The following is a 142,659-nucleotide window of genomic DNA, read 5'->3' on the forward strand; positions in this document are numbered from 1 at the left end:
TTATAATTATATGTCTGCACTTAATGATTCCAGTTGTATTATAGATTCCTCATTACCATTACGGGTTACTTGGCATTTAATGTGCTAAACTATGGGGATTTTGTAATTAGCCTAAACGATCTGTGGTTGCGTTACATAACTGCGCGTTCCACACCCCCTTGAAACTAAAACATGTCGCGCTCTTCTCTCTACACTACGGTAAAAAATATATTTAAAAAACGACCATTCACAACACAACCGAAAAACAGGGCTAGGATCATGGTAGGTCGTTACACTCCCTCGTCTTGGTTTCAATAGGATCTACCTCCAGCAGATACCTTCTCACGCCACATACGCTGTTGATATACTAGGTGAGACTGGATGTCGAATGGTGCACGGGTGGTGAAATTACATTCATAATTAGAAACTAGTGTACTAGCGCTGCACAATGAACAGTGGTTAACATAACGTCCTGGACCAGAGCAAATGCGCCGATAGGTATATGCATAGCACACTAACGCCCTGGAACAAAGCTACAGACACACTCGATACAGGGGACTAAAACGTTTACATGTTGCGTGCGCACATACTGTCTGAGACGCATGCGCATTGCAGACCGCACAGCCTCAGAACATCTGTAGCTGGATGCTTCTCCTTTAAAGGCGCTGCATGGTCAATCCAACCTCTGCATTGGCGGTGCAGCATTTATGGTGATATGGCCTCCGCAGAAGTCAGGGCATTCATACATTCTGTGCTTTGTTGAGCAGCGCAGAGCTGTTGTCAACGAAGTGTGTGTTTATACAGGACCTCCTGCCCCCACCTACCGTCAACCAATCATGTCAATGCGAGGCTAAACGAGCTATATGGAGCACTCCGCATTGTTATACAAGTTGGGAGGCGCATGGCGATGCAGTATGGTACCGAGCTCAATTTGGCATCTTTAAAAAATATATTTTTATTATTATTATTTTTATTAATAACAAATCAATACATAAAGCACATGAGGGAACACAAGCATACATAGATTACAAACAATAGACAATCGAGCTAGGGGGTACAATATCACATTACAATTACACAAGGACCTTAAGGGACATGCATACACTTACAATTCTAACAGCTTTTTTGTTAGTAGAGCATTTACCCGTCTTAAAATACAGTTCAATTTCTTTTTGTAGGGTACGAAAATTTGGTTTTCTGTTTGTAAATTTACATTTGTGTATATGAAATTTGGCCAAAAGAATAATGAAATTAATTACATAAAAATGATTCCGCTTATTTCTATTGTATGTAAATAATCCAAACAGTACATCTCTCCACAATAGTGTAAAATCTTCATAAATGTCCCGGCCGCACACCTAAACCCATAGGGGAGGGTCCGGGTGGGCGTCTGTCCACGGTGGCGGCTCCGGCTCGGGACGTGGACCCCACTCCAACAAAGTCTTAGTCCCCCTGTAACGTGTCCTTTGATTGGCGACCCTCTCCGCCGACCTTGTCCTAGTAAACCTCACCAAGGACCCCACTGGACTGATGGACCGCTCAGGTCTGAGGGGCAGCTCGGGACTGAGGTAGAAGCTCGGGACTGAGGGGAGGCTCGGGACTGAGGGGAGGCTCGGGACTGAGGGGTAGCTCGGCACTGAGGGGTAGCTCGGCACTGAGGGGTAGCTCGGCACTGAGGGGTAGCTCGGCACTGAGGGGTAGCTCGGCACTGAGGGGTAGCTCGGCACTGAGGGGTAGCTCGGCACTGAGAGGAAGCCCAGTACTGAGAGAATGCCTAGTACCGAGAGGAAGCCCAGTACTGAGAGGAAGCCCAGTACTGAGAGGAAGCTCAGGCAGGTAGTTGGCTCTGGCAGATCCTGGCTAGCTGGTGGTTCTGGCAGATCCTGGCTGACTGGCAGTTCTGGCAGATCCTGGCTGACTGGCGGATCCTGGCTGACTGGCGGATCCTGGCTGACTGGCGGATCTGGAAGATCATGGCTGACTGGCGGATCCTGGCTGACTGGCAGCTCTGGCTGCTCCATGCAGACTGGCAGCTCTGGCTGCTCCATGCAGACTGGCATCTCTGGCTGCTCCATGCAGACAGGCAGCTCTGGCTGCTCCATGCAGACTGGCAGCTCTGGCTGCTCCATGCAGACTGGCAGCTCTGGCTGCTCCATGCAGACTGGCAGCTCTGGCTGCGCTGAACAGGCAGGAGACTCCGGCAGCGCTGGAGAGGAGGAAGGCTCTGGCAGCGCTAAACAGGCGGGAGACTCCGGCAGCGCTGGAGAGGAGGAAGGCTCTGACAGCCCTAAACAAGCGGGAGACTCCAGCAGCGCTGGAGAGGAGAAAGGCTCTGGCAGCGCTAAACAAGCGGGAGACTCCAGCAGCGCTGGAGAGCAGGAAGGCTCTGACAGCGCTAGACAGGCGAGGCGCACTGTAGGCCTGATGCGTGGTGCTGGCACTGGTGGTACTGGGCCGAGAACACGCACAGGAAGCCTGGTGCGGGGAGCTGCCACCGGAGGACTGGTGTGTGGAGGTGGCACAGGATAGACCGGACCGTGCAGGCGCACTGGAGCTCTTGAGCACCGAGCCTGCCCAACCTTACCTGGCTCGATGCCCACTCTAGCCCGGCCAATACGAGGAGCTGGTATGTACCGCACCGGGCTATGCACCCGCACTGGAGACACCGTGCGCTCCACAGCATAACACGGTGCCTGCCCGGTCTCTTTAGTCCCCCGGTAAGCACAGGAAGTTTGCGCAGGTCTCCTACCTGGTGTAGCCATACTCCCTGTGAGCCCCCCCCAATACATTTTTGGGGCTGACTCTCGGGCTTCCATCCGCGTCGCCGTGCTGCCTCTTCATACCAGCGCCTCTCCGCTTTTCCGCCACCAGGCGGCGCTATTCTCCAGGCTGTGTCCAGGGTCCTTTTCCGTCCAATATCTCCTCCCAAGTCCAGAAGTCCTGTGATCGCTGCTCCTCACGATAAATAGGGGGAGTTGGCTCAGGTCTGAACCCTGACACTGCCACACTCTCCCCGAGCCCCCCCCCCATAAATTTTTGGGGCCGACTCTCGGGCTTCCTTGCCAACCGTGTTCCCTCGTATCGCCGGCTCCTATCTCCGGCTGCCTCTGCTCTCCTAAGTGCCTCCACCTGTTCCCATGGGAGGCGATCTCTTCCAGCCAGTATCTCCTCCCAAGTGTAACAACCCTTGCCATCCAAAACGTCTTCCCATGTCCATTCCTCCTTTCGCTGCTCCTGCTGCCGCTGCCTGTCACCACGCCGCTTGGTCCTGTAGTGGTGGGTGATTCTGTTACGGTTTTCTTCCGTCGAAGGAGAGTCGAACCAAAATGCAGCGTGGTAATTTAGATACATGTTTAATAAACGAATAAACACGATAATACAAAAACAAGAAACGGAACGTGAAAACCTATACAGCCTATCTGGTGACAATAAACACAGAGACAGGAACAATCACCCACGAAACACTCAAACAATATGGCTGCCTAAATATGGTTCCCAATCAGAGACAACGAGAATCACCTGCCTCTGATTGAGAACCGCCTCAGGCAACCTTAGACTATGCTAGAAAACCCCACTAAGCCACAATCCCAAAACCTACGAAAAACCCCCATACAAAAACACAACACAAAATAAACCCATGTCACACCCTGGCCTGACCAAATAAATAAAGAAAACACAAAATACTAAGACCAAGGCGTGACAATAAATGTGTTCAATTATAAACCTACTGATGTCTTGCCACAGTTTTCTTACATGCATACAATGCTAAAAAAGATGCACAACTGTTTCTGGGTGGTCATTACAAAAAATATTTATGAATCATTTTAAAGGAAACTTCCTTAATTTTGTTAACAAGTTGGTATGTGTGTGGCAACATCCAAACTTTTTTCCAACAGATATTATCAATAAATCCATTCCAATAAGGCACGACATAAGGTATAGATACAACATCGTGCTGAAACAAGGATCGTATCGCTCTGTTGTTGAATGGACCAAAAGAGAAACAAATCTTTCCTACTGATGAGTCAACAGGGTCAACAGAAGGTAGGCTCTGAGAGTCAGGTCTTGACATGTTCCTGAATAACATAGCAACACCTGAGGGAATGGCATCTAAAACAATTGCAAAATCTTTAGGTGTTACAGGGACCTTGTAAAGTGATAAGAATTCTTTATAACTGAGTAAAAGACCCTCTGCATTTACCAATTGGCTCACCAATAGGATATTATTTCGGAAACCAATATTCTAAAAACAGAGAGGTATTTTTATACAATATATCCCGATTATTCCAAATATAATATCTGTGTGGAGAAAAATTGTGTTTATAAATTAAGGACCATGACAAGAAAACCTGCCGATGAAAAGCAGAAAGTTTCACTGGAATTTTGTCAATATTATAATTGCAAAACAACATGAAGTTAAGGCCACCAAAAGTAGAGAAGACATGATGAGGAATAAAATTCCAGATAGAAGTGGGTCTTCTTAGAAATTGTTTTATCCAATTGATCTTAAAAGTATTATTTAAAGTAGTAAAGTCCAGAAAATTCAGTCCACCATTCTCATAAGTGTTCATTACAACAGTTTTCCTAATATTACATTAGGATATGGTATGGGTATGGTTTCTCCAAAGAAAGTTGAAAAGCATCTGGTCTATCTCCTTGCTTATTTTACGGTCAAGATATAAAGATAGAGCACCATATGTTAGTCTAGAGATACCTTCAGCCTTGGTTATTAGGACTCTACCTTTTAAAGATAAGTCCCTCTGTAGCCATTGATTTAGTTTCTTCTGGGTTTTTTTAATAAGAGGGTTAACATTTAGTAAGCCTCTAGACTTCTGATCCTTTGTAATGGTTATGCCTAAATATGTAAGTTCTTCTTTTACTGGAATACCATAATATGAAGGTGTCACACAATCTTTGACAGCTATGAGTTCACATTTATTAATGTTAAGATATAGACCAGACGCTTTGGAAAAGGATTGTATCACATTGATCGATATGGGAATTTGGTTAGCGTCTTTCAGAAAAAGTGTAGTATCGTCAGCCAGCTGGCTTATAATAATTTCTTTACCAGCTATGGAAATACCTTGTACAGGACTATTATTTAAAGAATTTGCAAGAAGGGTGATTAATAAAAACAGGTACGGAGAGATAGGACAACCTTGCCTAATTCCTCTCTCTAACTCAAATCTAGGTGAGGTGCCATATGTCAATTTGATAGAGCTGTTACCATTTGCATAGAGAGTCTTAATAGCCTTACAGAAAAAATCCCCATAGCCAAGTCTCTCAAGGGAGTGGAAGAGAAACTGATGCTCTACTGTGTCAAATGCTTTATAAAAATCTAAAAATAATATGAAGCTATCCTCAGTTATTAGGTCTGAGTAGTCAATTTGGCATCTGTATGCCTCTGGAGGCTTCGCAAATGCGTCACACCCTCCATAACGAGCCTTCCGACCACATTTTCGGATCAAGCAAAATTGGCTTTTAGCCTTTACGAGCTGAGCTGGCCATGTTCAATTACTGTTGACTGCAGAGACATAGGATGTCTCTTAGTTACACACATTTGCTGCGTGCTGGTAGCAGAACTAAATTTCCAACTAAATAGTGTAAACGCACTAGACTAATTAACTCATGCAGCCACGTCTGTTCAGACTTCCTTTTGTGATACATTGTTTGTAAAAACAAAATCTTGGTTCTTGTAAAAAGTAGGCATTTCACGTGATATTGAAGTATGTATATATAGAAGTATGTTGGTTTGGCACATTTGAATGAATTTATTTAGGTTTTAAAAGGGTGTGTTCACAATTTTTGCCATTTCAAAGGAAATCTAAATGTATTGGTCATATTACATGTGTTTAGCATATAAATTAAAATGTATGTGGTAGTAACTGTATGCTACCAGACAGGCCTTTCCTCATTTGGGAAAAATTCCTTCCTCTCTTCTCCATGAGGCGGCAGGGTAGCCTAGTGGTTAGAGTGTTGGACTAGTAACCGAAAGGTTGCAAATTCTAATCCCCGAGCTGACAAGGTACAAATCTGTTGTTCTGCTCCTGAACAGGCAGTTAACTCACTGTTCCTAGTCTCATTGAAAATAAGAATTTTCTCTTAATTGACTTGCCTAGTTAAATAAAGGTTTACATTTTTTAATTTTTTAAATGACCTGGAAACCGGTAAGTGGTCGAGGAGAATAAATAAAGATGATTTATTATCTATTGTGATCTATTATAATTGAGTGACCGCTCTAAGGGCTCAGACACACCAATAGCATTTGCTGGCCTAGAGAATTTAGCACCTCTGAACGAAATTTACAAACCAAGTGTGCACCGATATTACATAAAAATCTTGGCAGTCAGATCCCTAGAACACAGTGCACTGAACGATCGGCAGATGACTCCCCTTCATTTACACTGATTGAAGTGGATTTAACAAGTGACATCAATAAGGGATCATGGCTTTAGCCAGGATTCACCTTGTCGGGAAAGAGCGTTTTGTACACTCAGTGTATATTTTCAAAGTAGCTTCCCCAACACTGATCAATACAAACTCTAATATTTTACAATGCCTTCGGAAACTATTCAGACCCCTTGACGTTTTCCACATTTTGTTACGTTAGTCTTATTCTAAAATGTATTAAATGTTGTTTTTCCCTTACGAATTTACACACAATACCCCATAATGACAAAGCAAAAACAGGTTTTTATACATTTTTGCAAATGTATAAAGAAAACAGAAATATCACATTTACATAAGTATTCAGACCCTTTACTCAGTACTTGGTAGAAGCACCTTTGGCAGTGATTACATCATCGGGTCTTCTTGGGTATGACGCTGCAAGCTTGGGACACCTGTATGTGGGGAGTTTCTCCCATTCTTCTCTGCAGATCCCCTCAACCTCTGTCAGGTTGAATGGGGAGCGTTGCTGCACAGCTATTGTCAGGTCTCTCCAGAGATGTTGGATCGGGTTCATGCCCGAGCTCTGGCTGGGCCACTCAAGGACATTCGGAGACTTGTCCCGAAGCCACTCCTGCGTTGTCTTGGCTGTGTGCTTAGGGTCATTGTCTTGTTGGAAGGTGAAACTTCGCCCCAGTCTGAGGTCCTGAGTGCCCTGAAGCAGGTTTTCATCAAGCATCTCTCTGTACTTTTCTCTGTTCATCTTTGCCTCTGACTAGTCTACTAGTCACTGCCGCTGAAAAACATCCCCACAGCATGATGCTGCCACCACCATTCTTCACCGTAGGGATGGTTCCAGGTTTCCTCCAAACGTGATGCTTGGCATTCAGGCCAAAGAGTTGAATCTTGGTTTCATCTGACCAGAGAATCTTGTTTCTCATGGTCTGAGAGTATTTAGGTGCCTTTTGGCAAACTCCAAGCGTGCTGTCATGTTCCTTTTACTGAGGAGTAGCTTCCGCTGGCCAATCTACCACAAAGGAATGATTGGTGGAGTGCTGCAGAGATGGTTGTCCTTCTTGAATGTTCACCCATCTCCACTGAGGAACTCTAGAGCTCTTTCAGAGTGACCATCGTGTTCTTGGTCACTTCCCTGACCAAGGCCCTTCTCCCCCGATTTCTCAATTTGGCCAGGCGGCCAGCTCTAGGAAGAGTCTTGGTGGTTCCGAACTTCTTCCATTTAAGAATGATGGAGGCCACTGTGTTCTTTGAAACCTTCAATGCTGCATAAATGTTTTGGTACCCTTCCCCAGATCTGTGCCTCGACACAATCCTGTCTCGGAGCTCTACGGATAATTTCTTCGACCTCATGGCTTGGTTTTTGCTCTGACATGCACTGTCAACTGTGGGCCCTTATATAGACAAGTGTGTGCCTTTCCAAATCATGTCCAATCAATTGAATTTACCTCAGGTGGACTTAAAGATGATCAATGGTCTCATAGCAAAGGGTCTAAATACTTATGTAAATAATGTATTTCTGTTTTGTTTTTCTATAAATTTGCTAACATTTCTAAAAACCTGTTTTCGTATTTTGTGTAGATTGCTGAGCAAAACATAATATTTAAGCAATTTTAGAATAAGGCTGTAATGCAACAAAAATGTGGAAAAAGTAAAGGGGTCTGAATACTTTCCGAAGGCACTGTATATGACTGACATGCAGTAGTGCTAAACTGTTGAATATGCCATTTGTCTGTACAGAGAAGTCCATAACTTTATATGTTTGTGTAATTTTGTTTGATCAAATCTGTCATTTAGGGAATTAGGAGACACATCTAATGCAGATCCTATAAATATTCAAATGGTCCACTAGATTTATATTTAATTGCAGATTTTTTTTCAATCAGGCTTGGAGAATGTATCTTTGACATACTATGGTAACTCCCCTGTTTCCTCTTTTGATTAAAAGGTTATTACAGCCCCTCGTGCAATATACTCATTCCCAATCTGGTATCTTTTGTCTTTGTGGTGGACAGATGGCATTTGGCATTAAAAAGTCTCTCAGGAGGCTCAGTGAGAGCAGTGGAGTGACTGCTAAAAAACCATTTGTGACTCAGTGGAGGTCAGAGGAGGAATACCCATTAATATAGTCAGAACAGGTTTCCTCCTTTATGATAAACCACATATTTAAATTTTATGTTTCCTCGAAAACCCAATTCAAACACTGAGTAACTTTTTTTCATCATGTATTTTAATGTGATTGTAATGTTTTTTTTCCCCCACCAGAAGACATGACCCACTTAGTATTTAGTATTTTATTAGGATCACCATTAGCTGTTGCTAAGGCAGCAGCTACTCTTCCTGGGGTCCAAACAGAGATAAAAACATTTTAATCAAGCAAAGCAATGTGCATTATACAAATTTACATTGGTCCATTATAATATTACAATACTATGTTACATTACTAAGAATAATGTGTGGGTGTGTGTTTTATAGTGTGTGTGTGTTAGATAGTGTGTAAGTGTATGTCTCTTCACAGTTTGCGTCGTGTCGTTTTATCAAGGTTTTTTAAAATCTGATTTTACTGCTAGCTTGAGTTACCTGAGGTGGAAGAGAGTTCCATGTAGTCATGGCTCTACATAAGTTATGTATGACAATTTGGTACTTTTAACATGTCAATACCTCTCACAAAGACCAGTAGTGATGCAGTCAATATCTCCTCTACTTTGAGCCAGGAGAGATTGATATGCATGTTGTTGATATTATCCCTCTATGTACATTTAAGGGCTAGACATGCTGCTCTGTTCTGGGCCGACTGTAATTGACCTATGTCCTTCTTTGCCACACTTGACCATAAATACGGTGCAGTAGTCCAGGTTTGATAAAACTACGGCCTGCAGGACTTGTTTGGTTGATTGTAATGTCAAGAAAGCAGAACAGCGCTTTATCACGGACAGCCCTCCCCATTTTAGTAACCGTTGAATTGATTTGTTTTAACCACGTCAGCTTACAATTGAGGGTTACACCAAGCAGTTTAGTCTCCTCAACCTGCTCAATCATGTCTGGATTTAGCGAATGATTTGTCCCATAAACAATGGTTTTCGTTTTTGATATATTTAGGTCTAGCATATTACTAGCCACCTATTCTAAAACTGACTGCAGCTCTTTGTTAAGGGTTGCAGGGATTTCTTGCTGTGGTAGCTGATGTGTACAATGTTGAGTCATAAGCGTACATAGACACACAGGCTTTATTCAAATGAAAAAAAAAATACAGCTCCCACAATCTTCTTCTTCTTAATTTCTTTCAGCCAATCATCAGTTATTTTTGTCAATGCCATACATGTTGAGTACCCTTCCCTATAAGCATGCTGAAAGTCTGTTGTTCATCTGTTTACAGTGGAATAACATTGTACAGTGGGAGAAAAAAGTATTTAGTCCGCCACCAATTGTGCATGTTCTCCCACTTAAAAAGATGAGAGAGGCCTGTAATTTTCATCACAGGTACACTTCAACTATGACAGACAAAACGAGAAAAAAAAAATCCAGAAAATCACATTGTAGGATTTTTAATGAATTTATTTGCAAATTATGGTGGAAAATAAGTATTTGGTCAATAACAAAAGTTTATCTCAATACTTTGTTATATACCCTTTGTTGGCAATGACAGAGGTCAAACGCTTTCTGTAAGTCTTCACAAGGTTTTCACACACTGTTGCTGGTATTTTGGCCCATTCCTCCATGCAGATCTCCTCTAGAGCAGTGATGTTTTGGGGCTGTTGCTGGGCAACACGGACTTTCAACTCCCTCCAAAGATTTTCTATGGGGTTGAGATCTGGAGACTGGCTAGGCCACTCCAGGACCTTGAAATGCTTCTTACGAAGCCACTCCTTCGTTGCCCGGGCGGTGTTTTTGGGATCATTGTCATGATACATGGCCCCATTCATTCTTTCCTTTACACGGATTAGTCATCCTGGTCCCTTTGCAGAAAAACAGCCCCAAAGCATGATGTTTCCACCCCCATGCTTCACATTAGGTATGGTGTTCTTTGGATGCAACTCAGCATTCTTTGTCCTCCAAACACGACAAGTTTAGTTTTTACCAAAAAGTTATATTTTGGTTTCATCTGACCATATGACATTCTCCCAATCTTCTTCTGGATCATCCAAATGCTCTCTAACAAACTTCAGATGGGCCTGGACATGTACTGGCTTAAGCAGGGGGACACGTCTGGCACTGCAGGATTTGAGTCCCTGGCGGCGTAGTGTGTTACTGATGGTAGGCTTTGTTACTTTGGTCCCAGCTCTCTGCAGGTCATTCACTAGGTCCACCCGTGTGGTTCTGGGATTTTTGCTCACCTTTCTTGTGATCATTTTGACCCCACGGGGTGAGATCTTGTGTGGAGCCCCAGACCGAGGGAGATTATCAGTGGTCTTGTATGTCTTCCATTTCCTAATAATTGCTCCCACAGTTGATTTCTTCAAACCAAGCTGCTTACCTATTGCAGATTCAGTCTTCCCAGCCTGGTGCAGGTCTCCAATTTTGTTTCTGGTGTCCTTTGACAGCTCTTTGGTCTTGGCCATAGTGGAGTTTGTAGTGTGACTGTTTGAGGTTGTGGACAGGTGTCTTTTATACTGATAACAAGTTCAAACAGGTGTCATTAATACAGGTAATGAGTGGAGGACAGAGGAGCCTCTTAAAGAAGAAGTTACAGGTCTTTGAGAGCCAGAAATCTTGCTTGTTTGTAGGTGACCAAATATTTATTTTCCACCATAATTTGCAAATAAATTCATTAAAAATCCTACAATTTTCGGGATTTTTTTTCTAATTTTGTCTGTCATAGTTGAAGTGTACCTATGATGAAAAGTACAGGCCTCTCTCATCTTTTTAAGTGGGAGAACTTGCACAATTGGTGGCTGACTAAATACTTTTTTGTCCCACTGTATCTGGTCAAAGACCGTTTTTTTCAAAAGTTTACTAAGCAGGCTGAATGGTCGGCTGTTTGAACCGGTAAAGGGTGCTTTACTTATGTAATATAAGTGCAAAAAATGCTGAAAGACTAAAGGAATAAGGTCAAACCCTACAACACCGGCTCTGACACTCGACACGTGTCAAGGGTCAAAATCTATTACGGATCATAAAGGAAAAACCCAGCCATGAGCTGCCCAATGATGCCACTCTACCAGACAAAGCCTTTTAAGCATGCTTTGGTGACAAAACACAGAGCCTTGCATAAACGGATGACTGGGTGATCTCGCTCTCCAAGGCTGATGTGAGTAAGCCCTTTAACACTCATAAGTCCGCTGATCAGACGAAAAACCAGGGTACGACCTCAGGGCATGTGTAGACCAGCTGGCAGGCGTCTTTATGAACATTTTCCACCTGTCCCAGTCCCAGTGTGTAATCCCCACATGTTTCAAGCAGATCACCATCGTTCCTGTTCCCAAGAACTCTAAGGTAACCTGCAACAATGAATGCCGCTCTATAGCATTCACATCTTTAACAATGAGGCGCTTAGAAAGCCTGGTCAGGGCACACATCAACTCCATCATCCCTAACACCTTAGACCCACTCCAGTTGGCATACCACCCCAACAGATTCACAAACTATGCAATGATGAACAAACATATAAATGCAACATTCAACAATTTCAAAGATTTTACTGAGTTACAGTTCATATAAGGAAATCAGTCAATTGAAATAAATTCAATTAGGCCCTAATCTATGGATTTCACATGACTGGGAATGCAGATATGCATCTGTTGGTCACAGATACCTTTAAAAAAAGGTAGGGGTGTGGATCAGAAAACCAGTCAGTATCTGGTGTGGCCACCATTTGTCTCATGCAGTGCAACACATCTCCTTCACATAGAGTTGATCAGGCTGTTGTTTGTGGCCTGTGGAATGTTGTCCCACTTCTCTTCAATGGCTGTGCTAAGTTGCTGGATATTGGCGGGAACTGGAACACGCTGTCGTACACATTGATCAAGAGTATCCCAAACGTGCTCAATGGGTGACATGTTTGGTGAGTATGCAGGTCATGGAAGAACTGGGGCATTTTCAGCTTCCAGGAATTGTTTGCAGATCCTTGCGACATGGGGCTGTGCATTATAATGCTGAAACATGAGGTGATGGCAGCAGATTAATGGCATGGCAATGGGCCTCAGGATCTCATCACAGTATCTCTGTGCATTCAAATTGCCATCGATAAAATGCAATTGTGTTCATTGTCCTTAGCTTATGCCTGGCCTTACCAAAACCCGACCGCCACCATGGGGCACTCTGTTCACAATGTTGACATCAGCAAACTGCTCGCCCTCATGACGCCATACACGTAGTCTGTGAGGCCGATTGGATGTACTGTCAAATTCTCTAAAACGACAATAGAGGCGGCTTATAGAGAAATTAACATTAAATTCTCTGGCAACAGCTCTGGTGTACATTCCTGCAGTCAGCATGCCAATTCCATGCTCCCTCAAAACTTGACATCTGTGGCATTGTGTTGAGTGAAAAAACTGCACATTTTAGAGTGGACTTTTATTTTCCCCCGCACAAGGTGCACCTGTGTAATGATCATGTTGTTTAATCAGCTTCTTGATATTCCACACCTGTCAGGGGGATGGATTATCTTGACAAAGGAGAAATGCTCACTACAAGTGATGTAAATAACTTTGCGTACCAAATAAGCTTTTTGTGCATATGGAACATTTCTGGGATGTTTTATTTCAGCTCATGAAATATGGGGCCAGCATTTTACGTGTTGCGTTTATATATTTTTTCAGTTTAAATTTCAATCCGCACTGCCCTCACCCACCTAGACAAGAGGGGAAATACAGTGACTTGCGAAAGTATTCGCCCCCCTTGGCATTTTTCTTATTTTGTTTCCTTCCGACCTGGAATTAAGATATATTTTTGGGGGGTTTGTATCATTTGATTTACACAAAATTATTACCATTTTGAAGATGCAAAATATTTATTTTGTGAGACAAACCAGAAAAAAGACAACAAAACAGAACTTGAGAGTGCATAACTACTCCCCCCCCCCCCCCCCTTTGTAGCAATTACAGCTGCAAGTTACTTGGGGTATGTCTCTATAAGCTTGGCACATCTAGCCACTGAGATTTTGCCCATTCTTCAAGGCAAAACTGCTCCAGCTCCTTCAAGTTGGATGGGTTCCACTGGTGTACAGCAATCTTTAAGTCATACCACAGATTCTCAATTGGATTGAGGTCTGGACTTTGACTAGGCCATTCCAAGACATTTAAATGTTTTCCCTTAATCCGCTCGAGTATTGCTTTAGCAGTATGCTTAGGGTCATTGTCCTGCTGGAAGGTGAACCTCCATCCCAGTCTCAAATCTCTGGAAGACTGAAACAGGTTTCCCTCAAGAATTTCCCTGTATTTAGCGCCATCCATCATTCCTTCAATTCTGACCTGGGGGGGGGGGGGGGGGGTGCATGCACACCCCTATCCACACCAACAGAGTGGAGATGAGAGGGTCAAGCGCTTTAAGTTCCTTTGTGTCCCAACCACGGATATCTTAACATGGTCCTCTCACACCGGCACAGTTGTGAAGAAGGCGTGACACCGCCTCTTCACCCTCAGAAGGATGAAGATATTTAGCAAGGCCCTTCAGATCTTCAAGAACTTCTACAGATGCACCATTGAGAGCATCTTGACTGGCTGCATCACTTCCTGGTATGGCAACTGCACCGCCCTCGACCACAAGGACCTACAGAGTGTGGTGCGGATGACCCAGCACATCACTGGGGATGAGCTCCCACCCATTCAGGACATACACACCAAGCCGTGTCTGATGAAGGCCTGAAGCATTACCAACGACTCCAGTCACCCCTGCCATAGACTGTTCTCTCTGCTTCCATCCGGTAGGCGGTACCAAAGCATCAGGTCTAGGACCAACAGGCTCCGAGACAGCTTCTACCCTCATGCAATGAGACGTTTAAACAGATAGACAAAAGATGCCCACCCCCACCAAGGACTATATGCACTGACTATATGCATACTCACAGGTCTCTACCCAAAATGTATGTATCTTTTTGTAACAGTCCTGCACACAATACCCCATAATGTCAAAGTGGAATGATGTTTTTAAAATGTAACAAATTAATTAAAAAAATGAAAAGCTTTAATGTATTGAGTCAGTAAGTATTCAACCCATTTGTTAGGGCAAGCTAAATAAGTTCAGGAGTAAAATTTTGCTCAACAAGTCACATAATAAGTTGCATCAACTCTGTGTGCAAAAAAATAACATGATTATAGAATGACAACCTCATCTCTGTTCCCCACACATACAATTATCTGTGAGGTCCCTCAGTCGAGCAGTGAATTTAAAACACAGATTCAACCAGAAACAGCAGGTAGGTTTTCCAATGCCTCGCAGAAAAGGACACCTGTTGGTAGATGGGTAAAACTTAAAATGAAAGCCTACATTGAATATCCCTTTTAGAATGGTGAAGTTATTCATCACACTTTGGATAGTGTATCAATACACCCAGTCACTACAAAGTTACAGAGTTTAATGAAGGTAATAGGAGAAAACTGAGGATGGATCAACAGAATAAAAATATTAAAAAACGTGCATCCTGTTTGCCATAAGACACTAAAGTAAAACGGCAAAAAGTGTAGCAAAGAAATTAATACAAAGCGTTCTGTTTGGGGGCAAATCCAACACATTACTGAGTACTACTCTTTGTATTTTCAAGCATAGTGGTTGCTACATCGTGTTATAGGTATGCTTGGCAAGGACTAGGGAGTTTTTTTAATGATAAAAATAAACAGAATAGAGCTAAGCACAGGCAACATCCTAGAGGAAAACCTGGTTTAGTTTGCTTTCCAACAGACACTGGGAGACAAATTCACCTTTCAGCAGGACAATAACCTAAAACCCAAGGACAACTATACACAGTTATCATAAGCGTGGTTTTGATCAGAATGTTGTTCGTTCTTTCTCGATGACTCACTTGGCAGTTGATACATCATCATTGAGTGGTTGATATACCAGACCTGGGTTGAAATACTATTTGAAATCTTTAAAATACATTGAGCATTTGCTATAGCCTGCCTGGTGGGCAGGGTTTGCAGTTTTTTGGATAAATCTATTGGTTCTGTTATGCTAGTCAACCTCAATCAATCACAGCTGTAGTATTTGCAATTATTTCAAATAGTGTTTGAATCCAGGTCTGGTAGATACACAAATGGCCTTTCAAAAACGTATACTAACCAAGGCTTATACCAACCAATGCTGTGGCTTGTGCTACTTTTGCCTTTGCTTCCACCAGAGTAGTGGAGCCCACGTCTGAACTCGAAAGCTTCATAAGTTCCATGATCGCCTGTTCCCCATTCCATATCCCAGAGGGCACACATGTGTTCAGCTATCACTCTGGAGGTGTAATTTACACCTCCCCAGCTGAGGCAGTGTGTTGCATCATTGGCACATCTCCTACCTTTGTCTGGTTGTTGGGGAAGAGATCCAAATGCCTTTGGAACCTGTTGAAATGTTTTCGTACCGTTTGGCTTGTTCTGAGATCACTGCCGTGCAGTTAGTTGATATGTCAGTTTGGGAACATAATGACGGCCATGTGTAATGCGCTATTATAGCACCGACTTCAAGCCTTTACTTGCACTCTACTCGCTTGTTTTGTCCTGTTTTAACCAACTAACCAACTGTAATTGCTTAATTTTCAGATCAGCATACATTTCAAAATATATAGTTGTTGTTACTTGGAATTGTACACCTTGGAAACGTTGTACCCCTGCTGGCCCCCACAACTGATCTGTCATACACTTAGATGGGAGTGCCTGGCTCTATGTCAGGCCTCTATCACCGGGTCTGTCTCAACCTTTCATTGCCTGTCCCAGAATCCTTACCTAGGTAGTTGTTTGGTCTTGAACTTCAAGACCACATAAGGAATCATTCACAAAAATTAAACTCATCTGTTGTGACACCTAGTATATTAATGCTGTAACAATGCATTAGTGTTTAGTAATTGTTCTTTAGTTAAATAATGTTTTATTGACCATCTATGTCCATTTTTCAAGCATTTACAAAAACTTTTATAAATGAGGCACATTCAATGCCTTATGGGTGTTTTTCAGAGAGCATGGAGGCCTGGTCACTGAGATCCATTACTTTGGGTGAAAGCAGAAAACTTGGCAAGTAAGTGAAACATGTGCCTTAATCCTCCAATGCTCATTCAATTAGCCAGCTACTCAATTTACAGTATTTCAAGTAGAGGTCGACCGATTATGATTTTTCAACGCCGATACCGATTAACACTTATTTTAACTTAATATAATGCATCAATAAATCAATTTAGCCTCAAATAAATAATGAAACATGTTCAATTTGGTTTAAATATGGCAAAAACAAAGTGTTGGAGAAGAAAGTAAAAGTGCAATATGTACCATGTAAGAAAGCTAACGTTTAAGTTCCTTGCTCAGAACATGAGAACATATGAAAGCTGGTGGTTCCTTTTAACATGAGTCTTCAATATTCCCAGGTAAGAAGTTTTAGGTTGTAGTTATTATAGGAATTATACGACTATTTCTTTCTATACCATTTGTATTTCATTAACCTTTGACTATTGGATGTTCTTATAGGCACTTTAGTATTGCCCGTGTAACAGTATAGCTTCCCTCCCTCTCCTCGCTCCTAGCCGGGCTCGAACCTGGAACACGACAACAGCCACCCTCGAAGCAGGGTTACCCATGCAGAGCAAGGGGAACAACAACTCCAAGTCTCAGAGCGAGTGACATTTGAAACGCTATTAGCGCGCACCCTGCTAACTAGCTAGCCATTTCACATCGTTTACACCAGCCTAATCTCGGGAGTTGATAGGCTTGAAGTCATAAACAGCGCTGTGCTTGCGAAGAGCTGCTGGAAAAACGCACAAAAGTGCTGTTTGAATGAATGCTTACGAGCCTGCTGCTGCCTACCATCGCTCAGTCAGACTGCTCTATCAAATCATAGGCTTAGTTCCGTATTTTATCTAACGGGTGGCATCCATAAGTCTAAATATTCCTGTTACATTGCACAACCTTCAATGTTAGGTCATAATTACCTACAATTTTGGCAAATTAGGCAGCCCAAACTGTTGCATATACACTGACACTGCATGCAATGAACGCAAGAGAAGTGACACAATTTCACCTGGTTAATATTGTCTGCTAACTTGGATTTCTTTTAGATAAATATGCACATTTAAACATATATACTTCTGTGTATTGATTTTAAGAAAGGCATTGATGTTTATGGTTAGGTACACATTGGAGCAACGATACGCACCGCATCGATTATATGCAACGCGGGACACGCTAGATAAACTAGTAATATCGTCAACCATGTGTAGTTAACTCGTGATTATGATTGATTGATTGTTTTTTATAAGAAGTTTAATGCTAGCTAGCAACTTACCTTGGCATCTACTGCATTCGCGTAACAGGCAGTCTCCTTGTGGAGTGCAATGTAATCAGGTGGTTAGAGTGTTGCACAAGTTAACTGTAAGGTTGCAAGATTGAATCGCCCGAGCTGACAAGGTAAAAATCTGTCGTTCTGCCCCTGAACGAGGCAGTTAACCCACCGTTCCTAGGCTGTTATTGAAAATAAGAATGTGTTCTTAACTTGCCTAGTTTAATAAAGATTAAATAAAGGTGTAAAAAAAAAAAATCGGTGTCCAAAACCGATTTTCGATTGTTATGAAAACTTGAAATCATCCCTAATTAATCGGCCATTCCGATTAATCGGTCCTGTACTCTGTGGTACTGTGGGCCAGAGTACCACAGAGGTCCTGACCCCAAATAATGGGGGATAAAAGGAGGGGTACAGCCAATGGCTTTGCTCAATATACAGGAGCAACGGCTTAGTTTACAGATAGATGTAGAATCATAATTTTAGCTAGGTTGCTACAGCAGGAACAAAATTCTGCAGCAACAGGAATTGTATATTGTTATTAAAATTAATCTACATTTTTTGGAGGGGTTGATACATTTTTCGTAAGGGAAAACCAGGTTTGAAATTACAAACCTCAGAAGCCTTTTCAAACCTGAAATACAATACAAGTTTTACATTTCCTGCACTGCAAGAAAGTTGTCCTGAAAAAAGGGTGAACAAATTAAGATACAGTGCCTTGCGAAAGTATTCGGCCCCCTTGAACTTTGCGACCTTTTGCCACATTTCAGGCTTCAAACATAGAGATATTAAACTGTATTTTTTTTGTGAAGAATCAACAACAAGTGGGACACAATCATGAAGTGGAACGACATTTATTGGATATTTCAAACTTTTTAAACATATCAAAAACTGAAAAATAGGCCGTGCAAAATTATTCAGCCCCTTTACTTTCAGTGCAGCAAACTCTCTCCAGAAGTTCAGTGAGGATCTCTGAATGATCCAATGTTGACCTAAATGACTAATGATGATAAATACAATCCACCTGTGTGTAATCAAGTCTCCGTATAAATGCACCTGCACTGTGATAGTCTCAGAGGTCCGTTAAAAGCGCAGAGAGCATCATGAAGAACAAGGAACACACCAGGCAGGTCCGAGATACTGTTGTGAAGAAGTTTAAAGTCGGATTCGGATACAAAAAGATTTCCCAAGCTTTAAACATCCCAAGGAGCACTGTGCAAGCGATAATATTGAAATGGAAGGAGTATCAGACCACTGCAAATCTACCAAGACCTGGCCGTCCCTCTAAACTTTCAGCTCATACAAGGAGAAGACTGATCAGAGATGCAGCCAAGAGGCCCATGATCACTCTGGATGAACTGCAGAGATCTACAGCTGAGGTGGGAGACTCTGTCCATAGGACAACAATCAGTCGTATATTGCACAAATCTGGCCTTTATGGAAGAGTGGCAAGAAGAAAGCCATTTCTTAAAGATATCCATAAAAAGTGTCGTTTAAAGTTTGCCACAAGCCACCTGGGAGACACATCAAACATGTGGAAGAAGGTGCTCTGGTCAGATGAAACCAAAATGGAACTTTTTGGCAACAATGCAAAACGTTATGTTTGGCGTAAAAGCAACACAGCTCATCACCCTGAACACACTATCCCCACTGTCAAACATGGTGGTGGCAGCATCATGGTTTGGGCCTGCTTTTCTTCAGCAGGGACAGGGAAGATGGTTAAAATTGATGGGAAGATGGATGGAGCCAAATACAGGACCATTCTGGAAGAAAACCTGATGGAGTCTGCAAAAGACCTGAGACTGGGACAGAGATTTGTCTTCCAACAAGACAATGATCCAAAACATAAAGCAAAATCTACAATGGAATGGTTCAAAAAATAAACATATCCAGGTGTTAGAATGGCCAAGTCAAAGTCCAGACCTGAATCCAATCGAGAATCTGTGGAAAGAACTGAAAACTGCTGTTCACAAATGCTCTCCATCCAACCTCACTGAGCTCGAGTTGTTTTGCAAGGAGGAATGGGAAGAAATTTCAGTCTCTCGATGTGCAAAACTGATAGAGACATACCCCAAGCGACTTACAGCTGTAATCGCAGCAAAAGGTGGCGCTACAAAGTATTAACTTAAGGGGGCTGAATAATTTTGCACGCCCAATTTTTCAGTTTTTGATTTGTTAAAAAAGTTTGAAATATCCAATAAATGTTGTTCCACTTCATGATTGTGTCCCACTTGTTGTTGATTCTTCACAAAAAAATACAGTTTAATATCTTTATGTTTGAAGCCTGAAATGTGGCAAAAGGTCGCAAAGTTCAAGGGGGCCGAATACTTTCGCAAGGCACTGTACCTGGGATTAACCTGCATGACTGGAATTTCACACAGCATGGTGGAATTTGTACCCTCTGTAAATGTAGTGTACATTCATTATGGCAATAAATAAGGAAGAATTAGTGTGTGATAGTCACACACTGCACAGGTATTGGATTTATGTTAAAGCCAACAACACTTTGCTGCAATGTAGTCATGTTGGCAAATCAAGTACTAAGACTCATTTTTCAATTACAAACTCAAAGATAACAGGGCAAAGATAACTTGCTGTATGTATATTAGGAATGTTGAAAGGCTGCAGGGATGACTCTTTCTACCACACTCCTCTTTACAAGTGGTACTGAGTTCTCATGTCCCAAAATTTCTCACCGAATTTGTCATCCCAATTGCAGTGCTATCTTGACCGTTTAGAATGTACTGAGGGCTGTGGGTTTGTAGAGAGCACTGTACTGCATACTGATATGCTGCGGCTTCCATCATTAATCCTTGTATTGCCATACCATAAAAGATCTAACATCAAATATATGTTGACACAATTTTAAAATCTGATATCTGTAGGAAATAACAGTTTCATTCTATTTAAAAAAATATATTTAAAAAATACATCTATAAATTCAGTAAATACCAATTTAAGAAAATCAAATGTAGATTAATAATTTATTGTCGGACATAAACAATATATTTATTTTGAAGATGATCTTGTAAACATTTTTCTTCTACGTTACCTCTACTCAGCCAAGTGATGCTGTGCTATAGGATTCGACCAGCAGGTGGTGCAGTTTGAAGGAATTTTATTGTGGAAAGTTAATATTGTATGCATCCTGCATACAAGGCTCATTGGAATTGATCACCATGCACTGGATGACAGTGTTTTAGAGCAAAAAGTTACAGGGCGTTTGGGAAGTTTTCTTAGGGAAGTTTGTTCTCTTCTCACACAGATGCCACTGGAATTCCTTAGTTAATAAGGAGCTGACACACACGCCTGCACACACACACACACACACTGCCTGGCACTGTCTGTCAGCCTGCCATCTGTCTGTCAGCCTGCCATCTGTCTGTCTGTCTGTCTTTGTCTGTCTGTCTGTCTGTCTGTCTGTCTGTCTGTCTGTCTGTCTGTCTGTCTGTCTGTCTGTCTGTCTGTCTGTCTGTCTTTGTCTCTCTGTCTCTCTGTCTGTCTATTTCAGATGTCACATATGATGTGTGAAAAACAACAACAATTGCAACGCTGCAAACCACACAGAAATGTTGGAATGTTGGAACACGGGAGTGATGTTTCAAAGTAAAGACCAGGCCTCTTCCTCAAGAGCCTGATCGAATGTCTTCATTGATCCAGACAGACAATGACGTCATTGGCCTTGGCAAGCTCCCTTACTGTACTCTGGGTCTGTTGTTGTACCTGCAGTAGGGGAAGTAGCCGAAGGGGACATGCGCGCATAATGACAGGGATCTTCTAAACATGTCTGTCTGAGCCTCAGGTCACCTTCACCAGAGACAAACATAATGCCTTTCCAAATAGAATTGAATAAGGATTCAGTTGTATTAGAAGCCTACATTGCAACACTATTGGAATTGTATTGTATACTGTCTACCCTTGGAAACCTACTTTGAGCTCTTTAATAACTGACAATTGAGCGGTTTTAAGAGCCCATCTGATTAACCCAGGCGAAAAAATAAATTGAAGTATATTTAAATCATAATAAATTAATATATAGGTTTGTGATAAATATACTTAAGGATATTTAAAATGATCTATTTTTTTCCCCTTTATTTAACCAGGCAAGTCAGTTAAGAGCAAATTCTTATTTTCAATGACCTAGGAACAGTGGGTTAAATGCCTGTTCAGGGGTAGAATGACAGATTTGTACATTGTCAGCTCAGGGGTTTGAACTTGCAACCTTCCGGTTACTAGTCCAATGCTCTAACCACTTGGCTACCCTGCCACCCGAGTGGAACAGTTTTAAATACATTTAAAGTCAATTGTATTTTATTAGCGTTTTAAGTTTATTAAATCTATTTTAAATCATCTAAATTGGATAGAAAAAAATTGTATATTAGATAAAGAGCAATGCAAATATGCATTGAATCCACCTTAAATACATTTTATGTATATTTCTCATGAATTTGAAGTATATTGAAATTGTATTTGAATTAAAATTCCAGTGTTTCCTTTACAAATAAGGTGTTACAATGTGTTTCCAGTATTATTTTACAAATAGACTTCACCTCATTAACAACATTTGATATTATAATTAGCCATGTAAAGGTTACCTTGGATTGACCAAGGCATCTTCTCAGCAAATGTTTACATGTTATTTACAAAGCAGTGCTGGCTGCAGCAACAATTGTCAAGTAATGTGTTTGACTGTGCACCAGTGGCATTTCACACTTTAGTTGCTCATATTACGGTGATAAATTAACATTTAAATAAAATGTGTAATTAAAAGTACACTATTCAGTTTCAAAATGAACATGAACAAAATGAACAAAATATCATATTATAAATCAGAACTTCAGCTGCAGAAAAGGATGCTGGGTAATATGCACATATTTTTGGCACATGCGTTTTTGAAAGTAGACTTTAAGTATATTTTGTGGACATTTAAGTGTATTTTCAAAAAATGATATTTAATTATATATTTTGAGATATGAGTATACTCTCGGGAAGCATGTTCCTCAGCTGTGCATGTTTCCTTATGTTGAATAAACAATCTTATCATTGTCAACTGTCCCTGCACACTTCTGAACAGGAATTCAGAAAGTACTTAACTCATTATTGGTACTGAAACTATTGTACCTTGCAAAAGTATTCATACCACTTGGATTTCTTGAAATTGTATTGTTACAAAGTGGGATTAAAATGGATTACATTTTTGGTCAACAATCTACACAAATACTCTGTAATGTCAAAGTGTAAGTGTGTTTTAATGATTTATAGAAATGAAATAACTAAAACATAATCATTGCGTAAGTATTCACCCCCTTGAATCAATGCATGTTAGAAACCCCTTTGACACAGATTACATTGGTTTGTCCTCTTGGGTAAATCTATCTAAGAGCTTTACATACCTGGATTGTGCAATATTAGCACCTTATTGTTTTCATAATTCTTCAAGCTCTGTCAAAATGTTGGGTATCATGGCTAGACAGCTATTTTTAAATCTTGCCATAGATTCTCAAGCAGATTTAAGTCTAAACTGTAGCTTGGCCACTCAGGAACATTCACTGTCTTCTTGGTAAGTGACCAGTGTAGATTTGGCCTTGTGTTGTAGGTTACTGTCCTGTTGAAAGGTGAATTCCTCTCCCATTGTCTGGTGTAAAGCAGACTGAAGCAGGTTTTCCTCTAGGATTTTGCCTGTGCTTAGCTCCATCATGTTTCTTTTTTATCCTGAAAAACTCCCCAGTATTTGCCGATGTAAAAGATACCCATACCATGATGCAGCCACTACCATGCTTGAAAACAAGGAGGCAGTTCCTCAGTGATGTGTTGTGTGGGATTTGCCTGAAACATAATTATTTGCTTTGCATAATTATTAACTTGACAATGTTTAAAGAGATATTCAATGTCTGATTTGATATTGTTACCCATCTACCAATCAATGCCCTTCTTTATGAGGCTTTGAAAGGCTCCCTGGTCTTTGTAGTTGAATCTGTGCTTGAAATTCAATACTTGACTGAGGAACCTTTATAGATGTTGTGTGTACTGTATGGGGAACAGTATGGTTAGTCATTTAAAAATCATGCCAACCCCTATTATTTTTGTGCATCTAACATATGTGATTTGTTAAGCTAAATTAATTTAGGCTTGCCTAACCAAAGGGGCTGAAACCTTATGCAATGACTATATTTTAGTTATCAAATTTGTATTCATCTTTTTTTAAATCTTCTACTTTGACGTAATAGTATTTTGAGTAAATTGTTGACAAAAAAATGACAATGAAATACATTTTAACCCCACTTTTCAACACAATAAAATGTGAAGAAATTCAAGGGGCATTAATACTTTTACAAGGCACTGTATACTTATAGTGTACTTGATCATTCACAGTGTTTCAACTGATGATTCAACTTTAAAACAACTCCAAGTGTATTTTGAATGACAATACTAAATTACAACTAAAGTGTTTGAAATGTAAGTAAAATGTTAATGAGTGTGTAAGTTTAATGAACATAAAGTAAACTTAGACTGAAAAACAATTAATTTAAAGTACACATTTAATAAGTGTATTGAAGGTTGATGATGGTATATTTATAGTATACTAAAAGACTGAAAAACAGTGATTTAAAGTACACTTTTAACAAGTATATGGAAGGTTTATGATAGTGTACTTATATTATACTATAAGATATACTAGAAAAGTATATCTTATATTTGTTGTATATTTAAGTATACTTTAGTGTTCTTGTAATATATTAAAATAAAATAAAAAATTGTTTGGGTAGCTGTCGCCTCTTACTGGCAGAGGCAGGTTGCTTTATATATGTTCCTGATTCCTTAGAAAAGGGATGTGAATGCGTGACCACAAGGTCAAATAATCCCATTTGACTCCTTGTCATGCTTAGAGGTTACTTTACATATTTAAACATTTGCATAATATTATCTACACAGTTGTCCTGTCAAGGGTGTTACAGAGCCTTCTTTGAAGTTCTACTTTTAGGGCGATTTGTTTTTGCAAGACGGTGTGGCTATTATGGTGATTTCCCTATTTTTGAAGCCAAATATAGGCTAATACTTCAACTTGATTATTTATAATTATTTCAGAGACGTATAACTTACAACAACAAACAAATTTGTTGACCAAATGATAGAGCTAATTATCTTGTTTAGAGCTGAGGAGGCTCCCTCCAGGCAAACCAGCCTATACATACTGTAGCCCTCAAGGAATTGATTTCGCTGTTCCTGTCGTACACTGTACTATAATTAGCTTCAGGCTTCACAGTTACAACAACTCTGTAGGATGGCCTCCCTCGCATCCCGACATAATTATTTATCGCTGGTACCTACAAACACACCGTAAGCCAATGTGTCTTTAGTACAGTTATGTTGGGGGATTAAGTGCAGTGATGGATACACGAGCAATACCGTCACTGTAACAGTGTTTTTCTAAATAGGCCCACTCTCTGTGCGAGTGAAAGAACATCGCCTACATACAGTACATTACCAAGCCTCTACCTTTTGTTTTAGTTAGAGGATACAAAAAAAGAACACAGCCAAAGACTGAGTGTTTTTTTTTCTATTCTTTTTCATTATCTCATGCGCTGGATCATTCTGCTAAGTGTAGCGCTGGTATCTCCTGGCTGGCATATCAATTAATCGGGTAACCTCAACAGGGAGAGACAGGGACATCGCAGCAATCTAAGATCCTCCACATAACCGCGGTTTTGAAAAGATTGACCTTTATAACCATAACACTTGTAGATATTAGTATCATCAAACCAGAGGGGTTTGGTTAAATGCGGAAGAACCATTTCATTTCAGGCATTCAGTTGTACAACTGACTAGGTATCCCCCTTTCCCTTGATTTTGACAGAGAGGTCATGGTCTCTTTTTCATATGAGCCCTGTGTAAAAACATCAAACATACAGTATATACCACTTGACTTTTTCCACATTTTGTTACATTACAGCCTTATTCTAAAATTGATTCAATATTTTTTTTTCCTCATCAGTCTACACACAATACCCCACAATGACGAAGCAAAAACAGGTTTGTAGACATTTTTGCAAATATGTTAAATAAAAAAACGGAAATATCACATTTACATAAGTATTCAGACCCTTTACTCAGTACTTTGTTGAAGAACCTTTGGCAGCGATTACAACCTTGAGTCTTCTTGGGTATGACGCTACAAGCATGGCACACCTGTAATTTGGGAGTTTCTCCCATTCTTCTCTGCAGATCCTCTGTTGGATGGGGAGCTCTGTCAGGTTGGATGGGGAGCATCGCTGCACAGTTATTTTCAGGTCTCTCCAGAGATGTTCGATCGGGTTCAAGTCCAGGCTCTGGCTGGGCCACTCAATGATATTCAGAAACTTGTCCCGAGCGATCTGGAGCAGGTTTTCATCACAGATCTGGCTGTACTTTTCTCCGTTCTCTTTCCCTCAATCCTGACTAGTCTCCCAGTCCCTGCCACTGAAAAACATCCCACAGCATGATGCTGCCACCACCATGCTTCAACGTAGGGAGGGTGCCAGGTTTCCTCCAGACTTGACGCTTGGCATTCAGACCATTCTTGGTCACCTCACTAACCAAGGCCCTTCTCCCCCGATTGCTCAGTTTGGCTGGGCGCCCAGCTCTAAGAAGAATCTTGGTGGTTCCAAACTTCTTCCATTTTTAATAAATGTATTTACATTTTTAATTTCACCTTTATTTAACCAGGTAGGCCAGTTGAGAACAAGTTCCCATTTACAACTGCAACCTCGCCAAGATAAAGCAAAGCAGTGTGACACAAACAACACTGAGTTACACATGGGATAAACAAACTTAGAGTCAATAACACAATAGAAAAATCTGTATACAGTGTGTGCAAATGTAGTAAGATTAGGAAGGTAAGGCAATACATAGGCCATAATAATAATTACAATTCAGCAATTAAACACTGGAGTGATAGATGTGCAGAAGATGAATGTGCAATTAGAGATACTGGGGTGCAAATGAAAAAGAAAATAAATAATAACAATATGGGGATGAGGTAATTGGGTGGGCTATTTACAGATGGGCTGCTTACAGGTGCAATGATTGGTAAGCTGCTCTGACAGCTGATGCTTAGTTTAATGAGGGAGATATAAGACTCCAGCAGGTACTCTTCCCCCGATCTCTTCCTTGACACAACCCTGCCTTGAAGCTCTGAGGACAATTTCTTCGACCACATGTCTTGGTTTTTGCTCTGACATGCACTGTCAGCTGTGGGACCTTATATAGACAAGTGTGTGCCTTTCCAAATCAATTGGATTAACTGCAGGTGGACTCCAATCAAGTTGAAGAAACATCTCAAGGATGCCTATTTAAGGTTCAATAATATAAATAAATAAAATGCTCAATGGAAACAGAATGCACCTGAATCTCATAGCAAAGGGCTGAATACTTGTGTAAATAAGGTATTTATTTTTAAAATTTGTAATACATTTGCAAAAATGTCAAACCTGTTTTCGATTTGTCATTCAGGGGTATTGTGTGTAGATTGATGAGGGAAAACTTTTCTTTAATCGATTTTAGAATAAGTCTGTAACGTAACAAATTGTGGGAAAAGGGAAGGGGTCTGAATACTTTCTGAATGCACTGTACAATATACAAAATTACCAAACACATTAAGAAAAATTGACACATTTACCAGCATAGGTCTCTGATCATTTCTCTGAGCTGACCAAGGGGGAACATCTCATTTCAGAGATCCTTTATGAGTTGTTCCTCATAAAGGGGGAAAAAATTCAAACCAAATCTATGGAGACAGAAGGGGCCTCCAGTGTCATCCAAGCCTGTGACCGGGTTTGGTCATTTCTAAGTCTAAATTGAATTAATGATGATAGATACAAAGGACATTTCTGCATGAGTGCTTTGTAAATAAACACAAGAGAATACTGCTCTCTCCTTACATACAAAGAGGCTCCAACCCTCTTTTTGATAAAAACATAATGTTGAGTTCTATAAGCATCACCAGTAATAAAACTAAGGGCACAATGGAAAACAGCATCTAACGGTTTAAGTGCAAATGCTGCTGCATGCATATAGACAATATCCACATAATCAAAATTGACCATTTCCTTCCTTTTAACAAAAGTCAGACATGCTTTGTTTCTGTAAATAAACCAACCTTGAATGTCACCTTTTTCACCAGTTCAGTGACATGTTTTGTTTTTAATGACCGTTTTGTCTCAAGCCAGATACGAAGACATTTGTAGGAAGGAGCTCACTTTGTGTAAAGTTCAAACTAGTCATTACAAGTTCATTCAAATCAGGTTTATGGGACCTAGAAAAAAACATGTATTTTGTTTTGTTTGCATTTAGCACTAACTTTAGGTCCAATAGTGACCACAGCAGTGCTAGAAAATCTGATTTAAAACTTGAAAAGGCTAATCCAATCCAGCAATGGAATACAACATTGTATCATCTGTATACAAATGAATCGATTTTGTTTTTACAGCATTACCAATGATATTTATATTGTTTGTAAACAGTAGAGGGCCCGAGGAAAGGGGCACCCCTTTATGTAATTCAAGGAACTCAGATTTGACCCCATCTACCTTGATGGTCTGAGTTCTGTCATTGAGATAATTATCAAACCATCGGCAAGCATCAGTACCCAACCCTACCAGGGACAGCTTACTCAGCAGAATAACATGGTTCTACAGCATCAAAAGCTTTTGACAAGTCTACAAACATGGAAGCCCAATTCTTTCTGTCATCTAAGGCATTTGCAATATCGTTTACAACATGCATGGTAGCCAAAGTGGTACTGTGATTAGGTCTGAATCCGGATTGATTAATATTAAGAACACCATTTGCAGACGGATAATAACGTAGCTGTTTGTTGACCAAAGATTCTAGGAATTTCACAAGACAAGGGAGCCTGGAAATGGGTCGATAATTATCGAGATCACTACGATCCCCGCCATTATGGAATTGAGTGGCAACACAAAAGATACTTTCCACACTTTTGGAATATTTACTGATACTGAAGTTAAATTTAAAAAATGTGTGTTACTGAGCAAGCAATGGTGCTGCATACTTAAGCAAAGACGGGTCCATATTGTCAGCCCCTAAAGACTTCTTGGTGTCAATAGCTTTTAAGGAAGCAACAACTTCTGTTTCTGTGAGTTGCCAAAAAGAAAAACCCTGATAAAATGCCCTTTGCTAATCAAACATGAGATGGACACCACAATTTCCATCTAAATTGGAAATCAACATTTTTAGTACATGGCTGAGCATGTCTTTGGCCTCTAGGGGGAGCAGGGCCTGCAGCATTATGACTCGGTGGACTTTTGACTTGAAGGGGCGGAGGAGAGGAGGGATGGAAAGAATGACTGTGACCAAGGAGGCGTGCCAGGGAGCTGTAATGGGACAATATAACACCATTTCACCCACACATACAATTGGCCCAATGGTCAGTTAAGTGTAACATGTTGCAGTGCATTGTGGGTCCAGCTGGCCTGTAACTATACTGTGGAGAGGTGATAAGGGATTAGGCAAGTATGTTGATGCCCTAATTTGGTGTTTACAATCACTAATTGTTATTCGGATATAGGGCTTTAAAAAAAATTAAACATCTTACATTTCAGCTCATTCTTTTTGAGCCATTCACATGAGAAGTTTTATTTTCAAGGCAAAGGCATTGTTCCATCTTGCACTGTCACAAATGAACAGTTTTGAATTCTCCCATTCTTGTCTCCTTTCTGAAGACGGCAATACAATTCTCCCTCGTCTCCTGGCTTGCTGTCTCATCGTTTTGGAAGAAATCCAACGAGACTAAGGTTTTTTTTTTTTATAGCATCCCATTTCTGCCATGACTATGTGAAATAGTACATCATCATAGCAGTATCAGGGATTTATCTGATCTGAATCCATGTTGAAGAACTAAGAATAAAAGTTTCATTCTGGACTTTTCCATTCACTTCCTGGTGTGTTTCACTGTCTTCGCAGCGTCTCGCGCAGAGTGCTGAGTTGTCAGTAAAGTACTGCAGTGGGCACCAGGCCCTGGCCTTTATTTTGGAATTCTGTGACATTGTTTGATGGCTTGGCTTCCGCCTGAAACTGAAACAGTAAATCTATATGTCTGTCATCGGTCCCCTTACGCCTCCACATCCTGCCGGTTAGACTGAACATAATTTGATCTCTCAGAGGCCTGCATGGTTACATGTCAAATTCGGATCTCGGTTTAATCTGTAACCAAGTACAATTTCTCACATGAAACATCATTTACCTTTAATTACAGCACATTTAACAAAAATATGTACTTTTATAAATATACATATTTATTGTAAATCTGCTGAGGTCATATCTCAAGCCATGTAAGTATATGGGATTTCCTCTAGCTGCTCAGACGGTTAGAGGATTCCCCTGTATGAAAAATGTAGCGTTAATTAGTTCCATGACAATGGCTGTGGTGAATATGTAGTTTGTATTTTGAAGTGCTTACAACATTGTGGTCTGAATTTGAATTGAGCTTACCCAACTAAAGGGTTGAACAACCCATTTCACTATGCTTCATACGAATAACCACTACTGCAACAGACAGACTACAGTAGACGGACATGGAAACATGGAAACCCACACCCTCGTTCAAACCAGACCAAGCAGACAGTAACATGCAACACTTATTGCAGCATGCTCAGCAAAAACCATGCTGGCAGGCAATTTGTCCGTTGACCAACTTTTTGGAGTGAATTGAGAAGTAAAGACAAGCAGATTAAGCTTATTTTGACTGAGTTGCTATAAAAAAAAGGGAACTATGTTCCTCTTTGTGTTATAAGAGAATGTGCCGTCTCGGCAGAGCCATTTGAGAGGTGTGACTTTTTCCAACTTTTCTGCTGAGTCATCTATTTGTCTTCTTTCCTTTCAAGACCTCTGAGGCTGCTCTGTACACACACACACATGCAAATTCTCACACACACACAGTTACACTCTTACAAACATACCCAAGCAATGTGTCGACTGTAGTCATTTCTACTACTAGTACAACTAATACTACCACTACTACTTCTACAACTACACAACTAGGCCTACTAAATAAACAAAACAACCATTTTGGAATCTAACAATAAAACTCCGATCTCTACTTGTACCAGCATCACAGCTGCTATAATGAGCCGATGGAAATTTTATTTCTCTGAAAACAAGTTGTACCCCCATCACTAATGGTTCTTTTCCATTGAGACTTACCCCCACACCAGTGGACTGCCAGTGTTTTATGTTAATGTAAGCTCTAGTGTTAGTTTGCTTCCATCAGGAGTGTGATCCTTAAGACTTGTGGCGAGCAGAATCAACAACTGCATCACGCAAGACTGTTGCTTTGTGAGAAGATGTAAACATTCACAGTTAGCCATTGTCATGTCATTTTTTAAATGTAACCTTTATTTAACTAGGCAAGTCAGTTAAAAACAAATTCTTATTTACAATGACGGCCTACCCCGGCCAAACCCTAACCCGGACGACGCTGGGCCATTTGTGCACCGCCCTACGGGACTCCCAATCTCAGCCGGTGGTGATACAGTCTGGAATCGAACCAGGGTCTGTAGTGATGCCTCTAGCACAGAGTTGCAGTCTTAGACTGCTGCGCCACTCGGGAGCCTGCTAAAAAAGTAACCAGAGCCTTGCCTTGGCTCCAAGATAGAGCAGGTCCCCTGGAGCCATGGCCCAGTGAGACATGGGGGACATCACATGTAGATGAAAACAGAAAAGTCTGAGCCTTTTGGGTAAAACACTGGGGTAAATGCACCATGAGTGAAAATGACTCAAGGAATTATCTGCTGCTCAACAAACCCTGTTTCTGAAATCAATGTTGAGAGCCATATTCAATACATTTTCTGTATGTTAGCTGCCTAATTCATGTAACACATTTATAATGGTAACACATTATAATAGTAACACATTTTAATACAAAGTTGTATGACATGTTTGTGTGTGTGTACTAAACAATGTGCTGGAATACATTTGTCACACATACAGGACAATCTGTCTAAAATGTTTACAGTATTTGCCCAAGTTCACTTCAGACACAACATTAAAGTGCCAATATGCAACATTTTTGTGCGACCTGACCAAATTCACATACAAATGTGTTTTATAGATGTATCATTCCACTTGAAATCAAGTCTAAGAAGCGGTGGATCTGTTCTATGTGCACTATTTCTATGCTGTTTTGTTTTTGTTACTTGTTTTGTACCTCAGATTCAAATAGCAGAAATAATAATATTTTGGTTTACGTAAAATATATATCACAGAGGTTTAGATGGTACAATGATTCTCTACACAATACCAGCTCATTTTGTCACATAAACTGAAATTTGGCGAACTACTAGAGTTTTAGCAACCAGGAAATGGTGGAGCGATTGTGCATAGCGCAACGGATTGGAAAATAACAGTTACTGATGTGCACACTACAAAGGTATCTTGAAAGATGCAACATTAATGTAAATTTGGCACATCTGGTTTCAGGGCTGGGACTGTCATTCAAATATGCAGTTGGAGGGAACAAGACAGAGTGTGTGTCAGAACTATTTTACTGGTCTGTCAATGGGAAATTGTCAAACTAAATAAGGCTAAATTAAGCAGCGAAGTCAACGTTTTTGTTATTAAGTATGCCTGTCCCTTGTATTTGTGTTGTGTGTATGGGTATAGTTGGGGTGTTAGAGATTGTGAGAAAGTGTGTGTGTGTTTGAGAGTTTGTGCTTGGTTGGTTGTTTTGGTTTGGCACAGACTACTCCATAAATGGGTGTATCTCTGTTAGCCACTCCCCATTTGACACACTGTGTGTTGGTATATAAAGATAGGTTTACTGTTGTCCTATCCAATGTATTTCACCTCGACATACCAACGTCTCTGCGTAAGGTGAGTCCAAAATCATTTGATTGCATTCATCTTGTCGAAAACTCACTATTGTTGTTTCACTGCCACTCAATGTGCATATTTTATGAATCATCACTTGATATAAAGACCCTGCTTTTCATATTCGAAATGAAGTAACGTTATTCTGAATTTCAGATCTCTTTTCTTTATCGACATGATGGTCATATAGTCACTATTGTGAACCCATGATATATTGTTAACTCACTTGACTATTTCCAACAGTCAATAAGAGAACGACTCACAATCCAAAGAATTGAAAGAGCTCGAGGGTCCAAAAGGACATACTGCCTAATATAAGGTTTAGTTATTTGGATTCTCAAAGACAGTTCAAATGAGAGAGCCATTCAGTCGGTGAAGAGTATGAATACTGTAATCATTGTTGCACAGTATGGAGAAATTGAGAGATAGAAAACAAAACTAAATCGTTATTTATCTTTTAAGTAAAAAGTCCTCTTTAGGATATGATGGAGGCTCAGTAAGTCAAATAATAATTAGTTTGTTCCTCAAATTACTTTTTTTTTTAAGATATACTTTATCAAAATGATTCTCTCATATGTACAGCAAAATCTTCCCATTAAATGTCAACCAGTTTTCTTTGCTTGGATTTAGATCTGAATCCAAGATGTTTGCATCAGTAACTCCTCTTATATCTAATGTATGATCTATGTTATATTGTTTTCCAATTCATTCACTTTTTAGTGACCTTTTCAAGGCAATGTGGGAAATACATATCTCGGAATGCCTGAACGAACTTCCGTGTGGATTTCACAGTGACCTGAGACGTTTAAAAAAATAATCTGTCCTTTAATATTACACCCAAATTTAGTAAATACATCCATTGTTGTCATGTTGATGTGACGTCTTTGCCCAGTGGGATGGCAATTGCAAAATCTTACAATAACTTTATTTCAAAAATCCCTCATTAAATTCTTTCTGTCTATCCCCTGCCTTTGTCACACCACGTTTGTCAATTTTCTCTCTTCCCAGCACCTGCAATGCCAGTCAACCTTCTACTCTTCCTCCTCCTCTTCCTCCCTGTTTGTCACAGCTGCCACACTGGCTCCTTCACTGACCGCCAGAAGGCTCCGTTCGTCACCCGGTCACAACCTGGCCGGAGAGGGTTTTGACATCATCAAGATGCAGACCTCCGGCACCTTTGTGGTGGATGTGCGGAAGTTAATGGTGGGTGGGCATGACGGTAACTGCACCCTGTGCACCAACACTCTGATGGACAGCCAGGTCAAGAAGTTACCGCTCTCCGTACTGGACTGGAACACAAAGGTGAGGTGTCGTCGGAGCCTCAGCAGCCAGATGTACGAGTCGAGCAGCTCCGTTCTGAAGGAGACCACTAACTCTGCCAGCGTCAGCTGGAAGGCTGGCCTGGGAATCAAGGGCATTGCGGGGGTTGCTGTTGGAGGCGCACACTCCAAAACTGCCATGTTCGCCAGAGACCACTCCACCAAAGACACGTTCTCTTTCACCAGCCATAAATTCAAATGCAAATACTACACGTGAGTCAAGGTTTTGATTTTAGTGCCATAGGATCTAAATGAATGCCGTCTAAAGCAACAACAAAAAAGCCAACAGCAATTTATATAGATTTTGTATGGAAAAAAACAGTGTTCTCCATGTTGTTGAAGTTGTTTTCATTCATCATACCTTTCTCCCTGTCCTTAGCTTCCGCCTCTGAACCCAACCTCCCCTGAGCCAGGAGTTTCAGGACTCCCTAAAAAACCTCCCCAGCACGTACACTCACAAGACCGGCCCTGCCTACAGCCACTTCATTTCCATCTATGACAGCCACTACATCCGCAAGGTGAACTTGGGGGGCCGGGTGCACTCCACCACAGCCATACGCACCTGTGAGATTGCCATGAGCGGCCTCTGCCTCCATTCTGTCAGCAACTGTCTGGGGGTGGAAGCCAGTGGCGCCATCAAGGGTGTCACGATCAGCGCCGAGACCAATTAAGTCCCAGAGCAAAAAACTGAAGACAGGCCATAGCTTCGGAGCCACCTTCTCGGACCACATCACTGAAGTGCAGGGCGGCAACGTTGAGGTTGTGAACATCCTCTTCAACTCTGACATTAAGTCTGACTATAAAACCTGGCAGAAGTACCTGAAGAAGGTCCCTGGTGTGGTCTCTTACCAGCTCAGCTCCTTGCACTTCCTGGCCAGAGACAACCCCATCCTTAAGGCCAACCTGCGCAATGCCGTCAGAGACTACATCCAGAAATACGCTGTGTCCACCTCCTGCCCTTCTGCTTGCAAGACGGGGAGACGCAACAAAGACTGCATCTGTAAGTGTAGCGGTCACAGCAACGTGGACTCCAACTGCTGCCCCCGTAAACCGGGCATGGCCAGGATGAATGTGACGGTGGTCTGAGCTACGGGGCTCTGGGGCGACAACTTATCTAAGACAGATGGCTATGTCAAGGTCTTCTACGGAAAGCAAGGCAGTTCCACTCCTGTGATCTGGAACAATGACTTCCCCTACTGGAACTACAGGATTCAGTATAGAACGGTGGATTTGAAAAGTAGACAGTGAGGTTTTTTTATTTCAATTTTTATGTTAAATAGTCAGATCCGTCTCTTGAGGGTAACTATGTATAGGCTTCCGGTACAAAGGAATAAGTGGAGCAGCAAGACATATGTTAAGGGTGTTTTGGGCTCTCTGTGTCTTTGTCGGTGGGATCTCCAGGGTAGTTTCCAGTTTGCTAATTATGCTCCCTATTCTATAAAACCTTGTAAGAGTAAAAAAAAGAAGAAGATACATTTAGAAAAAACAGTTTTTAGACAGCATTGTGAATATGTTGTGTATTACCACTGCTCTTACTTAGAGTTCTCTCTCTCATTAACCCACTCTCTGTGTTCCCTAACAGAGCCTTGAACATTGAGGTGTGGGACCGCGACCACAGATGGAACGATGACCTGCTAGGAAAGGGCTCCATAACCCCTCCAAACCAAAGTTTCAAGTTGAAACACGGTACAATTTTTGTGTCCCTGTCTATAGTTTGCAGCCCCAGCCTTCTGTGATCAGTATGCCCCCTCGCCTCGGTCCCAGGGTAGGCTGAGTTATGTCCATGACTGGGACAGAGAGATCGAGACCTCTTCCAGGGTTCTCACAGTAAACGGAACAGGACCGGTGCCCTTCATGTTAAATTACTTACTTAATTACAATATAATAATAATATATGCCATTTAGCAGTTGCTTTTTATCCAAAAGGACTTACAGTACAGTTCATATATTTCAGAGTATGTGACCACCAGCGGGAATCAAACCCACAACCCTCTAACCAATACTCTTGCCATCTGAGCCACATAGGACTATTTACTCCTCTTCACTCCCTGTGGAGCATAAGGCCTCAACAACACACGACATGCCAGACGGTCCTTTGCAGTTCTCTCTCTGCTGCTCCACCTTTGTTACATGAGGCTCATGGTAAATCAGTTCAAAAATATTCATTAAATCTATAGGTCAACCAATTAGCTTGCGTTGAGAAGCTCGGTCTTTCCTTTCCAAGGCGATAAAATGATTCATTGCTTCAGGGTTGCCTCTACATTCGTATCGTTTTTCTTTCTGTCACAAAACTCAATTATTTCTCAATATTGACCAATTTTTTTCCTACAATTCTATGTAATGTCTGATACATCCAAATAGTTGGGGTTTCAGTATTACTCGTATAACCGTGACACACGAAAAAAAACCTTCTTCAAAGTAATGTGATAGGAGGGATTTTAAGTCTACTTGAGGCCTGCTTGAAGGGGAACATTACCCAAGTGATTTTGCTGATTCATTACCACCCAGATGAAGTGGGTGAGACCAATGACTCTGGATGCATCACTCTGGATGGTTGCAAATGGCATCCTATTCCATTTATAGTGCATTACCTTAGACCAAAAGTAGTGCACTATATAGGGAATAGGGTGCCATTTGGCACATATCCTCCGCATTAGACGAAGGTAACAGAAATATGGCCACATTCCTTAACTGGCTTGGCAACAGCTGAGAAAGCAAATGTGGCTTACATACAGTACTTCACTTACATTTAGTTTTCACTGTATTTATTCTTTTTTTTGTATAATTATGTTCCTTTCCTTTCACATTTGTTTAAACTTTGTTAATGAAAATTACATTTGATCATTGAATTTTATTTTTTCTGCTTGTACTGTCATTCAATAAATTGAGTAGGCCTATCATGGTGCCAGTGATTATTGAACTACTTAATAATTTGATACGTGTGGGCTGAATCCTACCTGTGGGCTGAATCCTACCTGTGGGCTGAATCCTACCTGTGGGCTGAATTTACACGCGTTAACCCAGACATGTAAACTATGTTATTGGGGTCAATGGTAGACATGAGAATTCAAGTTATTCATGGATTTAACAAGTTAGCGTAGGGTTTTGGCCCTCAATGCCTTCACAGAGAAACACAAATATTTCACACGTGTACAAATCACATGATTTCACATGAAATGTCACATGTGAAATCATGTGAAAACATGTTTTTGGAACACTTCACATGTGATCACGTTTTCACATGTGCAGCTTCATGTTATCACATGTTGCTTTATATGTTGCCACATGTTACCACATTAACTTCACATAAGCTCATGTGTTCACGTGAAATTCAAGGATTTTGTGATGACAGTTTAGAATTCTAATTCTAATGGCTGATTATTTGGAAAAGGATAATCACCTCTCAAGATCAATTCCTGGATTAAAATGTTTTTATGACTTTTTGAAGGGAGCACTTAAACTGCCAGAGATATTTGTGGTGTATACGACATGTATGATCTTAACTACCTCCAGATCATGGGTTTTTTATTTCAATTGTAGGCCTTAACTCCGAGTCCTTTTCAGCAGGCCTGGTTTTGTGAGGACAGCCAGGAACTTCTTAGAAGTGATAAGAACAGGTTACCCAGATGGCATCAGTTAAAACAAGCAATGCGCACAATGGGATTTCATTACTGTATCTACTTCACACTACTCAGCCAAACTGAGCTGAGCCAAACTGTGTCGAGCCAAGCCAAGGTGCACTGGGCTGAACGGGTTATGCAGCCACCATAGTTACTGTAACGCTGCAGGACTATGTGAAAAGAAATTATCAGAGCCAGCAGGGTATAGTTAAGGTCGGCCCTATAGTGTGAATCAGGTATACAGAATGTGACATGTAATGACTCCTCCTTCAGGATACAGTGAGGGGAAAAAGTATTTGATCCCCTGCTGATTTTGTACGTTTGCCCACTGACAAAGAAATTATCAGTCTATAATTTTAATGGTAGGTTTATTTGAACAGTGAGAAACAGAATAACAACCACTAAAATCCAGAAAAACGCATGTCAAAAATGTTAAAAATGGATTTGCATTTTAATGAGGGAAATAAGTATTTGACCCCTTCTCAATCAGAAAGATTTCTGGCTCCCAGGTGTCTTTTATACAGGTAACAAACTGAGATTAGGAGAACACTCTTAAAGGGAGTGCTCCTAATCTCAGTTTGTTACCAGTATAAAAGACACCTGTCCACAGAAGCAATCAATCAATCAGATTCCAAACTCTCCACCATGGCCAAGACCAAAGTGCTCTCCAAGGATGTCAGGGACAAGATTGTAGACCTACACAAGGCTGGAATGGGCTACAAGGCCATCGCCAAGCAGCTTTGTGAGAAGGTGACAACAGTTGGTGCGATTATTCGCAAATGGAAGAAACACAAAAGAACTGTCCATCTCCCTCGGCCTGGGGCTCCATGCAAGATCTCACCTCGTGGAGTTGCAATGATCATGAGAACGGTGAGGAATCAGCCCAAAACTACACGGGAGGATCTTGTCAATGATCTCAAGGCAGCTGGGACCATAGTCACCAAGAAAACAATTGGTAACACACTACGCCGTGAAGGACTGAAATCCTGCAGTGCCTGCAAGGTCCCCCTGCTCAAGAAAGCACATATACATGCCCGTCTGAAGTTTGCCAATGAACATCTGAATGATTCAGAGGACAACTGGGTGAAAGTGTTTTGGTCAGATGAGACAAAAAATTGAGCTCTTTTGCATCAACTCAACTTGCCGTGTTTGGAGGAGGAGGAATGCTGCCTATGACCCCAAGAACACCATCCCCACCATCAAACATGGAGGTGAAAACATCATGCTTTGGGGGTGTTTTTCTGCTAAGGGGACAGGATAACTTCACCGCATAAAAGGGACGATGGACAGGGCCATGTACCATCAAATCTTGGGTGAGAACCTCCTTCCCTCAGCCAGGGCATTGAAAATGGGTCGTGGATGGGTATTTCAGCATGACAATGACCCCAAACACACGGCCAAGGCAACAAAGGAGTGGCTCAAGACGAAGCACATTAAGGTCCTGGAGTGGCCTAGCCAGTCTCCAGACCGTAATCCCATAGAAAATCTGTGGAGGGAGCTGAAGGTTCGAGTTGCCAAACGTCAGTCTCGAAACCTTAATGACTTGGAGAAGATCTGCAAAGAGGAGTGGGACAAAATCCCTCCTGAGATGTGTGCAAACCTGGTGGCCAACTACAAGAAACGTCTGACCTCTGTGATTGCCAACAAGGGTTTTGCCACCAAGTACTAAGTCATGTTTTGCAGAGGGGTCAAATACTTACTTCTCTCATTAAAATGCAAATCAATTTATAACATTTTTGACATGCGTTCTTCTGGATTTTTGTTGTTATTCTGTCTCTCACTGTTCAAATAAACCTACCATTAAAATTATAGACTGATCATTTCTTTGTCAGTGGGCAAACATACAAAATCAGCAGGGGATCAAATACTTTTTTTCCTCACTGTATACCCCCTTTTTAGTGAGATGAACCCCAACTCTATCGGCTGTGTTTAAACCCTGCCTCATCGCAGATTTTTTCTTTCTACTCTATGCTAGCTAAATGGAAGACATCAAGGTGGGTTATACAATACAAGACTGTTGGTTCGTCACTGGGCATCATAATGTCCAAGGAAATTAGAGTAGAGCGTGAGTTCATCACAATCCTAAAATCCTTATTTGAAATGACTCTGCACCGTGGCCCAATTTATTAGTGATCTTACTGGATATAAGATGGCACTGCATGACATACAGTTGAAGTTTACATCCACCTTAGCCAAATACATTTAAACTCAGTTTTTCACAATTCCCGACATTTAATCCTAGTAAAAATTCCTTGTTTTAGGTCAGTTAGGATCATCACTTTATTTTAAGAATGTGAAATGTCAGAATAATAGTAGAGAAAATAATTTATTTCAGATTTTATTTATTTCATCACATTCCCAGTGGGTCAGAAGTGTACATATTCTCAATTAGTATTTGGTAGCATTGCCTTTCAATTGTTTAACTTGGGGCAAACATTTTGGGTAGCCTTCCACAAGCTTCCCACAATAAGTTGGCTGAATTTTGGCCCATTCCTCCTGACAGAGCTGGTGTAACTTGAGTCAGGTTTGTAGGCCTCCTTGCTTGCACACGCTTTTTCAGTTCTGCCCACACATTTTCTATAGGATTGAGGTCAGGGCTTTGTGATGGCCACTCCAATACCTTGACTCTGTTGTCCTTAAGTCATTTTGCCACAACCTTAGAAGTATGCTTGGGGTCATTGTCCATTTGGAAGACTGATTTGCGACCAAACTTTAACTTCCTGACTGATGTCTTGAGATGTTGCTTCAATATATCCACATCATTTTCCATCCTCATGATACCATCTATTTTGTGAAGTGCACCAGTCCCTCCTGCAGCAAAGCACCCCCACAACACGATGCATCCACCCCCGTGCTTCACGGTTGGGCTGGTGTTCTTTGGCTTGCAAGCCTCCCCCTTTTTCCTCCAAAAATAATGATTGCCATTTAAACAGTTCTATTTTTGTTTCCTCAGACCAGAGGACATTTCTCCAAAAAGTATGATCTTTGTCCCCATGTGCAGTTGCAAAGGGTAGTCTGGCTTTTTTTATGGCGGGTTTGGAGCAGTGGCTTCTTCCTTGCTGAGCGGCCTTTCAGGTTATGTCAATATAGGACTAGTTTTACTGTGGATATAGATACTTTTGTACCCGTTTCCTCCAGCATCTTCACAAGGTCCTTTGCTGTTGTTCTGGGATTGATTTGCACTTTTCGCACCAAAGTACCTTCATCTCTAGAAACAGAACGCGTCTCCTTCCTGAGCTGTATGCATGGCTGCATGGTCCTATGGTGTTTATACTTGCATACTATTGTTTGTACCGATGAACATGGTACCTTCAGGCATTTGGAAATTGCTCCCAAGGATGAGTTTGAAGTTAGCAAGCAAAGAGGCACTGAGTTTGAAGTTAGGCCTTGATATGCATCCACAGGTACACCTCCAATTGACTCAAATGATGTCAATTAGCCTATCAGAAGATTCTGACGCCATAACATCATTTTCTGGAATTTTCCAATCTGTTTAAAGGCACAGTCAACTTAGTGTATGTAAACTTCTGACCCACTGGAATTGTGGTACAGTGAAGTGAAGAGGCAGTACAGATAAGTGAAATAAACTGTCTGTAAACAATTGTTGGAAAAATTACTTGTGTCATGCACAAAGTAGATGTCCCAACTGACTTGCCAAAACTATAGCTTGTTAACAAGAATTTTGTGGAGAGTTTGAAAAACTATTTTTAATGACTCCAACCTAAGTGTATGTAAACTTCTGACTTCAAACTGTAGGTACTGATTAATTGGTAGATAGTATATGTTTATCATTTTGAATTTCTCCCATTTTAATATTGGTAGCTTAACAACTTCGGTCTAACCTCCAGTACCTGTTACTGTACATTGGTTGTAGAGTTAAAACTGAGGAGTATTACAGATAGTACTGGACCATGCCAAGCCACAGGTCGGGTCATCTGGGCTAGACGAATGATTCCAGTGAATGAGGATATAATGTACATTATTAGGACATGAGGTCCATACATTTCCTTGAATACAGGCATTGAATAATATTAGGAGCTATTATTGATTCTTTCTTTACAGTAGGCTATGCTCAAACAGTCAGGGGCCATTCAGGGATACTGTCAATATGAAATGTGAGTGCACAACTCCGATCAATTGAGTCTTCATGTGAGGAAATGGAGACAATATTCATGTTATGTTTAGTAATATGACTCCTCCTGTTGGTTTGGGGGGAAAGGACACTGAATACGGTATACGACATGATAACTTGGACCCAAGATGTAAACTTATAAAGCAATCTAATATGGTAGCCTATTCTAATTGAATTAAACAAAGATATCTGAAATGTTGAAACTATTTTGATGGCATTTGCCTCGGGTTATAGGCTATTATAATGCAGGTCTAGACGTATTACAATCTAATAACTGTAAAAAATATTTTAAAAAGTATACAACTATGTTAAGGTTTTCAAAATCTAGGCCTATCAGTAAAACAGTCTGCTGTAGCCTAATATTAAAGCAGAAAGTCAAGTCTGATATCGAATTCTCTAAATCATTAGGCTACATTGCCTTTTAACCTACAGCTGACTTCTATTCCAGTCATTATGACGGCGTTTGCCGGGTTGTGGTGGACAGCTCATACATAGAGCACTTCTGCATTGAAGTGGGTGGCTTCCGATAAATACAAAAAACGTGTTTAATGGGGGTAACATCACCTCATCCTCTGATTATCTCACTTCCTTCTGCCTGCCACTATAGACCACCCTGAGCCCCTTGTGGAAACCGCTCCTTTTGGGAAGGGAGGCTGGGGTTTCCGTTGCCCTACCCATTTTCCATTCTTGTGGACTGAATTTCACCAAATTATTTTAATTAACCGAAAACAAACTACAGTTCACTGTGTTGGCATGGGGCGCCGACCGATTACGCGCTGCGGATAGACACCGAAAGGAAAAAAGGGCGGAGGGGGAGGGGTAGCAGGTAAAGTGATAGAGATGGAGACCACGCGTGCGCACAGAGTTCCATCCCTCCGCATCGCTTCTTTTTTTTTGCAGCATCAGTACCGCGCTCGTATCGCATTCGTTTGCTGGAGTCGGAGCGCGCTGCGGGGCGACACTGCACCGCCAAGGAGGACGCACAAGCACGGTAGAGGGGGGACTAGAGAAAAGGGAAAAAAGACAGAGAAGGTAGCGCACAGGGGAGACTCATAGCCTACCCCCTCATTTGAATACTGGAAGAAAATATAACATTGTCGGACCTTTAGACATAAGAAGACAACGAGGCGGAAAAACCCAGGCGATTATATTTTAGCCAGCACGGCGGGGAAACAATGAAGGATCGTACACAAGAACTACGAAGTGTAAGCTTATATATTTCTACCATTCCTGCCCTCCTCCCTTGGTCCCACTCTCTCCTCCCTTCCGAATCCTCACCGCAATCGGGCGTCAGCGTCTGACATCTCCTTGCTGAGCGCTAGCTCACGACAAACATAACAAATATGTGCACTGAGGTTTCGGTTCTTACCAAAAATACAGAGGCTGATACCTTTAGGCTATTAATTTATATTTTACGCATTCGAATGTGTCTTCCCATCAGTGTCAATAGCCTAGTGGTGCCTGCATGCGTGCACTGATGATCATACACGTAATGTAAGCATTATAAAAAGATGACTTCTCTATTAAAGGTCCGTTAAAATGCAGTGATTTGAGAAAATAGTATAGGGCTATTAGCATTGGAGGCAGGCAAGCATATAAAACAAACTCATCTACCAGAAATAGTCTACTGCTAGAAATAACCCGAATCAATATAAGCTTATGAATGCTTATTGGATGGACAGCTACCCAGAATAGTGGTAAAATACTGTGGATGAAAGCTATCCTAGCCCAGAGTGCTCCTAGTCTAGCAATCCCTGCAAACACCGTTAAGGATTTTTATTCAACCCTTGGTAGAACTAAATATTTGTTCAGAATTGCCTCAGCCCATCGGATTTATCTTTTTCTAGATAGTTGATGGAGAGAGCGTTTTATACCAGTGGGACGGGGTCGACTACGGTGGGGGTGGGGGGTCATATTATGAGATTGTACATTTTCTTATAACTGGCCTCCATAATAGGGTATAGTTTACATTATTGCTTGTATTAGACCCAAATTCGACCAAGGAGGACATAATTTTAGCTCTCTCCCAACTATGCGTCTATAGGGTTCAATTGGGTCCGCTTTGGCGACACCATGCTATGGCAGGATCTGCACCAGGGTTTCATTTTTCCCTGCATTGGAAAACCACATGCATACTGGTTTACAACACATTCAGTGACTAGATATATGCCATGAGGATAGCCACTGTCATATATTTGTGCAATTTGTCTGTCTAGGTTTAATTGAAAAACAAATGTCTCCTATGCTCAAGGGAATCAAATCAATATGAGGCCCGAAGCATGCATGCCTTTTTTTGGCGTAGCCCAACCTCCCAACGTCTGGAGATCAATAAAATATCCGAGGAAACGCCTGGACTCACTGCCGCTCTGCACCTATATCTATAGCGTGTGTGTGTGTGTGTGCGCGCGCGCGCGTGCGTGCCTGTGTGTGATTTATTATATCCAAATGTAGAGCCAATACAGGCTATACTGTTGTGAACATTATAGCACATGATTGTGATTGTGCCACCGTTCCTGAGATAGCCCCTGGTCAGCGGAATCACCTTGCACGAATTCTGTGCCTCCTTCTATGCCTTCCCACTGAAACGCTGAACACAGCTAGATCCATACTCAGTCAGACACTAGGCACTTGCCTCACTGCCCACTTGCAGATTCAACGAGACTAGGCTACAAAAAATCTCTCGGTTATGATGCTTTCGTGTCCAAACGAACCATACTGTCTTGTCTTGATTGTCTTGCTCTCTGAGACGAATTTTCGTTGTTTCTTTAACTGTAATGTATGGTTTTGTATCCCCAACCCAAAGCCCCTCACGTTCCGGATATAATCTATGCCATCTGAAGTGAAATGTATAAATAATCGCTACCGTCAGTCTAAACTCTATGGAAATAATATTTTTAATGTTATATTATAATGATAGAATATCACGTAATTCTGGCAACAGATGTTATATGATTGGGTAATAATTACGTTTTATGTAATCATCAACATCACAGTGACGTATACGTCGCGCGCTACATCGTCCTGCTCTGAGCAAGCCGTGTCTGCAGGGGTTTTACCGAATGTGCTACGTGTGAGTGAGCAAAAGATTGGCCGGCTATATTTACCATGTCTATACCGACTATTCCCGTGTAAACCAAAGAATCGGCTGATAGACCTTCGGTTGAGGGTGCGCGCGTGCGTTGCTGCACAATATATGTTCCAATGTTATTGATTATAAACTGGGGTAGTGGTTGCTGAGAAGGGACACATTCTGGGGGTTGAAAAGGCACAGGCATAGTTTTCTTATTCAAAAACATATTTCTAAGCATTATAAGCTACATAGATGTCAGTGCAATTCCTTACTCATAAAATTAATATTGCTCTCTATCACTGACACACACACACGCACACACACACATGCACATATTATTGATTTGTTCTCCCAAGACCAAAATATTTCACTCACTCAATGTCCTTAACATTTCTGTAAAGGCACTAGCATTTTGCATGACACTAGACATTTATTCAGTGAAAAAAATGTGTGTGCTTTTTAAATTTTTTATTGGTTTTATGGCTGCATTTTTCCCCCCACTTTTTGTACCAGTTGGCTTTTCATAGCCGATCATTAAGAGTCTCTCTACCCGCTCCTGCTGTCTATAGAGAGTTGAAAACAGCAGGTCTGGGACAGGTAGCATGTCCGGTGAACAGGTCAGGGTTCCATAGCCGCAGGCAGAACAGTTGAAACTGGAGCAGCAGCATGGCCAGGTGGACTGGGGACAGCAAGGAGTTATCATGCCAGGTAGTCCTGAGGCATGGTCCTAGGGCTCAGATCCTCCGAGAGAGAGAAAGAAAGAGAGAAAGAGAGAATTAGAGAGAGCATACTTAAATTCACACAGGACACCGAATAAGACAGGAGAAGTACTCCAGATATAACAAACTGACCCTAGCCCCCCCGACACATAAACTACTGCAGCATAAATACTGGAGGCGAGACAGGAGGGGTCAGGAGACACTGTGTCCCCATCCGATAATACCCCCGGACAGGGCCAAACTGGAAGGAAATAACCCCACCCACTTGGCCAAAGCACAGCCCACACTACACTAGAGGGATATCTTCAACCACCAACTTACCATCCTGACACAAGGCCGAGTATAGCCCACAAAGATCTCCGCCACGGCACAACCCAAGGGGGGGGCGCCAACCCAGACAGGAAGATCACGTCAGTGACTCAACCCACTCAAGTGACGCACCCCTCCTAGGGACGGCATGAAAGAGCACCAGTAAGCCAGTGACTCAGCCCCTGTAATAGGGTTAGAGGCAGAGAATCCCAGTGGAGAGAGGGGAACCGGCCAGGCAGAGACAGCAAGGGCGGTTAGTTGCTCCAGAGCCTTTCCGTTCACCTTCACACTCCTGGGCCAGACTACACTCAATCCTATGAACCACTGAAGAGATGAGTCTTCAATAAAGCCTTAAAGGTTGAGACCGAGTCTTTGTCTCTCACATGGGTAGGCAGACCATTCCATAAAAATGGAGCTCTATAGGAGAAAGCCCAGCCTTCAGCTGTTTGCTTAGAAATTCTAGGGACAATTAGGAGGCCTGCGTCTTGTGACCGCAGCGTACGTGTAGGTAGGTACGGCAGGACCAAATCGGAAAGATAGGTAGGAGCAAGCCCATGTAATGCTTTGTAGGTTAGCAGTAAAACCTTCAAATCAGCCCTTGCCTTAAGAAGATCTCTTTGTTTCTTGGGACCTAGAACAAGCATCTCTGTTTTGTCCGAGTTTAAACGTAGAACGTTTGCAGCCGTCCACTTCCTTATGTCTGAAACACAGGCTTCTAGCGAGGGCAATTTTGGGGCTTCACCATGTTTCATTGAAATGTACGGCTGTGTGTTTTTTATTTTTTTATTTTTTTTATTTCACCTTTATTTAACCAGGTAGGCTAGTTGAGAACAAGTTCTCATTTGCAACTGCGACCTGGCCAAGATAAAGCATAGCAGTGTGAGCAGACAACAAAGAGTTACACAAGTCAATAACACAGTAGAAACCAAAGGGTGTCATCCGCATAGCAGTGAAAGTTAACATTATGTTTTAGAATGAAATTTACAGTTGTGTCCTTGACTGGCAGAGCCATAAATGCAATACATGCATCCAATTTGTACCTACTTGGTAAGGTAGTGAGTTTATTTATACAGATTTATAACATATCCAGTAACATCTTTGTGTCCAACGCAGAATTAGCAAAACATTCTGTTATTCCAGTTACTGTATATTTTGTGTCGTTTTGCTTAAAGCTTTGTGTGCCTCGAATCCCTATGTTGCTTTATTTATCCCCACATGTATTTAGCATTCATATTCACCACATGTATGACATGACGGAAGTTTAAGAGTGAGAAAAACAGCATTCACCTCGCTACCATGCAATGTGTCCCACATAAACAGGGATTTTAGTAAGACACAAGCTGGAACTCCCTGATTGCGTCAGAGGAAAGGAGTGTTTGACTTCCGTCTCCGACCTTTAGACAGCACACCTTTATTTGCATTGACAGGCTTTTTCCTGTAATGTAGAGTTTTGTGGTAATGTATATAAAGTGCCTTCAGAAAGTATTCACTCCCCTTTACTTTTTCCACATTTAGTTGTTTTACAGCCTAAATGTAAGATTGATTACATTAAAATTTTGTGTCACGGATCTACACACAATACCCCATAATGTGAAAGTGGAATCTAGTTTGTAGAACATTTTAGATATGTATAAAAAAATGAAAAGTTGAAATGTCTTGAGTCAATAAGTATTCCCACATACAATTATCTGTAAGGTCCTTCAATCGAGAAGTGAATTTCAAGCACAGATTCGACCACAAAGGCCAGGGAGGTTTTTCAATGCCTCACAAAGAAGGGCACCGAATGGTAGCGTAAAAAGAAAAATATCTGAGCTGAATATCCCTTTTGAGTATGGTAAATTAATTAATTATGCTTTGGATGGTGCATCAATACACCCAGTCACTACAAAGATACAGGCGTGTTTCCTAACTCTGTTGCCGGAGAGGAATAAAACGACTCAGAGATTTCACCATGAGGCCAATGGTAATTTTAAAACAGTTACAACGTTTAATGGTTATGATATGAGAAAAATGAGGATAGATCAACAACGTTGTTGTTACTGTACTCCACAATACTAACCTAAATGACAGAATGATAAGAAGGAAGCCTGTACAGAATAAAAATATTCCAAAACAGGCTTTGTTTGCAACAAGGTAGTTAAGTAATACTGCAAAAAATGAAATTAACATTTTGTCCTGAATTCAAATTCAACACAACACATCACTGAGTACCATTCTTCATATTTTCAAGCATGGTGGTGGCTGCATCATGTTATGGGTATGCTTGTCATCGGCAGGACCACAGAGGTTTTTAGGATAAACATTAACGGAATACAGCTGAGCACAGGCACAATCTTAGAGGAAAACCTGGTTTAGTCTTCTTTCCAAAAGACAATGGGAGACGAATCCACCTTTCAGTAGGACAATTACTTAATTTGGCACAAGGCCAAATCTACACTGGAGTTGTTTACCAAGATGACATTGAATGATCCCGAGTGGCCAAGTTACAATTTTACTTAAATTGGCTTGACAATCTATGGCAAGACTTGAAAATGGCTTTCTAGCAATGATCAACAACCAACTTGACAGTGCTTGAAGAATTAAAAAAATAATAATGTGCAAATATTGTACAAACCAGGTGTGCAAACTCTTAAAGATCCCAAAATACTCACACTGTCAATGGTGTTTCTAACATGTATTGTCTCAGGGGTGTGAATACATATCTAATTCAGATATATTAGTGTTTTATTTTTCGTAAATGTTCACATTTTTCTTCCACTTTGACATTACAGAGTATCTTGTGTAGATCATTGAACAAAAATGACAATTAAATACATTTTAATCCCACTTTTTAACACAACAAACTATGCAAAAAGTCAAGGGAGGTGTGAATACTCTTTGGAACCTTCACCTGTACTAACAAGTCCCAAACGTTTCCATTAGCAACACGGTTAGCTCAGCTTATACAGTACCATACTTAAATGTTGCAAAACATTGTTATTGCAATGTAATAACAATTAAACAACTTTAAGATGACGTTCATATTTTTATCAAGGCTGTTGAGAATTAGTGCTGGAATAGGAGAAATTTATAGCCAACTATTCTGAATCAAAAGCCTTTGTTTTCTAACAATTCATAATCGAAATGAGTACAATCAAACACAGATAGCAGCTGATGAATGAGTGAACCTTCTATGACCTTTTGACCTTTGACAACAAGGGTTAATCAAGGCTCCCTCAGCACAAATGATACGGAAGCTAATAGGGCTAACGTGTTGTAATGATAGTAGAATACACGCGATAACAAAGAACAATTTGCCAGCTGTAATAAAGATTATGCCACATTGAAAGTTGCGATATATCTTGCCTCTATTGTGCTTTAAGCTGTCATTGATTCATTGAAGGGCAAGGCCCAAACCACCACTTAAAAAACGTAGAGCGGAACTGTGTATAGGGGAGTGGGGAGAGACACTAACGAATTCTGTTGGATTTATTTCAGAAATGATCATAGTTAGGAAAATAACTACATGTTAAAATCTGTGTGAGGGAAGTTCTGTCTTAATGGCACTGCCTAGCAGTTCTGCTGTACTGAATGAATTTGACATATTTGCATCTGTAGCGGCTTTTGTCATTTTATTGGCATATTTGAAGTTGACGTTGAAGTTGACTTTTACGTTGTCTTTTATTTGAAGTATGCATCTTTCTTGTTACACAATTCCATATTAGGACAATTCTGTCAAGTTTCTAGGAGACAGTAATCCTCCCTGACCCTAAAATGTCACCATGCTCACTGCTAATCAAATGATATCAGAGAACACAGTGGCGATTGGCATTTGATGCAGTTAGTAGACGTACAGGCTATCATTACTGAAAGGATTCTTGTCCTAAAGTGTATTTCTTTCAAAAGGAAGGGGGGGGGGGGTCACAAAATGTGTAGCCGAGCATCTCCATTTGATGGCCCTCCAATAGTCACTCCCCATGAGTGATTACCGCAGCTAGTAATACATTATGTATGAGCACCACCCCTGACTACATGCCACATCAATGTAGTAGCAGATTGCACCAGAGAATACTGGTCGCTCTGTTTTGAGTATTTTCCTTAAGGCATGATGTTTTTCGTGGATGGAGAATAGACTCCAGGAGAGGTCAAGGATGTGCATTATCTATTCTAAAGATGTGTTTGTATCAAGCGGTGAGTCATAACGGCAACCATGTTGGAAATGAATAACCCAGGAAAAGCCACAGTTTCCTGGTTTAGCCCTAAAGTCTGGCGCGTCTGTGGTAGAGTGGGGGATGATGGGGGGGCGGGCGCAGTGTTCTGTGAGGTCATATGCAACCAAGGGCAGAGACAGCCACTATATTTAAAATCACAGTGGTTTTCAGTGGTACACACAATGCCAGCACAAACCTAGAACTACCGGTAGATAAGTCCTAAATTTGATTTATTTCCCAATAAACAATGTTGCGCAGACCCAAGCTGAATGAGTGATGTGTGTTTTGAGTCCTCCTCCACAAAGTCATTTAAGCAGAGGGATCTTAATTTGCACTCTATCAACCCAAAATGCAATTAAGCTTGTAACTGTAGTCGTAGAGACACAAAAGTTCAACAATGAAGTTAAAAAAATGCTAATCAGGATTAAATAGCAGGAGGGAATGTGACGCATTTATTGCAGCAAGACGTCTTTCATCTGACCGAGGGATCTGTTTGCCCACTGGTACTTACAGACTGGTACACGTGCCCTTGACTTGGTGGACACATTATACAATAAAAATAGCCCTCCAAGGCATGTTTTAGCATCTATATTCCTCACAATGGCAATGAACTGAACAATGGAAGGAAAGTCACTTGAGGTGAACAACAAATAGCCTTTGTGTCGAGTGTAGTATGTTTTTGTGTGGTTGAGTTTGGGGGTATGGTTAAAAGCTGACTAGTTTAGTAGGCTTAGGGTACTCAGGAACAGTCTCTGTCCCTGTCTTTGAGTCTTACTCACCTCCACACTGGTGAACCTGTCACATGTTGTTTATCCCCACATATTTGGACTGCAGGATTTTTTATTAATCAGAAACTACCTCGATGTCTGCCCTGCTTTTTTGATATCGTTAAGTTTACCTCAATACAGCTAGTCGTTTCTCCTTGGGGTTATACCTTCAAATGAGTTCTAGAAAGTCCAAAAACCATCTAATAATTCCTACTCCACTTTTACTCAATTGTCTTTACTATGTGCCATATAAAGAATAGCTTGCATTTTTTAAATGTTAACGTAGGGTAAAGAAAGACATGCTGACTGGCCATTCCAGGCCGGACCACTTACTTCCGTCAACAATTGTAGCCACTAAATTAACACGCTGAACAATTACTTTCGCTCTGGCGTCCATCCTACTTTTCTGAGGATTCTGTGCCCGACTGTGCCCATACAAGTCAGAGAGGAGCGGGTTGATCAGTCAGATGAGATCAGGTGACTGTCTAGCGGAAATCTGTTTCTTAGCCTACCTCACATCCCCTTTCACTCAGACTGAGCTGAACAAAGGTGAAGCAGTGAGATCACCACCGTCTCAGGATGCTTACAATGTCGTACAGTTGGGATTTATTGTGACTCACACTGCTTTAAGTAATAAGATGTTCCAGGGACTATCATTCTACCTTTCAAGCTATGTCGAATCTAAATCTCTTTGATATTGAATGCCCATGATCATTCAAGTCCGTTTTTGTACGTTTTGAAACACGGAATCCGAAGTTTTGGGTATGCCATCTTGTTGCCACAAATTCAAATCCTTTACACTCGTGAAAATGGACCCATATGGATAGGGCTACATTTAAATGTTTATAACGGAAGAAATGTGAAAACATATGCATAAGCATGGTAGCAATTGAAAGGGTTTGGAAAATGTCATTATGGGGAAATTATTAGACCAAAGTTTAGGACAAAACAGTTCCCCTGACACAAGACTGAAATGTTATCATGTGATTTAACATTACATTTGAAAATACTCTGGATCCATTCAGTAACATGATAAGAATATCCTTGGAGAATGTGGGGTAGGTGCAACTTAAGACAAACACATCACATCTGTTTGAGTGAGAGGACTAACTGGTGTATTCAAGTGGCCACACAGCTCTCCAAGGTGTGCTCAGTTACTAAGTAATTTCAATGCACTTTAGTGACTCATAGAAGAGTCGTCAACTACAAGGTGCTTTTCTGTGCTCTCCTAGCTGTGCCGTTGAGGAGCTAGAGCAAGTACAATTGTAGTTGTTTTGTTTGGAACACAACCCAGCATCCCAGCCATCACACAATTACTGTTGTTTACACAATCCCAAATCAGACCATTATAAATCACAATCAGGGTCAGGTGGGCATCATCATTTGAAGCTTGTTCTATTGCCAAGCTAGACTAGACAAGTTATAAAATACTATCTTCCCGTGTAGGGCTTTCATAAAGCAATTCAGAGAAACAGACCGTAATTTTGGTGCGCATATGCTCTTAGAAAAAAAGGGTTATTCGGTTGTCCCCATTGGAAACCTTTTAAATAACCATTTTAGGTTCCAGGTAGAACCCTTTTGGTTCCAGGTACAACCCTATTGGGTTCCATGTAGAATACTTTCCCCAGAGGGTTCTACATGGAACCCAAAATAGTTCTACATAGAACCAAAAAGGGTTCTACCTGGAACCAAAAAGGGTTCTACCTGGAACCAAATAGGGTTCTCCTATGGGGACAACCAAATAACCCTTTTGGAACCTTTTTTTTCTAAGAGTGTAGAAATGAGTTATGAGTGCATTCAGGTGCATGTTCCACGGCAAATTTTCTTCACAAACAAGACAAACATAGGCTCATTCTGTTCAGAACAACACAGGGTATAACATCATGTAATCTTGTAACTGTACATCAAACATAGTGATCAAAAACGTTGACATTGTATATGACATGAGTTTTATGATTATGGAAATGTGAAGTGCGCAGGTGTTTGGCTTGCTTGTATGACATCAAAGTGGTATTTATTATAATCCTCAATGTCTCATCTTTCAAAATACACAGAGTCCTCTTAATATAAAGCATTTCCTTTATTCAGACAACAAAACATTTGCAAAACTTTCAATTAGCAGGAGGGATTGGGGCGACTTCTTGTCGCGTGCTGTGCTCAAGTTCAGAACGGCTGTCAGTCAGCACTGTGAAGCTTAGAGACCGGAGCTCTGATGTAATTTATAGCAAGTTACTGTACAGCTAATTTGTTCCAATTTAGGCGCTTATCAGTGTCCAAATCTGCCATTTTCAATCCCGGGTATGATTGTAAAGGACTACGTCAGGTGATATGGTTTTAATCCAACATCTTTAAATGACTCATGAGCACAATAGGACAAAGGAAGGAAAAGAGTTCAGCAGCAACATGCCCCTTAAGGACCACTATGTTGGGGAGATGTTATTGAAGTTTGATTATCACCTGCTCTCTCAGTTTGCATGATCACCATGTTATCGGATCAGAATATTATTTCAGAAATTGCTAGTTGGGGAAATTGTCTTGGAAACAGTCTAGGAATGTCAGATGGTCTGATTGGGTTGTATGATCTTTTAGAGGTCAGAGTTTTGCCATTTTTGGGTGGCGAGGAGATACAATGTATTTTTTTCTGATTGTAAAGGGTAAATGTCAGATCCATTTACTGCACTGTGACGCAATCATACAACCTGATGGCAAACACATTTAAAAGGCGCTCCCAGATATATCAATCCAACCACTAAAGTGAGTCAAATATTTTTACAGCAGAAGAAAAAAAACATTATATGATGACCGATTTAGATTGATGTACTGTATATTTGACATCCTCAAGAACCCATGCCTGCAGATAGCCTAACTATCGATAAAGCCACAGACGTATGACCCCAACAAGTAATCAATATCTCTCTCTTCTACAGCGCATTATTAAGTTACGCACAAGTTAAGAATTCTGATGGGTGAGAAGCTACTTATGGCTGATGTAAAGTCCTCAGAAGGTTGCAAAGAGGGATGACCCTTCTGTAGAACTAGCTTTTACATAGAAACTATACTATAGCAATATAGTAATGGCTGACAATTCAAAAAAATCTAACAACAATTGAATCCTGCATTTAGGGAGGAAATCCAGGTTAGAGAATACCATTTATAACTGTAAAATCAAATCCTGATACTAGAAACAGCTTTGCGTGTATTTGTCCCATGCTGTCACTTTCATTCCGGATATCCATCCTCCTTTGTGCATCTATTTTTCTAAAAGACGGCGTCACTGGTGCGATCGGCCCAATGCCCCTCGCATCCTTAAAGGGCCGAGTTTACCAGTACTGCTGATCTCACATTGGTATGGCGGTAGTAGCAGTAGTTGCACACTTTGAATATCCCGCATTACATAATAAGTTGTAGCCGTTGAATTTTAGTCTGGACACAAGTAAGTAAATTACAACGAAACAGCATTCGGATGCTATACTTAAGTGGGTGAGCTCATTTACATATAGTTCAGACTGTTCTTTTTTGTGTAAGTTGAATATGTAATTGATCAACAACTTCCTGTTTCATTCATGAGGCAAGGGGTGGAAGGAGGGAGGGGTGGTGAAGAAATATGCAGCTCACTGCTCCCTATAATGTCTTCTGCAAGGGGATTTGGCAAGGCAACAGAAACCCAATCAATCAATAAGTCAATACAGCTTCCTAATTGGCTATTTTCTTTTAACACAAGGGGGAAACAATGATAACACTTTACTGTAGGTGGCCTTATGTATGCATTCATAAAGCCTTTATAACAACTATATATCACACAACATTTGTCATAAGCTGTGATAAGTCATTTTATATAGTTATAAGTAACGAAATAAGATGTTAAAAAATGATATATAATGGGTGTTATATTGATCACTGTCCTGTTGTCATATGCTCTTATGTCACTGTTAATAACAGCTGCTATTACACAGTCTGCATGGCAACTTATGTCATATGTTATTACATGCTACATAAGAGTCTACATACCAGATGATATTACAGGGTGTTATCTCATTTACCAACCTCTGTGTCACATTATTACATGGAACGGAATGATGGGTGTCATAACCATCTCATATGCCATTATAGTGTGTAGAGACACCTTACGTAACGTGACAGTCATTTGATGTCTAATAAAACATTTATGAATGTGCTTATACCACAGGATGAGTTGAGAGTATCACAACGTTGTACCATTCAAAGGATAAAAAAAAAAAAACATGGGCAAATGGGAGCACAGATGTACTTAGGATTGTTTTATTTGGAGTTGTACAAATTGGACCACAAAAAGGACACATTATAATACCAACAACTTGCCAAAAAAAGCACAGAAGTTATGACAAAATCAAGGTTGGTTGGGCACAACAGGATTTGTGACAGCTGTGGAAAAAAGGAAGATGAGCAGGCTACAATACAAATGACAGCTATATTATAAAGGAGATGGATAATTAGTCAGGCGGTTAGCTAGCTAACTAAGTAGTTGATGGTGCAATTGCAACATGTAGCTCTCCAGGAATAGAGTTGGAGAGCCATGCTTCTCACAATCCAAATATCGCCTGTAGCTAGGTAGCCACAGCCGTAGGGCCATGACATGAGCACAAGCAGCCCCACTGTGCCCCCATCTATGCATAGCTAGATAGTTAGCTAGCTAGCTAGCTTGCTAGCTACCGGAGGAATTTCTAATTATAAAGCACATTTTGCAGCACATCACACAATACATTCTCTTTCAGTACACTTTAAACACAATTACTTTTTTAATTTCATTGTTTCGCATGTGTTGTTGTTCTGTTGTTAAGTCCCACTCTTCGTCTTCAGATTTCAGCTATATGATTCACTGACACGGGCTCTAGCTAAATAACTATAGTTTCTGCAAACTGTCTTCTTCTTCTTCATGTGGTTTTCCGTCAGACTAGACGCTTTGTTGCGTATTGCTGCGTTTCACAGTTCCCAAAGTGCATTGACCCTTTGTTCACAAAAAGAAGGAAATGAGGAAAAAAGGAAATTGCACCACCATCTACCCCTACAGACATACCACTATCCCCACCACACCTTTACACTACTTTTGCCCTAACAGATCATACACCAGGCCGTCGGCCTGGGAGGCTGGAACCCCTTCTCTCAAAACCCCCTGTAGTTCTGCGGCACTAAAATCTATGGCACCCCAAAACTTCTCTGCTTCTGCTACTACCATTTCAATGCTCTGGGATTTCCTTTCCATCTGTACAGTACAATTAATGACCATAGCAATAAATGCCAAGAAGCCAACCTTACTAAAGAACAAACTGTTTGGGTCACTCTGTACTGGCCTACTACCTAATCATCTCAGGCTCCATCACCCTTTGCCCAGAATCCTCTACTTTCCTCACTGCCTCAGCATATGACAGTTTCTGAGCTGTCCTCACCCTGGAAACTTAAAATCGGTCTCACTAGCACAGAACATTTCTGATCCCCAGCTACATGGCCACCCCCACAATTGAAACACTCCACTTTGTCCCATGTCCACCTGCACAATTCTCACACCTCGGCATCTCCCTCCTACATACTGCTGCATCATGACCATAAACTTGGCACCTGAAACACTGTAGTGTGTTCAGAACAAAAGCTCTCGTGGGCTAACTTATATACCCTAGCATGACTTTATCCGGCAAACACTCTGCATCTTAACTTAGAAGAACAGACAAGGTCTCCTCAGTCTCGTGCTCGCCATCGGGTCTGCGTTGTACGAAACGGTGTCCATCGCAGACACAAGGGATCCTCATCTTCAGTAAATCTACCTCAACACTCAGGTAGATCACTCCTTTCAGCGGCGCTCTGTTCCAGAGAGCAAAGCAGGACACAGCTATGAAATGCGTAGCACCCTCTCCCTCTGGGCAGCAAACACACAAAAAATCAACACAAGTCCATTTCTGGATGCTTTGACCGAATTGACAGAACCAAACTCCTTCTTCACCCAGCCTGATACCACAAATAGATCAGCCAAAAGGCATGCATCCACTTTCTCCACGAATCGTACTCCCACTGGGCCAGAGTCATATTGGGCATTTTCCTGATCAGTAGGGTGAGGCTCGGAAGCCTTCACCTCACCTGTTGGCGCATGTTCGTCCTGTTCCCTTCTGTCAGGTTACATTTCTGAGTTCACTATTCGTCGTTTGTTCAGGGTTTTAAGAAGCATAACATATCATTATCTTCTCAGTACTTCACTCAAAGGAGAAAGTACTCCGCTTGTATTTCACAGGTATTGGTTTGGGTTTGAACCTTGCACCCTTTTTTCTACCTCGCGTCATCTCTCCATCCCCCATATTCCAACCTTCTCCACTGCAAAGCACTGCCTGCAAACTGTCAATTATTTTCTGCAAATTATACAGTATACCTGAAATGTCATGGAAAGATTGGAGCTCCAATGAAAATCAAATCAAATCAAATGTATTTATAAAGCCATCAGCTGATATCTCAAAGTGCTGTACAGAAACCCAGCCTAAAACCCCAAACAGCAAGCAATGCAGGTGTAGAAGCACGGTGGCTAGGAAAAACTCCCCAGAAAGGCCAGAACCTAGGAAGAAACCTAGAGAGGAACCAGGCTATGAGGGATGGCCAGTCCTCTTCTGGCTGTGCCGGGTGGAGATTATAACAGAACATGGCCAAGATGTTCATAGGTGACCAGCAGGGTCAAATAAAAGTAATCATAGTGGATGTCGAGGGTGCAACAGGTCAGCACCTCACGAATAAATGTCAGTTGGCTTTTCAGTAGCCGATCCTTCAGAGTATCTCTACCACTCCTGCAGTCTCTAGAGAGTTGAAAACAGCAGGTCTGGGACAGGTTGCACGTCTGTTGAACAGGTCAGGATTCCATAGCCGCAAGCAGAACAGTTGAAACTGGAGCAGCAGCAATGCCAGGTGGACTGGGGACAGCAAGGAGTCATCATGCCAGGTAGTCCTGGGGTATGGTCCTAGGACTCAAGTCCTCCGAGAGAGAGAAAGAAAGAAAGAAAGAGTTAGCGAGAGCATACTTAAATTCACACAGGACACCGGATAAGACTCCAGATATAAATACTGGCCCTAGCCCCCCGACACAAACTACTGCAGCATAAATACTGGAGGCTGAGACAGGAGTGGTCGGGAGACACTGTGACCCCATCTGACGATACCCCCGGACAGGGCCAAACAGGCAGGATATACCCTCACCCACTTTGTCAAAGCACAGCCCCTCACCACGAGAGGGATATCTTCAACCACTAACTTGGAATTCTGAGACCAGGCCGAGTATAGCCCACGAAGATCTCTGCCATGGCACAACCCAAGGGGGGGCCGTGGCGGAGATCTTTGAGGGCTATACTCGGCCTTGTCTCAGGATGGTAAATTATTTAGAGTTCTTGTGTCAGCGAATTATATCCCTGAAATTGGGAGAAGAAGGGTGGGACTAAGTAAAAGAATGGGAGAAGACAGATCTCGGCTCATGTGGTAAATCCAATGACTGTAAAAATAATGTCCAAAGCCATCAATCACATGACACCATTCATTCCTATGTGGAGACTCAATAGCACATTTGAAGGCTTGCTAAGATGGCGTCTCATGGAGACATAACATGCGCAGTTTGACCTACTCAGGGAACTGACGTTGCAGGCTATCTCAGTGCTGTCCCCTCTCATTGAGTAACCCAGGTTGAAGGCTGACCGGGGTACTGCAAGCTGCCATTAGCAACAAAACAATCATTATAACGTCTTCTGTGTGCGATTTTTAAATAATTGGTTCAATGACATACATATGGTGTATTATAAGCAATTATTAGTACCATGATTGTCTTCTCAACATTTTTTTTTTTTTACACAAAGATTGGCCACGAATATTTACATTTTTTAATTGGCCTTAAACTTCCGTGGTTTCAAGGAGTTGGGGCAGTAGTTCTCTCCTGGGCAAATCCAATGATTTATATACACTCTAGATGACTGACAAGGGGGCACCGTTTTGAAGCCACCGCGCCTCCATCTTGGCAATCCCCCACCATTGTAAAGATATTTTGCAAGCTGTGGAAATGCATTTATTAATGCCTACATTTGGGCTCCCGAGTTGCGCAGCTATCTAAGGCACTGCATTTCGGTGCTAGAGGTGTCCCTACAGACCCTGATTTGATTCCGGGCTGTATCACAACCAGCTGTGATTGGGAGTCCCATAGAGTGGCGCACAATTGGTCCAGCGTCATCCAAGTTAGGGCTTGGCCGGGGGAGGCCGTCATTGTAAATAAGAATTTCTTCTTAACTGCCTCTCCTAAATAAAGATGAAATAAAAATAAAAATGTCCATGTCCATGTCTATTCTATTACAGACTTTTAAATTATATTATGTGAGCTAAACATACAAATTTAAACTGAAAAAATGTAAACCTTTAAAATAAAAATGTTATGAAAGTACTAATGTTACTGTTCCCACCACAGCAAAAAAAAACTTAAATACTTGTAATTTTGTTTGTGAAATATTTAACTGAAATACCTTAGAGTGCCAATATGACCAACCGGTGGCTTCAAATCCTCTCATTGGCCAAAACATACACAATACAAAAGTATGTGGGCACCCAATGCTGACAGGTATATAAAATCGAGCACACGGCCACAAAACATCCATAGACAAACATTGTCAGTAGAATGGCCTTACTGACGAGCTTAGTGATTTTCAACTTGGCACCGTCATAGGATGCCAGCTTTCCAACAAGTCAGTTCGTCATATTTCTGCCTTGGTAGAGCTGCCATTGTCAACTGTAAATGCTGTTATTGTGAATTGGAAACGTCTAGGAGCAACAACGGCTCAGCCCGTGAAGTGGTAGACCACACAAGCTCACGGAATAGGACCGCCGAGTGCTGAAGCGCGTGGCGCATAACATCATCTGTCCTTGATTGCAACACTCACTACCGAGTTCCAAACTGCCTCTGGAAGCAACGTCAGCACAAGAACTGTTCGTGGGGAGCTTCATGAAATGAGTTTCCATGGCCGAGCAGCCTCCCTCAAGTCTAAGATCACCATGCGCAATGCCAAGCGTCAGCTGGGATGGTGTAAAGCTTGCCGCCATTGGATTCTGGAGCAGTGGAAATGTGTTCTCTGGAGTAATGAATCACGCTTCACCATAATCTGAGTTTGGCCGATGACAGGAGAACTCTACCTGCTCCAACGCATAGTGCCAACTGTAAAGTTTGGTGGATAAGGAATAATGGTCTGTGGCTGTTTTTCATGGTTCAGGCTAGGCCCCGTAGTTACAGTGAAGGGAAATCTTAACGCTACAGCATACAATGACATTCTAGATGATTATGTGGCAACAGTTTGGGGAAGGCCCTTTCCTGTTTCAGCATGACAATGCCCTCATGCACAAAGCAAGGTACATACAGAAATGGTTTGTCGAGATCGGTGTGGAAGAACTTAACTCAGTTGAGGCCTGACCTCAACCCCATCAAACACCTTTGGGATGAATTGGAACGCAATATTGGAATGTTCTTGTGGCTGAATGGATCAAGTCCCTGCAGCAATGTTCCAACATCTAGTGGAAAGCCTTCCCAGAAGAGTGGAGGCTGTTATTGCAGCAAAGGGGGGACCATCTCCATTATAATGCCCATGATTTTGGAATGAGATGTTCGACGAGCAGGTGTCCATCTACTTTTGGTCATGTAGTGTAGCATCCTCAATCAAGGCTTTATTTACATCATTGGGCAAATCTAGCAGAAAAGTCTAAACGGAGTCCTTGGGATGTCCTAACTCTGATGTCACCCCATTGAAATATACATTTTGAACGGTTAAGGTAAGGTTTAAGGTTATGGTTAGGTAAGGATTATGGTTAGGGTTAGGGTAAGGGTAGGGGTTAAGGTTAGGGTTAGGGTTTAGGGTAGGGGTTAAGGTTAGGGTTAGGGTAAGGGTAGGGGTTAAGGTTAGGGTTAGGGTTAAGGGTAGGGAAGTCCCAAGGATACTTGATATCACTAACTCAAATCTAGCCATAGTAAATAACATGGTAACAATAGCTAATGGTAACAATAGCTAATGACTTTAATTAGATTGTGTAAAATACTGTGGATTAAGATGAAAATGTTATTGCATTGAAAGTGTAAAAGAGGGTGTTAATGTGCAATGTGCTACAGAATTGTCACAGGTGTCGTTGGAAGTGGACCAAAGTGCAGCGTGGTAAGCGTACATTTTTCTTTTATTTTAAAATGTCGCCAACAAAACAACAAATGAAATAAACAACCGTGAAGCTTACAGGCTAAGTGCCACTAACAAAGATAACTACCCACACTGAAAGGAGGGAAAAGGGCTACTTAAGTATGATTCCCAATCAGAGACAACGATAGACAGCTGTCCCTGATTGAGAACCATACCTGGCCAAAACAAAGAAATACCAAAACATAGGAAATAGAACATAGACTGTCCACACCACATCACACCCTGACCTAACCAAATAGAGAAATAAAACGGCTCTCTACGGTCAGGGTGTGACAGTGGATCATCACTGGAGGCTTCTTGCCATGGATCATCACTGGAGGATTCTTGCCATGGATCATCACTGGAGGCCTCGTTCGTGCAGCAGGCACAGGGCTCACCGGGCTGGAGAGACACACAGAAGGCTTGGCGCGTGGGGCGGGCATTGGATACACTGGGCCGTGAAGACGCACCTGCGGTCTCGAGCGCAGAGCTGGCACAACCCATTCTGGCTGGATGTACACTTCCACCCGGCAAATGCGGGACGCTGGCACAGAGCACACCGGCCTGTGAATGCTCACTCGAGACACCGTGCGCATAACACGGTGCCTGACCAGTCACATGCTCCCCATGGTACGCACGGGGAGTTGGCTCAGGTCTAAACTCCTACTCTGCCAATCTCCCCGTGTGACTCCCACAATTTAAAAAAAAAACTGCCTCTCGGGCTTCCACGACCAGGTTTGTCCTCTGCCATTCTCTCCTCCCCGGTCCAGCTCGTCCTCCAGGTTGGCGCACGCTACTTGGTCTTTTGGTGGTGTGTAGTTCCGTCACAGGTTTTGTTGGAAGTAGACCAAAGTGCAGCGTGGTAGGCGTACATTTTCCTTTTATTTAAAAATGTCGCCAACAAAACAACAAACGAAAGAAACAACCATGAAGCTTACAGGGCAAAGTGCCACTAACAAAGATAACTACCCATGTCACGCCCTGGTCTAAGTATTTTGTGTTTTTCTTCATGTATTGGGTCAGGCCAGGGTGTGGCATGGAGTTTTTGTATTGTGGTGTGTTTTGTCTTGGGGTTTTGGTGTGTATGTATTTGGGATTGTAGCTAGTAGGGTTATCTAGCAAAGTCTATGGCTGTCTGGAGTGGTTCTCAATCAGAGGCAGGTGCTTATCGTTGTCTCTGATTGGGAACCATATTTAGGCAGCCATATTCTTTGAGTTTGTCGTGGGTGATTGTCCTTAGTGTTGTTGTTCCTATTTCTTTATTTATTTAAACAAGTATAGGCTGTTTCAGTTTTCGTTACGTTCTTTGTTTTGTAGTGTATTGTATTGATTCGTGTTACGTTTGTTTGATTAAACATGGATCGCAATCTACACGCTGCGTTTTGGTCCGACTCTCCTTCACCACACCTAGAAAACCGTTACAACCCACATTGAAAGGAGGGAAAAAGGGCTACGTAAGTATGATTCCCAATCAGAGACAACGATAGACAGCTGTCCCTGATTGAGAATCATACCTGGCCAAAACAAAGAAATACTAAAACATAGAAAATAGAACATAGACTGCCCACTCCACATCACACCCTGACCTAACCAAATAGGGAAATAAAACGGCTCTCTACGGTCAGTGCGTGACAAGAATATGTTTTTTATTTCCACCAGTAGCTAGTGAAGTTAACTAGCTAGTGCTAGCAGATTGGTAGATAGTAAGCTAGTTAGCCAGCTAGTTGGTCAACAAAATGTTGCAGTTGCAACATCAACTAATTAGCTAGCTAGCTAGATACCTGACTAACTAGCCATTGTTACTTTGGCCTGCACATCTTCCTTTTTTCACAGCTGTCACAAATCCTGGTGTGCTCCAGAAACGTTTATGTTGTAACATTCTATTTGCTTCCATTTTATTAGGACATTTTTGTGTTTTGGCAAGTTGTTGGTATTATAATGTTTCATTTTTATATCTGGAGTGCAGTTTTTCCAAAAATGTACAATCCTAAATACATCTGTGCTCCCATTTGCCTCAGTTTCTTGGAGATCCTTTGAATGGTAACGTTTTGTGATTCTCAACTGATCCTGTTGAGCAACCACACCCATAACTGTTTTATAACACCTCAAATGAAGCTCACTTTACTTCCGGTTATCTGTGCACACTCTATAACGGCATATGACCTGGTTATGGCGCCCGTCCTTCCATTCAATGTAATAATGTGAAACAGAGGTTGGTAAATGACATAACACCCTGTAATATCATCTGGTATGTCGACTCTTATGAAGCATGTAATAACATATGACAGAAGTGGTCATGCAGTTGTTATTAACAGTGAACATTAGAGCATATGACAACAGGATGAAGTATAATCTAGGTAGACACTAGTTGTAAGATGGAACACTCCTTCCTATAGGTTCCTAGGCTACGTGATGCAAGATATTTTAGAACAGGCAATCATACATTTGTTAAACCCTCCCATCATTCACCATTTTATATATTGATTACATGGCTCAATGAATTCTGGGAATTGGTCATGTACAATGCCCCAAAAATGTCTTGGCAGCGTCACGAACCTGTCTCCATTTCTCAGCTGTAATCCCCTGAGGGAGACCACAGACTTGGTTAAAGTAAGTCTAAATGTATTTTGGGGGCTTTGCATGCAGTTCAGAGAAGGTCTAAATTCAGTTTTAACTTAGCACCATGCCACATGTTTCCAAAAACACCTCTGGCAATATTTCTACTCCTCTTATCATACTTGTTGATAACACACAAACTTCTGATAAAAGCTGATAGTGATAGTCATTAAGTTTTTTATTAATTCATTCAAAGGGGAATTAGAAGATTGTCATTTTGTGTTAGGGTTTTAGAGATATGGCTCAGCCGACACTCAACCTTTCGATTAGCCCTCTTTCATTAGTTACTTTAACCCCTAACCCGTTCCACAAAATTATAAATGATAAACTGGGTGGTTCGAGCCCTGAATGCTGATTGGCTGACAGCCGTGGTATATCAGACCGTAAACCACGGGTATGACAAAACGTTTATTTTTACTGTTCTAATTACGTTGGTAACCAGTTTATACTAGCAATAAGGCACTTTGGGGGTTTGTGGTACACTACATGACCAACAGTATGTGGACACATGTTCATCGAACATCTCATTCCAAAATAATGGGCATTAATATGGAGTTGGTCCCCACTTTGCTGCTATAACAGCCTCCACTCTTCTGGGAAGGCTTTCCACTAGATGTTTGAACATTGCTGCAGGGACTTGATTCCATTCAGCCACAGTATTAGTGAGGTTGGGCACTGATGTTGGGCGATTAGGCCTGGCTTGCAGTTGGCGTTCCAATTTATCCCAAAGGTGTTCAATGGGGTTGATGAGGTCAGGACAGTCACGTTATTCCACACCGATCTCAACAAACCATTTCTGTATGGACCTTGCTTTGTGCACAGGGGCATTGTCATGGTGAAACAGGAAAGGGGCTTCCCCAAACTGTTGCCTCAAAGTTGGAAGAACAGAATCGTCTAGAATTTCATTGTATACAATAGAGTTAAGATTTCCCTTCACTGGAACTAAGGGGCCTAGCCCGAACCATGAAAAACAGCCACCGACCATTATTCCTCCTCCACCAAACTTTACATTTGGCACTATGCATTGGGGCAGGTAGCATTCACCTAGTATCCGCCAAACCCAGATTCGTCCGTCGGACTGCCAGATGGTGAAGCTTGATACACCACTCCAGCCAACGCTTTGCATTGCGCATGGGAATCTTAGGCTTGTGTGCGGCTGCTCGGCCATGGAAACCCATTTCATGAAGCTCCCAGCTAACAGTTGTTGTGCTGACATTGCTTACAGATACAGTTTGGAACTCGGCAGTGAGTGGTGCCAACCAAGGACAGACCATTTTTATGCGCTACGCGCTTCTGCACTCGCCGGTCCCATTCTGTGAGTTTGTGTGGCCTACCACTTCGTGGCATAGCCATTGTTGCTCCTAGACGTTTCCACTTCATAATAGCATCACTTACAGTTGACCGGGGAAGTTTTAGCTGGGCAGAAATTTGACAAACTGACTTGATTGGAAAGGTGGCATCCTATGACAGTGCCATGTTGAAAGTCACTGAGCTCTTCAGTAAGGCCATTCTAATGCCAATGTTTGTATATGGAGATTGCATGACTGTGTGCTCGATTGTATACACATGTCAGCAACAGGTGTGGCTGATATAGCCCAATCCCCTAATTTGAAGGGCTGTCCACATACTTTTGTATATATAGTGTGTATTGCCAATATCCCATGACTAATGGCTTTATCCAGGCACTCCACGTTGCGTTGTGCATAAGAACAGCCCTTAGCCATGATATATTGGCCATATACCACACCCCTTCAATCCTTATTGCTTAAATATAAGATTAATACATTCCCATTTCTCACTAATTATATTTCAGGATTTTTGAGGGATGCGCAGTGCAGTGGATGAGTATCTTACAGTGTAAAATACTCTGGGAAGAGCGGTTGATATGACTGTGCATCTTATTGATGAATTAGTGAAGTGCGTCCCGATTCTCCACACTTCTCCCAGCATGTGCACTTCCTGTCATGGATTTAAAAGCATTGGAGTGGTGTAAGCGTAGACTGGAGGGAGTTTCCACCATGGTGAGTGTGCAAGTGCACACTTCGGGAGAAGAGAGAAGAATCGGGTGTCGAAACCTGCGTCTCTCTACTGGAGCCTAGCCTCACGTCCTGACCTTGTTTGTTACTTCACTTAAGACACTCCCCTGAGTTTCTCGCTGAGTCAGTCTGGAAGCCACAGCATCTATTTCTATCTAAACATCCCCTCCTCCATCCTCCATCCATCCCCCCGTCATTATGAGCCATATAAAAGATGGCTCGCTTCCATTTTCTCCCTTAGCCCCCTTAAAGCATTAGAAATACGGTTGATAAAGGAACATGGACACTGACAATCAATGCTTTTCATAGCCCTGGAAGTGGAAAAGCAAACATGGATTGACAAAAGATGGACATGAAGTGGATGATGGTTGACGTGTATATACATCAGGGCGTCTTTATTTAATCTCTCCCCTCTCCATGCCCTCGACCTCTGCTGCCACTACTCATCCCCCCCCCCCCCCCCAAGTCTAACCCTAACCCCTGTGTACTACATTGGGACATTAGTTAATGTTGTTACCAGTCCCCAAAGACAGGCAGTAATGTCGGACAGGGGGTGTCTCTCTCTCTCTCCGATGGCTTCTTCCACTCCAAGCACAGATGGACTAAGGGTTGGGCAAGGCGCTCATGACATTTGTATTCACCCTCACACCTGAGGTCACCCAGGCTTATGTAACTCTCCCTGACAGAGAGTTGTGTGGCGTGGATGCAGAGGGATGGCGTTGGGGGTGGGGTGACATATGGAATGGGCGACCCCTGGTTGGGTCACAATGGCTATTTGATCCACTGTGCTGGGAGCAATGAGATTTTTTTGTAGGTGGTGACAGATGCTGTTTAACCTGCATCATGTGTGTTAGCTAGCTACAGACTCTCTCCGTTTCCCCTCCCCCACCCTTTTCCAATTTCCCTCCCTCCCTCTCTCCATTTCCATCTCCCTCTCCTTCTCTCTCTCCCTGGATCTCACCCTCCCTCTTCCTCCCATCCCCCACTCTCTCTCTCTCTCTCTCTCTCTCTCTCTCTCTCTCTCTCTCTCTCTCTCTCTCTCTCTCTCTCTCCTCTGTCCCCTCCCCCACAGCCGCTCTCTCTTTTCTCTTGACCCTTTCTCTCTATCTCTCTCATGCCATCCCCTCTGCTCCTCCTCCTCCACACTCACCATAGCTCCATCTTTGCCGCAGGGCTTTAGCTGTCAAAGTGCAGTCAGTCAAATTAATCCAATTAATATGCACATAAACACACTCCTATACACATGTGTACACATTTGCACAAATAGGTTTATAAGCTGTATGACCAAGCATCTGCACATACATGGGCCCTATCAATCCATCCAACCTCCCAGCAGCCCATTTGTTATAGCATCAGCAGCAGGGATCGCAGCAGTATGCATCCGTCCTCTGTGGTTAAACTGGTACACTATTGTTAGCTGTCTGGATGCTACTCACATTATTCCTGGTGGATCCAATGCTGTCCGCAGGCTAGCAGGCGATCACGGATGCTGTTTGCTGCAATATCTCCCATAAAACCTCAACTGGGTCTCAGTTGTTTTTTAAGCTGCTGAATGGATCAAATTTAATATGATTTACTCAATATGATCATTTTGCGAGCCTTCAGTTTCAAATGGTTTTCAAGAACGTTGCAAGAATATAATTCTGCATTTCAAATGTGCTTTGGCTGTTTTCTCTAGGGTGTGTGTTTTTAGGAGATAATCAATACTTGTGTGTTTAGGCAATCTCAGAGATCCAGTTTTGTGAATAACACTTCACACAGATACACATCCACACACATCCACATAAATATTCACTTGCAAGGCTACACATATACACACAGTACATAATACTCACATCCTGTGCATCCGTAATCTCTTCCCCCATCCATCCACTCAACCATCCGCTCATCCATCCACTCACAAAAACAAAGCAGTGGGACATGTTATATTTTATGTAGACATTTTTACTGCAGGGCCAATGTCATAGCGTCATGTGATTCCATGGACAACGGCATTGTAACGTCCCTACTCCTCTACCAATAAAACAAAATAAATAGAAGGAAGCCCCCCTGCCACTAGATCCAAAACAGCTGGTTAGGCTGTCAACGGCTTGATGAATAAGCGATAAATGAAATATTTGCCTATGTAATAGCGAGTGAGATTGTTCAGCGTTTACGTACGGCCCAAATTTGTAGTGTTGTTCTAATGAGGGCGAGGATCATTTAGTATGGGAGGTAATTAATTGCACTGTTTTAAAATCTTTTAGTGTACATTTCAGATGATTTGCCTTTCGTATCATTATAGTGCTCCATAAGGGTAACATTGCCTGTAGTAAAACATACTGTACAGTACATAGTCATCTCTCGGGTGTGAGGGATTAGCCTATTGAAGGTTTTTAAATGAATACATTTTCATCGATGGCTAGCTTTTTCTTCTTTCTTTTTGTTACACGATATCCAGAGATACAACTTTAGAATGCATGCTTCCTTCCTAGCATTGCATCTCCATGACTATAATGAATGAACCTCTTAAAAAGGCGTGTTACAGTCTGCGAGCAGATAACCCCCACGGCTAGCTTTGAGGTCGTTAATCATTTCGTTGTGTCGCGAGTCTCTGGCATGCATCTGGAACGGGGGCTGGCTACTTAAAGGGGGTGAGTGGGACACAGACAGGGCTTCTTCATGTGGGTTACCCAGTTGAAATGCGATTATGTATGTCTTTGGATCACATGCAGAGTACACACACTTTTAACTAGGGCGACTTTTTAGATCCCTAAACAGTTTAGAACCGTGTACTGTTCTATATTCTATAGCCAGAATTACTGAGACTCACATGGCAGGTGTATTAGGCCTGCCCTACATTGCTCAGAGCGACACACCAGCATTTCCCTGTGGTGCCCTCAAGAGGATATTCTCCCAGATGTGCAACGCTTTATGTACTGCTCTGAACACTATGAGGTCACATTCACACCTAGCAAAGAATGTGTATTTGAATGTTCTGGTATATCTGAAAGGAGGGAAATGGTGGAAGTACTGTGCATCCATTACATTACTGTCAAATCCTTTTTGCTGCTTGTTGTAAGTCAGAATAGTGTGTACAGTGAAGAGTAGGTTGTCTGGAGTTAGTTTGAGCTATAAGCTCTACATTAGCTATCGTCCCTACTTAACATTAGATTAAATATGATTTGGTTCGAGCCCTGATTAACCAGTCTAGCAATTTAGCCTGTCCAGTGTAACGTGAGTGCTAGCGTGATGTTTTGTTTCGTCCAGCTGTTACAACAATTCATTGCCACAAGCAAGTGAGCGGTACACTAGGTAGGTACATTGGTTATGCTAATTTCTGTGGATTGTTCTGGAACCCCATCTGATTCCACCAACCATATCCAACCGCATTCAACCATATCTTATCTCACAGCATCTTTTGATGTCTATTCTCTGCTAAATAATTAGCATTTAATTTCCTCAAACAAACCTGTCAAACAAACCAGTGTCTACGTTGTACCATTGTTGACCATGTGAATTTGAATACTGGATTGATCTATCTGGTACCCGTTGTAACACAACCTAAAGATTTGAGTTCTGACGTTACTGCAGCAAACCTTTCTCAACCCTTATCTCTGCAGCCCAGACATGCTGTGCACTATTGTAGTCACATTCCTATCGTCAGTTGAATTCCACCTAAACCCTGTTCCATTAAACACATAGTCCGAGCAGATTTACCTGCTCATATATGCAACTATTCACACCTACCTACTACGTACATGCCTTCTCTCCTCATGGATATCTGTTGTCATGGAATGTTTTGCCCTTTGTCCCCTTTTCATTTGTGTGCACATGCCTCTCATATGGAAGACATGAGCTGTAAAACTAGCTTGTTTGCCCATTGGCAAGCAAGGGCTAGAGAGGCTGCCATTCCCCCCCGTCGGGTGAAACCGGATGCAGGTGGAGTGCTGGGAGGGCCTGGGAGGAGTAAAGGAAGAAAACAGCCAAATATAGCTACAGAGAGTAGACGACACACACGGAAATGTAAAAATGCTGACCAGTTCAAGATGAGATAGCCGTAGCCTAGCCGACCTAGCTGCAGCTTGTGATGAGGATCCCCTCAGAGGCATCTGGCAACAGAGCTAGCGACGAGTTAGCATTTAGCCCTGCTGCTCGTTTCACTACACATTTTAATTCACATGTTGGATGCTTTCTGTCTGACTTTAGGTAGGCGCCAAAAGTAGTGATTGCAGATATCTACCTTGTAGTGACACCAGGGGGTGAATGAGGTGCATATGCTACTCACATCGTAACATAATACTTCTGCATAACATTTGCCATATTTAATTAATAATTGGTACGGATTCAAACAGAGGTGCTGCCTGACCTCAAGTCATGAAGGGCTACAGTGGCTGCTGGTTTTCATTCTTGCTTTTTTTAATCAGTGGCTGATTTAGACCTGTGTTACTAGGTGTGTGGACTCTCTGGGCAATCAGTGACATTAGCTGATTAATTATGGGCAAGGGCGAAATGGAAAACCTGCAGCATTGCAGTCCTAGAGGACTGTTCTACACCCCTGTGTCACGCCCTGACCTTAGTTATCTTTGTTTTGGTTAGGTCAGGGAGTGACAAGGGTGGTAGGTTTAGTTTTTGTATTGTCTAGGTGTTTTTGTCCAGTCTAGGGTTTTTTGTATATCTATGGTGTTTTAGTATGTCTAGGTATATGTAGGTCTATGGTGGCCTGAATTGGTTCCCAATCAGAGGCAGCTGTTTATCGTTGTCTCTGATTGGGGATCCTATTTAGGTTGCCTTTTTCAATTTGGGTTTTGTGGGTTATTATTATGTGTATAGTTGCCTGTTTCGCACTAGTCATATTGCGTCACGGTCCGTTTTGTTATTTTGTATAGTTTTGTTCAGTGTTGCATTTGTTTAATAAAGAGAATGTACGCTTATCACGGTCTCCTCCTTATGACGACCGTGACACCCTGGGTGAAAAGCATGATTGGTGTCCTCCTCTTTTCTTGGCTAAACACATAGTATAAAGCCACCATGTATGCACGCACACATACTCAAACAATGCATAGTGGTGTAGGGTGATAGCTAGCAAACAAATATAGCTATTCAAGCGCAGCTATTTACAGCTGTATTGATTTAGAAGGGGTCTGTGTTAGTGTGTAGGTAAGTGTGCTAATGTGATAAGAGATCCATATTGTAATACAACACTAACACAGACCCCTATTACTCCAACTTGTAATACAACACTGACATTGTGAAATATGAGAAGACATTGCCTCTCTGAAGAGGTGAGCTATCTTGGATATTCTGAATATCTTTGTTGTTACCTGACTCTTTTACAATCAAAGCTACTTGTAATATTAGATTTTTCTGCGATCACAATTTATATTTTTAAAGTCCGGAAATATATATTTCTCACTTAATCTCTGTAAAATATCAGGATTAAGGCTCATTTATCCATTTATGTGTGTTTGCCTTTTCAAATAAAGCCAACATGCTTGTGTGTTACTGCAAGTATGTGTGCTTATGAATATTTGTTTGTGGCTTACCATATACAGTGCATTCGGAAAGTATTCAGACCCCTTCCCTTTTTCCACATTTTGTTTTGTTACACCCTTATTCTAAATGTTATTAAATAACCATTTTCCCTCATCAGTCTACTCAGAATAAGTAAAAACAGGTTTTTAGTAACTATGGTCGCTAAATGGAAAAACAGAAATTCCTTATTTATATACGTATTCAGACCCTTTGCTATGAGACTCAAAATGTAACTCTTGTGCACCCTGTTTCCATTGATCATCCTTGAGATGTTTCTACAACTTGCTTGGAGTCTACCTGTGGTCATTTCAATTGATTGGACATGATTTGGAAAGGCACACACCTGTCTATATAAGGTCCCACAGTTGACAGTGCATGTCAGAGCAAAAACCAAGCCATGAGGTTGAAGTAATTGTCCATACAGCTGAGAGACAGGATTGTGTCGAGGCACAGATCTAGGGAAGGGTACCAAAACATTTCTGAAGCATTGAAGGTCCCCAAGAACGCAGTGGCCTCCATCATTCTAAAATTGAAGAAGTTCAGTACCTCCAAGACTCTTCCTAGAGCTGGCCAAACTGAGCAATCGTGGGAGAAGAGCCATGGTCAAATCTGCATCAGTTATCTTAATTGGAAAGTATCTAGGAATAGGCCACTCTCTTATCAAATAAATAATTTACTATCAACACTGCAGTTATATCGCAAGCATAGTATATTACTATGTCTGCTATATGGTTTTTACTTGCTTCTTTACACCTATAAAAACATTACCGCATTATCCAGATTGGTGGTATCTGTATGCCTATTATAATCAATACTTTGATTGTCTGTTGTAACCACACCCTTTTTAATCACGTTTCAGGTAAGACCCAAATGCAGACTGTGTTGAAGTAAAAATGTTTATTACAGCAACAGGGGCAGGCAAATGACAGGTCAAGGCAGGCAGGGGTCGATAATCCAGAGTTGTGGGGGAACGGTACAGGACGGCAGGCAGGCTCAGGGTCAGGTCAGGCAGAGTTCGGGAATCCAGAGTAGGGGCAAAGGAACAGGATGGCAGGCAGAGTGGTCAGGCAGGCAGGCTCAGGGTCAGGTCAGGCAGAGTTCGGGAATCCAGAGTAGGGGCAAAGGAACAGGATGGCAGGCAGAGTGGTCAGGCAGGCAGGCTCAGGGTCAGGTCAGGCAGAGTGGTCAGGCAGACAGGCTCAGGGTCAGGTCAGGCAGAGTGGTCAGGCAGACGGGCTCAGAGTCAGGACAGGCAAGGGTCAAAAAGAGAGACTGGGGAAAAGCAGGAGCTGAGACAAAACGCTGGTTGACTTGACAAACAAGATGAACTGTCAACAGACAAACAGAGAACACAGGTATAAGTACCCAGTGGATAACGGGGAAGATAGGTGACACCTGGAGGGGGGTGGAGACAAGCACAAGGACAGGTGAAACAGATCAGGGCGTGACACTTTTACAATGAAAGCTTGGAGGACAACACAATGCGTGTATGACCACAGTCACTTGATTGTACACAGTCAGTCGTGTTCATATCTTACTCCAACATGCTCCGGTCCAAGGCCTTTTGAATGAAACGGACCGCACAGATGAACCACAGTTCCAGATCTGTAGCCTTTGATAAAAACCAAGGGAACCTAAACTGATTCCGGCGAGTCTGTCAGAATCGCTGTTCTCTGTGGAAGCCTGTCGGTTGTTTATTCTGATTGAACATTCTATATATCTTTCTCTTTGGTGATCATGTGTAGAGGTGAAACCAAGTCATTAACCCAAATTTGAGCAACATGTCATTTAATCAAATAACCACAGCATATATTTTTTTTGCATAGCTATGGCCATTTAAATGGAGCTGGTACTAAATACTTCAGAAAATAATTGCTAGAAATTGATACGAATATAGTAGGTCATTGATATTGCCTGTGTGAATGTTAGCACGAATGTGAGTCACCGCTCGTTAGCCTGAACGCTACTGTGAAAACTCAACACATCATATTTTCTATTATGTGCTTAAATGGAGCAAGAAATTAACAAAATGGCATGTCACATGACATGTTTTTCAGAAAAGCATTTAAATGACAAAAAAATCTATCCAACGAGGTAAGAGAAAAAACATAACAACAGCAAAGTGGCTAAATGGTGCCATGTCCTCCAAGAACAGCAGTGTGTATCAATATCAAAGCTCCATGCACTGAAGTCATATTAATCCTTTGTCACACACACCCCATATACACTAACATCACATTACATTGGACAGTGAGTGATCCAACCAGGAACCGTCTCTCAGCATACCATACAAGGCAGAGTGGGTGTCTGTCATCTGAGGGCACAGAGGGCAGGAACATGAACTACACAGCCTCGAGGTGGAGCTAGCTAGTTAGAGGTGGGCACTGGAGGGAAATGTTTCAAACCCTAACCAAGGCAAAGCCAGCCCCAACAGCTGGAGACATAGTTAACTGTCCGTTACAATCAGGGAGCCAGCGCTCAAGTTCAACACTCAGCAACTCGACTAGGCCTCCCAACGCATCCAGCCTCTCCCTTGGAGCTTTTTTCCCCCTCCCATATGCGCCTATGAAAAAACGTTGCCTCCCCGACACACATGTCTGCCGCTGTATGTTTTGGCATGAGATGCGATTTAGAGGACTTACCTCTCCTGTCTTTTTCTGGCCAGAAGACATACAGGAAGCAATGGAGAGTGAAGGGAAAAGGTTAACTAGAATGTGCCCAAGTAAAGGGCTGCCATTTTGTAGATTTCTGTTTGCCAACAGTTATAGATAGCTGTCCACTAGCTGTGTTTATGACTAAGCTGTTCAGCAATGACTGTTCTTCTGTTGTGGACTTCTGTAGAGGTCTTGCCGGTTTGTTATTTTTCCCCAGGTGAAATGGATTTGTCTACCCTTCTCCCCCTCACAATGTGATTCAACATGGCTGCCATTAGGTCACAAAACACTCTAGGGGGGCTCGATTCAATCCATATCGCTGAGGTTCAGCGTGATAGTGTAATTGAAATGTATAGGTAATTTCCGATTGAGCCGGCATATGTAGCGTTTACTGTGAATGCAGTCTCCGCTGACGCGGGAACATTGCCTTTTAATGTCTATCGCGCTATAGCACAGCTCTTCAGCACTACGGATTGAATAGAGCCCTAGATCTAACTGCTGCTTGCTGTTATTGCTTGTTTGTTTATTGAACATAAATACTATGCCCTTCTCTGGCGCAAATAGGCAAAATACCCATCAAGCTGTTGCCTAAACAGTTCATCAATTTGATCATACTCACACGGTGATCTATCTCTGGCCTATCTATTGCCTTTTTTGTTGGGTGTATCATTTCTAGTGCCCCTAATATCAGCAACAGAATGAGCTGTGTGCTGCCCTATGGCAGATGGCCCACGCTCCACCTTGCCAACACTACACACCTCAGGCCCTCTCCATGGGCCTCTGGCAATTCATCAACGCTAAGACGTGTCAACGACAAGAAGCCGAGGACACATCTTTATTATTTTAGCACAAATGTAAGGTGTTCCATCGATTCTCCTGCCATTTTCAACACCTTCGTATACAGCCTTTCTTTCTCACTGTCTCTTAGTCCTTGACCCTGTTGAGGTCAGTTTACACAGCCCGCATCGCTCTAAGCCGAGGAGGTTTTGTGTAAGACGCTGAGGGTCACTCTCCCTTCACTCCCGTCAAGGGTCATTCCTTTCATATCATGAACTGTTTGAAGTGACAGCGCAAATATAACACATGTATTTCAAAGCCTGTTTTGTAGCTTTATCTAAAATGGCTAACATGCAGGTCACCAAGCAGTATGGATACAAGGGTTTTCCTTTTTTATTCTCTACCCCTTACCCTTCCATCCTTACTCCTTACCCTTCCAACAGTTAGGAGAGATCTATAGCCACTTGTGGTACTGTGTTATCTGCGGTTTGCACAGGTCACAAATACGCAATCAACAATGTAATATGCCAGTGTAGTGCATGGGGGACTGATTTTGTTTTTCATTTGTTCTGTTTTAGGCTAAGGACAGCGATGATGATGAAGAAGTTGTCCAGGTTGATCGGGATCACTTCATGGATGAGTTCTTCGAACAGGTCAGTGCAACCAAATAACTGTAATACATGCCATTTTTGGCATGCGAAATATCCTAATAACCATTATTACAAACTTAACCTGGTAGTTTCTTGTATCCACACGTCTGCAGGTCATATTTAATAAAAGGGTGCAAATTGACTAATTAAGGTCTATGCATAATGCCATGAGGTCATAATTGGCAATTAACTGGTAGTAAATGCCTTATAAGTGCCATATCTCTAAAGTTAAGGTGTTCCTGTTTTACGTGTTACCCATTTACTAGTGTTTCCAAGTGCAGTGTCATTAATGCCATATTTTAATGGGGGCCATCAGGCCACATAATGTAAACACACAAAAAGAAAATAGGCCTGCTGGCGACATTACCTCCAGGTCATGTTCCCTTCAGCTTTATCTTTCAAAATTGAAAGTGCTTAAGCATAATTTCTTTCCACATTCATCCTATGCAACAAGGAACATGCCATGAGAGTTAAAGGAGAAGGGGCAGGATATGCAAATAGAGCAACATTATGATTGGTGTGTTCAAACACAAGAAATCGGAATGATTTGCATACTAACTGACGATCCAATGGTGGGGGAAAGCTACTAAAAGACAATGTGTGGAGGATGCAACAGCTTTTAAGTCCCTCCCCCTGGGTTTCTTGTGATTTATTTAGCCTAATATGCCAAAATTGAGTGGCCTTTCTCTTCTTCCTACCATAATAAGACTGCAGTCAATCCATCAACTCTATCAGTGGAGGTATATTTTATACTTGGGAGATGCTGCCAGAACTCTTTATCGCTGAGTGTTAAGTCTTAACGAAGACATTAACACCCTGGATGTTTGACAATATGGCTACAGAATGTCCCAGCATTTCTGTGAGTACAGACAATCTGTGGCTTAACATTTCCAGTAGTTCATTCTTTGTGTAAGACCGCTCCATTTTATACACAGAGGAATTGTTTTCTCTCTTTGAAAAGGCTGTTAAAGCAAAAACCTTGAACAGATACCCATGAATCGCAAACAAAATCCCCAACTCTGGTCCTTGTCTTTTGATAGGCATCTTATCAAGCCTGGAAGACCAGGTAGACACTGTTAGTGGGGCCCCGAGGGGCTAGCTGGGATTGAGGACACCTGCCTTTGAAAAGCTCTGCTGCTGCTGCAGGCAGGGTGCAGTCATTGAGCCTGGCTTAGCTGTGCTCCTCACTACCTTATGGGCCGTGGCTCAACTCCTCTGTCCTAATGAAAACGAATCTGTCTGCTTTACAAAGCTTTCCTCTAAAACGATTAAGTGAACACTATAGGGGAAGGGGAATTGGCTCAATCTGGGCTAAACAATAATTCACTATAAAGCACGAGTTTATTCGGTATGCCTTAACTTCGTTGCGGAAGTAGCTCACAAGCCATTGTCGTTGAACTCTCTGTCCCATAGAAAGAACAATAGGAAGAGCTATTAATAATGGAGAAGAGAATGAATAGGAATACAGAGCACATAGATGCTCATATCCATACAGTCATTGCAAAAGTATCTGCATATCCACAAACAGTAACCAAGAATAGGGGGACTTTGACACGTCTGTATCTGCCTTTGACACATCTGTATTGGGAATTGGATTACATAACCCATTCAGATGGAGAGGTGGAATGAATGCAGAATGTGTGGTTAGGCTGCTGAGGCTGACTTTGCACAGGATTTCAGGGGATAGTCAGAAGTTCTTGGAAATGTATTATCTGCAGGCGCCTCTGCACATTCTGTGGGGTTTGGAGGAGGTTGAACACCCACCATTGAAACAGCGACCGTCTTGTATCATACAAATGTTAGATAGAGATGTTGATCCCCAACACGTGACGATATATAGCTAATACTGTAATAAGGTATTAAAAATCTAATCAAATTTGGTTTGTCACATGCACGTGTTTAGCAGATGTTATTGCCGGTGTATGTATGTATGTTAACAGGTTTCGCTGTGATGTCTCAGTATGAAAACCATTTAGACTAAATAACATTCCTAAATTCCCCCGACGATGGCTAAGAATCAAGCTTCCCAACCCTAAACCAGCAGAGATGATAATTATCAGTCAGTAATTGACTTATGTGGACTTCCCCTGCTCTCCTACCCATCAGAAAAGTGCTTCCATTGGGTCGTCATGTCAGTCGATGATTGAGTGTGTGAGGCAATCCGGTCCATGATGAGGTTCAGAGGCCTCAGCTCTCCCACACCATACACACATCCTCTCCATGGGTGGCTGTGGTTGGTCAATTGCATAGAAATAGAATTACTAGAACGGAAAAGCCCCTTAGACCACGGCCATTTGACAGTACACTCCTTTAAAGAGTATGTTGCCTCTGCCCCCTCCTTCTCACTCCCTGTGCAGGTGGAAGAGATCCGAGTCTGTATAGATAAGCTGTCAGAAGATGTGGAGCAGGTCAAGAAGCAGCATAGCGCCATCCTGGCAGCGCCCAACCCTGACGAAAGTAAGTCTCGGTGGCCACGAGCCACATCCATGAGTTTGGAATGGATACTTTTAAGACGGGGCCCAATTCCATACCAGTTCCATACGGCTTTCCCTCAGTCCTCATGGACTCCATCTTGCAGCACTGACAGGACTGGATAGATAGAGGTGATATGCCAGAAAATTCAATATTGCTTTCCAGTTTAGTATTGGTGTCAAATCCTTTCAGGTCTGTGTGAGGGGGAGTAAGTAAGGGCCTGAGGATAGCGGAGACAGATTGGTTTAAGTGTGTGTGTGACCCTGTCTATATACCTGTGGGAGATACTCCACCCACACACTCAGTGAATGTGACCCCACCCACTCATCTCTTACTGAGTCACACCCGGCCCACGCACGCACACCCGGCCAACACACACGACTCAAATGAATTTGCAAGGGTGGGACTCCACCCACTGGTTGACGAGGGTTCACCACCACACTCACTGAATACTCAATGAAACGTTTTTTTTTGTGTGTTTATTGTGACAATATTATCATTATTATAACACATTTTAATCTTACGGCCAATGAAGACAACACATACATTTGCCCTAACATGAAATGAAGTTGTTTGGAGGCAGGCTTAAAAAAAAAAAAGGAGGGCACTAAAGTATTACCATGGATAACACTTATGAGTATGGTATAAAACAGACATGAAGATGTGTGTAAATATTTATTCTCCAATAATTTGATTGAAATCCAATCCTGTTAACCTTCAACCACTGCTTTTAGGCCCTTATGACTGTCTGGCATTTTGTCAAAACTTCAATAGGGCCCAAAAGATGCCACAATCAGTCAGCCAAGAACATACAGTGAAAGACGTTTCAGTAAACGGCCCCTTCATTGTTGCCGTGCTGCTGTAGGGCCGTGCGGTTGTTAGGAGATGAGTGTAGTATATGTTCTTTAGAGTTCACAGTGACCCAGGCTGCTAGTGACTCAACTGGAGTGAATGAATGTTTCATTGCTAATGTTTAGGCCTTGCCAGACAACCTCTAGTCTGGGTTAACCCAGAGTCTCAGGGCAGGCAGTGGCACAATACCTACTGTACCATCCTCACGGAATCCTTCAGATTTCACTTCCTTTTCTCACACGTTCACATCACTTTTATTGTAGCTCCTCAATGTGTTTTTGCATAAAAAAAAAAAATTGCCTTATGATTTCAATATTTGATTTCAATTTCTACACAAGCATGTTTTATCTTATGTAATGTTGTTGGACTGTTTCTGTCTTTTTCTGTCTGTCTGTCATTCCTTCCTTTTCCCCCCCCATTTCCCCTCCTTTTTTTTCTTGTGATGCATGCTTCATGAAGGACTTGCTCCAGGGGACTTGTTGTTGGAGTTCAGTTTTTGTGAGTGAGCTAACTGGTTACTAGTTATCTACCCAGGTGGTTTAACTAGTAAGTATGTGGTTGCTATGCTATGTGTGTGTGTAGGTTGTCGGATTTCTTTATGTGATAAATGTGGGGAATCTGGTCATTTGGAACATTTTTTTGTTACTAAAGCGTCTTAAGTAGGAAGATCATGGCTTACATATATTCACATAAACATAATATCTTTAGATTCACTGTTATTATTGATTATATTAAATATTCCAACTCAGACAGTAATGTACATTGTCCCTACAGAATTGCCAGCATATTTCTGTTTCTGTTGTTTTTTATGATATTCATGCTAGCTTAATCTTACATTTATGTCCTCAAAATGAACCAAAAGCTTAAATTTGGCCTCTCCCTATGTCAAGCCATTCCAAATAATGTTTGGAAGTCAGTGGATGATACAAAATGCATTCCAGTGTACTTCCTTGAATAATGCATGCTGGGAAGTGTAGTTGTTTACTGAAGAAATCTGTGTCGAAAAATCATCTTCAGTTATCATCACTTGGAAACCCAACGCTGTAGCCTGTAGTTATTCATATTGCCCTGTCACACTTTGCTATTTTCAAATGAATTGTGAATCGTACAAGGAACAATCATTCTTGGACTTAGCAACGGAACATGTTTAAATCTCATGCCTCTCTCCAATCATGGCCGAAGGGCATCTCCATAATGTATAGTGAAATCCTGAGGAATCACTCCATTTGAGTTAGCACAGAATTCACACACAGGGTGAACACAAGGACAGGGAGGACCCGTCAACAGAAGGCAATACAATACACGGCAGCCATGGCAGCCAACTTATTTTAGGAAGCTATTTAGTTGTAGTCTTTATGCATTTACACTTACACATATAAAATGCCTTATCGGTAAAGGCCTTATAGGTAGCCTCTTAGAGGCCAAAAGCTAAATCTTTCAACTGAAATTGCTTTGTGTTGTAGCCAGCTCGTGTCTTGAAATATAGATCACGGATGCTAGTCCCAGACAACAGTATTGACCCACAAAGAGGTGTCGTTGTGTGCAAATATGAGTTGCCAGTTCAGTGACATAGGACCCTTTTTGCTTTGGGAGAATCGATAGACAGGTCAAATGCAGAGGCGTGGAGTAGCTACCGGACACCTTAAATACACTAACATTTAGACATAATCTCAGAAAAAAACAGCACGGTATTGAAAACACAACACAACCCAACAATCAAGGCATCCAGTGTTAACCTATTAAGTAGCTGACAGGAGCTTGTTAGCATCTGATTGGTTTGTTGATAGCACCTAAAATGTGCCTAGTGATTACAGGTTCATTTGCACTAATTGACTCTAAATATACCCCAAACAAACATCACAAATCTACAATGGCTTTCCTTGCTGATACAGTACTTTGAAAGGTAATTGACCTATCTGTGTTGTCTGTATGCAAAAAACGGCTCTCAATAGTGCTAAACTACACTCTTATAAAAAAAAAAGGATTTCAAAACGGTTCTTCAGCTCTCCCCATAGGAGAACCCTTTTTGGTTACAGGTAGAACCCTTTTGGGTCCAATGTAGAGCCCTCTACATGGAACCAAAATGGTTCTATCGGGAACCAAAAAGGTTTCTTCTATGGGGACAGCCGAAGAATCCTTTTAGGTTCTAGATTCTTTTAGGTTCTAGGTACTTCCTAGCGTCAGAAATAGATATGTTTCTTTATGATTCTTGAAGTACGAGGCACATGTTTTAAGATTAACCAGCGGATGTAGGTGTTGCACTCTTGTGAAAACTCTTATCTGAGGTAAAGCACAAACTATCTTAATGAGCCGACAGCCAAATTACAACACGAGAGAAACATGCCGGCAATTAACTCATTAGTTATCTATAATCATGGGTAGACGTTATACATTTGTTGTAGATAAACAAATTATGCATATGAGTTTCTATTACCAGTTAATGATGTGTTAGGAGATGGTCCTCTTGTTAGTGGAGTGCTCTGGAAAAACAGACTTTTGCACTAGACTAGACGAGAGTGTTGGGGTGTTTGCGGAGGTGGGCGAGAGAGAAGGGAGGGAATGAGGGAATTACAGGTGTGAAGGAAGGAGAGGATGAGGTAGGAAGTGAAGTATGAGGGAGGGAGGGAGGGAGGGAGGGAGGGAGGGAGGGAGGGAGGGAGGGAGGGAGGGAGGGAGGGAGGGAGGGAGGGAGGGAGGGAGGGAGGGAGGGAGGGAGGGAGGGAGGGAGGGAGGGAGGGAGGGAGGGAGGGAGGGAGGGAGGGAGGGGAGACAGAAAGGGCTGAGCTGGTTTCCAGTGACTGAATGAATGGCACTGCAGCGGTAATAAATCAGCCCAAACACTGCAGCTGAGTCCCACACACACAAACACACTCGCACGTACATCAGCACGCACACACACAGGCTTAAACACTGTCACACACACTCATCCACTCCAACCTACACAATCCCATATTCTTTGTCTAGATAATAAACTGGTGAATAAACTGATTTTCACATACAATAACACTTTTCATTCACCCACTAGTATGTTTGCACACTGTTATACATAAATGAGAAACTTTGCAATATCACTCGCATACAATACATTAATTTACTGACAACATAAGTTGTTTTATCAGTGGTATTGTGATTGACACAGGTTGGGAATTGTGATAACTGAATATTGTTGCCATAATGGTATAATATGGAACACAATGTTGAGCATGGCATAATTTTGTCTCTCTTTCTGTATCTCAGAGACCAAGCAGGAGTTGGAGGACCTCACAGCTGACATCAAGAAGACAGCCAATAAAGTTCGCTCAAAATTAAAAGGTAATATAAAATGAAAATGGAAAATGTTGTGTGAAACACTGGAAAACACTTTGCCTGAAAAACACCATGTCAACCAACGCTGCACGGGTTAAGTTGTCCACGCTAGATGTTGAACACAAGATTAGAACCTCTTGGCTACGAAGGAAATGATGTCAAACCTACCCTATTTATCTTTTCCATTTTCATACTGAACCCGCTACTTAAACACTTGCTCAGAGCCAGAACACTTGCTTCGTTAGATTACCTGACTAGAACACTAATGGTCAGAAAAAGCCAATGAAGACATTTATGTAAAGGCAACACAGCAGACTACTATAGCTCAAATAAAAACACAAGACAATGTTTAGTCTTTATCAGCCCCTTAAATCCGAGAGTGTTTGTCCTCAATGGAGTCCCCATGATTTCAGGCCCAACATCCTAAAACAAAATGGTTACGATGAACAAAAATGACGATATTTGCTACATCTAGTGGCCCCCTGCAATAACGTCAAATGAGCGTCTCAGGGACTTTTGTTAAGGACAAGAGTCAATTGGGGTCAGAGTATCATCTACAACAATTGTATTTTTTAATGAGGGGAGAATTATATCTAAGAGCAAAAGCTGGATTGACAGTGAACAATTCAAGCCATGATGGTTCAAGGGCATTGCTGCATGAATGTGTGACGGTCGAGCAGTGAAACCATCTATCTGGGAGTTCCATCCAACCATTCGCCCCAACACACATCCCATTCACACACGCATAATGCAAATGCACATTGCAGACATGTTATAATTTTCCGTCCGTATCTCGAACACAATATTTGCATACGTTGAATACACAGATCACACTGCAGTCTTGCAAGTATGTGTTTGAAACGTATCTGTGATATCGTTTCTTAATACAATCGTCTCTCTCTCGCGGGTTAGATTTATAATATAATTGAGTAGGAAGTAAAGATCAAAACAGAGAGCATTCAAAAATCTTGGGTGCTCTTTGATTCGACGTTATACAGAAAAAACTGCAGAATTTGTCAGTTGACTCTCAAATGATCTATCTTTTTTTACAGTAGCATTACTATACATTTCAACCCTACCCACTGTGTACACATGAATATATATAAATCATTTGGCATTTAAATCAGCTCGTCAGCTGCCTAGTTATGTGTACAGTGGAGAACAGATAATATACTTCTGGGGGTTTTGCTGTAGAAAATAGGTTGTCTCTGGTGATCCCCCAAGGGGCATATTGTAAAAAAACAAAGCCGCAATGGAGCTGACATCACTCTTGTCATCCAAACGCCTTCTGCCTCCAGCCTCTGCCCTCAGACTGGCAGCATGCCAGGTCGCATATCAGTTGACGCCTGGATCTAGGTGCAATATGTTACTTTGCTCACCATTTCCTAATAACTAATAAAGTGAGAATTGAAAAATGCCCTTTAAAAACTGTAATAGGACTTGATGGTGTAGCAATTTATATTTTAGGCTTTGCGTTCTTCTTAGGAATACTCTCTTGTGCCTCATATGATTCAATAGCATTTTATAGAAAATTATTATTTTACTATGTAAGAACTACCATTTACAGTTTCTCACCAGTCTAGTTTGTAAACTAAGAAGCTACCTCTTCAGACTCCAAATACACTGAATAGTGCATTAAACCAGCAGCATCAGTACAGAAAAGGTAATCACATTCAGATGAGTTGAATGCCAAGTGCATTATACACTGTGCTCCAAAAATGCAACATTTTCCATCAGACCTCGTGTGAAAGATCGCCTCAGGTTTACAGGCGACCGCTACGCTATGCTACGTTATGCTACTACTCTGCTTCCTTGTACAGTATGCCATGCGGTAGCTTTGCAGTCCAGGAGAGAGAAGCAGCTCCTGTCTCATCCAGTCAGACAAAGTGTTTAACCAACAGAACAACAATGATCAATAACCCTTCAACCAGCCATGTAGAGTGTTGATATTTACTGAAAGACAGGTAAACCCCTTGTTTAAGATCACATTAAGGAGCCCCCCGTGGCATTATTATGCAAATCAGCTGAGTCATGACACAGTGAAAAATGAAAAGGCAGTAGGCAGCAAGCCAGAGGAAGTGCCTCACCGGGGAGCGCTGCTATACTGTAGGTAGGTAGCCGACCAACCATAGATCCACCACTATAGATACAGTTGAAGTCAGAAGTTTACATACACCTCAGCCAAATACATTTAATCTCAGTTTTTCACAATTCCTGACAATTAATCCTAGTAAAAAATCAGTTAGGATCACCACTTTATTTTAAGAATGTGAAATGTCAGAATAATAGTAGAGAGAATGATTTATTTAAGCTTTTATTTATTTCATCACATTCCCAGTAGGTCAGAAGTACACTCAATTAGTATTTGGTAGCATTGCCTTTAAATTGTTTAACTTGGGTCAAACATTTCGGGTAGCCTTCCACAAGCTTCCCACAATAAGTTGGGTGAATTTTGTCCCATTCCTCCTGACAGAGCTGGTGTAACGGAGTCAGGGCTTTGTGATGGCCACTCCAATACCTTGACTTTGTTGTCCTTAAGCCACTTTGCCACAACTTTGGAAGCATGCTTGGGGTCATTGTCCATTTGGAAGACCCATTTACTACCAAGCTTTAACTTTCTGACTGATGTCTTGAGATGTTGCTTCAATATATCCACATAATTTTCCTGCCTCATGATGCCATCTATTTTGTGAAGTGCACCAGTCCCTCCTGCAGCAAAGCACCCCCACAACATGATGCTGCCACCCCTTGCTTCACGGTTGGGATGGTGTTCTTCAGCTAGTAAGCCCCCCCCCTTTTCCTCCAAACATAATGATGATCATTATGGCCAAACAGTTCTGTTTTTGTTTCATCATACCAGAGGACATTTCTACAAAAAGTACAATCTTTGTCCCCATGTGCAGTTGTAAACCGTAGTCTGGCTTTTTTATGCCGGATTTGGAGCAATGGCTTCTTCCTTTCTGAGTGGCCTTTCAGGTTATGTCGATATAGGACTCATTTTTACTGTGGATATAGATGCTTTTGTACCTGTTTCCTCCAGCATCTTCACAAGGTCCTTTGCTGTTGTTCTGGGATTGATTTGCACTTTTCACACCAAAGTATGTTCATCTCTAGGAGACAGAACGCGTCTCCTTCCTGAGCGGTATGATGGCTGCGTGGTCCCATGGTATTTATACTTGCATACTATTGTTTTAACAGATGAACATGGTACCTTCAGGCGTTTGGAAATTGCTGCCAAGGATGAACCAGACTTGTGGAGGTCTACAATTGTTCTTCTGAAGTCTTGGCTGATTTCTTTTGATTTTCCCATGATGTAAAGCAAAGAGGCACTGAGTTTGAAGGTAGACCTTGAAATACATCCACAGGTACACCTCCAATTGACTCAAATGATGTCAATTAGCCTATCAGAAGCTTCTAAAGCCAGGATATCATTTTCTGGAATTTTCCAAGCTGTTTAAAGGCACAGTCAACTTAGTGTATGTAAACTTTTGACCCACTGGAATTGTGATACAGTGAATTATAAGCTAAATAATCTGTCTGTCAACAATTGTTGGAAAAATTACTTGTGTCATGCACAAAGTAGATTGACTTGCTAAAAAAAACCGATAGTTTGTTAATAACAAGAAATTTGTGGAGTGGTTGATAAACTAGTTTTAATGACTCCAACCTAAGTGTATGTAAACTACCGACTTCAACTGTACGGTAGATTCTCTAGATTGATCAGGAAGTTATGAAACGATAGGGAAACCATCATGCATAGATATTGTATGACCTCACAGATGCTGTGGGTAAACACGCTATAGATTCCCTGCATTATCCACATTACCACAGGTGCACTACACAAGATACAAGACCGCAGATAGGTCAAGAATACATAACATAAAGTCGATCATTTCAGACACAAACTAAAACAAATCATACTTATTATATGTAGTTGATATCAAAATACCTGAAGCACCACGAGGCAAACATCTCAAACATCTCAAACATCTCAGTGTCCAACACACTCGCTGCTGATAGACCACCACTAAGATACTATACAAACGTGCACAAGAGGTCTGATTTTGGGGCGTGAATTCAAATACCAGTAGGAGTTTTAGACTAATCTCCTTTGAAGTATAAGCTCCCTCTGAAGCCAGATAGGAAACCACTCACTCAATGGCGCTGAGTCACATTCCTCTAGCTTCGTTCTTTATTTTAGTCCAATAATCTAGACGACTCCCACTCATCTGGTTGTTTCTTCTAAATTGCATTATAAAAGACTTTGCTGCCGAGAGAGGGCTTCCTCTATCAAAGGTAATGAACGGTGATGGGACATTGGCGTCTGGGCACCATGCAGCAGTAACAAAACATCCAATCAGCAATATGGAAATCTCCTTTGCTTTTGATCTAAGGTGGGTTCAAAGTGGGCCTAGCTTATTGAGACACCAGCGGAGCACTGTGTCTTTCACCAGGGCGTACAGTAGTCATAAAGAAAAATTACAGGAAGAGTATGCGCAATATGGTAAGACAATTAATCTGGAATATTTATTTATTTCACCTTTATATAACTAGGCATGTCAGTTAAGAACAAATTCTTATTTTACAGTGACGGCCTACCCCAGCCAAACCCTCCCCCTAACCCGAAACGATGCTGGGCCAATTGTGCACCACCCTATGGGACTTATGATACAGCCCGGGATCAAACCAGGGTCTGTAGTGACGCCTCTAGCACTGAGATGCAGTGCCTTAAACCGCTGCGCCACTCGGGAGCCCAAAAGAGTTTGAGAGGTGGGAGATATTGTGAGGAGGGGTTGCGCAGTTACATTGACAATCTTATGAAGCTTAATGAAGCCCTTATAAAGCCTACATAGATGATTCACAAATGCAAATGTTATATTATGGGTGATATAATAGGTCCTTACATCTGGTGCTTTCATTTGACATTCTTTTATTTCTCCATTTTCTCTTTATTGTTCTCGGTAATACTCTTGGGGAAGGTCACACAGAGAGAAAACCAATGTAAAATGATGAATTAATCACATACAGTACACAATAGATTATATTGGGAATCACATTATCTCGTAGTTGTGAGAAACCCAACATTTGTCCATAAGTATGTATCAGGAATTATCTCTTTTTCCAAAAGCTTTTTAAGGACATTGCCTCTATTTAAAAGGAGCTTGGCAGAATACCCCAAATGTGTTGTTTTTGATCAATGTTTTATAGTTTTGGGAACATTGCATTTGTTCAAAAGGAGATGGTATGTCATAAGCTGGCAATTTGACATCCCCAAATCCTGCTATTTCTCTGTTTTGTCGATCCAAATCAAATGCACAGAGGGCAACACAACTGGAAAATAATATTTGGTTTATGGTCAGCAACCCACTATGGATTCATACTTAGGAAATCTAAAAATGCATTTTTGATGCATTTTGATTTAAAGAGTGACTGCCCCTAGAAAGCAACTTGTCGTTTTGAAAATGGCCTACAGTGCCTTCAGAAAGTATTCACATCCCTTGAATTGTTCCACATTTTTTTGTGTTTACAGCCTGAATTTGAAATGGACTACATTCAGATTTTGTGTCACTGATCTACACACAATACCCATAATGTCAAAGTGGAATTATGTTTTTAGAAATGTTTACAAGTTAGTAAAATTCAAAGCGCAAATGTCTTGAGTCAATAAGCATTCAAACCTTTTGCTATGGCAAGTCTAAGTAAGGACTAAAAATGTGCTTAACAAGTCAAATAAAAATATTTTTAAATGACTACCCCATCTCTGTACCCTACACATACAATTATTTGTAAGGGTCGAGTAGTGAATTCAACCACAAAGACCAGGGAGGTTTTCCTATGGTTTGCAAAGAAGGGCACATATTGGTAGATGGGTAAAAAAAAAAAGCAGACATTGAATATCCCTTTGAGCATGTTGAACAGTTATACATTTTTACACTTTGGATGGTGTTTCAATATATATATATATATATATATATATATATATATATATATATTTTACCTTTATTTAACTAGGCAAGTCAGTTAAGAACAAATTCTTATTTTAATATACCCACTCACTACAAAGATAAAGGCACCCTTCCTAACTCAGTTGCCAGAGAGGGAGGATACCGCTCATGGATTTCACCATGAAGCCAATGGTGATTTGAAAACAGTTACAGAGTTTAATTGCTGTGATAGGAGAGAACTGATGATGGATCAACAACATTGTAGTTACTCCACAAAACTAACATAAATGACAGAGTGAAAAGAAGGAAGCTTGTACAGAACAAAAATATTCCAAAACATGCATCCTGTTTGCAATAAGGTACTAAAGTAATCCTGCAAAGAATGTGGCAAAGAAATGTACTTTTTGTCCTGAATACAAAGTATTATGTTTAGGGCAAATCTGAGTACAGTACCACGGGTTCATATTTTCAAGAATGGCGGTGGCTGCATCACGTTATGGGTATGCTTGTCATCTGCAAGGACGAGGGATTTTTTTTAGGATAAAAAGAAACAGAATAGAGCTAAGAACATGCAAAATTATTGAGGAAACCTAATTCAGTCTCCTTTCCAACACCACTGTGAGATAAATTCACCTTTCAGCAGGATAATAACCTAAACATAAGGCCAAATCTACACTGGAGTTGCTTACCAAGAGGCTCTAACGGAAAAACCACGTACATTTCACGTGAACATGCGTGAAGTGCTACAAAAACACATTTCCATGATCTTGTGAGAAGTTAATGTGATAACGTGACAACATGTAAAGCAACCTGTGATACTCGTGAAAATGTGATCACAGGTGAAGTGTTCCATGAACACAGGTTTTCATATGATTTCACACATGAAATTTCCTGTGAAATCATGTGATTTTCCACATATTTTTTCTTCAAGGGCGACATTGAATGTTCTTCAGTTGCCTAGTTACAGTTTTGATTTAAATCGGCTTGAAAATCTGTGGCAAGACTTGAAAATGGTTGTATAGCAATGATCAACAACCAATTTGACAGAGCTTGAAGAATTTTGAAAAGAATAAGGTGCTTACATTGCACAATCCAGCTGTGGAAAGCTCTTAGAGAGTTACCCAAAGGTGGTTCTACAAAGTATTGACTCAGCAGTGTGAATACTTCTGTATGTAAATTAGATATTTCATTATTTAATTTTTAAATAAATGAGCAAAAATGTCTAAAAACATGATTTCGCTTCATGTTTTCACTTCATTACGGGTACATTGTGTGAATTCAAGCTTGTAACACAACAAAATGTGGAATACTTCAAGGGGTGTGAATACTTTCTTAAGGCACTGTATATTTATAATCCCCTAATCCAAACAGATTATTAATTTACCTAGGTCTTATCAATAGCTCTTATAAGTTTCTAAGTGATAGTGCATGGAGATTGGTGTTATTTCTATTTGTAAAGTAGATATCTTTCCACTTGGAACTGACAGTTTGCTCGACCTTATTAATGATGTCTTTGCGCGTAAAGGCGGTGGAATGATGAGGGAATCAAGTCAAGATCAGAATACAGCGTACCGGTAGACACACCTCTGCCACACCTCCAGTTCTATGATCTCCACCCCAAACGAATAGCTGGCTGGCACATACTTTACCTCATGCTTATGTTCAAGGTCACGATAACGCCTAGAGAGAAAGGTGCATAAAAAGGGATTCGGTTCCATTTACGCGCATAACTTGGGTCTGAATTCCCCTATCGGGTTTGGTACTGTATGATGACTCATTAAGTAAAATGCCTTTTTTTTTTACAAATCTGTTGTAAAATATTAGAATTGTATCATCAAGCCTGGGCCTATATGTAATTGTAGCATTAGCATATTGCACATGACATACAGTACTCGTTGTTCCACCCAAGATGACATAATGTTAGCATATTAGCATGCTAGCTATAGTACCAGCAGAATACCTCCCTGCATACCACTGCTGGCTTGCTTCTGAAGCTAAGCAGGGTTTGCTCCTGGTCTGTCCCTGGATGGGAGACCAGGTGCTGCTGGGAGTGGTGTTGGAGTGCCAGTAGGAGGCCCTCTTTCCTCTGATCTAAAAAAATATCCCAATTCCCCAGGGCAGTGATTGATTGACGCTGCCCTGTGTAGGGTGCCATCTTTCAGATGGGACGTTAAATGGGTGTCTTGACTCTCTGAGGTCATTAAAGATCCCATGGCACTTGTCGTAGGGGTGTTAACCCCGGTGTCCTGGCTAAATTCCCAATCTGGCCCTCAAACCATCATGGTCACCTAATAATCCCCATTTTACAATTGGCTCTTTCATCCCCCTACTATTCCCCAGGTTGTTGTTGTAAATGAGAATTGTGTTCTCAGTCAACTTACCTTGTAAAATAATGGATAATAGGGAAAGAAAGTACCAGACTCTGGTGGAGAGGTTCAGTGGAAGATGGGGGGAATCTCCTTTCTGTTTGTTTGGTGGTTCCATTGTTTATTTCTCACAGTTTCTTGCCTCTTTCCCAAGCAATCGAGCAGAGCATTGAGCAGGAGGAGGGGCTGAACAGATCATCTGCAGACCTGCGAATTCGTAAGACACAGGTGAGTCACTCGCTCGTATCTTCTGCACATCCACTGAGGAGATGCCAAGTACCAAAAAGGTGTTGATCAAACATAAAGCTGCTGGTGTATCATAAAGACGGAGAATACATGGCTTCACCACCAGTTTAGCCTTCTGCCAACTACACTTTTGCAGACTTGGCTTTGAAAAAGAAACAAAAAAACAAATACTATTTGAATACAGGTCTGACATTTAAAGCTATATTGTTATTGTAACCATGTGGTCTGATGCCTACCCAGAATACCACCAATTAGGCGTAGAGTATAAATCTTCATATAGTAGGAGACTTAATTCCCCTATGAAGCGGGAATTCCCAAGGCCTTCATGACTATGGACCGTCATGCACCATTGAATGTAAAAGCTCATTGACATACATTTGTCTTTTGACATGATAGAAAATGTGTTAGATTGATCATGTCATTTCAAGGATGAAGTAAGCAATTATGTAGCACCGAAGAATGAAGCTATGAAAGATATATTGAAATGTACTTTTAAAATTAAACAACTTGGCATATATCAAGAGTTTTAGAAAAGCCATGTGAGAAATGTGCTTAAAAACGAACGATTAAAGATTAGGATATATGTTCCGCTGGCTTGGGGTAGGTCCTCCCCCTTGGGTTGTAAACCAGTTCTCAAATTAACCGGGGATGGTGAATGAAGCTTCATTCTCAAATAAAGATTCATTAGGTTATGACGTCTGTATGAGGACTAATTATCTTTCCCCTAGGACCACATTTAAAAGCCTTGGTTAACTTTAGAGTAACACAAAAACCAAAAGTATGTTCTTTGAATATGAAGTGAAATTATGACGCCACCACATTCTCTGAATAGAATTGTGAAATATTGTCAATCTGCTCAATTACCAACCGTTATCAATTGTGGCACAAAGTGTTAGTTGGTAGTTCAAACAAATATACTTTGAAACCAAAGTATACACCTCACACACACATGGTTATGGGCTTTAAAAATGAAGACACCTGTACCATGTCAGATATAGAGTTGAAATGTATTACATTTTGAGTTTGCACCCCAATATTACACTTTATATACAGTTGAAGTTGGAAGTTTACATACACTTGGGTTGGAATCATTAAAACTCGTTTTTCAACTACTCCACAAATGTCTTGTCAACAAACTATAGTTTTGGCAAGTCCGTTAGGACGTCTACTTTGTGCATGACACAAGTACCTTTTCCAGCAATTGTTTGCAGTGTAACGGCAGATCTCCTTTTCGTCTGAAGAGGAGTAAGGATCGGACCAAGATGCAGCGTCGTAAGTGTCCATAATGTTTTTAATAAAGAGAAATGAACACCTCAACAAAAACAATAAACGATAAACAATAAACGAAAGTGCGGACTCCGGCCGCAAAACCTGAACCTATAGGGGAGGGTCTGGGTGGGCGTCTGTCCGCAGTAGCGGCTCTGGCGCGGGACGTGGACCCCACTTCACCACGGTTTTTGTCCGCCTCCTCAACCGCCCCCGTGGCCTCTTATGAGCGGCGACCCTCGCCACCAACCTCCGACTGGGAACCCTAGCCATGGGTCCCAAATGGACGGGAGATTCCGGCAGCGCCGGACAGGTGGGAGACTCCGGCAGCTCCGGAGTGAAGGGCCATTCTGGCATCGCCTGGCTGACTGACGGCTCTGGCAGCTCCTGGCTCGCTGACGGCTCTGGCAGCTCCTGGCTGACTGGCGGCTCCTGGCTGACTGGCGGCTCTGGCAGCTCCTGGCTGGCTGGCGGCTCCAGGCTGTCTGACGGCTCTGGCAGGTCCTGGCTGACAGACGGCTCATGCAGGTCCTGGCTGACAGACGGCTCTGGCGGCTCCTGGCTGGCTGATGGCTCTGGCAGGTCCTGGCTGACAGACGGCTCTGGCGGCTCCTGGCTGACTGGCGGCTCTGGCGGCTTCTGGCTGACTGGCGGCTCCTGCCTGACTGGCGGCTCTGGCGGCTCAGGACAGACGGGAGACTCTGGCGGCTCAGGACAGACGGGAGACTCTGGCGGCTCAGGACAGACGGGAGACTCTGGCGGCTCAGGACAGACGGGAGACTCTGGCGGCTCAGGACAGATGGGAGACTCTGGCAGCGCTGGAGAGGAGGAAGGCTCTAGCAGCGCTGGACAGGCGGGAACACCTGTAGGCAGAAGACGGAGAGACAGCCTGGTGCAGGGGACTGCCACCGGAGGGCTGGTGCGTGGAGGTGGCACTGGATAGACTGGACCGTGCAGGCACACTGGAGCTCTTGCGCACCGAGCCTGCCCAACCTTACCTGGTTGAATGCTCCCGGTAGCCAGGCCAGTGCGCCGCACTGGGCTGTGCTGGTGAACCGGGGACACAATGCGTAAGGCTGGTGCCATGTACGCCGGCCCGAGGAGACGCACTGGAGACCAGATGCGTAAAGCCGGCTTCATGGCACCTGGCTCGATGCCCCCTCTAGCCCAGCCGATACGAGGAGCTAGAATGTACCGCACCGGGCTATGCACACGCACTGGGGAGACTGTGCACTCCACCGCATAACACAGTGTCTGCCCAGTCCCTCTCGCTCTCCGGTTAGCACAGGAAGTTGCCGCAGGTCTCCTACCTGGCTTCGCCACACTCCCCGTGTGCCTCCCCCAAGACATTTTTGGGGCTCCGTTTCTGTAACGGCAGATCTCCTCTTCGTCAGAAGAGGAGTAAGGATTGGACCAAGATGCAGCATGGTAGGTGTCCATAATGTTTTTAATAAAGACAAATGAACACTCAAACAAAAACAATAAACGATAACGTGAAATCTACAAAACACGAAACAGTACCGTGTGGCGACAAACACACACACGGAAACAAACACCCACAAAACAACAGTGAAACCCAGGCTACCTAAGTATAATTCTCAATAAGAGACAACTAACGACACCTGCCTCTGATTGAGAACCATACTAGGCCGAAACAGAAACCAAACATAGAAAAACAAACATAGACTGCCCACCCCAACTCACACCCTGACCATACTAAATAAAGACAAAACAAAGGAAATAAAGGTCAGAATGTGACATGCAGACAGATTACTTCACTTATTATTCACTGTATCACAATTCCAGTGGATCAGAAGTTTACATACACTAAATTGACTGTGCCTTTAAACAGCTTGGAAAATTCCAGAAAATTATGTCATGGCTTTAGAAGCTTCTGATATGCTAATTTACATAATTTGAGTCAATTGGAGGTGTACCTGTGAATGTATTTCAACGCCTGCCTTCAAACTCAGTGCCTCTTTGCTTGACATCATGGGAAAATCTAAAGAAATCAGCCAAGACCTCAGAAAAGAATTGTGGACCTCCACAAGTCTGGTTCATCCTTGGGAGCAATTTCCAAATGCCTGAAGGTACCATGCCCATCTGTACAAACAATAGTACGCAAGTTTAAACACCATGGGACCGGTCAGGAAAGAGACGCGTTTTGTCTCCTAGAGATGAACATACTTTGGTGCGAAAAGTGCAAATCAATCCCAGAACAACAGCAAAGGACCTTGTGAAGATGCTGGAGGAAACAGGTACAAAGTACTGTATCTATATCCACAGTAAAACGAGTCCTATATCGACATAACCTGAGAAAGGCCACTCAGCAAGGAAGAAGCCACTGCTCCAAAACTCCATAAAAAAGCCAGACTACGGTTTGCAACTGCACATGGGGACAAAGATCGTACTTATTGGAGAAATGTCCTCTGGTCTGATGAAACAAAAATAGAACTGTTTGGCCATAATGACCATCGTTATGTTTGGAGGAATAAGGGGGAGGCTTGCAAGCTGAAGAACACCATCATGTTGTGGGGGTGGTTTCTGCAGGAGGGACTGGTGCACTTCACAAAATAGAAGGCATCATGAGGATGGAAAATTATGTGGATATATTGAAGCAACATCTCAAGACACCAGTCTTGGTCGCAAATTGGTCTTCCAAATGGACAATGACCCCAAGCATACTTCCAAAGTTGTGGCAAAATGGCTTAAGGACAACAAAGTCAAGGTATTGGAGTGGTCATCACACAGTCCTGATCTCAATTCTGTAGAAGATTTGTGGGCAGAACTGAAAAAGTGTGTGCGAGCAAGGAGGCCTACAAACCTGACTCAGTTACACCAGCTATGTCAGGAGGAATGGGCCCAAATTCACCGAACTTATTGTGGGAAGCTTGTGGAAACCTACCCGAAATGTTTGACCCGAGTTAAACAATTTAAAGGCAATGCTACCAAATACTAATTGATTGTATGTAAACTTCTGACCCACTGGGAATGTGATGAAATAAATAAAAGCTGAAATAAATAATTCTCTCTGCTATTATTCTGACATTTCACATTCTTCAAATAAATCCTAACTGTGGGGTTCCTACATTTTTATGAGGATGAAATGTCAGGAATTGTGAAAAACTGAGTTTAAATATATTTGGCTAAGGTGTATGTAAACTTCCGACTTCAGCTGTATATATACTAATCAAAAATATAAACACAACATGCAACCATTTCAATAAAGTTGCTGAGTTACAGTTCATATAAGGAAATCAGTCAATTGACATAAATGAATTAGGCCCTAATCTATGAATGGGCAGGGGCACAGCCATTGGTGGGCCTGGGAGGGAGCCAAGCCCACCCAATGGTCAGCCAGGCCCAGCCAATCAGAATTAGTTTTTTCCTTCAAAAGCGATTTATCACAGACAAAAATACTCCTCAGCACCCATGCCACTCCCCTCAGATGATCCCGCTTGTGAAGGACCCGAATGTGGAGGTCCTGGGCTGGCGAGGTTACGCGTGGTCTGCAGTTGAGGCCTGTTAGACATATTGCCAAATTCTCTAAAACGACGTGGTCGAGAAATGAACATGGAATTCTCTAGGAACAGCTCTGGTGGATATTCCTGCAGTGTATCATGACAATTGCACGCTCCCTCAAAACGTGAGATATCTATAGCATTGTGTTGTGTGAATAAATTGCCCATTTTAGAGTGGCCTTTTATTGTCTTGTGTAATGTGTAATGATCATGCTGTTTAATCAGCTTCTTGTTAGGTGGATGGATTATCTTGAAAAATGCTATAATGCTCACTAACAGGGGTGTAAACAAATTTATGCGTAACATTTGAGAAAAATAAGGCTTTTTGCGTGTATGGAACATTTCTGGGACATTTTATTTCAGCTCATGAAACACGGGACCAACACTTTACATGTTGTGTTTATATTTTTGTTCAGTGTACATCACAGAAGACTGAAAAATAACAAAACCATTTGACGTAGAAACACCAGATTTTCAGCAGGTTTAAAAAATATATACAGTATGTTTAGGAATTATGAATTAATGAAAAATATGAATAACATTTCACACGAGGCCACGAGTCACAAAAAAAATACTTGTTGAACAAAATCATCTCTTTCGCTGAACAATTGTATTAGTATAAAATAGTATATATAATTCCCCCTATTTTTGAGCATATAATATTGCTCAGTATTTGAATTATTATCAAGGGTGTCAATCATTTCAAAACCCACAGTATACCAATACAAGTACAATGGCAAAGGTGACATTTCCCATATCATATCACATGAACAACTCTAGATACTCACTATAGCCCACCTAAACATTCAATCAAGCTGTGCACTGGATTGTGCCTTTTTCAAAATTACACTTTTCTTTTAAACCACCCAAATGTTCATTCATTTGAAATTCAGATAATCTCACTCTGAACCAATGTTCTTCAGAGGTGGCCAGAAAGGACATCTGTCATTTGAATATCTTGACTCTCTCAACCACCTGATCCTCTGACTCGCTGCCACAAATTCCAGCCTCTCTTCCATCCTCACCATAGCTACACTTAGAAAAAACGGGTTCCAAAAAGGTTATTTCGGCTGTCCCCTTAAGATAACCCTTTTTGGTTTGAGGTAGAACCTTTTTTTGTTCCAGGAAATGATAGTTACTGCTGATGCAGTGTGCAGTCTTCATTTGCACTGCAGATGAATTAACATATAAAAATGTGTTGTACAAAGAGTGATAATAAAAAATACATGTAAAAAAGTATCATTTTAAGACAGCGGTTCTTACTCCAACTACTCAAGTAGTTTAAAACCTCTGTTTTGGTCCCCATCATGACCAGGTAATATGCAGAGTCTTTGATAGCAAACATTATAACTATTTTGGGTTCCTTGCAGAACCATCTGTGTAACGGGTTCTACATGGAACTTAAAAGTATTCTACCTGGAACCAAAAAAGGTTCTTCAGAGGGTTCTCCTGTGGGGACTGCCAAAAGAACCGTTTTAAGTTCGAGATAGCACTTTTCTAGATAGCACTTTTCTAAGAGTGTACCTCTCCCTTATTCTCTTGCCCTGCATTGTTAGTGGGTTATTCAGGCAAGCCGAGCAGGAGACACAGCTGGGCTGAATATCAGGCCTTCCCTCCAGGACACAGAATTGAGCCATCCTTGCTTTGACCCCTGCCTGTATTATTTTCGGCAGTAATTCAATGCACAAGGCTCAGTGATACTCAATGATCCCCTCTGGTGGACGGAACGTTCAACTGCCACTGTCATTGACTTTGCAGCATCAGCAAAATCTCTAATGCAGCAGCCACTATTTGAATTCAGGTGCATGTGTGCATACATATGCAGGCGTTTCTGCCATTTTCATCAAGGCCATGATTGATGTGCACTGCAAATGGCCAATTAGGCATCATCACATTATCAGATGGTGTTGATCGACCTTATTTATTATTTTCTTTGCTCCAGTGGCCACTCCCTAACCCCCCCCCCCCCCTAACCCCCCCCCCCCCCCCCCATCTGATCTCCCTGTGTCTGTTCTTTTAGCACTCGACGCTGTCACGCAAGTTTGTAGAGGTGATGACCGAGTACAACACCACGCAGTCCAAATACAGGGACCGCTGCAAGGACCGTATCCAGAGACAGCTGGAGATCAGTGAGTATCTGTAGCCCACCACCATCATAGGGCACAGTTAATGCACCGCTGACATTCCATACTATACTCTATATCATGGATCATTGGTGGGGCCAAATGGAAAAAAATTGGGGGGGCCAAATGATTCCACCCGCGGGCCAAATTCGGTCCGTGGGCCACCAGTTGGGGAACCCTGCTCTATATAGTATCTATGTATGGCAATACTTTTCAAGTACATTACAGTTCGTAGAGCATAGAACCATCCAGTACACAGACATTACAGTATATTAACATTACCAACCTAGATTCTCTCATTTTAGGGGGGTTAGACCCCGACTTCATTTAGCGTTCTTTGTCAATTACTTTGTTAAAATGGCTGCACAAATATAATCCAATTGATTGATTGGATGATTGATTTTGTGATTGGTAATACATCAACAAGACTAATGCCATGCACACACATGCTGACAGCAGACAGGGTTACATCGACTGACAAGGAGGTACGTTAGTATCTCACACAAGAAATAGCCAGAGTTCTTACTAAATATACACTGATACCCAACAGCGCAGACACAAAAATGGGTTTTGCAGACGTAAGGATATTTTCAAGGCAGCCCCACTGACCTTCATATGAGACAGACTGTAATTCACAGACAGTGAGTATCCTTTTAATACTGAAGTATTAGATAATACTGAAGTACACAGACACTGGCAAGCGTTTCATACACAACTCACAGCCATAGTGACATCTGAGATCCGGACATCAACTAGTATTATGCACAGACGCAGTATTTTTCAAAGACTGGGACAGACTAAGCAGTATAGATGCATTTTAAGTTTATTAAGACGATATTAAGTAGACAAGGGGGTTGAATGGCCACATATGACCACACATTAGCCAATGATAAGTTGTATAGTCATGCAGTTTGCAAAAACAAAAGACTTTCCTTATAGTACAGTGATAACTTGTAATTCAGCTCACACATTTCATTTAAAAACTGTGTTTTCTTTCATATTATTTCATTTTGAGTCATATTTTTTAGAATACCTTAGAGCTTTAAATTGATCTAGATTATTCTAGACATCTGGTTAGAGATACATGGTCTTTTTTAATTACTACCCAGAATCTGTGCTGTGCCTCAAATTAGCACTAAAACAGTGGGAATGTGTTGATTTAAATAACTAAACTTTAAGTGCATCAGGCAAAGCATTATGATCATTTGTTGGCAATATATTTCATTGCGTGTGTGTGTGTGTGTGTGCGTGCGTGCGTGCGTGCGTGTGTGTGCGTGCGTGTGCCTATGTGTGCTCGGCAGCTGGGAGAACAACCACCAACGAGGAGCTGGAGGATATGCTGGAGAGTGGCAAGCTTGCCATTTTCACCGATGACGTGAGTACAACACCTGAGCCAGGCCATTCCCCATGGCAGACATATATCCACAGTGAAGGCATGGGGACCACAGATGCTAATGACCTGTGTGGCTAGTCATAGCTAACTCGCTACATCTGTCACGTTTGCGTTCAATGAACTACCGCTATGTCCTGATATGAATTTTACCAGAAGAAGAATGTTGATTATTACAGGTGGTAAAGGAACACATCGAATCCTCTTCTATCCTCATCCTCGGTCTCCTTCTCAACCCTCTGTTTTGGGTCCTTAGATCAAGATGGACTCTCAGATAGACAAGCAAGCTCTGAATGAGATTGAGACCCGACACACCGAGATCATCAAGCTGGAGAACAGCATCCGTGAGCTGCACGACATGTTTGTGGACATGGCCATGCTGGTCGAAAGCCAGGTAAAGTTGTGTTTTTATTTGAAATGTTTTTAAAAGATGAATGAATTCATGAAAGCCCAGTTTTATGCCATTAGCCTTGTGTTAAGCACAGATTACAATCGAATAGGCTACAATCGGGCCTACTCATGCCAATATCAAGGGTGTGGTTTAATTCTGCACCAATGGCACCAATGGTGTCCTTTTGTGATGTTAAAATGAAAACATTGTAGATTCTATGCATCTTCGAACTGTGCCTCACATCTTCCATAATGAAATCTGTCCAACTGTGATTTTGTTTTTGACACAATTGTCTGAGAACAGAGCAGATATTTGGAGCTGAACGTATGAACGTATGACATTTAGCCTCAGGCGTGTGGGTTCACAGGCATATATGAGTAATTGTGCTTTGAGACAGGACAAATGTTGCATGCTGTTATCGTTCTATGTTTAGATTGAGACTGTGAGTAAACACACGGTAACCTAAACTAGTTCCGCGCCAATGAGCAATGCTGTGTAGCCATTCAGAAAAGCTCAGGCTACAACTGTAGCCTTTTTATATCCTGGTTTCATCAGTGTAGCCGGCTCTCTGCTTCTAGGGTTCAGTTATCTTAATTTGTCAGATATCCCCAAGGAGACGTGGGTGTGGAGTCAGGCGCAGGAGAAACCAGTTCTGAAGGAAAAGGGACGTTTATTTAAACAAGTTCAAAATAACAGGACACCGGACTACAACAGTAGCCACAAAACCCCACTCAGACACAGTCCAGGGAAAAAACACCTGTTAAAAATGAACTAAAGAAAACCCAACCCAAAACTCACTGACAGTCAAACGAAAACAATCCCGCACAAAAACCCAAAGGAAATGGCGAGATTAAATACCCCCCTCCCCCCCAATTAACCAAAATGAACCCAGGTGAAACACAAAACAGACATAACCAAAAGAAAAGGGATCAGTGGCAGCTAGTAGACCGGCGACGACGACCGCCGAGCACCGCCCGAACAGGGAGAGGACCCACCTTCGGTGGAAGTCGTGACATAATTAATGAAGGGTTCTTGCTGTACATTGTGGTTGCACTTAGATTGAAATGGTATAGCAAATACTTGCACCTTAAAAATGCATGAGAAAAAAATCTAATTTAAATACTGGATGATATTCTAGAATTGTTGTCTTACATGTGTCGTTAACATACTACAGTTTATTCCCAAAACTTTACTTAATTAAGTTACATGATTTTCATATTTACAGAACATTTATTAATATTACATAGCATCTCTATACATTATGTGAGATACAACATGAGAATACTATGTTGCCAATTTCGATTCTCACTGTGAAGAAATGACCGTTGACATCCAATAAGAGCCTATGAATCTCATCAGGACGACCTAAATGAGGAAATTGCTTCTGGGTAACAGGGAAATATGGTTTCTAAGTTTAGCTCACGCACTATAAACCGTTTGTGAGTTGGATTATTTCATCCAAAGTACAATAGTGGGGGAAAAACGCTTTTGAGTGACAATTCTTCTCTTTCTTTTGAGGGCTTTTCCTCATGGACAATGAGCAATTGTGTGTGATGAATAAACATAGGTACTTAGCTATGCTCACCTCATTTATGTATCAATACTTTTGTTAATATAAAAAATCCATCCTTTGCATGGAAGACAACATTTAGATGCTAAGTGGCTGCATCAATATCACTTACAGTACTTTATAACTGGAATAAAAATGAATAGAAACAGCATATATTTGTGCTAGAAGCTTTGTTTGGATTCAAAAGACCAGAAATACAATACCACACATGAGCCTTATACAAACATGGGGCAGAAACATATGCATACAATGTGGGTTGAGGCTGACTTTAAGTGATAATGGACAAGGTATTCTCCACAGTCCCATTGCATTTTTTGATGACGGTGCTTTTTGCTGTTTACAGGGAGAGATGATTGACAGAATTGAGTACAACGTGGAGCACTCCGTGGACTTTGTGGAGCGGGCGGTGTCTGACACCAAGAAGGCTGTCAAATACCAGAGCCAGGCTCGCAAGGTAAAGTCACAGGCTCTCCGTAGAGCGGGGCTAACGCATGTATTGTGCATACACATGTTTTATCCCTGTCACTTTGCTGTAACCCACATCCTCGACCTACATGAGGATGTATACAGTATACATACGTGTCTACATCCTAATATACATACTATACGTATGACATCATACAAACAAACATAGGCACACATACTAAAATAGGCACAGCATCCTCCTACAATCAATCACACCACAAAAATGCCCACCACCCCCTCATACTATATTATTAAATAGTACACACACACACACACTCACACACACACACTCTTATAATAATAATATCCACCACCTCTTCATGTACAGTGCATTTCCTCTTGGGCATTCCACCCTCATTCACATAGTACCTCAGTGATTACCAAGCGACCAACCTCCTTAGGCGTGATAGCTTTGGACACAATGTACACACTAATGTGTTGTATAGATAAATGGCATTGTCCCTTACCGCAAAACTGTCCCGTAGCATGTATACAATCACAAGCCTCCCTGTGTCTCACTAACACCATCACCACCTTGTCCCCCCCCCCCCCCCCTTGCAGAAGAAGCTCATGATCATCGTCTGCTGTACTATTCTGGGAGTTGTCTTGGCGTCCACTATCGGCGGATACCTGGGCTTTTAATGGCGACGACAACGATGAAAGACGGCCACAAGAGAAAAAAACACAGAGAAAAATATCATATACAATATCAGATAAGGAAAACGTTCTAAAAGTGGTTGGGTGGGGTTGAAAAAACAAAGACAAAAAAAATACGACAATAAACATACAAATAAACATAATATTTGCAATGTACATGTAAATGTATTGAACATAAGAAACAGCACATGGGTTAGCTACCTGGAAAGAAATATGACGTAAAATATTTTTTGGGAACGTTTCATTCTTTTTTGGGGGATCTCCAGGACAGTGCCAATGACTGCTAAATTGTGTGTTGTTCCAGCAAAGGTAGTTTACTTGGAATGCGATTTTAGAACATAATGCACAAAACTGTAGAAGGGAATTTGGATGATCGGTGTACCTTATTTCATAGATACAATAATCACGTTTCGTTGGGAGACACTGATTTTGGTTTTGGTCTTTTAGAGACTTCTCATGGGTTGATTATTCCTGTCAATCAGGTTAAACAGCCAGTCAAATTAGTGTAGTCAACTTGAGTAACGTGCCAATGGGCTAATCAAATCTCCTAGATAGGCATTCATTTGCAACAATGTCTTTACTTCGACCAATAGGGACAAGAGCTTACACCCATGGAGCTGTTACAACGGCAGATGAAAGGCGTGGCACTGCAGTAGCAGGTTTAAAAAATGTAAAAAACTGACAGTTTGCAGGTGCTCCATCAAAGCCCTTCTCTGCTCTTATCCATACAGTAGGAGCATGGAGAGAGGAATGTCTCAGGGTCTTCAGCTAATTCGATATGTCTGCGGCAAGAAACCAAATTCAGAGAGACAGATTAGAGAGGTGAGACGGGAGGGGGGGGGGGGTAAACCGACAGTCGAAACGATGCAGTTTTGACAAAGAAAGCCGATCAGCTCGAGTTTTCCCAGGGATGTTGAAAGAGAACAGACAGAGTAAAGATACACCAGAGAGGGAAGGAAGAGAGGGAGGTGAAAGAAAGAGAGACCTATAGCCGTCACGCCTGTTCTACAGATTTTGCAAAAAAATTGGAACATGTTAAAAAGTCAAGATGAAAATTGAACAACGGAATCTCAAAACTTGAAATGCTGGCTAGCCCTGGTGTCGAGTCTCATGTCTTGCTTTGGAAGTGGTTAGTTCTACTGTGGTCGTGTAGTGTGTGACGTGTCCTGTGACAAATAGTCTGGCCTCATATTTCCAATAATGGACCTTTAGCTATATTTAGCATTTTGCAGTTTGCTTTATTTTAAAAACATATAAGCAAATGGGTACTTTGAATGGAACAAGTTTGTGTGCCCCTCTATGTGAAATTGTATTTTTTACTAAGCAAAGATATAATCTTAAAAAACATGCAACTATAGAATCGATTCATAAAACATGTTAGGTATTGATAATCTATCAATCGGTAGGTCATGTTGAGTTTTAAGGGTTTTAACCCTCCGCGTGAGTTGTTTGGGTGCCATTTCATAAAGATGGGCGTTTCCCTCTTAATAGCCCATTGGTGGTGCTGAACTAGTACCAGTTCAGAATGACAAGGTCAGGAGAGAATACTGTGCTCTATGATTGCACAATCTACAAACCAATGCCAATTGAGTTCAGGCTAAGAACAGATATGAATGCTGCTACATTCATCTGAAGGAGACAACTCTACCTTGCCAAGGAAATATGCATGGCAACATGACACGGATGTCACAGTGACTCTGTTGAAGCCAGCGCTGTAATGTCGCAGATTAAGATCCAAACTGCGGGAATGACTGGATCAAAATCATGACTCGTGAGCCTCTTGCCCTCGAAGTCCCAATTCCCTGGCATGCGTTGATGGTGTTGGCCCCCGACTAGATGAACTGAAGCGTTCTGACTGTTTGGGGTCACCTTCATGGAATAGTGTCCCAGTGTAGTTCATATGACAAGGCCTTATACCCCCTGTGTTCTAGATTGGACATGGACCTAATCCGAGTGTAGAATATACTCTACGATCAATAGAGATCAACCTTATTGCTGGTGTATTGATTTGATTATAGCCAATTTAAAGAGTAACCCAATTATCCTTTGACGTTAGCTTCCTATATGTAGGAACGTCATAGGATATAAGTTGTAGCCTGGCGGTTAAGAGCGTTGGGCCAGTAACTGAAAGGTTGCTGGTTCAAATACCTGAGCTGACTGGGTGAACAATCTGTTTATGTGCCCCCGAGCAAGGGCACTTAACCCTAATTACTCCTGTACTACCCTCTGGATAAGAGCGTCAGCTAAATGACTTAAATGTAAGTCAGAAGTTGTACTTTTCTTCATTTCAAGTGCCCAAACAGACTATGTTGGCCACTACAAGATGAAACTGTGTTTTCTTGTAATTGATACTTTGACTGTATATATGTAATAATTGTAAGGAAAAAAACAATATGTTGTCAAATGTTTTCTTAAAATACTAATTTTGTGTTGAATATGTCCTTAATATTGTATATTCAAAGGGAGGAGCCAGCTTTCAGTTTTCTGAACTTGGATTTTAAGAGTGCTACGGAAATGTAGCTAAATTCAACATTTCCAAATGCCAAAAGTGACTCTGTTCAGTGTAAAACCAAAGGCAGATGATTTTACTTCACGGGTGCCCCAACACAGAGAATCACGGTAGATTAACCTTCTGACACAGCATTGTCTATTAATGCAAATCTCACAGGACATTGGATAGGATATTTCAGAGTTAGACCTAATTCATCTTACCTATTGGCTGCTACAAAATCAATACACACCCACTCACCCTTCACAGTTACATGGTCATTCCCCTGTCATTGTCATCAGCGAGGAACGTTATTTTCTAAGTCATCGGTTTCTTGGTGAATTTCTAAGTCAAGTGGTCCTATGATGGTCATCCCTGTCATTGAACTGTCTCTGTTGTTGTCCAAACTTTAAACTATAGTAACTACATTAAAGTTATGTTCCACTTTCAGCTCAGCGGCCAACCAAATCATGTCCCTTTCAAGTGCTAAGTAGTAGTTAGCTGATGCTTTGTGCTAAGGCCCGCCATATCATCATAAGGACAATACTTGCAATAAATAGGAAGCTGAAACCTTCAATGAAAGGTTCAGTCATTTCACATATCCATGCAAAAGGCTCTTTGGTTCTGAGTGTGAAACAGTGGCCTTTGATAGTGGGCTGTCCTTACAGAATGGGAGTTTGCGTTGCTGACTTTTTCCATGAACAACCACATAACATTGGGAGTTTGGCACTCACTTACAGCTTTGGAACACATTGAGCGAGAAACAACAACAAAAAATGGCCTCTATTTTAACATGATTTAACTTCAGGACTAACCCATGTCACTGTTTTCTACGTGCATACCGGTAACCACTTTTGAGTTCTGTACAATCTCGATCACCACATGAGACGTGATATTTCAGTCCCACCATGACTCAAATGCGCTTATATTACTTTGGTGAGCCTCTGAAGTCCAATTTGTATCTTTCCATGGCAAGAACGTCTTTCTGCAGCAAGAGATATTGAGGGCATAGGAATGGCAAACGGGAAATGTAGGTTAATTCGACCAACATCTCCACCCACAGATCCAGGAGGGAATCTGACTGTAGTCCTCAAGTCATTCCAGCACTGGCCAGCATGTTATTTTTAAGCTTCTGTGTATTTAATGTGTCCAACCACTTACATGTACAGTTAAAATGGGGTTATATTGATGTCGTTGTTGTTTTTTAAAAGGAATATGGCTAGGGAGCCCTTATTCTTTAAGGCATGCAACTTTCGGCTTTGTGAGTTTGCATGGTGATTTCTGCTCTCGATCATGAGCGCACTTTACACTCTATAAGAAAACACTGTCTATCACATTCACGGTTTAATTTATCGATAGATTATTTATATTTACTCACTGAGGACGGGGTGAGGGGTTGTAGTTATATCACTGCTGGTGTCTGTTTTATTGCAAGTCTACAGAGACACCATATTTACAGTGGTATGTCCAGAGAGGTGATCTCCGTATGTACGAGTGTGTGTAAACCTCTGGGTACTGTTTGGTGCAAAATGTCCTCTCACCCTTCCTCCAGAGTACTGTAGTGTGCGGTTTTCCCCCACCATGGCAGAACCCCTAGTAGTAATTCTGATACATTCCATTCTGTACCCCTCTTTCTCTCCCATGGCATCTATCCCACTTTGCTCTGTGTGCTTCTATGGTGGCGTATGTGTCCTTTGTGAGGAAACGTTAATCGTGAGTCTTTAAGCTGCGACTGCAACTTGTGAGCTCCTAGGCCTTGTGTGCATGACCCTCGTCCCTGGCGCACAAAAAAAAAACGATGGTGTGTGTGTGTGTTTGTGTGTGAGCATGAACGTTTGTTTGTGTACAGTATGTGTGTGCACGTCTGTGATCGGCGCAGATCGGTTGCATCACACATTGAGCACGCGACTAGGCGTAAGGGCTGTTTGGGTTTAGCAGGTCCATGGGTTGTAGCTGTTGAGTTCCAGTTTTAGGTTGAAAACAGAACAACAAAAATACACTATTTATATATGTTACCAAATTCAAACCAAAGCATTTTGCCCCACGTGTTCTCAGTCACCTGATCAAAGAGCACAAAGAAAGTCAAGTTTACAAAAAAAAATTGCTTATAATATAATAATAGGAATCTAGAGTTATCATCCAGATCATCCCCCCCCCCCTTCAAATCAGTGTATGTTGATCTGTCAGCTAATTGATTCAAACGTTTGAAATGACTTGTTGAATAGACTTCACAAATTGTCCTTTAATCATTCGTAGTTTGTAGTCTTCATGGTTGCAACAGTGAGAAGAGATGGATAATCATATGATGTACATGCAGTCCTCTGACACTTGAGTCCAAAGGAGACAACAGTGACTACTATTATTTCTGTATAGTCTATACACCTATCTTTATGCACATGTTTTGTTTTTGTTATGCCCTCTTTTACCACCCAATTCAACGCCCACTTGCTTTGCTTTCTGTGTGCTGGCAACACACCTGAATGGAGTGTACCCAGATCAACTTTGGTGAATATAAGGGCACTGACCTGGATGAACCAAAGTATTCTATGTTTCTATTCCTGTGTTGTTTTGAAGTGAAAAGATGTGCCGGGTGTGCGGCACATCGGAATGACCTCCAAGCGTAGTGAGCATAGAGAAAGCGTTCTGTAAAATGAGTGGAGAAGGAATGACGGTAATGACCTGGCCATCTAGCTTCTGTCAGTTCAAAGCCTTGTCAATGCAGTCAATGGTAAGACAAACGTTATTCTGGAAAAGGGGTTTGAATATGGTCTTGAACCGCAATTATAACCAGTTAGATCTTTCAAAACGAAATATCATGTTTTATATTATCATGGTTCATATTTGGAGTTTCGCTGGCTATATATATGGGCACCCATACATATTTGCTTGTTGTAGCCACAAGAAATCCAAGGCCCTATGCAATGGCCCCTGGCTTTATCCTCACCGTCAATATTCAAACTGCTTTCACAGAAGAGGTTCATTTCAACAACCAACTAAGCCCTCTTCAGAGATTCTCATTTCTATTGTGGCTTACTAATGTGCTACTGTTATTTGCCACGACGAAACCGTTTGTTGTTTTCTTTGATTTATGGTCCAATTTTGGAAAATACTCACCATATCTCACAACAGTATTCCTTTGTATCAGTGTTCTAATTGGGAGCGGGGTTGGCGGTGTAGGAATGGTGCCCCGAAATTGTGACTTCAGAAAGTCGATCATTATCTGAATGGCTAACAGTAGGTTAACAGAAAACTGAATAGATATTAAATATATTATTATAATGAGAAGAAAATGCAGTAACATGTGCAAACTGAGGGAGAAAGAATGGCAAAATGATCAAATGCTAAACAAAAAAAGTGAGTGATTATATTATAGCAATGATTTAAAGAAATAAAGGAGTTATGTTAACAAAAATAATAGTAGTAATATTGAATGCTCGCAATTTTGTCCAACTGAACTGGATCTTTGTGTCTTGTAATTATTGTAAATACTTCAAAGAGAGAAAAAATGACTTGCATGTCCATGTATAAAACTACTGAGAAACTTGTTCCGGTCAAAGTTGTGAAGTGGTTCGATCTCTGCCCTATACCCACTGTCCCCCCTCTTTGGACTGACTGTCTGTACATATATGTTCTTTCAGTTTTAATGTGTGTTTGGAGTGTTTGGACAAAAGAAAGAATCATTTGTGTGACCAACCATATCAGTCAAAAACCCACCCGTTTGATTTCGTTCAGAGGCATCCGTCTCTGATGAATAGTGCTTCCCTCCATCCGTAGTAAGAAGGGAGTGGCAACGTACATGTTGCCATGTTGTCTCGGTTTCCTGCTTCCAGGCCAAATATGAACTCAAACACTCTCTTTGTCTCCAATTAGTAGCTGGTAGTCAGCCAAAAACAGCCCTGTCATTGTGATTGGTATTGTCTTGTATAATGACAATGTCAACCTTGTCACTTGGCTTTGGGCTTCTTCTCATGGGTCCAGGGTCTCTCATCGCTGTGGAAAGTATACTGTGGTGAAAAAATAAGTCCTTCTCTTAATTGAACCCGCCATTACGTAGTGGTCATGACATTTAAAGTCATTAAGCGCTCATTTGTGTGATCCTTAATGTCTGGCAAGTGTTGCAACTCTCCTATGTTCATGGGAGAGAAATAGGAGAGAAAATGATTTATATTGTCAAAATTGTAAGAAGAATTTCAATTTTTGAAATTAGTTAGGCTCTGCGTTGAGTTTTGTCCTCTTTTGTACTGATATCTTAGCGCGTCAGATGCAAACAACTGAGTTTGAGAGGATTTTTGTCCCAATTGTGAGAGCAACCCAAGGAGGTCTGATCATCCTCAAAGGGAAAGTTGTGGATCATACTGAAATATTGGCCTGTGACAATATAGAAATCCACTTTTATGTGCAATACAAAAGAAAAAGGGCTTTCTCTAACATGCAGAAGTGAGAGAAAATTATTCCAGACTTCGATCAACCACAACACAGTTTTGGTTGCAGATCGAAAGCCACAGTTGGTAGAAGTGATTTGAAATGTGTAACAACACAGGCAGAAAGAGAACAACTCCATCATGTTCAGTGAAAGTCCATTAGAGGGGGTTGTCAGGGTGGAAGAGATTGAGCGAAACAAGAAAATTATACTGAGAGAGACTGAAAAAAAAGAGGACAGTTGGATCGTTTGCTGCAACTTTGACTGGAAATGCAACTTGTGTCCCGTTTTTTTTGTGTGTGTGTATGTGTGCGTACCGTAATGTAAAAAACTATCTGTCCCTCTCTCTCCCTCTCTTGTACTGCTGTTTGCTGTTCTGTTTAGTTAGTGTGATGTGCCAGTATTTCCCTTCCCCAGCCCTCTTGCTCTCTCTCTCTCCCTTTTCTCCATGGATCTTTAAGATGACAACTCTATGCAGATGCTGTCTTTTATAAGTGTGTCAAATTTTAATTTAAAATAAAAACGATTAAAAAAACTAACCCGACAGACATATTGAAATGATAACAAAAAATGAATAAAGAAAAGGATTGTTCAGTGTACCCTCGCAGTGGTTGGTCTTCATTACTGTTGTCAGTCTCTATCGCTATAGTACACAATGGCTCAAATTCAATTGTAATGTTTGTAAATGATGTTCTTAGATCATAATCTACCAAACATATGGCAACGTAATGTTATTTCATGTTATTTTGATTCAGGAATATGGGATATTAGTTTGTGTTAAGCATCCTCATGTTATCCTTTCAACACCTTGAGTGTGTCTGAAGTCCCTGGGGCCAATTCATTGAGTTGTGGATGAAGTCACAGTGAGTATCTCTGTAGACCCTGATCGCCCTCCACTGGGCTAGCAACATCTCAGACAACTCTCCACTGTGATATGAGAGACTTGGCAAGCATTCTGACACAAAAAATGGCTGCTGTGCATCACTCGGGTAAGTCAAGTGTTACAAATTGGTAGTGGGCGAGGTGACGGAGTTCACTCCTTACAATTTAACATATTTTGACACCTCGTGAAACGAACAATATAAATGTAATCCAGCATTATTGTATTATGTCAATGGTTTTCCTTGAAAGGACCCACTGTCATCCAGTGTGTTTTTAAAGGTGGACTAGGCCATATTGAAGAAGCATCTTAGAGCAGAAGTGCGGATCTATGATCCGTCCCTGTCCATATATTATTCATTAATATCCAATAGACTAAACTGATCCTATATCAGCACTCCTACTCAGACCCTTTGAACAAAGGGCTTTGAACAGCTGCTCAGCCATGCTGTGTGGGTTAGCTCCTCCAGCACAGTGCCCATCAGGTTCCCAGCCTCCCAAAAGGACCATTAGGAATCCATGACTCACGGTCCAGTCTACACATTATGACCTCATCATTAAGACATCCCCACTTTGATCACTCACCCTGGTGCAAATTCTATCCCCATCACCTCATCATGGCTACTTACCATTGAGGTTTTATGATTGTTTTGTACAGTACACGGCCGTTCTGTCCTATGCTATGTGCTGATTCTAATTAGATAGTATGTTAAATGACACAGCACATATTTTAACATTTGAATGTACAATACTTTACACAAGGTTTCAGTGAAAGACTGACACAAAACCACAATAAAATGACCTGAATGGGGAATGTGGAGAAGTAGGAAATTCAAGATGGAGATAAAAGGAAATGCAAACAAAAAGGCCTGTTTTTGATTAACTAAACCATTCCCATCTGTGTCAGCCATACTAATCTAGCTCCACCAATCAACAAAGGAAAACGCAAAGAGCCAATTTGAACATTTCTGAAAAAACACCTAAATAAATACAGTACTCCATTTTGTGCAGGGATTCAATAGTCTGTTACCTCCACATGCACATGCTGTACTCCCCCACTACCCCCTCATGGCTGCACATCCAGACTCTGTCTATGTCCCAATTGGCACCCCATTCCCTACACACTGGGCAAAATCTGGTTGAGTCAATGTTGTTTCTACATCATTAAATTCCCGTTAGTTGACAACTCAACCAAATGTAAATCAAAACTGGATGTTGAACTGATGTCCGTGCCCAGTGGGATGGACCCTCGTCGAAAGTAGTGCACTGTAGGGAGTAGGGTGCCATTTGGGAATATGTAGTGCCCCCCTCACTGCCCCCTCATGGCATCAACAGAACACCAGAGTCACAAGCCCCCAGACAGTGATGAATGGCTTCCTCTTACTGGACTCTCAGGACAGTCACAGTCCTTGGCCCCAGTGGGATTTGCCTTGATGCTAGACTCCTCTGCTCTCCCATGGTACATGGGGCTTAGGTTACATTCATCATTCCGAATGGGCATGGACATTGGGAAACGGAAGTGGGATTAACTATAGACCGCTCAGGTAAACTGTCTGAGCGAGCACAAATGAACAAAGCCTTATTGATCATGATGGTGAATATATTTGTTATTTTTTCTATGACAGGCCTTCCTGACTGAGGGGAATGTACTGTCATAGAAAATAGCCCCCAAAACAGGCCTACTTTAACCCTGTTTTTAACAGTTCATGATTATAGCAATGAAATACTGTAGGAGTCCTGGAAATATTGAAGCAACCTTCAAAGAAATTGTGCCTGTTAAAAACGTAAATACATACAAAGTGAGAGGAGCTGAAGGACAATTGTGATTCACAACACATTTTCCCAGCTTTTATTTTCAGTACTCCGCATTAGGGGTTATAATATGGACAGGTTTGTTAAGAAATGTATAATCAAAACATAGTTTATAAAAGTGTATAGTAAGCATTACATATATACTACAAAAAGTAAGAACTTTAAATTAAAACTTGTTAAAAGCAATTATTTCTAAACTAGCTGTAATGAAGGTTCAAGTGTCCATTTTGTATACTATTTTCAGGTATAACTCAAATATACAGTTGTCCTCTGGTCTAGTTTCATCACATTACTCCTAAATCAATTCAGTGACTTTATATTTCACTTACTAGCAGTACTCCCAGTAAAATACGTTCACACAGAGCTTTGAATAGTTGAATTTAACACAATTGTATATGGAAATACTAGCTAATGAATTAATACAAAGGTTACAATACAAGAGTAACAATCTTAACATAATAAATGCACTAAACTTTTACAAAGTTATCCGTTTGTGTTTTTTTTTTTGTGTGTGTGTGTGAAACAGAAGTGTCCAGTCTGAGTTGAGGGAAGACAGACACATCACTCAAAAGGCAAACATGTCAGCAATAATCCTTAATCTTCCTTAAACTTCATACTGCAATTAAAACACACATAGCAGCTCCCTGTTTATTGTACAAGGGAAACTTAAGGAAGTACAGTCAATTTAAAGTGTCAAAGAGTCCTTCATCCTTGAATTCATGTCAATTATACATACCGTTGAAGTTGGAAGTTTACATACACCTTAGCCAAATACATTTAAACTCAGTTTTTCACAATTCCTGACATTTAATCCAAGTAAAAATTCCCTGTTTTAGGTCAGTTAAGATCCCCACTTTATTTTAAGAATGTAAATTGTGAGAATAATAGTAGAGAGAATGATTTATTTCAGCTTTTATTTATTTCATCACATTCCCAGTGGGTCAGAAGTTAGTATTTGGTAGCATTGCCTTTCAATTGTTTAACTCGGGTCAAATCTTTCGGGTAGCCTTCTACAAGCTTCCCGCAATAAGTTGGGTGAATTTTGGCCCATTCCTCCTGACAGAGCTGGTGTAACGGAGTCAGGTTTGTAGGCGTCCTTGCTCGCACACACTTTTTCAGTTCTACCCACAAATGTTCTATAGGATTGAGGTCAGAGCTTTGTGATGGCCACTCCAATACCTTGACTTTGTTGTCCTTAAGACATTTTGCCACAACTTTGGAAGTATGCTTGGGGTCATTGTCCATTTGGAAGACCCATTCGCGACCAAGCTTTAACTTCCTGACTGATGTCTTGAGATGTTGCTATGACACAAGTCATTTTCCCCAAAAAAATTTACAGACAGATTATTTCACTTATAATTCACTGTATCACAATTCCAGTGGGTCAGAAGTTTACACTAAGTTGACTGTGCCTTTAGACAGCTTGGAAAATTCCAGAAAATTATGTCATGGCTTTAGAAGCTTCTGATAGTTGAAATCATTTGAGTCAATTGGAGGTGTACCTGCGAATGTATTCCAATGCCTATCTTTCAAGGCCTACCAAACTCAGTGCCTCTTTGCTTGACATCATGGGAAAATCTAAAGAAATCAGCCAAGACCTCAGAAAGAAAATTGTAGACCTCCACAAGTCTGGTTCATCCTTGGGAGCAATTTCCAAACGCCACGTCCTAACAGACTGGGCCACAACTATAGTTTGTTAACAAGAAATGTGTGGAGTGGTTGAAAAATGAGTTTTAATGACTCCAACCTAAGTGTATGTAAACTTTTAGACTTCAACTGTACATGATGAATGGTCTGGAGTAAGTGTAAGGACAAGGGGTGGTTACAACATGTCTCCTAAACGGAGAGATCCTAAAGCATACTATAATGATTTATAAAAGCCATACCATGAATAATACAGTCAGATGTATAATTATGATACATGTTAAAACCAAATGCAGGCACCGGCCCAACAATATACATTTCTTTATGTTTTATCCATGTTTTTTTTAATCATCTATACGTGCTTGCTGGCTAGGAGCAGTGTTTAAAATATTGGGGCCAAGAGCCATTTTGAAATAATGGGAGAAATACAGAAATGTTATGTCAGACAGTAGCAACCCATTAAGAGCATTGTCGTCATCTGCAGAATAATACAAGTTTGAAGCTCATCTTCGTGCTGCCAGAAACACACGAGCTAGAAAACGATTAGAGCCTCACAAGAGAGCAATACACCCTCAGGTCAGTTCTATATTCTATATTACAGGTCAGTTCTATATTCTATATTACAGGTCAGTTCTATATTCTATATTACAGGTCAGTTCTATATTCTATATTACAGGTCAGTTCTATATTCTATATTACAGGTCAGTTCTATATTCTATATTACAGGTCAGTTCTATATTCTATATTACAGGTCAGTTCTATATTACAGGTCAGTTCTATATTCTGTATTACAGGTCAGTTCTATATGACTACATTCACCATTAAAACTCAATCTTTACAATGTAAAATGTCAAAGTACATCTCAACTCTTCAATCCAACATATTGCGCGCATATGTTTGAAATCCACGAGTTACTCTTCAATATCTTTTATACTGTATGACACAACAAAAGCCGCAAGCAAAGGCCTCACTGAAGATTAACAGGTGAGATGTTATGATGTGCAGCAGTCAAAAAGGAACAATCCCAAAACCTTAATATTGACTTTTTTTATACCAGTAATCCTGGTGTACCATTGCAGGCAGAAGGGTTGTTGTACACTAGCAAAGGCCAACGAGTGAATGCAGTAAAGCACAGCTAACTGATTGGATGGGTGAAGATTATGCAACCTGTATCCTAACCAGTGTAGATAGTGTCCATGTCAAGTCCACTTTTTCCCCTTGTCTGGGGTCACATTGCCTTGTGCGTCTAAACCACATAAACCTGCTCTATCACAGTCTATAACAAAGGGGGGATGGTGGTGAATGAGAAGGAGGATGAAGAAGAGTTTTGGCACCTCCAGAACCTTGGCATTTCAATGCTTCCCCTTTCCCCACCCCCACCCATACTTTGTATAGATATGGGTCTGAGGCAGAGCCAAGAGGGTGGCACTGGTAGCAGCCACAGACACATTGGTGCGCACAGGTCGTGCTGAGCTGCCCCAATGCAACTTCATGTGGTGACGCAGGTTGGAATTGCTGGAGAAGCGCTTGTCGCACTGCTGGCAGGAGAAGGGTTTCTCCTTGGTGTGGATGCGCCGGTGGATTATGAGCTGGGTGGACACACGGAAGGACTTTCCGCACTCCGGGCACTTGTAGCGCTTAGTCTCCGTATGGATGCGCCGGTGGTTCTTGAGGGCGTTCAGATTGTGAAACTCCTTTTGACAGGAGGGGCAGAAATAAACGCCTGTCTTGTGGATGGTCTTGTGGTTGAGGAGGGAGCTAGCGTGACGGTAAGCACGGCCACACTGGTCACAGACGTGTGATTTGGCCCCCACACCAATTACCGGTTTACCTGAAAATGTAAACGTTGAACTTGTATTAAACCACACCTCCAGAAACCTTGGCTTTTCAATGTATATCACAGCGGCACTTTCCCTTCCCCCGCATATAGAAATGGGCTTGAGCGCATACCCAGGAAACTGGAAGGAGCTGAGCCGCTCCAGTGCAACTTCATGTGGTGGCGTAGGTTGGACTGGCTGGAGAAGCGTTTGGCGCATTGCTGGCAGGAGAAGGGCTTCTCCTGGGTGTGAATGCGCTGGTGGACGATGAGTTGGCTAGGAGCACGAAAGGCCTTTCCACAATCTGAGCACCGGTGGCGTTTGACCTCAGTGTGGATGCGCCGATGGGTCTTGAGAGCCATCAGGTTGGAGAACTCCTTCTGACAAGAGCTGCAGAAATAGGCACCTGTCTTGTGGACGTTCTTGTGGTTCTGGAGAGATCCGGCATGGCGGTAACCACGGTCGCACTGGTCACAGACATGCGACTTGGGTGGTCTCCCTGCGCCAATTGGTGGATGACCTGAAAATGTAAAATGTAGGAATTGTGTCATGCCATAATTCTAATATTTCGTTTGTATAAACATTCATGCTGGCTTCACATGCACGGGGAAAATGGGGAAACTGGGAAGTCATAGGCCCGACATGGTTGTGTTCAAGTTCTTTTGAAGTTGGAACAATTCTTAATGAAGTAAGCTAGCTTGCTTAACATCAACAATATGGTCAGACTAGCTACATTATACATAATGATAAGGTTGTAATTATCAAAAACATATTTGTTGTCAAATGTAAAAGGTCCGTGGTGAAACGTCACAACTTGGGTAACAAAAATGTCTCTGTACTTGTAATTTCGACTTGGACAGTGCTTCAAGTGAAATTTCCCACGGGGAACTAATGTGAAAGCTGCATTAGAAACAGCTTCATCAATAATTCTTCAACAATTAAAGGTGCATTCCGTAACATTTCCACATGCACATAGATCTTAATATATCGGTAGTAATAAATTAATACTATTAATTGAGACAAAAACAAAAAGAACTGTCAACCCGAGTGGCACGTCATGGCTACCCTCAGTTTATACAAAATGCAGCGTCTTCTTGATTCAATATTGGTTCTACTTTTCAGAAGTTGAAATTGACACAGAATTGTGTCTACAAAATAATATTTTGGACTTATGTCATATTCTTCAAAATCAGAGAGGGAGTCAAAAATATCACTGAAATGTTACAGTTAGCACCTTTAACAATAAATTGTTTTTCGGGCAATTCACCTGAGCCTTTTCAATATACAATCAAACCATTGGGCAAATCAAATTGGCCTTCCCTACACTGATGGCGTACTGAGCTTTGAGTCAAACGGTGAGGCTACATGTGTTGTAAACGTCATTCTCCCACTGTACACTGCAGGTATATGGGTTATTTATGCATTTCCACTAGCGACCAGTATTTCATTTGGTCGTTTACAAAGCTTTGTAACTGTACCTTTGAATTTGGTGGAAGAATCTGATGTCTCAATTTGGGAAAAAATGTATAGCTACAGTTAATTATATTCAACACGGGTGGATCTTTATTAAGCACAAACTATCATGCATATATAAAAGACGAAATGTACATGAAAACAAAACAAATATGGAACAGGTCAGAGTTACATGTGTAAGATTACAGGCGAGAGATGTGTATCTTCAATATCTGGGCTAGTTTCATATTCATGGTGACAAATACACAAACATTGGGAGACAGCAATATTGCAATGTTGATTCTCCAACCCTTAGGACAATTTACTCAAAAAACGATTTCATTTGGTTTCTCCCAATACTTGAGTGTTCCTTAATCAACCCAGACAAAAATATTTTATTCCGTTAATTTGAGCAGCCACTTGTTAGTTTAACATATTAATCTAAGAGTTTATGGGAAGCAATTGAACAAAAAAATGGACATCCAAAAACACACTTCACCACCACGCAGACACTCCATCCAACGTGTAGTGACCACGCTCTTGAACAACATGTAATAGAAATGCACTGTGGTTGCTAGACGTTGGTATCAGCTCAACAGATTCCATATGGACACTGTGTGTTAGCGTGCTAAGCTAACTAGCGGCAAATATGCACACTCAGACTTGACTGGGTTGATAAATGTAAAAAAAAACTACGTGGAAAAATGAGGTTGGTCTAAACATCAGCTAAGTGGAAAAACTAAAGAAAGGAGTTTGAGGATATTCTTCTTCCAAGGATGAAAGAACTCTAAACCCATCTGGTTGATTATAAAATAAGGTATATTTTCAACAACCACATTGTAAACTCAATATTATTGTGATTATGTGTTGCATAAAAGAAACATATATTCTAGCATCAAGATAATGGAATGCATTCAAAGATTGTACCTTAAAGATTACATATAGGTGCATTAGTGTCCATTTTCTTTTTGAATTGTTTGGACTAACATGAGCAAATGACTGAAAATGACAAGAGGTCAAATCCTCTAGGGCTGTGTTTATACAGGGAGCCTTATGACAATCTTTTTCTCCACTAATTGCCATTTTAACTAATATAGATCAGCTCTGAATAAGATCTGATGTGAAAAGATCTGATGTGATTGGTCAAAATAACATTTAGTGGAAAAAATATCAGCAATGGGCCGTCTTCGTACACAGCCTAGGTGTGTGATGAGGGCACCAGCCTTTCTAAAGGCAACAAGGTAAATAACATGATCAAACTTCATCCGCAGTCTACATCATTTGCTTAAAGATCTGCAATTGTATACCCCCCTTCCTTACATATCCTCAAACAGGTCAATTATTTGGCCCCTCAACTAGACACATTTTAATTTGACCAATTCACTGAAGTGAAAAATGTTCAAGCCAGGTCTTTAACAAGGTCAAGTTAACCCAGGTTGATTTCACCTTCACAGGTTAAAAATGGCCTGTGCGAAAACAAGTTAATTATTAAAACACTTAACACTTTCAAAAGTACATTAAAAGCGTGGAGTTAAAGGACAATTGATTCACCACAATGTTCTTCACTTGTTTTCGAGCTATTTATTTTCAGTACTCAGCATTAGGGGTTATAATATGGACAGGTTTTGTTAAGAAATGAATTATGAAAACATAGTTTATAAAAGTGTGTAGTAGGCATTACATACATGTATGAAACAAAGTTAGAACTGAAAATTATTCATTATAGTTGTTCAAACCAAATCCTTTCAAATCTAACCGTAATGATGGTTGGAAGTGTCCACTTTTAACCAATTCTGGAGAAAACGCAAGAGTTCAATTAAAATAGTTAGTTGTCCTGTGGTCTAGTTATCACATTGCTCTTAAAAATCACTTCACTGCCACTTTATATTTCACTTACTAGCACCAGCGCTCCCAGTAAAAGGTGTTCACAGAGCTTTGAATAGTCAAAACGCAATTAAATAAAAGAAATACTAATAAATACAAGGGTTACGATTAAGGTGTAACAAAAACTTAAGAGAATGAGGACTGAATGCACAAACAATTCACAAAGTCATCCCTTTTGAGTGTGAGCTTTTTGTGAAACAAAAGGAAGTCCAGTCTGACTTGAGGGGAGACGGTCACAACATCACTTCAGAAATAATTCCTTAATCTTTGTACTGCAATCAAAAACACACATTATACAAGTTCCCCGTTTATTGTACAAGGGATTTTTTTTTTTTTAAACCATAACAAATTGAGACAACATGGAGTACTGTAACAAGTGTTCTTTGGGAGTCCTTCATACTTGACTCCATGTCAATTATACATACAGGATGAATAGTCAGGGGTAAGTGTAAGGAAAGGGGGTGGTTACAACACAGCTCCTAAACAGAGATCCTAAGACTAGCGTTTTCCATTACAAGTGTTAATATAAATAAATACATTCTACAATGATCTGTTTTATAAAAGTCGAACTGTAAATAATACAGTCAGAAGTACGATTACGATACAGGATAAAACCAAATGCCGGCATGGGCCTAACAATATACATTTTCTTTCCTTTTTTAAAATGTTTAAACCACAACTTATTGTCTATACATGTTTACTAGTTAGGCGCAGTGTTTAAAATATGGGTGCCCAGAATGTTTTTTTTTATTTATTTTTTATATATTAGGAGGAATACACAAATGTGATGCCAGAAAGAAGCAACCGATAAAGAGCATTGCTGTCATCTGCAGAATAATAAGGTTTGAAGCTCATCTTCGTGCTGCAAGAAACACACAAGTTAGAAAACGATTAGAACCTCACAAGAGAGCAATACACCCTCAGGTCAGTTCTATATTACAGAAATGTGACATCTCCATCCACTGCATTAATTCACCGTTAAAACTACATTTTTACAATGCCAAAGTACATCTCCACTCTTGGTTCCAACATATTGCTCACCTCAGAGATACTGTTTGAAATAAAAAATGTCTTACTGTTTAAGATGTTTTGTAGAACAGGACAAAGGCCGCATGCAAAGGCTTTATCCAAAATCAACAGATATGGAATGGGATGTCATGATGTGCAATGCATTCAAACTGCAAAGATGCCACAAAGAAAACCTTAACATTGGTCAAATTCATCAATGTGGTTGACTTGGTGAGCGTCACGCCACACTCTTGGCATGGCATGAGGATGTTCTTCCTAATGTGCCAGGTTTGCTGTAACTTTGACACTGGGGCTTAACAGTCAAAACACAGAGAAATCTACAATCATCTACTGTGCAACATGCAACAGGGGCTATGACAACCGTATATCATTAAGGTTTCTAAAGGGCCGAACAGAGAAGTCTGTTCACTGATTGAGCAATAATCCTTGTGTACCATTACAGGCGAATGGGTTATTGTCCCCTAGCAAAGGCCATCGAGTGAATGCAAGCAAGAGTAGCCATGCTGGTTGGGATGAAGCGGATGGGGGAAGCTTTTGCCATCAGACTGTCTTAACCAGTGTAGATGTCGTCCATGCCAAATCAGTCCTCTCCCCCTCCACCCTCCCTGGTCTCAGGTTGCATGCAAGGCCTGGGTCTCTAAAACACATCTGCTCTGTGAAAATCTACAGATATAAACCTCACACTATACAACAAGAGCGAGATGGTGGTGAATGAGAAGGGGACTAAGAGTTTTGGCACCTCTAAAACCTTGGCATTTCAATGAATCTCACACTAGCACCCCCACCCACCACCCATACTTATAGAAATGGGCCTGAGGGCATACCCAAGAAGCTGGCAGCGCCCATGGCCATGGTGGGGGGCGCTGAGCTGCTCCAGTGCACCTTCTGATGGTGGCGCAGGTTGGACTTGCTGGAGAAGCGCTTGTCGCATTGCTGGCAGGAAAAGGGCTTTTCCTTGGTGTGGATGCGCCTGTGGCAGATGAGCTGGGTGGACACACGGAAGGACTTTCCGCAGTCGGGGCACTGGAAACGTTTGGGCTCAGTGTGAATACGCCGGTGGTTCTTGAGGGACATCAGGTTGGGAAACTCCTTCTGACAGGAGTTACAGAAGTAGGCGCCTGTTTTGTGACTGTTTTTGTGGTTGAGGAGGGAGCTGGCGTGGAGGTAGCCTCGGCCGCACTGGTTGCAGACGTGCGACTTGGTCCCCGTCGCCCCACGGCTCCTGCTGCCACTGGGGCCTTGGAAGGACAGGGAGTTAATTTTGGGTAGTCCATTGGGGACCAGTCCTTGGGCCTGCAACAGCGTGAGATCCAGGCCGGAGTCCCAGTTAAGGCCTGAGCTCCCGCCCCCGGATGTGCCCCCAGAGGCTCCCCCAGCCATGGCCTGTTTCTGCTGGGGGGGCCTGGGGGCTTGGCCGTGGGAGATCTCCTGGTGGAGCCGGAAGCTGGCCTGGCTGGGGAAGCTGCGCTGGCAGGGGCCACAAGTTAGCTCCCTCTCCTTTAGGTGGACGCGACGGTGGCTGTTGAGCTGGGAGGAGACACGGAAAGCCTTGCCGCATTCTGGGCAGCGGTGACGCCGAATCTCTGAATGGATGCGCCGGTGGTTCTTGAGGGCCAGGAGGTTGGAATAGGTCTTGAGGCACACAGCACAGTGGTAAATGCCGACGGTGTGGGTGTTTTTGTGGTTCAGGAGGGAGCTGGCATGGGCGTAGGAGCGGCCACACTGGTCACATCTGTGGAGAGAGAATAGAAGAAGAAGAAATGAGTAACTGCTTGCGGTCCATTTTTTACTAATCTAACAAAACTAATTGGCTGGTTACCACTTTTCCATTAGATAAAACTTATATCTCTCAAAATAATTTGTACAGGTATATGATCTGGAATCCGGCTTAAAGCTTTGGAGATGACTAAGTGGTTTACCATGTCCTGAAAGAAGAAATAGTCAATTTATACACATAGTAAAAAGGGGGACACATTTCGGTGGAAACAAGGGGGGGGGGGGGGGATATGGATCGTCATTAAATTAGTTTTCAATTATTTGATTGAGAGTCTTAGAAGGTATGTGTGGCTCCCTGCACTGCACATTTGGATACAACAATTCCATCACACTTTCAAAGTTATTGAAATGATTCTGACTTTCTTATTGGCCGCAACTGTGGTGAAATATGGTGGCTTAGTGCAGATTGCCCCACCCCCATAAAATAACTAAATGACAACAAAGCATGTGCAGTGTAGCAAGCTCCAAATACTTACTGTGGATCTAAGGGTAGACCTATGCTCTTTATCAATGTAGTCTTTACTGTAATATCAGCAACAACAAAAAAACAAACATACAAGAACCTTTTCACTTCTATGGTCTTTTACCATTTTAACCAGCTTTTGTGCCTTGACTTTGTCAAACAAAGAAACCCACTAAACTAGGTTTACACTACCAACAACCTAAAAATGTACAATGTACCTATTAAAAAAGAGACAGGGAAGGCACAAACAAAGGAGCACTACAATTCATAACAAGTACAAGGAACACACAAATCATAAATCTTACTTATTATACTATGTCAGCTAGTTTGAATTGATATCAATTAATGGCAGTATTCTTTGTAAAAGCAAAAAATAAAACATCCAACTGAACAATCAAATCAAGTCTGATTCATAGTAGCCTAGGAAACGAATGTATAGCTAACTGAAAGCAAACAGGGTGACTTATCTGGTCTCCACTAATCAATCTGTCCAAACTTCAGAAATATCCGAATTCCGGTGCACGTATGGTCCCAAGGAAGCCGGATTGGAGATCATATACCTGTAATAGACATGTAGAAACCTATGATCTTCACTATTTTCACTTCAAGAATCACAAACAACAGACGAAAACTCACGTGTACCGGCACTCTTCTCCCCCTGTCGTGCTTGCAGTGGCCATCCTCCTGCCCTCCTTGCCTACCTGGTTCTCCCCGCAGCGGTGCCTCGCCAGGCCTGACCTCCCCTGGAAGCTCTTCCCGCAGCTGGTGCAGCCAAAGCGTGTGTGGCCCTCCTCATGGACCTTCTGGTGATTGCGGAGGAATCTGGCTAGCCGGAATGCTTTCCCACAGTGGTGGCAGATGTGCCTCTTCTTCTGCGTGTGAATGCGCATGTGGTTGCGCAGGGCCATGTAGTTGGAGTACGGCTTGTCGCAGTAGGTGCAAGTAAAGGTGCCCGTCTTGTGTGTGTGCTTGTGGTTCAGCAAGCTGCTGGCATGTTTGTAAGAGCAGTTGCAGATGTCACAGCTGTAGGGGCGTTCATCTGGCACAAGGTCAGCCCCATCGATGCTGAGGCTTGAGCTGTTGAGGGAGGCAGAGGATGAAGGGAGCTGCTGAGCAGGGCAGTCATGTGCAGCCAGCTGGTCTGCAGTAGCGAAACCCTCACAGCACCCATCACACTCGTAATCCATTTGAGCAACAGCACCTGCAGCCCCCTTGCAGAGCTGTGCAGAGTGGTGGGTGGTCAGCTGCTTTTGGGTACGGAATCCTTTGCCGCACTCCTGGCAAGTGTGCTTCTTGAGGGCAAAATGAAGACGCAGATGGTTTTTCATGGCCAGGCGGTTCGGGTAAGTGGAGTTGCAGACATTGCAGTGATACTCGCCAATTTTGTGAAGATTCTTGTGATTGGCCAAGCTACCTGCATGACGATAGCTCCGTCCACACTCATCACAGGCGAAGGGTCGTCGTCCCCCTTCTTGTAGATCAAAATTCTGAGCCCTTGAAGTGCCAGCCTCTGAGTAGGGTTGCTTGAAGCCTTGTTGTTGTTGTCCATACTTGACTTCCCCCATTCCAGGGTTCTGGGATTTGGACGATTCTCCTCTCATGGCCTGCATGCCAGAGGGTCCTCCTTGATACCTTCCATTGCCTAGTTTTGCGAGCTGGGCGTGAGCCTTTGCTCTGTGTTCTTCATGGAGCCGAAGGTGGTTTTCCAGCTGCTTCTGGATCTTGAAGGCCTTCCCACACTCCTCACACTTGTGCCTGCAAAAAAAATGTAGGACCAAATTAAAGAGGAGTTAGGAATTGGTAAACACTCCTTTTCCCCATTCCACGATCTGCCAGCCACTTAACTCGCTCCTAACATCATGAGTGGACAAGCCTACTGGCTGAATGGGCACTAGCTATGTTTAGTAATGATGATAAAAGCACATTTGGGGAAAGTTATTTACCATTCAAGTAAAGCCATCGTTTCGGAATCGGGTGCCACTTGGGGACCGCTTCTCCCTGTGCCAGCGGCAGCCTTGCTGTAGCAAGCCAATAAAGGGAAATCACCAGTCAGAAATACATTTTACGTTTAGAATGGATTCAAAAATGTCATGGCCTGGCCATTTCTTGGGTTCCTAGGGGTTGCTTAAGGAGAGTTTTGTTTTTAAATTAGCTTTACAGATTGGACTGTAGCACAGAGTAGACTCTTACATTAAAATGACAATGTTGTTAGTTTTTCAGCTGTGCCGCTGTACAGTGAGGGAAAAGCGGTGTGTTTTCTTCAACAAATCGAATGCCTATTTTTTTACATCAATGCGGAGGCCCTTCAACAGGCAAATTGATTATTCTTACTCATCTAGTATTATTACAATGAAAAATACCACATCTCATTATTTCAGAGAAAATAAAAACCAAATCGATGGAAGAGATACTGTACAATCCAGATTTTAGTGTAAACTGTCCTATTGATGTCAACTGGAAATTTGGACCAAATTCAGCTATGCAAACAGATCTTATGTTATTAATACGCCCACAAAGACAAACAAGTCTCAATGGGGAAAAGCATCAAACAAAAGCTTACCTTTTTAAATCAAAGTGGGTCCTCTGGTGGTTCTTGAGGGCAAGCAGGTTGTAGTAGCGCTTCTGGCAGACAAGGCATCTGAAGACTCCGGTCTTGTGAGATTTCTTGTGGTTGAGCAGGGAGCAAGGGTGCCTGTAGCCCCTTCCACACTGGTCACATTTGTGGGGTCGATCCTCCGAATCTGGCATCTGTTGTCTACGGTCCTGTCCTCCCATATCACGACTGCCCCCAGGTCCTCCAACTCCGCCGCCACCAACTCCGTCTCCGCCAGTCATCCCTTTAGCGCCATTCAATCCTTCTTTGCTCAGCACTCCTCCTCTTCCCTTCCCAGGACACAGGTGAGTAATCAGGTGATGGCGATCAGCAAAGAACATGCCACAGTCAACGCAAATGTGATTCCTCCCATCACCATCCATTTTTCCATTAGTATTGGCGGGATCGGCCCCCATGCTCTGCGCTGCTGCATCTGACCTTTGTGGCCCATGAATCAGTTGGTGGTTTAACAGGTCTTGCTTTCTGGAGAAGCTCTGGCCACAGGTGCTGCAGATAATCCTCCAGTCTGCCTCACCGTTAGGAGAAAGTGCCGAAGTCCCAGGCCCTGTGGGATTGTTAGCATGGCTGCGCAGATGGCTCCTCAGAGCTCTGAGGCTGGCATAATGGTTTCCACACACGGAGCACTGGTACACTTCACCATCATCTTCATCTTCTTTATTCATCCTTTTCCCCCCTCCTTGGGCATGGGACTGAGAACCATACTGAGAGCGCTGTCCATTGCTCTCTTTCACATTTCCTCCACCTGAAGGGAGCGCAGCGCCTCCAGGACTGTTGTAGCCACTCATGTTTCCCATGAATCCATTGGACATCCCCTGGTTCTGTCGCCGTTGGGGGCACATGTGAGACTTGATGCCAGAGATGTCTCCATACATTTCTCCACAGTCAGTGCACATGTGTCTATCAGCCTGGCGGTGGTTCTGGGGAAGAGGGGAGTGCCCAGAGTTGCTCTGGGCAAGGGAGCCATCAAATCGGTCATGGAACTCCAGTGAATCCAAGCCACTGCTGTGTCCACCATCAGGTACAAAGTGAGCAGCGTCACCAAGATTTCCAGGGAGGGAGATAGGGGTGGTTGCGCCGCTCCCCTCCTGCACATAACTATTCTGAGAGTCAAGTGTCAGGGGTTCAGAGGAGAGCCAGTCGCCTTCAGTGTTGAGGGATGATTGGTTGGATGTTCTTCCCTTATGGCTGCGGAGGTGGCTATGCAAGGCTGCCAAGTGCGGATACTGCTTGCAGCAGATGGTACACTGGTAGAGGCCAGTCTGGTGGGAGCGCTTGTGGTTGACCAGGCTTCCAGCATGGCGGTAGCTTTTCCCACAATCCTGACACTTGAAACGACGTTCGCCATCATCAGAAGAAGATTGCACTCTCTCTCCAGATGGTGATGGGTTAGAGTTAGAGCCAATCCCATCAGTGTTCAGGATACCATCCTGACCATGGGAGCCTGGGTGGGGGTCATGGGTCAGGTAATGAACTTTGAGGCTCTCCAGATCAGGATGCCCAGCCCCACAGTATGCACAAGTGTAAATGGGATTATTAACAGGAGGTCCAAGCATTGGGTCAAAGGGGCCACGTTTATCATTTGGCAAAGGAGGAAGGGGCAGAGGGTCACCCAGGGCAGGTGTGTATGCTGGGGAGCGGACAGTGCTGAGATTGTGCGCCATTATCCCAGGGAAACTACGGGAAAGACCCAGTGAAGAGGAGGCTGCATTATGCAACAGGATGTGCTCCTGGAAGTCACTCTTGTTGGGCAAAGCTACCTGGCACAGGTGGCAGAAGCAGTTAGCTGCATCATCGGTTTGGGGAGCAGACGAACGCTGATCAGTCACAGAGTCATGTATGTTGTTAACCATCGATGCTCCAGGAGTCTTAAACTTTGAGTGGGTTCGCTCATGACCATTGAGAGCAGCCAGGTTGTTGAACTGCTTGTAACAGACGGTGCACTTGAACGCCCCTTCCTGATGACATTTCTTGTGATTAACCAGGCTCCCATGGTGGCGGTAGGTCCTATCACACTGATCGCATTTGAATGGACGATCCCAGGCATCATCGGTTACAGGTGACTTCTTATGATCATCTGGGTCATGTGACATCACACCATGACCCATTCCACTGTTGTTCAGGTGACTGCGGGCAAAGCCATCAGACAGGTCCTGTGCAAGACCATAGTTCCTCTCATCATGTCCGTCTTCAGCGCCTTCGTCACCACCGTCTTCCTCTGCCTGGGCACTGCTTGGGGATAGGGTGTGGATACGGAGGTGGTTCTTCAGAGCCACAGCATTGGGCAGGGTTCTGGTGCAGACTGGGCACTGAAAGGAACCCACTTCATGGGATTTCTTATGGTTGGCCAGGCTGCCAGCATGCTTATAGATGCGGCCACATTGCTCACACTCAAACCTGCCATTTTCTTCTTGCTGGTAGTGAGCCTTCATGTGTTCTAATAGACTAGGGGTACTGGGGCAAACCATATCACACTCTTTACAGGGGAAACCCTTGACACGGCTCATATCATGCATTGCCATAGTAGGCGTATACATTTAAGGAAGGGGTATTCAAATCTCAAGATAATAAACAAAGTAGACAAGGGTAAAATAGAGTCTTAGCTCTTGGACTCTGTGGCGTTAGCCATTTTCTTCCCAGAGCTGAAGAAAGTCTTCTCTTTCAGCCATTCAATACCACCCCGTCAGGGCAGCACTGGAAGGATCTGGACACGGAGCTGGCACTGGAAGAGCACTGTTGAAATTGGAAAAACAAAAGGAGGCATTAAATCATTTCGAAGAGACTCAAACCAGAAACGATTATACATACTGAACATCTAGCCATTTGCACTGTCAACGTGGAAAGGTTATCTATTCTATACTGCAAGAAATATGACAAAGAAAACCTTCATTGAAATAATAATGGTCTGGAAAAAGCAAACCAGTTGAAAATCCACCGCATCAGTCATTCAGACCAATAAAATGTTTCCAACATTGAAACTCTACCTATCAAGGGTTCTGGGCAGGGTAAATCAAGCATACCTACATGTAAGAGCAGCAACACACACAGGATTGTTTACCTTATGCCAGCCGAGAGTAATTTGCACTTCTGAACAGAGTGTCGGCAGTAAATCTCACAGCAAAGACCTTGAAGTCACCAGTCACAAATCCTTAAAATACTACAAACCAGAAGAAGGCAGTAGCGTTGTTTGGCAACGCATGTCCATGTGTTTGGCTTAGTTTATGGTCTAGATTCCAACGTTAGCTAGCTAGCTAGCTAGCTGCGCTGATGTTGTCATTTTGTAGAATGGCCAGTATCAACTAGATAACTACCCAACAAGATGATGAAGAAACAATTCAATTCACTCTACATAATCACAGTGCCAGCACATAGCCAAATGTTTAGCACAACATAGCTAGCTAGCTAAGGACACTGCATTAGCGCGGCAGCTAACACAGGAAGCTGTTTCATGGAAACTAATCCATTGTGATTTAATTAGAACATCAATACTAGCTATAGTGGTTAGCTAGCTTGGAGGAAGTATTTAGTGTTGTGTGCATTGCGTCTGTGTACTTAGCTAGCTACCATAACCTAATTGCATATGAAGTGTCACTGGCTTATCCGTGGATAGAGAGAAAATGCAATTTTTGTCACTCTTGTTGGCTACCAAGAGAAATTTTATTGGTCACATACACGTGTTTAGCTGATGTAATTGCAGGTGTAGTGAAACACTTGTGCTTCTAGTTCCAACAGTGCAAAAATATTTAACCATTTGACAACATATACCCAATACACACAAATCTAAGTAAAGGAATGGAATTTATAAAATATTTAAAAAAAATGGATGAGCAATGTCAGAGCGGCACAGACTAAGATACAGTAGAATAGTATAGAATACAGTATATTCATAGGAGATGAGTAATGCAAGATATGTAAACATTAAAGTGACAATATTAAAGTGACTAGTGTTTCATTTATTAAAGTGGCCAATGATGTGTGTATAGGCAGCAGCCTCTGTGTTAGTGATGGCTATTTAACAGTCTGATGACCTTGAGATAGAAGCTATTTTCAGTCTCTCGGTCCCAGCTTTGATGCACCTGTACTGACCTCACCTTCTGGATGATAGCGGGGTGAACAGGCAGTGGCTCTGGTGGTTGTTGTCCGTGATGATCATTTTGGCCTTCCAGTGACATGCTATAGGTGTCCTGCCCAAGGTGATGCTTCGTGCAGACCGCACCACCCTCTGGAGACCCAAGGTTGTGTGTGGTGCAGTTGCCATACCAGGCAGTGATAACCCGACAGGATGCTCTCAATTGTGCATCTGTAAAAGTTTGAAGGTTTAAGGTGACGAGCCACATTTCTTCAGCCTCCTGAGGTTGAAGAGGCGCTGTTGCGCCTTCACCACACTGTCTGTGTGGGTGGACCATTTCAGTTTGTCCGTGAAGTGTCGGCCGAGGAACTTAATGTCCCACCTTCTCCAGTGCTGTCCCGTCGATGTGACCAGGGGGTGCTCCCTCTGCGTTTTTCCAAAGTCCACGAGCATCTCCTTTATTTTGTCGAAGTTGAGTGAGAGGTTATTTTCCTGGCACCACTCCCAGAGCCCACACCTCCTCCCTGTAGGCCGTCTCGTCATTGTTGGTAATCAAGCCTGCTACTGTTTGTCTGCAAATTTGATGATTGAATTGGATACGTGCTTGGCCACGCAGTCATGGGTAAAGAGGGAGTACAGGAGGGGGCTGAGCACACACACCTTTGTGGGGCCCCAGTGTTGAGGATCAGTGAAGTGGAGGTGTTGTTTCCTACCTTCAACACCTGGGGGCGTCCCGTCAAGAAGTTCAGGACCCTATTGCACCGGGTGGGGTTGAGACAGAGGGCCTCAAGCTTATTGATGAGCTTGGAGGGTACAATGGTGTTGAATGCTGAGCTATAGTCAATGACCAGCATTCTTAAATAGGTATTCATTCCTCTTGTCCAGATGAGATAGGGCAGTGTGCAGTGCGATGGCGATTGCATCGTCTGTTGACTTATTGGGGCGGTAAGCAAATTGAAGTGGGTCTAGGGTGACAGGTAAGGTAGAGGTGATGTGATCCTTGACTAGTCTCTCAAAGCACTTCATGATGACAGAAGTGAGTGCTACAGGGCGATAGTCATTTAGTTCAGTTACCTTTGCAATCTTGGGTACAGGAACAATGGTGGCCATCTTGAAGCATGTGGGGACAGCAGTTTGGGGCAGGGAGAGATTGAATATGTCCGTAAACTGACCAGCCAGCTGGTATGCGCATCTCTGATGACGCGGCTAGAGATGCCGTCTGGGCTGGCAGCCTTGCAAGGGTTAACAAGTTTAAAATGTCTTACGTTGGCCACAGAGAACCCACAGTCCTTAGTAGTGGGCCACGCCGGTGGCACCGTGTTATCCTCAAAGCGGGCAAAAAACGTGTTTAGATTGTCTGGACGCAAGACGTCGGTGACCGCGATGTGGCTGGTTTTCCTTTTGTAGTCTGTGATTATCTATAGACCCTGCCACATACAGTACATCTGAGCCATTGAATTACGACTCACTTTGTCTCTATACTGACGTTTTACCTGTTTGATTGCCTTGCAGAGGGAAAAGACTACTCAGCTTTTATTCTGCCATATTCCCAGTCACCTTGCCATGGTTAAATGCAGTGGTTCGCACTTTCAGTTTTGTGCGAATGTTGTCATCCATCCACGGTTTCTGGTTAGGGTAGGTTTTAAAAGTTTTTGGCCACTGACGAGCACTGCGATTCTACAAGTAGAAACGGCATGCCCATCGCTAACAGGTCGGCACGCAGCAGGTACCGCTTTTGTTCTAGCAAGAGAAGGAACGGCCTCCCACTGTGATAAGTACCTATCAGCAGTCTGATTCTCTGCGTTTCATGTTTAATGGTCCTGAAATTGAGGCGATGTCCAGAAACAAAAGCCCAATCCCAAATCGGCCCCTATAAACTTGTGGAGATCTGATAGGTGTACTTTAAGTAACATCGCAATAGCTCTACCTTGTCCTCTGATAGGCCAGGGGGAAGTTTCACCATATTGCTTATACCAATCAAATCCTCTCAGATCTCCAGAAGTGCATTGGGTGAAGGGTTTAAGGTTCAATTTGGGATTGGGCCAACCCCTAGCCCCAAATCCCCGAGACCAGTGGTACTCAACTCTGACCATACGACAGGGTTTTCCAAACTCGGTCCTCTGGACCCCAAGGGGTGCACGTTTTGGTTTTTGCCCGAGCACTACAGAGCTGATTCAAATAATCAACTAATCATCAAGCTTTGATCATTTTAAATCAGCTGTGTAGTGATAGGGCAAAACCAAAACGTACTTCCCTTGGGTGCCCTAGGACAGAGTTTGGGAAATGCTGCCCAACAGGGTATGGAGTAGAGGTCGACCGATTATGATTTTTCAACGCCGATACCGATTATTGGAGGACCAAAAAAGCAGGTACCGATTAATCGGACGATTTTAAAAATACATTAATTTAAAAATTGTATTTGTAATAATGACAATTACAACAATACTGAATTAACACTTATTTTAACTTAATATAATACATCAATAAATCTACTTAGCCTCAAGTAAATAATGAAACATGTTCAATTTGGTTTAAATAATGCAAGAACAACGTGTTGGAGAAGAACGTAAAAGTGCAATATGTGCCATGTAAGAAAGCTAACGTTTCAGTTCCTTGCTCAGAACATGAGAACATATGAAAGCTGGTGGTTCCTTTTAACATGAGTCTTCAATATTCCTAGGTAAGATGTTTTAGGTTGTGGTTATTATAGGACTATTTCCCTCTATACCATTTGTATTTCATTAACCCTTGACTATTGGATGTTCTTGTAGGCACTTTAGTATTGCCAGTGTAACAGTATAGCTTCCATCCCTCTCCTCGCTCCTCCCTGGGCTCGAACTAGCAACACATCGAAGCAGCATTACCCATGCAGAGCAAGGGAAACAACCACCCCAAGGCTCAGAGTGAGTGAAGTTTGAAACACTATTAGCGCGCGCTAACTAGCCAGCCATTTCACTTCGGTTACACCAACCTCATCTCGGAAGTTGATAGGTTTGAAGTCAAACAGCGCAATGCTTGACGCACAACGAAGAGCTGCTGGCAAAATGCACTAAAGTGCTGTTTGAATTCATGTTTATGTAACGGATGTGAAACGGCTAGCTTAGTTAGCGGTGCACGCTAAATAGCGTTTCAATCGGTGACGTCACTTGCTCTGAGACCTTGAGGTAGTGGTTCCTCTTGCTCTGCAAGAGCCGCGGCTTTTGTGGAGCGATGGGTAACGATGCTTCGTGGGTGACTGTTATTGATGTGTGCAGAGGGTCCCTGGTTCGCGCCCGGGTATGGACGAGAGGACGGTATAAAGTACTGTTACATTTACGCGCCTGCTTCTGCCTACCACTGCTCAGTCAGATTATATGCAACACAGGACACGCTAGATAATATCATCAACCAACTAGTGATTATGATTGATAGTTTTTTAGAAGATAAGTTTAATGCTAGCTAGCAACTTACCTTGGCTTACTGCATTTGCGTAACAGGCTCCTTGTGGAGTGCAACGAGAGAGAGAGACAGGTCGTTATTGCGTTGGACTAGTTAACTGTAAGGTTGCAAGATTGAATCCCCGAGCTGACAAGGTGAAAATCTGTCTTTCTGCCCCTGATCGAGGCAGTTAACCTCCCCGTTCCTAGGCCGTCATTGAAAATAAGAATGTGTTCTTAACTGACTTGCCTAGTTAAATAAAGAGTAAATAAAGGTGTAAAAAAATAAGATAAAAATCGGCAAATCGGCGCCCAAAAATACAGATTTCCGATTGTTATGAAAACCTGAAATCGGCCCTAATTAAATCGACCATTCCGATTAAGTCGGTCGACCTCTAGTCTGGAGGCTGCTGGTACTTAATTTATTACACACACCTGGTGTCCCAAGTCAAAATCAGTCCCTGATTAGAGGGGAACATGAAGAAAATTCAGTGGAACTGGCTTTGAAGGTCCAAAGCTTAGTTTGAGTGCCCTAGACCCTGCTTTTTAAAATTATTTCCCTCTAATCAGGGACTGATTTAGACATGGTACACCATGTGGGTGCAATTAATTATCAGGTCGAACAGAAAACCAGCAGTAGTCCTGACCTTGGGAGGGTAAAACGTTTATCTCTCTGCCCTAGACACTTGAAGATCTAAGAGGCAATATGGTAAAAGCTTTACCTTGCCCTCTGATAGACTTGGTGGAATTCTGACATATTTCCTCCACCTAATCCTCTCAGATCACCACAAGTTTCTAGGTCAGGGGTCGAAAACAGGTGGACCGCGGGCCCAAAATCCTCCCACCAGTTATTTTTTGGGGGCTAAATTGTGGTCAATTTGCATTTAAAATTATTATGATCCGGCCCCCCGACAATCAGCTCTGCCAAAAACCCTCCAGCTGACTGGTAAGAAGAACAGGCGAAGCGAGGCTCCACTCCTGTCAATTTGTCCACATGAGAATAGAGCAATAAGCAGACCAAGTGGGGAGCTTATTTGATCAAATTGAAATTTCATAAAGTTTAGGTTGTTACGAATTTAGTGATAAGTGAATGAAATTGTATAGTTGTTTGTTTTGAACACGCGTAGCTGCCCTCTCATTGGCTAGAATGTTCCCAACTGATCTTCCCCCTCCCGCCTGCCTTGCCAACAACTCCCACCGTTAGGGCAGACACAAATTAAAAGATTTTTTACCTACACAGCCCTGAAAGGCTGGTCTAGAGCCCATCCACATCAGATGAACTGCCATTGGTTTATTATACTCAGATCACATTGTGACATGTTGTGGGCCAAAAGTTCCATCCCACCTGAACAGGCTGAAATTCCAGGATTTTTTAAAACAGCTCTTACACAAAAGGGGCGTTATCATAATTTTGACCTTTATGGAAACGTGAGATTAAAAAAACGAATTTTGAACTGCACTGCCCTTTTAACATTCAACACTTGTGCTTTATTGTGGGGTGAAAAAACATGATATCAGTTCACAACCTCTTTGGACACCATAAAGGTTACTTTGGAGTCATTACAACTGTGAATATACATCAACAAACTTAAAAAATATATGTTGTCTTACATTTATAGAATTCAATGCTTTATGTTTTGCCAATGTTTGATGAATAGGACATTTGTTCAAATTAGTCTATAGTTTATTTGAACATATGATTTATCATCTACTGACAGTTGTCAGTGTGGATTCAAAGTTTTACTGATTGTATTTAGGCATATGTGCTAACTAAGGACTTGTGTTGTGAGAACCTTTAGATATGGCTTTTGTTTTATTGGATGTGGCACGTTTGCAGCTTGTTTTCGCTTCCGCCAGGCTGACCAATGTGTCGTGTGCTAAGTTCTTCCTGAAGGATCTTGGGAACCACACCTATAGTTTGCACATTTACAGCACAAAAGACAATACAAAGGTTTGTGGAATGCCTAATTTCACATTGTGAAAAATCTATGTAAGTTCTGTGATAATTCATCCAAATTTGAGATGTTGGACTAAAATATAAGCTAATGCAAGATTGATATTACAGTTGTACACACAATTCTCATTTTAAAAAATGGGTCAAATGCAACATTGGTCATTTTAAGTAACATAAGCCTAGTATTGACATAGGCCTACCAGTATTTGTTCCTGCAGTCAAGTGACCTCAACACCTCAACAGAATACACTTTATACCCTGCATGGGTTAGTCTTACAGCTCTCCTGTGAAAGTGAAAGCCCCATAACCTCTGGGATGGTACCCTGACCCAGGGCTCTAACGACAGGCCATCTGGATGTGCTAGGCTCATCAAGCCAATCAAGATCTGTGTAGCGAAATACCAGATGGGTGGCACTTTGTCTACGGTTTGGGTTGTCTGTCATCTGTTGTTTACACTTTGAAGCATATTCATTGCTGAGCTGAGCCCAGGTTGGAATAAAGGCATATGTCTTTTCAAATGATAACAAAAAAAATCACAATGGGCCCATGGTGTAAAAAGTGACCTGATTTAAATCTCTGGCCTACAGAAGCCATAGTTTCTGTTCTCTTTGGGGAGGAAAATGTCATGTGAATGTGCCCACTTCAGCTCGAGTGGCCATTATCAAACGTGGTGTGAATGATGCAAGTAGCAGAATTATTAAAACGTAAGAATGGGGAGGTGAAGCATAAACAACTTTGGAATACTGACCACTGACTAATTCCCATTTACAACTAAATGCAAAAAAAAAAAAATGCAATGTCTAAGAACTGTCAAATACAATTGTGTAACTAGTTAGCCTAGAAAACAAGCTAAACTCATTTGATAGCAGAAGAAACTATTTTAAACAGCGAAATCACAACCATCTTTACATTAAACGCGCAAATAGTTGTACATACACCGTTTGCTTTTACTAATATCTTTACATTTACTTTGTGTGACTCGATGTTTACACGTGCATTGTTTTGGTTGAGAGCTCGGACGACTTGGGTCTGGAGCTACATTTCAACAAATACAATGTTTTTCTTTCATATTAAGGAGGCCCATGAAACTGTAATTCGAAAAAAAATATATAACGTATAAACTGATTTTGTGGTGGGCGGCGATTCTAACGCGATCCGTGACCTTGGCTTGAATTTTCTACTGAGTTCACACAGCGTAACATTTTCAGGACAAAAGCAGGGCATCTTTACCACCGATCCGCGAGACATTCCGTGCTCTTTTCCATCGGACGACTCCCCAAATTAGGCAACGTCAAGGCCGGAGGACCGAGAAAGCATAAACTATGACATTTTGCTCATAAATGCATAGTTAACTGAAACAACGAATTATTAAAATGTTAATATAATGCGAATTCGCTTTACACAAAAATCTAAGAGAACGACTACATTTCCATCAAATTGCTTTCTAAGAAGCTATTTGCAACTAGCTAGTACGCTAGCCGCGTTTTAGCTAAATTAGCTGTGCAAACATTAGCCTTTTAGCTAGGTCAAGTTGTGAAAAGAGATTACTTCGGATCATATACATGCATATTAAATGTTATAATACAAGTGTAGCTAAATGTGAGACATTACTTCACCTTAAGGAGCAATTGACCTGGCAAACTAATGTAATAATCTGCAACGACCCGACAAACTAGCTAGCGCGGCCGTCTAGCTAAGTACCCCCCACGATGCTAAAAAAAAATACAAGGAAAACGGAAGTTGTTAACTCTACATTTTGCAAGCTCAAATAAATATAAGATGCACATTCTGCATACATGTATGTATATTCCCTTGTTATCTGCACATAACATATTATTTCAATGAATGCCTTAGCAAGCCAAATAACCGTGGCACGCAAATGTTAGCTTGCTGGCTAACGTGCGCTAGCCTAGAACCAACAAAGATCTCGACAAATACACTCTGGCCCATTGATGGAAAACATATATTTTTTATACGTTTTACGCACTCGACTTACCCGTTTAATGACGTTCTTTGCACCAGAGCGAATGATGCCGAATCTGAAAAACACAGCATTTGCGTTCTCATTTAGGAGACTTGTTATTTTTTCAGATCAACAACCGACTTTGGTTCTTCGGTAATTTTTTTCTCCACGGATTCAACATACTTCCTGCAAGCTAGCTGTGTGAAGCGGAGACATACGTACTTTTGCGCGTCATCATGCGCAGAATAACATTTTAGTCTGCATCAAACACCAATATTTTTTAAAAACAGATTACTTTTTTGCATGCTGTACTGTATTTTGCTCTCCAGAAACTGTAACTGGTCCATTTTGCTGATACGCGCTCAATCATGTTGTTAATCCAAATCAGACAAACATCCACAGTTGGTGCAGGCGCTGCTCATAATAGATTCCCGTGAAAACAGCCTTTGCTTCGTGGATCATGAAGGAAATGACATTCCGAGGTCACTATGTCTGTCTATGGTATTGTACATTACAGTCATTGTTTCTTTCATGGTTTGGGAGTGATAGTATAATACTCCAAAATGATTTAGTTTATTAGATTGCAACACTTGATAACCTATAGTTTATTTTCTCAGGGTGTCCAATGTGCTTCACTGTGTTCTAATCTGTTTTCTATTAGCCTATTCCCAATTTAGTTTGAAGTGATCCACATGCAAAAATATTGCTTGTGAAATAGAAATCAAGTGTATCAGTTGACAATTTCACAGCCATCGGATACATTTTATGCCATTATGTTTGTGAATCTATTAGTATTTCCAAGGCATATATGTTTCTTGGCACGCAGATGTAACCTTCCTAACCGTCATTCAAAGCTATTGCAATAATTTATGATAGTTCAATAAGTGACATTTCCATTTGATCCATGAGGTTTCTGTTTTTGCTTTGAAAATGTATAGTTACCTAGAAGCCTGGAGGTAGTCACCTAACCCTGATTATAGGGCACTGCATTTTAGTAAAATATTTATCATTTGTTTTATTATTATTATTATTGTATATCGTTATCAGTATGAATATTTAATAATCTAAACCAGTTATTTTATATACTGTACCAATCAAAAGTTTGGACACCCCTACTCATTCAAGGGTATTTCTTTATTTTGACTATTTTCTACATTATTTTATTAATAGTGAAGACATCAAAACTATGAAATAACACATATGGACTCATGTAGTAACCAAAAAAGTGTTAAACAAATTAAAATAGATTTTAGATTCTTCAAAGTAGCCACCCTTTGCCTTAATGACAGCTTTGACACTATTGGCACTCTCTCAGTCAGCTTCATGAGATAGTCACCTGGAATGCATTTCAATTAACAGGTGTGCCTTGTTAAAAGTGAATGTGTTTGAGCCAATCAGTTGTGACAACGTAGGGGTGGTATACGGAAGATATCCCTAATTGGTAAAATACCAAGTCCATATTATGGAAAGAACAGCTCAAATAATCAAAGGGAAACAACAGTCCATCATTACTTTAGGAAATGAAGTTCAGTCAATCTGGAAAATGTGTGCAGTTGCAAAAACCATCAAGTGCTATGATGAAACTGGTTCTCATGAGGATCACCACAGGAAAGGAAGACCCAGAGTTACCTCTGATGCAGAGGACAAGTTCATTAGAGTTACCAGCCTCGGAAATTGCAGCCCAAATAAAGGCTTCACAGAGTTCAAGTAACTGACACATCTCAACATCAACTGTTCAGAGGAGAGTGAATCAGGCCTTCATGGTCAAATTGCTGCAAAGAAACCACTACTAAAGAACACCAATAATAAGAAGAGACTTGCTTGGGCCAAGAAGTACAAGCAATGGATATTAGACCGGTGGAAATCTGTCCTTTGGTCTGATGAGTCCAAATTTGAGATTTTTGGTTCAACTGCTGTGTCTTTGTGAGACGCAGAGTAGGTGAACAAATGATTTATTTCGAATTCAAGGTACACTTAACCAGCATGTCTACCACAGCATTCTGCAGCAATACGCTATCCCATCTGGTTTGCACTTAGTGGGACTATCATTTGTTTTTCAACAGGACAATGACCCAACACACCTCTAGGCTGATTTTGTTTTGTTTTTTTCACCAGGTAGGCTAGTTGAGAACAAGTTCTCATTTGCAACTGCGACCTGGCCAAGATAAAGCATAGCAGTGTGAACAGACAACAACACAGAGTTACACATGGAGTAAACAATAAACAAGTCAATAACATAGTAGAAAAAAAATAATCTATATCCATTGTGTGCAAAAGGCATGAGGAGGTAGGCAATAAATAGGCCATAGGAGTGAATAATTACAATTTAGCAGATTAACACTGGAGTGATACATTATCAGATGAACATGTGCAGGTAGAGATACTAGTGTGCAAAAGAGCAGAAAAGTAAATAAAATAAAAACAGTATGGGGATGAGGTAGGTAAATTGGGTGGGCTATATACCGATGGACTATGTACAGCTGCAGCGATCGGTTAGCTGCTCAGATAGCAGATGTTTAAAGTTGGTGAGGGAGATAAAAGTCTCCAACTGCAGAGATTTTTGCAATTTGTTCCAGTTGCAGGCAGTGGAGAACTGGAAGGAAAGGCGGACAAATTAGGTTTTGGCTTTAGGGATGATCAGTGAGATACACCTGCTGGAGCGCGTGCTACGGGTGGGTGTTGCCATCGTGACCTGAGATAAGGCGGAGCTTTACCTAGCATAGACTTGTAGATGACCTGGAGCCAGTGGGTCTGGCGACAAACATGTAGCGAGGGCCAGCCAACTAGAGCATACAGGTCGCAGTGGTGGATGGTATGAGGTGCTTTAGTAACAAAACGGATGGCACTGTGATAAACTGCATCCAGTTTGCTGAGTAGGGTATTGGAACCTATTTTGTAGATGACATCGCCGAAGTCGAGGATCGGTAGGATAGTCAGTTTTACTAGGGTAAGTTTTGCGGTGTGAGTGAAGGAGAGTGATGGAGCACTACATAAGATAAATTGTAATAGTGAAAAAAATAGATACTGTATATATATATACACTGCTCAAAAAAATAAAAGGAACACTAAAATAAGACATCCTAGATCTGAATTAATTAAATATTCTTATTAAATACTTTTCTCTTTACATAGTTGAATGTGCTGACAACAAAATCACACAAATTATCAATGGAAATCAAATTTATCAACCCATGGAGGTCTGGATTTTGAGTCACACTCAAAATTAAAGTAGAAAACCACACTACAGGCTGATTCAACTTTACTGTAATGTCCTTAAAACAAGTCAAAATGAGGCTCAGTAGTGTGCGTGGTCTCCACGTGCCTGTATGACCTCCCTACAATGCCTGGGCATGCTCCTGATGAGGTGGCGGATGGTCTCCTGAGGGATCTCCTCCCAGACCTGGACTAAAGCATCCGCCAACTCCTGGACAGTCTGTGGTGCAACGTGGCGTTGGTGGATGGAGCGAGACATGATGTCCCAGATGTGCTCAATTGGATTCAGGTCTGGGGAACGGGCAGGCCAGTCCATAGCATCAATGCGTTCCTCTTGCAGGAACTGCTGACACACTCCAGCCACATGAGGTCTAGCATTGTCTTGCATTAGGAGGAACTCAGGGTCAACCGCACCAGCATATGGTCTCACAAGGGGTCTGAGGATCTCATCTCGGTACCTAATGGCAGTCAGGCTACCTCTGGCGAGCACATGAAGGGCTGTGCGGCCCCCCAAAGAAATGCCACCCCACACCATGACTGACCCACCACCAAACCGGTCATGCTGGAGGATGTTGCAGGCAGCAGAACGTTCTCCACGGCATCTCCAGACTCTGTCACGTCTGTCACATGTGCTCAGTGTGAACCTGCTTTAATCTGTGAAGAGCACAGGGTGCCTGTGGCGAATTTGCCAATCTTGGTGTTCTCTGGCAAATGCCAAACGTCCTGCACGGTGTTGGGCTGTAACCGCAACCCCCACCTGTGGACGTCGGGCCCTCATACCACCCTCATAGAGTCTGTTTCTGACCGTTTGAGCAGACACATGCACATTTGTGGCCTGCTGGAGGTCATTTTGCAGGGCTCTGGCAGTGCTCATCCTGCTCCTCCTTGCACAAAGGCGGAGGTAGCGGTCCTGCTGCTGGGTTGTTGCCCTCCTACGGCCTCCTCCACATCTCCTGATGTACTGGCCTGTCTCCTGGTAGCGCCTCCATGCTCTGGGCACTACGCTGACAGACACAGCAAACCTTCTTGCCACAACTCGCATTGATGTGCCATCCTGGATGAGCTGCACTACCTGAGCCACTTGTGTGGGTTGTAGACTCCGTCTCATGCTACCACTAGAGTAAAACCACCGGCAGCATTCAAAAGTGACCAAAACATCAGCTAGGAAGCATATGAACTGAGAAGTGGTCTGTGGTCACCACCTGCAGAACCACTCCTTTATTGGGGGTGTCTTGCTAATTGCCTATAATTTCCACCTGTTGTCTATTCTATTTGCACAACAGCATGTGACATTTTTTGTCAATCAGTGTTGCTTCCTAAGTGTACAGTTTGATTTCACAGAAGTGTGATTGACTTGGAGTTACATTGTGTTGTTTAAGTGTTCCCTTTATTTTTTTGAGCAGTGTATATACAGTGGGGCAAAAAAGTATTTACTCAGCCACCAATTGTGCAAGTTCTCCCACTGAGAGAGGCCTGTAATTTTCATCATAGGTACACTTCAACTATGACAGACAAAATGAGGGAAAAAAATCCAGAAAATCACATTTGTAGGATTTTTAATGAATTTATTTGCAAATTATAGTGGAAAATAAGTATTTGGTCAATAACAAAAGTTTATCTCAATACTTTGTTATATACCCTTTGTTGGCAATGACAGAGGTTTCTGTAAGTTCACAAGGTTTTCACACACTGTTGCTGGTATTTTGGCCCATTCCTCCATGCAGATCTCCTCTAGAGCAGTGATGTTTTGGGGCTGTTGCTGGGCAACACGGACTTTCAACTCCCTCCAAAGATTTTCTATGGGGTTGAGATCTGGAGACTGGCTAGGCCACTCCAGGACCTTGAAATGCTTCTTACGAAGCCACTCCTTCGTTGCCCAGGCGGTGTGTTTGGGATCATTGTCATGCTGAAAGACCCAGCCACGTTTGGCTTCAATGCCCTTGCTGATGGAAGGAGGTTTTCACTCAAAATCTCACGATACATGGCCCCATTCATTCTTTCCTTTACATGGATCAGTCGTCCTGGTCCCTTTGTAGAAAAACATCCCCAAAGAATGATGTTTCCACCCCCATGCTTCACAGTAGGTATGGTGTTCTTTGGATGCAACTTAGTATTCTTTGTCATCCAAACACGACGAGTTGAGTTTTTACCAAAAAGTTATATTTTGGTTTCATCTGACCATATGACATTCTCCCAATCTTCTGGATCATCCAAATGCTCTCTAGCAAACTTCAGATGGGCCTGGACATGTACTGGCTTAAGCAGGGGGACACGTCTGGCACTGCAGGATTTGAGTCCCTGGCGGCGTAGTGTGTTACTGATGGTAGGCTTTGTTACTTTGGTCCCAGCTCTCTCAGGTCATTCACTAGGTCCCCCCGTGTGGTTCTGGGATTTTTGCTCACCATTCTTGTGATCATTTTGACCCCACGGGGTGAGATCTTGCGTGGATCCCCAGATCGAGGGAGATTATCAGTGGTCTTGTATGTCTTCCATTTCCTAAAAATTGCTCCCACAGTTGATTTCTTCAAACCAAGCTGCTTACCTATTGCAGATTCAGTCTTCCCAGCCTGGTGCAGGTCTACAATTTTGTTTCTGGTGTCCTTTGAAAGCTCTTTGGTCTTGGCCATAGTGGAGCTTGGAGTGTGACTGTTTGAGGTTGTGGACAGATGTCTTTTATACTGATAACAAGGTCAAACAGGTGCCATTAATACAGGTAACAAGTGGAGGACAGAGGAGCCTCTTAAAGAAGAAGTTACAGGTCTGTGAGAGCCAGAAATCTTGCTTGTTTGTAGGTGACCAAATACTTATTTTCCACCATAATTTGCAAATAAAAAATAAAAAAATCCTACAATGTGATTTTCTGGATTTTTTTCCCTTATTTTGTCTGTCATAGTTGAAGTGTACCTATGATGAAAATTACAGGCCTCTCATCTTTTTAAGTGGGAGAACTTGCACAATTGGTGGCTGACTAAATACTTTTTTGCCCCACTGTAATTGTAATGAGTAAAAATGTGCTATCAACAAATATATAACACACACAGTGCATTCAGAATTTATACAAGACCCCTTGACTTTTTCCACATTTTGTTATGTTACAGCCTTATTCTAAAATATTGTTTTAATCCCACAATCTGCACACAATACCAGATAATGACAAACCAAAAACAAGTTTAGACATTTTTGCAATACCAAACCCCCCCAGAATTACCATATTTAAATACGTATTCACAGCCTTTCATATGAGACTCAAAATTGACCGCAGGTGCATCCTGTTTCCATTGGTCATCCTTGAGATGTTTCTACAACTTGATTGGCATCCACCTGCAGTAAATTCAATTGAATGGACATGATTTGTAAAGGCACACACCTGTCTATATAATGTCCCACAGTTAACAGTGCATGTCAGAGCAAAAACCAAGCCATGATGCTGCAGACATTTTTTGGTACCCTCCCACAGAGCTGTGCCTCGACACAATCCTGTCTTGGTGCTCTACGGGCAATTCCTTCGACCTCACGCCTTGGGTTTTTTCTGACATGCACTGTCAACTGTGGGACCTTATATAGACAGGTGTGTGTCTTTCCAAATCATGTCCAATCAATTTAATTTACCACAGGTGGACGCCAATCAAGTTGTAGAACTGTCTCAAGGATGATCAATGGAAACAGGATGCACCTGAGCTCAATTTCGAAAGGGTCTAAATACTTATGGTTTTTATAAATATGGTATTTTTTAAATATATTTTTTCTTCTAATTTTTAATACATTTTCTACAATTTCTAAAAACCTGTTTTCGCTTTGTCATTATGGGGTATTGTGTGTAGATTGAAGAGGGAAAACATATATTTAATCCATATTCGAATAAGACTGTAACGTAACACAATGGAAAAAGTCAAGGGGTCTGAATACTTTCCGAAAGCACTGTACGCTAATTTGCGGTTTGTGAGTAGCCTAGTTTTATAATGCCCCGGGACATTGTTTATTTAT

General features: G+C 41.9%; 2 protein-coding genes and 1 pseudogene across 6 annotated transcripts; 2 read left to right on the forward strand and 1 right to left on the reverse strand.

Moving 5' to 3' along the window:
- Positions 1-32,682: 32,682 nt before the first annotated feature.
- On the forward strand, positions 32,683-36,865 carry LOC109898354 (perforin-1-like; annotated as a pseudogene).
- A 5,753-nt stretch (positions 36,866-42,618) lies between these two features.
- Positions 42,619-109,292, forward strand: LOC109897276 (syntaxin-1B). Its single transcript, XM_031833905.1, has 10 exons — positions 42,619-42,925; positions 75,144-75,218; positions 77,573-77,672; positions 81,777-81,851; positions 90,311-90,384; positions 97,210-97,318; positions 98,614-98,687; positions 98,959-99,096; positions 101,007-101,117; positions 101,690-109,292. The coding sequence occupies exons 1-10, from the start codon at positions 42,896-42,898 to the stop codon at positions 101,768-101,770; spliced, it is 867 nt and encodes a 288-aa protein (XP_031689765.1). The 5' UTR covers positions 42,619-42,895; the 3' UTR covers positions 101,771-109,292.
- Positions 109,293-111,405: 2,113 nt separating this feature from the next.
- Positions 111,406-135,892, reverse strand: LOC109887868 (zinc finger protein 646). Of its 5 annotated transcripts, XM_031833907.1 has the most exons (8): positions 135,496-135,892; positions 131,580-131,609; positions 124,010-126,793; positions 123,393-123,467; positions 122,086-123,204; positions 120,035-120,942; positions 114,979-115,365; positions 111,406-114,859 (listed from the first exon to the last, which is right to left on the reverse strand). In XM_031833907.1, exons 3-8 carry the CDS (start codon positions 126,595-126,597, stop codon positions 114,381-114,383), a joined length of 5,556 nt encoding a protein of 1,851 aa, XP_031689767.1. In that variant the 5' UTR covers positions 126,598-126,793; positions 131,580-131,609; positions 135,496-135,892; the 3' UTR covers positions 111,406-114,380. The 5 variants fall into 5 exon arrangements, 4 of the variants coding, with proteins under 4 accessions (XP_031689767.1, XP_031689766.1, XP_031689768.1 ...); XM_031833906.1 differs by lacking the exon at positions 131,580-131,609; XM_031833908.1 differs by lacking the exons at positions 123,393-123,467; positions 131,580-131,609.
- Positions 135,893-142,659: the final 6,767 nt, after the last annotated feature.

The sequence above is a fragment of the Oncorhynchus kisutch genome, linkage group LG10, assembly GCF_002021735.2.
Source record: "Oncorhynchus kisutch isolate 150728-3 linkage group LG10, Okis_V2, whole genome shotgun sequence".
Lineage (NCBI taxonomy): Eukaryota > Metazoa > Chordata > Actinopteri > Salmoniformes > Salmonidae > Oncorhynchus > Oncorhynchus kisutch.

Bases quoted from the DNA above. Each gene is read 5' to 3' on its own strand.
- LOC109897276 (XM_031833905.1), top strand. From the start codon at position 42,896: ATGAAGGATCGTACACAAGAACTACGAAGT. The intron at 77,673-81,776 runs GTAAGTCTCGGT...TCTGTATCTCAG, and splicing joins AGCGCCCAACCCTGACGAAA to AGACCAAGCAGGAGTTGGAG. The intron at 101,118-101,689 runs GTAAAGTCACAG...CCCCCCTTGCAG, and splicing joins ACCAGAGCCAGGCTCGCAAG to AAGAAGCTCATGATCATCGT.
- LOC109887868 (XM_031833906.1), bottom strand. From the start codon at position 126,597: ATGTATACGCCTACTATGGCAATGCATGATATGAGCCGTGTCAAGGGT. The intron at 123,205-123,392 runs GTAAATAACTTT...TTTTTTTTGCAG, and splicing joins ACGATGGCTTTACTTGAATG to GCACAAGTGTGAGGAGTGTG. The intron at 120,943-122,085 runs GTGAGTTTTCGT...CTCTCTCCACAG, and splicing joins GGAGAAGAGTGCCGGTACAC to ATGTGACCAGTGTGGCCGCT.